Source organism: Hyperolius riggenbachi, chromosome 9 (assembly GCF_040937935.1).
Source record: "Hyperolius riggenbachi isolate aHypRig1 chromosome 9, aHypRig1.pri, whole genome shotgun sequence".
NCBI lineage: Eukaryota > Metazoa > Chordata > Amphibia > Anura > Hyperoliidae > Hyperolius > Hyperolius riggenbachi.
In genome coordinates, this window is record NC_090654.1 from 222,536,170 (window position 1) to 222,653,821 (window position 117,652).

The 117,652-nt window shown below is 45.5% G+C and overlaps 2 protein-coding genes across 4 annotated transcripts; both read right to left on the minus strand.

The window, feature by feature from the left end:
- Positions 1-683: 683 nt before the first annotated feature.
- On the minus strand, positions 684-21,159 carry EAPP (E2F associated phosphoprotein). Of its 3 annotated transcripts, none has more exons than XM_068251911.1 (7): positions 21,112-21,159; positions 16,969-17,094; positions 10,623-10,804; positions 7,912-8,004; positions 5,286-5,403; positions 4,878-5,003; positions 684-1,548 (listed from the first exon to the last, which is right to left on the minus strand). In XM_068251911.1, the coding sequence occupies exons 2-7, from the start codon at positions 17,040-17,042 to the stop codon at positions 1,278-1,280; spliced, it is 864 nt and encodes a 287-aa protein (XP_068108012.1). In that variant the 5' UTR covers positions 17,043-17,094; positions 21,112-21,159; the 3' UTR covers positions 684-1,277. The 3 variants fall into 3 exon arrangements, with proteins under 3 accessions (XP_068108012.1, XP_068108011.1, XP_068108009.1); XM_068251910.1 differs by lacking the exon at positions 21,112-21,159 and adding an exon at positions 20,161-20,334; XM_068251908.1 differs by lacking the exon at positions 21,112-21,159 and adding an exon at positions 20,157-20,334.
- Positions 21,160-29,255: 8,096 nt separating this feature from the next.
- Positions 29,256-92,104, minus strand: SNX6 (sorting nexin 6). The gene is made up of 14 exons (XM_068251912.1): positions 91,989-92,104; positions 91,821-91,871; positions 76,108-76,212; positions 69,384-69,494; positions 64,362-64,483; positions 63,367-63,490; positions 57,871-57,966; positions 46,089-46,194; positions 40,967-41,042; positions 39,370-39,409; positions 36,585-36,671; positions 36,324-36,483; positions 34,249-34,334; positions 29,256-29,933 (listed from the first exon to the last, which is right to left on the minus strand). The coding sequence occupies exons 1-14, from the start codon at positions 91,992-91,994 to the stop codon at positions 29,880-29,882; spliced, it is 1,224 nt and encodes a 407-aa protein (XP_068108013.1). The 5' UTR covers positions 91,995-92,104; the 3' UTR covers positions 29,256-29,879.
- Positions 92,105-117,652: the final 25,548 nt, after the last annotated feature.

Genomic DNA, 117,652 nt, shown 5'->3' on the forward strand with positions numbered 1-117,652 from the left:
CAGGAAAACCATAAACAAACAAGAAAAAAAATGTGAGCCTTGAGATTAGAGCTTCAACAGACTGTGGAGCTCAGATAAGCTCTTTTGCATACATAACAACTGAAGTTTCTTAACTCTTCCTGTACTGGAAACAATATTTGTGCTGCTCATGTTTTTTTTCTTAGCTGTACTACAAATACAATTCATTATATCATAAGTTTATTTTCACTTCAAACTCCCTTTAACTTCAAAGAGTCAGGCAGGGATCACACTTGTGAAGAATGCACATCATGCTACCCAATAGAGAATTGCAGTGCAGTGGAAGTAATGTCTGTTTTCCTGCTACAGGAACAAAATACGATTCCCTATTGCCGACAGCCGGCTGCTGTCAAGCCAAGTGTGCCAAAACTATAATGAATTGTTGGGGGAAAAAATGCAGAGGTTTTCCACAGACTCAAGTGTGACCCCTGCCTCAATGTTAGACACTTTATAACAGGTTTTTTTTATTATTCCAAATCTTGCCAATGTTGCTCAGACACTGCCCATTATCTCTTTAGTCCTCGATATCACCTGTACTTGAAAGGGATGTTGGGTACAAGTAATGTTCTCTGCATAACATATTTATCAAGAGCCTCAATCATATAACATTTTCGTATTAAAAAACTAAAAGAATTATAAAATACTCAAAGAAAATAAACACAATATTAAAAATTAAAGCACTGTATTATATTTTCCAAAAAGCCTTCCTGACCCAATTTCTATAAAAGCTCCCACCCCCAATACTGGCAGTACACAGATAGTCAAGATGATCAATTCTTTAGCTTAGGCCTCTTTCATCCTATACCTTGAGAAACAGATGTGTTTTAACTTTCCATAGCAGTGTTGTGAAAAAGCTTTCAGTTACAATGCATATAGTGTGAACTGAGCCATATCAAAACAGGGACATTCATTTGAAAATCATTTGTCCTTTCAGTTATAACTGACAGAAACTGATTTAGTGTAAAATGACCCTTCACAAAAGTCAACACCTGATGGTGTGGTGGAAGGGCAGGAGAGAAGGGGGGCATGGAGGGCTGTGAATAGGAGTACTAGGAACATCCATAAATTGAGGCCACGTTCACTTTCATTGTACATAAAACAACAACTGTAGGTTTAAAAGGGAAGAACTGTCCTTGCTTTTCACAATGCTAATCACATTCTTCGTCTTATTCTTCCATACAGTCCTGGAATTTTAAGTAGATTCTACCTTCTGATTGGCTGCCATCAGACTCGTTCGGTCACAAGGACCAATAGATTTGCTAACAGTGACTAGCTAAGACGTTGAAGAAATGATACACTTCCTCTTTGTCATAAACGGCCACCTCTGTGGAACACTCATTACATTTCACTGGATGATAGGTTTCTGTGTTCTGGGTTTCTGAAGAAGAGTCCGCCACTGAAGTTTTCATTTTTTTATGGTTACGCCTTCTGTGCTTCATGGGCAGCTCTGGGAACTTCAGAACCTCATTCATATTCACAGTGCAGTTCATAACAAACATGGCTCTGTATTGGGTCTTGTAGGATTCGTGTCTGCAAAGGAATGAGCAAAACAAGCATTCATTAGACATCTAGGAACAAAATAGCATATCCATTGTAAGTTAAAGAGACTCCATAACAAAAATTTTAGCAGTATTTCTCATATTCTACAAGTTCCTAAGGCTGTTCCATTGTGCTCTGGCTTACTGCAGCACTTTCTACTTGCACGGTCTTTGTAATAAATCAACTTATCTTTCCCCTGTCGGACTTGTCGTCTGTGTCTGGAAGGCTACCAACTCTTCAGTAATGTGAACAAGTTAACTCCTTCCAAGCCCCTCCAGTGCTCCTGTGATTATTCCTCACAGACAATGGCCTCAATTCACTAAGCTTTATCAAACACTTTATCAAACGTTTGATAATTTACCTCATGGGTAAAATCTAATTTTGAATTCAATAAGGTGTTAAATATTTATCGAATGCTTTATTGATAAAACGTTCAATATATCTATAACACCTTTGTGAATTCAAAATTAGATTTTACCCATGAGGTAAATTATCAAATGTTTGATAAAGTGTTTGATAAAGCTTAGTGAATTGAGGCCAATGTCCCTGCTTTCACTGTCAGCTTGTCTGCTATCTGCGAGGCTGATAAACACAGACTGATAAACTGAACAAAGAATAGCTGGCTGATGAGGAAGCTGCCTGTCAGACTGCACGAGTGCAGACCCGAGACTACAGGCTCTAAAGACACAGCTTGTCATGCTTCATTGACACAGAGCTCTTTCAAAACTTGCACATAACCTCTGGAGACTGAATTCAATGTGTAACTCACTGAATTCTCTGTGTACTCACTGTGTATTAACTGAGTTCACAGCTCTGCTGATGTACTTCCTGTTTTGGTGGCCATCTTTTCTGTTTACAAAACAGTTTTTTTTACCCTCTTTATTGCAGCGGAGAGCAGCAAAAATATTACAGAGGGGGCTAGGAGATGACCCCAAACAGGCAGGGATGTTTGTTTATACTTCATTTTGTGAATACAGATTCTCTTTAAACATGGCTTATTTGCAGCCAAACTTCAGCCGGTGATCTGAACCGAACATCTAAAACCTTAGTAAGCAATATATGCAAACTTCTACCTTTTATTGTATAATAAAACGTAACCCTTCTGCAGCCAAGTTATTTAGAGGCTTACAAGTGCTCCATGACAATTTATTTCAGCACTTTTTTTTATTTCTTATTCGCTAAGAGACTGTTAGCAGTGGGGTCCCACAGGGGTCTGTTCTGGGTCCAGTGCTCTTCAATTTATTTATTAATGACCTAGTAGATGCAGTAGTGAGCAATGTTGCTATTTTTGCAGATGATACAAAATTGTGCAGAATCATCAACTCTCAGGAAGATAGTGTCATATTGCAACAGGATCTGGATAGGATGGCTATATGGGCACATATATGGCAGATGAAATTCAATGTTGACAAATGTAAGGTCATGCATTTTGGACGTACTAATGGTCTAGCACCATACAAAATAAATGGGATACAGTTGGGGACATCAAACTTGGAGAAGGACTTAGGAGTACTCATTGACAACAAGTTAAATAATCGTACTCAATGCCAAGCAGCTGCAGCTAAAGCTAACAAAATTTTGGGATGCATTAAAAGGGAAATAAAAACTCGAGATGCTAGCATAATATTGCCCGTTTAACTCTCTAGTAAGGCCACATCTGGAATATGGAATTCAGTTCTGGGCACCACATTACAAAAAAGATATTGCAGTTTTAGAGCAGGTGCAGAGACGAGCAACAAAATTGATGCGTGGGATGGAAGGTCTCACTTATCGAGAAAGGTTAGATAAACTGGGTTTATTTATTCTAGAGAAAAGACGCCTTAGAGGGGATCTAATTAACATGTATAAATACATCAGAGGGCAATATAATACCTTGGCGGATGAGCTTTTTGTCCCTAGGCCTTCTCAGAGGACTAGAGGACATGATCTGCGCATGGAGGAAAAACGTTTTAGCCATTTATTTAGGAAAGGGTTCTTTAGAGTTAGAGTGATTAAGATGTGGAATGCATTGCCACAGGAAGTCGTTATGGCAAACTCTATACCTGCATTTAAAGGGGGCTTAGATGCTTTCCTTGTGTTGAAAGACATCCATGGCTACAATTGCTAGGTAATGCCTAATGATGTTGATCCAGGGATTTTATCTGATTGCCATCTGGAGTCGGGAAGGAATTTTTCCCTTTAGGGGCTAATTGGACCATGCCTTGTAAGGGTTTTTTCGCCTTCCTCTGGATCAACAGGGATATGTGAGGGAGCAGGCTGGTGTTGTACTTTATACTGGTTGAACTCGATGGACGTATGTCTTTTTTCAACCAAAATAACTATGTAACTATGTAACATTTCCCTGCTTCTAATTAGCACTGCTGTAATGTGCATTTATGGCAACTTGTCACTAGGGAGCAGTGCAAGACAACAGACTTTTTTTAGGGGGCAGGGAAGTGCAAGACAATAACAGAGGCTTTCACTTTCTATATTTTCTGCTACTAGAGAGAGATCAAAGCATTCCAAGGATTTACAGCATTACGAGTTCTGCCAACTGAGGTCAAAAGCAGTGCACTTATCTCAAACGAGAAAACTCTATTGAAGCTGCTAAGGAGTTAAAAATGTGATTACAAAACATGAAGTAGCTTAGCTGAATGAGATACAAGTATAAGATCTCTTTCTACAGAAACAGCCAGATGCAATACCAGGCCTCACCTGCAGCTGTGTGCTGCAAACAAAAGGGAGACTGATGAGAAAGTTAAAGTGGACCCAAATTTAAAATACAAGATTTCAGAAATAAAATCTATTTTCTAACTTATAATAATAAATAGACTTTTTTCAGCTGCATGATGACAAATATAAAATATTTTACATTTATTGGAAGAACCCCTCCCTCCCTTTCATATTGCTGGGACAGAATCCGGCAGACTGGTGGAGGAGATAAAAAACAAAAACAAAACACAGGCTGCTTCTGATGATGTCACAGGGGAGGTGATCTCAGCTTGTGTGAGATTTCACATAGACGGCGCCCCTGTGAGGGAGGGTAGCTGATGACAAACCTATGATCTAAAACCTCCTAGACTCAGAAGTAATGGCTGCCACTTGTATAAGGGTGAAATGCATGCACTGAATTGCTCATAGGCTTGAAGGAGTATTTATCTTTGTATGTGTCAGAGTGGTGCAACTAAATATTTTGAATTAAAAAAATGTTTGGTTTGGGTCCGCTTTAAAGTTGATCCAATTTAGTTTGTTGCAAGAAGGGTATAGAAGCATTGGACGCCCCCGTCTTTCCTGTACCACACTTCAATAATAATGGCGGAAGCATCTGAACTATAACTGACCTCTGGCAATCCAAGCAAAGTGTGGTCATGCAGGCCGGGCAGTTCAAAACGGCATCACTGCTGGGTAATGGCTGTGATTTGCTCATCTGTGTCTGCCCCTGCTTGCTCTTCTTCATGTTCCTGTACCTAAAAGACAGAACAAATGTTGAAAAAAACATAAAAAAAAAAAAGATCTTAAAGTGACCCGAGAGGAATCTTAGGTCAAAAATGAAATCCAGTACTTACAATAAAAGATGAAAATATATCGATAATACGTGCTACTAGTAGTTTACCAATGTAAAAAAACACTTATGCAGAGTGAATTATTGCCACTAAAGACTTTATTTTCATCTTTAGCCACCTACACTGCTGCTGGCAGTGTAGGTGACAAACACTGCCAGCAGCACAATAGGATCACTGTGTACTTACCCTCTTCTCTTAGCATCTACCCACGCCTGGTCCCGATCATCCTCATCTGGATCATACAGCAGGTCATCATTGCTCAACATCTTGTGCTTCTTCTTTTGTCTTGGCTTCGTTCCTTGCTCTGTTAGAAATAAACACACACAAACAAAAAAGAATAGTAAATTTTCCCTAAATTAAGTGACTGATTAAAAAAAAAAAGTTAGCAGTTTCATAAGGGTGTTAGCTGCCTGTCTTTGATCTCATCTACCAGGTCTGGGCAAGAAGTGTTACCTCTATAAGAGAGAATTGCTCTTATTCAAGTTACTTCTTTTCCTAGGTGATAAGGGCCTAAGTGTTATTCAATTTCCTACACACCATTTAAAAATGCATTGCAATTTTTTCCCTGTTCATACAAACTTTGTTGCAATCTGTGTGCAGGCTAAAGCAGAACCAATTCAAATTGTCAGCAACTACATTTGACTGGTCAAATATCAAGCAGTATATAATATGCAGCTAAATTTCCATCACGTGGGGAAAAAAATAGCATCTCACTAACCACCTCCAACTTAAACTAATGTAATTACAGTATATTTAGTAAAAACAAGGTGAAAAAGCAGCATACACCAGCTGTGGATGCCGCAAACTCATATTTAGCGTTACAAAATGCACACTAATATTTTATTTTAGGTCTCTGGGTAGACTCCACTCATCATATGGTAAAGCCAAGTTATATATTCAGACAGCGGGTGGTCTAATCTGTTAACAACGATGAACAGTGCATGCCTAAGTTTAGAGGTGAATACAGAAAAATGCTTTTTAATATCCATACTGTGTTGGCAGTTTGCAATGCATGTGCTGTGTTCATCTATTTGAATGGCTTACAGAAAAACTCTGAGGTTTGACTGGATTTATTGTTAAAGTGTACCCGACAGGAGGAGACAAACGTGTATGTACAGTGCAAGATCTATTAATAACAAGGCTGTTTTATGAGTTTTTTTTTTTTTTAACCAGAAAGTTAATTTTTAGACATGGAAGTGACAGCTTCTGTCTTGTCATACTTTGTCAGCAATATAGTAAACCTTACTGCTAAAAAAAAAATTACAGCCATAAAAATTTTCCTGCCAGAATACAACTTCTGAGAGCACAGGGAGACAAAAAAGGGTCAACAGTTCATGTATTTTCATTTAGGGACACTAAATAGGCTGCCACTGAGCAGAGATAACAAAATATTCACTAATTTGTAAATGTGTAAACATAAAACAAAACCATGGGATATAAAAAAAGGGGGTAATTTTTAGGACTAGAAGGATAAATATTGTTATCTCATCAGCTTACTTTCACCTCAGGTTCACTTTAAACACAGACAACATTTGTAATTTACAGCTCAGTGTTCTCCCCAGAATTTTTTTCCAGCCGGGTGGCATAAAAAAGTAGCCGGGTGGGGCTAGATTAGAGAATGCAGGGCAGGTGCTTCTCTGCAAAACTCTTACAGCAGAGGAGGAGAACTGATAACAGCCGGGTGCTCACCAGAACTAGCCGGGTGAAGCACCCGGCTAAAAAAGCCTGGGGAGAACACTGCATCTTTTTAAAATGTGTTGCCGCTCAAAAGTTAGATAGAAAAAGTTTTTAATATTGACCAGTATCTGAAGTCAGCTGTCTGATTTCCTCCAGGAGGTCCCAATCTCTCCTGACATGCAGGAACCTGGGCTGATCTTTTCTCCTTCCTATAGCTGTGTCAACAATAATACCCAATTTCTTCCATGCGATACTGCCAGTTTTGCCTGTGTAGCATAAAAGCAGTCTATCCCAACGTGGCTGAAGCTGTCCATAAGGCATTTCAGCAGACACATACCCCCTGGACAGGTGCTCAGACAAGGATATAGAGCAGCTTTTCAGAACCTTTTTACCCTAAGGGGAACCCTTCAAATAATTTTGGCTCTCTATGAACTCCTGCATTAAAGGGGGATTTTTTTTTTTTGCAGGATGCTTTGTCTTTAAAAGTAGGTGTGGCTGTTCATTGTAGCAGCCGTGTTGTTTATCCCCTTTCCTTATTTCTTCCGAAGGGCCCTTTTACAAATAATCAGTTGCTCTCAGTTATAACAGAAAGAAAACTGATTTTCAAAGTAATGCCCATGTTTTCCTATGGCACAGTTCACACTTAAAAAGTTTTAACTGAATTCTTTTTCACAATGCACTGCTAAGGAAAAAATGCGTACCAACTCGTACTAACGTGTACCAACTGATTAAGTGTAAATGGGCCCTTACAGTGTTTACCATTATACTTGCGCATTTTAGTGTTTCTTCCTTTAGACCCCACAATTATAATGCTCTCCTATAACAGTACTCTATTCCAGCTTGTTATACTGCCACCGTCACGGGAGGGGAAAATACCAGGAAACCCCTGCAAAGACCTCAGGTACCCTGTGTTTCCAGGGAACTCTGGTTGAGGATTCCGGATCTAGATAGATATTTAGGAATTACTAAAACAGTATTTCCGGTTTTAGTTGGTGTTAATTATGTTTGAAGGAAAACATTTTTTTATATAAATCACAAAATGTATTGTCTTTTTTTTTTTTATTACAGAAGCCAGTGAAACTCCTTTAAAATGAAAATGTGGTGAAAATCTGTCTTTGTGATGCGTCGGTCTCACCTTCTTCCTCTGAGTCAGAATCAAAATAGACTTCATCATAGTACTGCTGGTTGCTGCCCCCTGCTGGAATTGCTACAGAGCTTGTTGATGCTCCTGAAATACATAAAAATGTAGATTTGAGCACATGCTGTCATGATGAGAACTCTGCACTAGCAATAGCCTGTTTCAAGTGTGATTATGCATCTCCCCCCCCCCCCCCCCCCAAAAAAAAAAAAAAATCAGTTGTTGCAAGAATACAGGAAATTATCTAAACAAAATACTTGCCGGCTGGTACTATACTCCAATAACTTTCAGTGAGGAAAAGATTCCAGGCACTAGAGGAGTTGAAAATCTCAGCGCTTTATTTCATCCCCAGAACATGACAGACACATGCAAGGCGTACAGGCGGCCTGACAGCTGTTTTGCGAGACTCGCTTGCTTCCTCAGAGACTTGCAAAACGACTGTCAGGCCGCCTGTACGCCTTGCAGGTGTCTGTCATGTTCTGGGGATGATATAAAGCGCTGAGATTTTCATCTCACCTGGTGCTTAGAATCTTTTCCTCTCTGAAAGTTATTGGACTGTTTGTGTACAATCCGAAGGCACACTGAGTCACCCGAACCCCAGAGCCTGTTCAGTTTTCACATAGTGCTGATATTCCCTTTCCTACTTTCACACTGATTGGTACTATACTCCCCTGAGATTGAACCCTGACAAAGAGCACTACTGCAAGTCTGAGCTAGGCTCATTGCTTCATGTTCTATGAAGTTATCCACTTCTGATCCCCATTTGGCAAAGGGTCTAAGGATTGGTCAGAGAAATGTCCCTTTAATCTCCAATTCTTCCTATTGAACCTAAACTGGCGTATGAAATGCTACAAGGGCTTCATGGTCCGCACATTAATGTCACTAAAGCATTGGTGGTCCAAAACTGGGGCACACCCCTGATTACTAATCTTAAAGAGACTCCGTAACAAAAATTGCATCCTGTTTTTTATCATCCTACAAGTTCCAAAAGCTATTCTAATGTGTTCTGGCTTACTGCAGCACTTTCTGCTATCACAGTCTCTGTAATAAATCAATATATCTTTCCCCTGTCAGACTTGTCAGCCTATGTCTGGAAGGCTGCCAAGTTCTTCAGTGTTGTGGTTCTGCTATGAACTCCCCCTTCCAGGCCCCTCTATGCACACTGCCTGTGTATTATTTAGATTAGGGCAGCTTCTCTCTTCTCTTATCTTTTACAAGCTGGATAAATCGTCCTCTGAGCTGGCTGGGCTTTCACATACTGAGGAATTACAGACAAAGGCAAAGCTGTTTGCAGGAAGAAAGGAGCAGCCTGAAACTTCAGTGCATGAGAACTGCAGGGGGAAAGAAACACATTCAAAAGGATGGCTGTATACAGCCTGCTTGTGTCTGGATGTATTTTCTATGTGTGGACATACTGTACATCAACCTACTTCCTGTTTTGGTGGCCATTTTGTTTGTTTACAAACAACCTTTTTAAAACGTTTTTTAACCACTTTTAATGCGGCGAGGAGCGGCAAAATAGTGACAGAGGGTAATAGGAGATGTCCCCTAATGCACTGGTATGTTTACTTTTGTGCGATTTTAACAATACAGATTCTCTTTAAGGATCTGGTATCAGGACTGGACCTCAGGATATAAAAAAATAGGGCATCTTTTATGCAAGGAAGGTCAGAGAAGTTTTTGAAAAAACCTGGACAATCTAGATGTTGTACAGAGAATAGGCTGAATTTAAGGCCCTGCCATCGCAGTGACATGAGTTCTGGTAAAATACGCCAAATGAGTATTGATACATTACATTGTTACATTATTAATGACACATGGCAGCTGAGATGTGATTACAGCACAAAACTCTTCGACCCAAGGTTTTGGGGTTTGTTTTTTGGGTATACTTAAAGGATAACTGAAGCAAGAGGGATATGGAGGTTGCCATATTTATTTCCTTTTAAAGGGAACCCAAGGTGGGGACAAATTATAATAAAACCAATGCTACCTGATCTGGGGAGCTGGCAGATCAAGTAGTGGCAATCCCTACCGCTCTCCACTGCTCCCTTGGCCTGCATTCCCTCAGTTTCATTGTCGTGAGCGCTGAGGTCCAGTCCTCACCCAAAATAGCGTGCAGGGAGGTGGGGGAGCAGCAGGGGGCGAGGCCAGGGAGAGACAGAGCTGCCCAATGGCAGCTGAGGAAAGCCTGCAGCAACGCCCCCAGTGGGTGTTTTGAGCAGGGAATACCTCTCCTCCCTTACCCTCCGGAATTGCGACCAACGCTTGTCACTAATTTCTGGGGTTGATAGCACGGCGTGTGGGGGACTCAGAGGAATGTCCTGCAGCAGGGAACATGCCTCTGTGTCCCGTCTGCCCCCACGCATCACCTCGGGTACTCTTTAAGCAATACCAGTTGCCTGGCTATCCTGCTGATCCTCTACCAGATCAGATGTTTCTGACATTATTGTCGGATCTGACAAGATTAGCTGCATGCTTGTTTCTAGTGTGATTCAGACACGACTGCAGGCAAATAGATCAGCAAGGCTACCAGGCAACTGCTTGCACTCAGAGGATAATCAAGAGCAGGAGTTCAAAGTACAACCTGTAAAGACCAGAATAGTTGGACCAAAGAGCAGCGCTATACAGAGTGGAATTTCACTTTAGGGCTGTTTTCAGAGTTAGAACTGTACTCAAACATCTCTCATGTTGGAAGCATCTACACATGCCTGATTCCTGGGGCTTCCAGCTTCCTTCCATCGTCTTCATGGTAGAACTCAGCTCTTTCTCCATCTCCTTCTCAAACTCATCCTCACTGGAGGACTCGCTCTCTCCAGTCAGACATTCCCGAATTAGCTTTCTTTTCTGATCCGGTGTTCCATGTAAGAGTACATCCAACTCATCTTCAGAGCTTTGGAGAGACAGAAATATACACTATAGTATTAAACCTTATTTATAAACCACTAACATATTACACAGCGCTGTACAATAGCTAGGGATTACAGGGAGTCCCCCACTTATGAATGTCCAACACACGAACGACCTGTTTACATGAACGAGTCATTGATCCAGATGTAATCTACTCACATAAACCCCCCCCCCCCCCGGAGTCCATCGCCATGTGACATTACTCTCTGCTTACAGTTAACGCTAGCATCCAGCCTCACCCACCGCATGAAGCATCTAATTACGCATAATGCAGGAGGAAATGCTAAGCGCTAGAGTGAGCTGTAAGCAGAAAGGAATGCCACACAGTGATTGACTCCAGAGGGGGGTTGAGTAGATTACATCTGCCATATATTCAGGTAGCACAGGATGGGGAGGCAGGGGACACAGAGGCAGCTCAAATGCCATTGGCACACGAAGCAGGCACATGGAGCCAGGGAGCAGGCACAGAGGGACACAAAGCAGGCACAGGGGACCATAATAATGTACAGGGGGACACAAAGGAGGCACGGGGGCATGATAATGTACAAGGAGAAACAAAGGAGGCATGGGGAAGGGGGGGACACAGCAAGGCACGGTGGACACAGAAGAGGCACAAGAAACCACAAAGGGGAACACAAGGAGGTACAAATGAGGATAGAAGGAGGCAAATAGAGGTACACATGGGAAGCAGACGGGGACACTGGAAGAAAAAGAGGGTGCAGAGGAGGCATATGGGAACACAGAAGGGGACACCAGAGGCAAAGGGGGGCACAGAGGAGGTACAGGGGACAGAGGTGGAAAAGCATTCCAACTTAAGAACAAACCCACAGTCCCTATCTCGTTTGTTAATCAGGAACTACCTGTTCAACAATAAACAATGGTGTGCAGATTGCAAGGTAGGGATAAATATAGTTAATGAGTAACTAAGTCCATATGGTGGCAGAGAAGAGCACACGGGAAGGAGGGCCCTGCTAAACAGGATTACAATCTAAAGGGTGGGGGAGAGTGACACATTTGGGGGAAGATGTAAGCCCAAGGGAGGGGATTCCTCAGTTTATGAAACCACCAACTCAGACTCCAGGTAACCAAATTGCTCCAACTCCGACTCCTTAGTCTAATTTTTACAGAGGCTATGGATTTGGTTCAAAAATCATCAGACCCTAACTCCTCAGTTTATTGAAAGCACTGACTCAGACTCCAGGTACCTAAAACTGCTCCGACTTGGACTGCACAGCCCTGCAGGTAAGCATTGGAGAACAGAGGGGAGGGAGTTCTGTAGAATAGGGCTTGCTCTAGAGAAGTCTTGGAGCCTCACGAGTGAGCAACTGATGCGAGGGGTGGACAGCCATAGCGTTGGAGTGGAGCAAGAGAGCGGGTTGGGGAGTATCTCTGGACAAGTTCCAAGATTTATGAAGGGGAGGTATCGCGGATGGATTTGTATGCCAGACAAGAGCAGTTTAAATTGAATTCTGGTGGGGACAGGGAGCCAGTGAAGGGAATTGCAAAGTGAAGCACTTCACTAAGCTTAGCAGCTGAAAATCACAGCAATTTTAAAAATACAACAGCACAAGATGCTACAACGCAATTAAGGTAACACTGAACTTTAAAAGCAAAACAGATACTTGCCTATGGAGAGGGAAGGCTCTGGGTCCTATAGAGCAGTGTTCCTCCAGCCCAGTCCTCAAGGCCCACCAACAGTGCATATTTTGTGGAAATCCATAGCGGTAATTAATCAGCTCTGCTCTAACACTAATGACCTCACCTGTGCATGTTTGTGGTTTTCTACAAAACATGTACTGTTGATGGGCCCTGAGGACAAGGTTGGGGACCTGTGCATAGAGCCTTCCTGCCCCTCTCACATAGTGATGAGCTCACGAGTCAATAACAAGTAGCAAGCTACTCGAATTCGCGATCGTAATGAGGCATAATTGGTTCAGGCTTGCTGCTGGGACAGAGGGGGTTAATTACCCATCTTCCCTCCGCTTCTATGCGTACCACAAAACCTTGCACGCGCCCAATGGGGAGCATTCCATGACTCAGTACCGCGCACTTCCTCCTTTGGCCGAGGCCAACTGCGCATGCGCAGCCACGCACTCCCATCGCCAAAAGCTTTCTGCACCTTTGCAGTACTACTGCATAGGCGCATACCGCTCCCAGCGAGTGGAGAGCGGCGGAGGAGCACGCATGGCCTGTGCCGACTTACCGAGGCCAGTTGTGGACTAACGAGTAGGCGGAGGAGAAAATGTGGGACCTATAAGTAGGGGGCTGGAGGAAGCCCTAGGTATGTATATTTTCTTTTAAATCCCCCATCTCAGTTACACTTTAAGAAAGATACTGCAATATTTTCGGGTAGTATATGCAAATCAAAACAAGATAAAGACCTTTAATACAGTTTGTTAAATTCCTTGAACTATAAAGAACAAGAACAGGATACTTTTAAACTGAAAAGGAATTTGACCTCAATAGTCATCTTTGTCTATAATGGGATGCAATTTTGCCTTTAAAAACAGAAGGTATTTGTGATACTTCAGCTTTAGGTGAGCAACTGTGGTTTGCCATGATGCATCACTCCTGAATATGCAAACCATCTTTTTATGCCCCAGAAAGCAAGGGTGTACATCCAGAAGCGCTGGTGTATAGTGAGCCTATATATAATACATTTTACAGAGCCACATCAATCCAACATGCATACAGCCTGTTTTCTGACTTTCTGGTTGTCATGCGTGCATAGCATGCATTGATATGGCTCTATGGGACAGGATATCTAAAGTTGATATTTCAGCTATTCTGGCAAGCTGTGTGTCATCCTGATTGGTTGTGTTTCAAAGATTCCAGTAATGAACGATGGGCAGCACAGGGGCATAGTGGTTAGCACTCCTGCCGGTTTGAATACTGGCCAGGGCACTATCTGCTTGGAGTTTGTATGTTCTACCCGTGTCTGCGTAGGTTTCCTCCAGGCACTCCAGTTTCCTCCCTATCTGACCCGAGACTATAATACATACACTACATTATACATAAATAGACATTAGATGTATACATAGACATAGAGTGTCTGATACATGTAAAAACAGTAAGGGCGGGTTTCCACTAGCGCCAGCCCTTGTGCACGCCGATTACGCATTCAAATCCCTGTAGCCCTGCCATGCATGGCTATGAGGATTCAGATTATTGAGTATTTTCCAGAATTCTAAAGCATGCTTCAGAATGTTGTATGCACACAAATTCGGAAGCGGACTGATGATTTCAATAGGCTGAGACACTCAATCCACATTTGTGTGAGTGGAATCTTGCACAAACAGCCCTAGTGTAAACGTGTCCTTAGGGCCTTTTTCCAGTACATGCGTTATCCGATTTCCAAAATCTATGCAGTTTGCCAATTGTGCTGCTGATGGGATAATGTAAATCGCAGAGCACCATTTTCACAGACGCAATTATATTATTGCCACATCGACAATGCAGTGCCTGCTGCATTTTTTGTGCAGTTGTGTTTTTGCCCAATTCTGTTAAAGAGAATCTGTATTGTTAAAATCGCACAAAAGTAAACATACCAGTGTGTTAGGGGACATCTCCTATTACCCTCTGTCACAATTTCGCCGCTCCTCGCCGCATTAAAAGTGGTTAAAAACAGTTTTAAAAAGTTTGTTTATAAACAAACAAAATGGCCACCAAAACAGGAAGTAGGTTGATGTACAGTATGTCCACACATAGAAAATACATCCATACACAAGCAGGCTGTATACACCCTTCCTTTTGAATCTCAAGAGATCATTTGTGTGTTTCTTTCCCCCTGCAGCTATCTTCCACTGAAGTGTCAGGCTGTTTCTTCCTGCAGAGTGCAGACAGCTCTGTCTGTATGTAATTCCTCAGTATGTGAAAGCCCAGCAAGCTCAGAGGAGGATTTATCCAGCTTGTAAAAGATAATAGAGCAGAGAGAAGCTGCACTAATCTAAATAACACACAGCAGTGTGCAGAGAGGGGCCAGAAGGGGGGAGATGCATCACAGAACCACAACACTGAAGAACTTGGCAGCCTTCCAGACACAGGCTGACAAGTCTGACAAGAGAGAGATAAGTTGATTTATTACAGAGATGGTGATAGTAGAACGTGCTGCAGTAAGCCAGAACACATTAGAATAGCTTTTGGAACTTGTAGGATGATAAAGAACAGGATGCAATTTTTGTTACGGAGTCTCTTTAAGGTAGCCATACACTGGTCGATTTGCCATCAGATTCGACCAACAGATAGATCCCTCTCTGATCGAATCTGATCAGAGAGGGATCGTATGGCTACCTTTACTGCAAACAGATTGTGAACCGATTTCAGCCTGAAACCGTTCACAATCTGTTGTGGTGGTGCTGCCGCCGCTCCCCCCGCCCGCATACATTACCTGCTCCGCTGGTGCGACTGCCCCCGGTCACCGCTGCTCCGTCTCCGCTCTGGTCTCCAGGTCCGGCATGCTTTACTTCTTTCTGCCCGGCAGGAAGTTTAAACAGTAGAGCGCCCTCTACTGTTTAAACTTCCTGCCGGGCAGGAGGAACTGAAGCATGCCGGAGACCAGCGCGGACACGGAGCAGCGGTGACCGGGGGTAGTGGCGCCGGCAGAGCTGGTAATGTATTGCCGCTCTATTGCGTCGGTCGTCGGGCACTCGAACGCCGCTAGCAACGCACTCCCTACCCGCGGGCGATCGACGGTAATTTTCCGCACGGAGCGATCGACGGGATCGGACGAAATGGATCGAAATTCGGCGTGTAGCGCGAACGATTGGCAGCAGATTCGATCCCAGTGATCGAATCTGCTGTCGAAACGGCAGCAAATCGGGCCAGTGTATGGCCAGCTTTATACTTAAAAAGGCATAATGTGATCAGGAAATGGGATTACAGAACACAATTAAGGTGGCCATACACTTATAGATTTGCAGCAGATTCGACCATCAGATTTCTGTCAGATGCCTATGAAGTCAAATCTGACAGGAATCTGTCTGATGTGTGCCACACGCTAGGAACAGATTTCCAATAGATTTCAGAATGAAATCTATTCGAAATCTATCTAAATGCATTATTGGATCATAAGACCAAATGTAACTCTATGGGCCATCGGATCTGCTACCAGCAGCAGATCGATCTAGATCTTCCATCCTGTCACATAGATCAAATCTATCAAAATCGATCAAAATCGGTCAGAAATCAATCAATTTGAAAGAATTAATTTCTGATCGATCGATTCTATAGACTGAAATCGACCAGTGTATGGGCCCCTTTATCATCCCTGCGTGTTCTGCATTTTTCAAAGGAAAAACACCTTAAAGGTGGCCATACACTTATAAATTTGCAGCAGATTTGACCATCAGATAGATTTCTGTCAGATGCCTGTCAAGTCGAATCTGACAGGAATCTATCTGATGTGTGCCACACACTAGGAACATAATTTACAATAATTATGTATAATAAATCATTTGATTTAGTCAGTGTTTGCCCATTGTAAAAGCTTTCCTCTCCCTGATTTACATTCTGACATTTATCACATGGTGTCATTTTTACTGCTGGCAGGTGATGTCACTGGAAGTAGCTGCTGCTTGTTTTTTTTTGCCAGTTGGAAACAGCTGTAAACAGCTATTTCCCACAATGCAACGAGGTTCACAGACAGGAAACTGCCAGAACCATGGTCCTCACAGTTTCCTGTGGGAGGGGTTTTACCACAAAATCAGCCATACGGAGCCCCCTGATGATCTGTTAGTGAAAAGGAATAGATTTCTCATGTAAAAGGGGGTATCAGCTACTGATTGGGATTAAGTTCAATTCTTGGTCACGGTTTCTCTTTAAGTAAAACTTAAATCAAAAACCTCAGTATATAGCTATTACACAAATACATTGATTTACCTTTCATAGGATTAGTCATACTGTTCAGCTAATTTTGTGGCTTGTACACCTCGGTTGCATTGCCTAGGCTGGGAGGTAGCAATACTATTTATATCAATTTTGCAACTGTTTCAACTGCCATCTCAATGGGCCATGAATCAGAATAGTTATTGCTCAATCACTGTCTGGTGAGAGTTAGACAGACACAGTGGTATCTGCAGTATGTGAACCACAAGGCTGAACGGAAATATAGGTGGAATTGAAACATAGGAATCACGATAAATATTATACCTGCTACTGGCTCTCTCTTCATCACTAGGCTCTTCAATGGCGTAAGCATCATATTCTATCTGTGATCGGTTCATAATGACAGCTTTAAACCTTACTGGTGGAAAACATTCAATACGCTCCTGTGCCCTAAAAGTAGAAAAAAAATGTATCCAAACCAGTTATTAAACATGTGTCCACTAAAAGCATAAAAAGAGGTAAATAAAAATAATTCATGGAACTTACTGGAGTTTTAAAACATACCGTAACACAATAATAGCAAAGAGGTTCTAAACATCACCTTTTCTTTCACATTTTTTGTTGTTATGATTATTAGTTTTAATTTACGATCCAAACAGAAAGGTCATGTGCTTATTCCAGGTTTTAGTTCAACTTTCTGCTAGCATATGCATAAGTTACAAGACACATGCATGGAAGTAAAAGGCTCATCCCCTTCTACCACAGCAGTGTGTCACCAGCCTAACAGTGCCCTTCTTAAAGGGAACCATAAGCGAGTAAAATTATTTAAAATGAATACATGACGTAGCTGCAAATTAATATTACATACTTACCTCGCTATCAGTTCCTCTAAGCAGCTCACCATTTTCTTCTTACAGTGATCCCTTCCAGTTCTGACAACAGTTTGTCAGAACTGAAATATACCAGTTGCTGTCAGTTATATATCAGCAGCTGGCAGTTACAACTGAATGTGCAAAGTAATGTCCATGTTTCCCCATGGCTCAAGTGGGTGATATTATAGTTTAACAGTGTGTTGACCAGGAAGCTGTTAGGGGGTAATGGCCATTTTTAAAATGGAGGATGGAGAATTCCATTGATCACAATGGACAAATGCGATGCAAGAGAGGAGAAAGAGCTTGAGGAGTAGACTACACAGGAGGCAAGTATGACCTGTGTATGGCTGTTTTGACTTTTTATAACGCTTCATGTGGTCACATGGCCACTACTTCACATCTCAAATAAATAGTTTTGCAAATATTTGACATGGACCTGACAACATAAAAGATAAATAAGGTCACATTAATAGCAGCCTTACCCATACTTGATGATAGCTCTAAAAAAATGCCTCCTCTGCACCTCATCGCTGGGGGCACTAGAACAATGGTGGAGATGGGGGGGGGGGGGTGCTGGTTCCTTCAGAGTTGGGAATTATTTTAAAGATCACCAACAAATGTTAAAATAGGGGGGAAAAAAAAAAAATCACACAAGTGGGCAGTGGCAGCACCCACTAGAAATCATTTTTTGACCATCTAGTTATGACTTTCAATCAGTTATCATAGTGGCTCATTGATACTAATACATTTTGAATGTTGCTATTTCTCACTCTTCTTTTAAGATACACCCATCTCATATCTAGACAGTATCTAGCAATAAAACACCATTTATTTTTTTTTACACATGATGTACTTGCAAATTAATATTACATTTTATTACATTACAACATTTTCTTCTAGAGTTTCCTTCCAATTCTGACAATATTTTGTCAGAACTAAAATATATCAGTTGCTGTCAGTTATAACTGAGAGGACAACTGATGTGCAAGGTAATGTCCATGTTTGCCTATGGCTCAAGTGGGCAATATTACAGTTTAACAGTATGCTGACCTGGAAGCTGTTACAGGGTCATTGCTATTTTTAAAATGGAGGACCGTGAATTCCATTGATCACAGTGGTAAAAAAAAACCATAGAAATACATAACACAGTGCATCTTAGTTTATCACTGTATTGCCGTGACACTATGTATTAATGTCATCATATAGCCCCATCCTAATTCTGTTATCTGCAGGCCAATCAAGTTCAGAATTTCTCATAATCCCAGTTGTCACTAGGTCTAGGCAATCTATTAACCTTATCATATTACTGAACATAGTTATTACCCCACAGCTCCCAGTGTCCCAGAAATCTATCCATAGAGCTATTTAGGTTGGCTATCATGTTTAACATGTTTACCGCTAGTGAAAAAATGTTTTGAAAAACAAAATGTGGAAGAGGAGAAATAGATTGATGAGTGGACTCTGTGGGAGAGGAGTATGGCTTGTGTATGTTTATTTAAACTTTTAATTTTCAGTTCAGGTTTGCTTTAAGCTAGTTCACAGTGCTCAGTTGCACTGCAGAATAACTCTGCATGTCAACTCACTCACCATACAGTTCTATGGGTCTGTTCACAGAAATGGGTTGAAACAGATAAAGTTATTTTTAACTCGCTGTATGCAGCATTTGTATCAGGCTAGGAACACACTAATGGTGCCCATACAAGGTACGATTTTTTGATTTTTTTTTTTATTAGATAACTTTCCGTTAGATAGATTATAAAGCGGTTTCCATTATTGACTGTAAATCCAAACAGGATAATCATTTGTTTTTCTTGATTGAAAAAAAAAAAAAAAAAAAAAGATTATTTTCGACTTTCATTCAATTTGATTGTTTAGGTTGAATAAACTGGAAAATCGAATGTTTTTATTGTACCATGTATGGGCACCATAATCGGGCACTAGACTACTTTATGAGTTTTTGCAAACGCATACAAAACGCACGGTTTTCTGCACTGTGATACTAAAAGTCTATGTCCAGCAATATTGCAGTCCACATTCATAATGACACTTGCGTTACGTAACTGACCATTGTGAACTTAGCCTAACCTTTCCACTCTTATCAAACGCTAAAATGATCAGTTTTTTTTGGGAGGGATCGAATGTAAGCTATGTGAGTGTCTAAACATGAAGTCATACACGCAGCACGGTGGCATAGTGGTTAGCGCTCTCGCCTTGCAGCGCTGGATCTCCTGTTCGAATCCCAGCCAGGTCAACATCTGCAAGGAGTTTGTATGTTCTCCCTGTGTCTGTGTGGGTTTTCTCCGGGCACTCGGGTTTCTTCACACAACCCAAACAGTACAATCCCCTACTGCTACTACATAGAAAGAGGGACAAGGCTCCCAAAGAGAGACTGTCCCTCCGAAAAAGGGACAGTTGGGAGCTATGGACATATAACTATGGTAGGGATTAGATTGTGAGCTCCTCTGAGGGACAGTTAGTGACAAGATAATATATACTCTGTACAGAGCTGCGTAATATGTGGGCCCTATATAAATAAATAAGTAAAAACACCATAGCTGCTGTAGCCACGCTGTGACTGGTCAGGCTAGGCGACACGTTACAGTACAGAAAACAGCATTAATAGTATAGTGTATACAATACCGGCCTGTTCAGGACAGGAACTACAACCAGCAAATTGAGTCACACTTCGTTCCGTACTTCACATATTTCGCATCCGGGTAAAATGTCTCACATATATCAACACTGTCGCATATTACTGACGTCAACAGAGCCTGTCGCAACTTGCTGTGCTGTTGACTGTCTGATTGAAGTTTCCACTGAGCATGCGCAATACGGAGTGCTCTAGTCTAGACTCTAGAGTAGCACAATCGGATGCTGCCCCTGTAATGTCAGATATTGCAGCCCGGAAGCAGCCTTCCTCACTGAGTATCGCGCATGCTCAGTGGGAAGTTAGACATTATTTAGCTGAAATATCTCCGCTTCCGCACCACGTACACTCCCGAAATTTTCAGGGGAGGGAGGGGACCCACAGATCCAGCTCTGTGTCGAATTGCAGCCCCCTAGCCCCGGTAGTTCCCGAGATAGGTTTTCTGCAATCAGTCTCGGGAACCAGCGGGGCTCGGCGGCTGCAATTCGGCACAGAGCTAGATGTGGGGGTCCCCTCCATCCCCTGCAAATTTCGGGGGTGTACGTGGTGCGGAAGTGGAGATATTTAGGATGTTTCACACGTGGCTGCACAATGTAATGGGGCGCAGGCTCCTACTGCGCATGCGGGGCTGCAAAATCTGAGAGGCTGCAATAGCTGACATGACACCCCTTTTGCTGGTGGGTGACGCACTTTCTGCGCATGCGCGTGTGACACATTATGGAACATGGAAAGCTGCTGCGGAGTGGTTATGAAATACGGATCTATTTTGCAGAATTGCAGTACTTTTTGTATTGCTATATTTTATAAAGCGAGGCTGGCCGCTGTTTTATTATATGCGGCTGTGCTGTAGTTAGAATGGACGATTTCATCATATGGTTACTTTATACACATATATTTATAATGTTGATGTGCTGATACAAATACAAAAAAAACTTTATTCAAGCTTACCTACATATACTTTGGATGATCGGTAAAGGTGGTTAGAGATGTTGAATGAGATATCAGTAATAACGGTGTCCTAACATTTTATTGTGGTTTTGTTAGATAAGTGGAGTGCACTTCCTGCCAGTTTTGACTACCCCAGTTGCACTTGCAAGAGCCATACTGTATACAATTTGCATTCAATTTGCATGCAAGGTGTAATTATTAGTATCATTTCTAGTTGTTAAAGGATGCTAATAAGCGAGTTGATGCCCATTTAGGGCCCATTCACACTTGAGTATTTTGCCGGCGATTTCGGCAAAACGCTCAAACGCTAGCACTTTTGAAAGCGCTAGTGCAATGAAACCCTTTGTGCCCATTCTTACTTGGGCGATTTGCGCTAATCGCCGCAAATCGCCCAAAAATGCTAAACGCAAACGTGTAGCCAGCACCATTTTCAGGCAATTTCCCAGGGATCGCGTTTCAGTGCTATAGAAGCGCTAAACGCAATTGCAGAAAAATTGCCAAACTTAAAGTGAAAATAAAATGGCGCTAGTCTTCTTGAGATGACCCAGTGGGAAACAGGGAACAGTACTTGAATCTTTGTAGTTGGCTGAATAGTGCGGGCGTAGTTATTATTACACCTGTTCAGGGCCAGTCCTATTGGTGTGTACACACTTGAAAGATTAATTAAAGATATCAGACCAATTTTACCCCCTTCCATGTAGTATAAGAGCCATACTCTACACAGTCTGTAAAACAAGGTAAGTTTGAGAATCTGCAGATATCATAGACTATGAATGCATTTTGCAGAAACGGATCTTTTGCAGGAACGGATCTTTTGCAGATACTGATCTTCTGAATGTGTACAGCATCTTTGTGTGCACCATCTTGCAAACATTCTTATCTGATGGGGAGTTCAGCTCAATAGAATAGACTGTGTAGGTATGGCTCTCATACTACATGGAAGGGGGTAAAATTGGTCTGATATCTTTCATTTATCTTTAAAGTGTGTATGTAGCACTAGACTGTTTGCTGCCTGAGGCAAATGTGAGAATGCTTGAGGGTTGGAAATGATGCTGAAAACTGATGAATTAAGGTAGCCATACACTGGTCGATTTGCCATTAGATCGACCAGCTGACAGATCCCTATCTGATGAAATCTGATCAGAGAGGGATCGTATGGCTGCCTTTACTGCAAACAGATTGTGAATCGATTTCAGGCTGAAACCGATCACAATCTGTGGAGCCGCCGCTGCCGCCTGTCCCCCCCCCCCCCCCCCCCCGCGCATACATTACCTGACGCTGGCTCCCGGGCATCTTCTCCGCATATTCTCCACGCTGCACCCGCTCCATCCCGGCGCTTCCTGTGTCACTCCGTGACCAGGAAGTTCAAATAGAGCGCCCTCTATTTGAACTTCCTGGTCACTGCAGTGACAGGAAGCGCCGGGATGGAGCGGGTGCAGCGCGGAGAAGACGCCCGGGAGCCAGCGTCAGGTAATGTATACCTGATCGGATCGGCCGCCACTAGCGACGCGCTCCCTACCCGCGGGCGATCGAGGGTAATTTCCCGCACGGCGCGATCGACGGACCGATCCGATTTCGGGAGGAAATCGGATCGGCGGGTGCGTTTAGCGCGAACGATTGGCAGCAGATTCGATCCCAGGATCGAATCTGCTGTCGAAACGGCCGCGAATCGGGCCAGTGTATGTCCACCTTTAGTGTCTTTACCTGCCTTACTGTTTTTGCTCCTTATGAAACCAAATACAACTTTATTACTAGACTCATAGAGCTTACAAACAATATACACTATACAAAATACAGATATTACTTGCTGCAGAGTCACTTTCGTTGTAATGAACCAATTATGCACATTCAGCAGCTCTGCCCACTGAAGTTAGGTCCTTTCCTCCGATTGACTCGCTGGGCTGCATGCACATAGCCCAGTTACAATCCAATAGATGGCAGGACCACTGGAAACCTCAAAAGACAGAGGCAAATGCATTCCACCCTCGCTCTCTGTTCCACCTTCCATAGTTACAATCAATGTAGATAACACCCCAATAGCATCAACTCCCAAAGCTCGTCTGTGGGTAGCTCTGGACTCTGAGCTCTCCTTTATACCACATATCAACACATTAACTACCTCCATCTCAAAAAACATTTCCAGAATCCGTCCCTTCCTCTCACAAGAAGCAACTAAAATGCTTGTGCATGCCCTAATCATCTCCCTTCTTGGCTACTGTAACACCCTACTCTGTGGTCTACCAAAAAGTAGACTGGCACCTCTCCATTCCCTACTAAACTCGGCTGCCCGTCTCATCCACCTCTCTTCTAGATCCTCTGAGACAGCCCTTCTCTGCCAATCCCTCCATTGGTTACCAGATGCCCAAAGGATCCAGTTTAACTACTTGCCAACTGCTCCACACCAATTGGCGTGAGCAGTGTGGCAGCCCCAGGACCGCTCCACGCCGATTGGTGTGAAAAGCTGTCTATGGGGCTAGCAGGAGATCGAGCACAGGCTGCGCGCGCATCTCCTACTTGGAAGGCGGAGCTCCGTTTCGCCTTCAGTCTCCGAGCGGTGATCGCCGATCGGGAGACTGTTAGATGGCGAAACCGCAGTCTAATGATGCTGTATAGCTATGCGATCTGCAGCAGCACTGTACTGGGGACAGCCGTGTGACACGGCTGTACCCCTGGGACCCAGGGAAGCGATCTGCTGTGATAGGCTGAGGCCTATCACAGCCAATCACGCTGATAGGCTGGCCAGGGGAGGGAGGGTAATAAAAATAATTTAAAAAAAACAACATTTTATTTAAAAATATTATAAATAAATAGTTATTAAAAAACAAACAAACATTGGGGGAGCGATCAGACCCCACCAACAGAGAGGTCTGTTGGTGGGGAGAAAAGGGGGGGGGGGAAATCACTTGTGTGGTGCGTTTTACAGCCCTGTAGCTTGTCCTTAAAGCTGCAGTGGCCTATTTAACTAAAAATGGCCTGGTCTTTGGGGGGGGGGGGGGGGGGGAGGTTAACACTGCGGTCCTCAAGTGGTTAAAATTCTCATGCTGGCATACAAAGCTCTACACAAGCTATCACCTCCATACATTTCCTCTTTAATCTCCTGATACCTCCCCGCCCGGACCCTCCGTTCCTCACAGGAGACCCTTTTGTCCTCTAGCCTAATCACCTCCTCTCACTCTCGCATCCAAGACTTCTCACGGCTATCCCTTTCCTTTGGAACTCTCTCCCTCAGCCAGTTCGTCATGCCAGAGTCTGGAAACCTTCAAATGTACTCTTAAAATACACCTGTTCAGACCGTATATACTCGCAAGCAAGCCAAATTTTTGACCCCCCAAAAGTGGGCCAAAAATTGGGGGGGGGTCGGCTTGCTTGCGAGTCATGTTGGTCACCGATAGCCTCCTCCCCCCGGCCACCGCTGCTATAAGCTTACCCGGCGGCTTCCTCTATTCCCCTCTCCGTCTCCTGCACGGGGCGTGTAAATAATTCACAGCAGCTCGCCCCACGGCGGCAGCTGTGTGATGAGGAAGGAAGGCGTAGAGAGCGGTTCCCATAGTAACGGCGATACACATCGCCACTACAGGAAGCCGCTCTCTCTACGGTTTCCTCCGTCATCACACAGCAGCCGCCGTGAGGCGAGCTGCTGTGAATTATTTACATGCAGGAGACGGAGAGGGGAATATTGGAAGCTGCCGGGTAAGGTAATAGCAGCGGCGGCCTTGGGGGTGGGGGCACTACCTACACATACTGGGGCGCTATACTGGGCACTATCTACCTATACTGAGCACTATACTAGCTATACTGAGCATTATACTAGGGCACTATACTAGCTATACTGAGGCACTACCTACCCATACTTGGCACTATTCTAGCTATACTGGGATACACTGGGGGGGATCACGCGGCCAGCATTTCCTACCCCCTGCTTATATGAGGGTCAATCCTTTTTTCCTGTTTTTTCAGGTAAAAGTTGGGGGGTCGGCTTGCTTGCGAGTATATACAGTAATTTGATATGAGCAGCACTGAAGGCACACTGCCTCACCCACTAACGCTTGTGTTTCCTTCCCTGTTTCCCCCCAACTACCCTCTAGATCAGCCTTTCTCAACCTCTTTACCGTGGAGGAACCCTGCAATTATTTTTTGGATCTCAAGGAACCCCTGCATTTATGTTGCAGGAGGCATGGACTTTAAAAGTACCGTAGGTGTGGCTCATTATGATTCTGACCCCCAATTTAGTGCTTTTTTTCCCCCACTATCCCATATTTTAGTGTGCTTTATCATACTTCCCCCATGATTGGGGGAAAATGCCAAGGAACCAGGGCAGAGTAATCAGGGAACCCTGGGTGAGAAAGCGTGCTGTAGATTGTAAGCTCTCAAGGGCTGGGACCGCCTCCTAGTGTTTTTCATACTGCTTTGATTTTAACAAATGCACATGTACCAACTACATAACAACTAGCTATGGTATCTAGTGTGAGGATCAAAATACTCAGCTGTGATTTCATAAGATCATAGAACTTTCTTCCAGCTGACTTCAGAGTCTCCCCTGCAGGCCTGTTGGCAAACATTTGACAACAGTTATAATGTACATAGGCTCTCCAATCTCAGCCACTGAGACTTGAAACACCTTCCAAGTTATCGTAAGTGTTTTGGTGGCATCCCTCAATAAGATCGATACTTGGTCACACACTTTTGGTGGACAGCCTACTCTCTCCATTTCTTAATGACTGCTTTAACTATACTTCAGTGACTTGACAATTTTTCTGTGTTTATCTAAAGTTGTGCTTTTTCCATCACCTTTTCCCAAAGTTGCTTGGAGTGTTCTTTTCATTGTGCCACAGTAGTCTCCCCAGAACTTGGAACTTCCAGAAACACATGTACAGTATAATCTTGTTATAGTAAACATTTGGGTATAGTAAACTAAATGTCCAGGTCATATCCAAGCACCGTTATAAATATATGGGTGTAACTGGAATAGGAAACCCTGATATAACAGAACTTATGTTCTAGTAAACATTTTCTTTTGATTTCTGTGGTTTTCTGTATCCGGCTATAGCAGAAAGTAGGCAGGTGCATGCATCAATACGCCAGTCGGAGACACACGAGTCGTGGTTGATGGATGGGCTGGCAACCATTTGTAGCCTGCTCGATATCTGCACACTTCTCTGGGCCTGCGTGGATTACCTCAAAAGCATCAGCCGGTAAGACCTGTGCTTCCTGTGTTAGCTGCTGCATGACTACTGCAGGAATTGCATGTCATCTGTGACTTGCTTGTGCATGGCTGCAACACTACAGTATCATCCAAGCTGCACAGAAACGTGGACAGAGGAGCACACTATCAGTACTGTACCTACATCAATTGATGAGACCTTTTGCTTTCTGTGCAAGCTGTGGCATGATTATTGCATGCAAATCTTGGAATGTTAAAGATAACCAGAGACGAAGCACCCTCATGTATTTTCCCATATATCAATGAGAACATGACAGTAAACACCTACCCTGCTCTCCATTTAATTCTTCTCTGCTAAATATGCCCGTTATCAGCCCTGATAAGAATCCCGACTGAGCATTCAGTCTAGCTTTTCCCGAATGATTATAGCCGAGTCAGTCTTCTGTGATGTCTTTTCAAGCCCAAGCCTGCCCCCTTGTGGCTCTGCTTTGCTGCTTCGAGGATAAATAGCAGCAAAGCAGAGCCACAAGGGGGCAGACTTGGGCTTGAAAAGACATCACAGTAGACTGACTCAGCTATAATCATTCAGGGAAAAGCTAGACTGAATGCTCAGTAGGGAATGCTTATCAGGGCTGATAACAGGCAGATTTAGCAGAGAAGAATGAAACAGAGAGCAGGGTAGGTGTTTACTGTCATGTTCCCATTGATATATATGGTAAAATACATGAGGCTGCTTTGTCTCTGGTTCCCTTTAAAGCAGAACTGAATAAAGTTTTTGGGCAAAATTAATAATTTGGGTATGCAACTTTAAGGCTGACATACCTGAGCAGTCTACGTATATTTTTTTCTGGCTCTCCAGGTCCCGAAGTCTTACGGTTAAAATCCACGCTTTCAGGGAACGAGCAGGATGAAATTTCTAAGTGCACGAGAGGACAAACTGAGCATGTTCAGTGCTGCAGTCCTCTCGTGAATGTCATCTGGAGCAAGTGAACGCGTACTAGTGACGCGCAATGCCCCGCAAGTATTTAGGTATTGCAGCCATCTTGCCTGGATCACAGAAGCCTAGAAACAATTAAAAATCCTGTGATCGCGGCACCGGGGAGCAGCAAAAATTAAATGACCCTGTATAGGGAGACAAGGAGAAGCTGGTGGTATGTTTTTATTATTATCATTATTTCACACAATATCTCAGTTCCACTTTAACCACTTGAGGACCCACCCTTTACCCCCCCTTAAGGACCAGCGCTGTTATTTGTGATCTGTGCTGGGTGGGCTCTACAGCCCCCAGCACAGATCAGGGTGCATCCAGAGCGATCAGATCGCCCCCCTTTTTCCCCCACTATGGGGATGATGTGCTGGGGGGGTCTGATCGCTCCTGCCTGCCGGTGTTGCGGGGGGGCACCTCAAAGCCCCCCTCCGCGGCGAAATCCCCCCCCCCCTCCCTCTCCTACCTGGCCCCCCTGGTGTTCCGGGCTGCACAGGACGCTATCCGTCCTGTGCAGCCAGTGACAGGACGTCCCCTGTCACATGGCGGCGATCCCCAGCCGCTGATTGGCCGGGGATCGCCGATCTGCCTTACGGCGCTGCTGCGCAGCAGCGCCGTACAATGTAAACAAAGCGGATTATTTCCGCTTGTGTTTACATTTAGCCTGCGAGCCGCCAAAAGGAAGGGTGTATACAGCCTGCTTGTGTATGAATGTATTTTCTATGTGTGGACATACTGTACATCAACCTACTTCCTGTTTTGGTGGCCATTTTGTTTGTTTATAAACAAACTTTTTAAAACAGTTTTTAACTACTTTTAATGCGGCGAGGAGCGGCGAAATTGTGACAGAGGGTAATAGGAGATGTCCCCTAATGCACTGGTATGTTTACTTTTGTGCGATTTTAACAATACAGATTCTCTTTAAAAGGGAAAAACAAGGAAAAATTACACTATTTCTCCAATTTCATCCACTATAGTTTTAATATAAACACTGCTGCTGTTCCTAAAACCCACACATTTTATCTGCCTATTTGTCCTGGTTGTCACAAAATTTTAATTATGTCCCTAGTACAAAGTATGGTGACAATATAGTATTTGGAAATTAAGGTATTTTTTCTGGGGTTTTTTTCCTCACTAATCTCACTAGCACGCACACGGGAACGCACGTGCACACGCAGGAGCGCGCACGTGCACAGCGGCAGCAGCACTGTTTGACTTATAAAAACGTCCTGGAGCGGTTAAGAGGCTCTAGCACAGGCATGGGCAAACTCGGCCTTCCAGCTGTTAAGGAACTACAAGTCCCACAATGCATTTGCCTTTATGAGTGGATGCAAGACTCCTGCAATGCATTGTGGGACTTGTAGTTCTTTAACAGCTGGAGGGCCAAGTTTGCCCATGCCTGCTCTAGCAGGACGTTTTTACAAGTCTGGTTGTCATTAAGTGGTTAAAATAGAGGATTTTCTCAAAAACTACAAGTCCAAATTTGAAAAAAAAATGTTTTCACTTGTTCTCATGGAAACACAGAATCCAGGGCGTTCGTATCAGCGGGTCGTTCATAAGTCGGGGACAACCTGTATCCTTTAAAGCACCTTTCGAACTCATGGGATCTCCATTTAACTAACTGGGTGACTTTGGGAAACAACTAGCTGCACCAGTGATTAATTGTGACTTCTATTGAGGCCTCTTTTCCACGGACTGTTAGGCAGAGAAATGTCTCAAACTCTCACAACTGCTTGCCGAGTACACAGGTCAACAGTCCGTTGAAAAGAGGCCTAAAGAGGGCGGATACTTTAGCAGTCAGGTGTTTTGTGTAAACAAGTGTGAATCTGTTATATAGCCACTATAGGTTTTCCTTTGATGTGAGAGTCCAGCAGGGGGCGCATGGCCCCACCTCATTCCTCACATACCACAATATTCTATTTAGTGTTTCCAAACAAACCTCTGAAATAAATCCCCGTTCTCTTCACATATAAAAGCTGGGACAACGTCAATTAAAAATCATTGGATTCACAGTTTATTTTACATTATCTGAGAAGTCTACAAGTTAAGGCAAACATACTGATGCATTAGCATTAGGAACTTAAAATTTGAAAAAGATAATTGGAGCGCTCTGAAATATCTAAGAAAATGTTTAATAAAAAAAAAATATAGTTCAATAAATCAAGATAACAGAGGCTTAAAAAAAAAAAATCATCATTACATGGAACCTGGACAAGGTATACGATGTGAACAACTAATGGCAATGTTAAATCCATTCGAACCGTGAATGTCGAACATCATCGGAGATTAACATACACTGGTAAATATGATTGGCATCGTTATGTAGTACAGTTCATAACAAGAATAGCGCTGAATTGCTCTCGAAGAGAAAAAAAAATGGGAGATTTATTTGTGACGTACTAGAAAGCGTACAATGACTAAATAAAGGTACATGTGGAAACGTTGTGGGAGGGCTCCGCAGCACAGTGCTGTTTTCAGGGTGGAGGTAGCCCAATGTCTTTATAGGGGGGGGGTTGTCCTTGCTGAGCTGGAGATACCCAATGGAGCGGATCCATGGACGAGTGGCAGCTCTTGGAGGTCACCGGAGGGTCTGTACTTCAAACTTATGGACGGAGTTGTGCTTTAAGGTTTACCGTTTAACACAGCCAAGCAACTCTGCAGCAGCTGCAAATTACCCTACAGGAAGCAAATACAATGCAAATCATCAGCACAAGTTCACCAATCACGTTACAGCAAGGTACACATTGCAAACAAGAGCAGAAGGAAGCATAAGAGCAGCCCCTTGTGTTACTTAGTTATAAAGGTTGTGGTAGATGTTGTAGAAATTAATGGACAACTGTAAGATTGTAAAAAAAAAAAAAAAAAAAACCTAAGAGGATGAAAGGCTACGAGCCCCTTAGAACCCTCCTGTTCCTCTCTGCGTCCCCCTTGTTCCACCGCTGCCCCCTCCCCCAATTGAGTCTGACTTTAATGTCGAGGCCTTTGGATCTCCTCAGTAGGCACGGAAATACTTCAAAGACGAACCAGCTGCGGACCCGCGTATGTGCAGTATGGAGCTGCACATCTTTGGAAGCACTGTGAGCCCCCAGTACTTCCAAAGAGACCCAAAGACACAGCCGGCAGGAGATTTGAATGTGGGGCCCGGCGGTGGAACGAGGGGACGCAGAGAGAAACAGGCAGGCTCTAAGGCAGTGGTAGGGAACCTATGGCTCGGGAGCCAGACGTGGCTCTTTTGATGGCTACATCTGGCTCACAGCGAATCAGCTAAAAATAGCGCTAATAGATTTGGGTGCGGCTATATTTTTAATGTTAATTATCGTTTTTGTAAATTTACACTCAATTTTGCATATGTTTGGGCGAAAGTGCCTAAAATCGATATTTTACGTAAATCGATAAAGTAAACTTGGTAATATTCCTAATTTTGTTGTGGAATCGGTAATATCGGTAATTTAACAGTAATAACGGTAAATTAACATGTTCAATGATGGAATGTAAGCAAATTCTGTCCAAATACAGATAATTTTGTAATTACGAAAATATAACATTCACTGTACAGATGTAGTAACGATATTTGACATTTCTATTTTACGATAATATATGAAGCATTTAGGGTTAGACACCACCAGGGGGGTGGTTAGGGCTAGGCACCATCAGGGGGGTGGTTAGGGTTAGGCACCACCAGGGGTGTGGTTAGGATTAGGCACCATCAGAGGTGTGGTTAGGGTTAGGCACCATCAGAGGTGTGGTTAGGGTTAGGCACCACCAGGGGGGGGGGGGTTAGGGTTAGGCACCACCTGGGGAGTTTTAAGGTTAGGCACCACCAAGAGGGTGGTTCGGGTTGGGCACCACTAGGGGGGTCTAGGGGTTAGGGATAGGTACAGGGAAGGTTCTGTGTCAGAGTAGGGTTAGGTATAATTAGGGTTAGCCACCACCATGGGGGGGTTAAGGGTTAGGCACCACCAAGGGAGGTTTCTGTGTGAGAGTAGGGTTGGGTTAAGCTGTGTTGTTGAATTACATTACGATATTTAACGTTATTATATTTTCGTTTTCAACTCACATCTGTTTTAAAACTGTAATAATATTAATCAGAATTATCGATTTTACATTACAAATACCGTTAAGTTATCAATATTTCTAAATTACGATATTTTTCTTTTCCCGATAAATCGCGCCTAAATTTGACCGCGACTTTTTTGAATGTACGTGCTCACAGGGGTTGATTCACTAAGCTACACTGCTCAAGCAGCGCAGCTCAGTGTGTGGCAGCGCAAGTAAAATTTTCAAAGTACCGGTAGGCACGCTACTGCTGTAGCATGCACTACAAACGTACTCACGCTACACCAAATCTAACGGCCACTCCAATTGTCTCACTCTGGACCCTGTCAGGTGCAGTGACGTTGTAGGACGAGATCCCCGCATTTTGATTGGCCCAATAGGCTGCTTGTCACTTGACAGGCAGCCTATTGGGCCAAAGTGCAGGCATCTCGTCTTACAATGTGAATCAACCCCCAAGTCAGCTAGCTAATTGTACAAGCTGTTAGTCAGTATTTTTCCTGTCTGGCTCTCAGGGAAATTGCTGATGTTGCTGAAACCCAAGAGATGCTGAAGACGTGTCTGACACTTCCGCTGCCTGGAGGATGAACTGTGTACACATCACCATGGCAAAAGGGGCGTGAGCCCTACTGTCCCAGTTTGAAACATATTGTATGGCTCCAACGGAATTACATTTTTAAATATGTGGCGTTTATGGCTCGCTCAGATAAAAAGGTTCCTGACTCCTGTTCTAAGGGGTCCAGAATCTTACCTGCTCTTAGGTGAGAATCAAACTTTTAACCACTTCCGGACCAGCCTAATTTAAATCTATGCCCTGTTTGGGACTTCCCTGCCAGGGCGAAGATTTCGATTAGTGTGCTGCATGGACCCGCCGATTGTGCCGTACTCCTGCCACTGCAGCCCACTCGCCCAGCCCTCGCTATGACAGCAGAGCTCCGTGAGCTGGTCAGGAGCAGATTTAATTGGCTACTGGACCCTATGATCACTGTGAGCCATAGCCTAGGATATTATGTGGAATTTTTCCCACCAACAATCTGGGAGACCAGGAAACTTTTCTACTGGTTTTAGAACTCTCAAACATTCCGCAGTGATCCCCTGCCAGTGCTAATATGTTGTCGCCTGTGATAAATTTCAGAATGTAAATCAGGGATAGAAAAGATTTTACAATGGGCAAACATTGACTAAATATATAAAAGAAAAAAAGCAACTTTATTAATTCCGTTCCTCTGACATAAAAAAGGCATGAATACAAATTGGTGATGTGCAAGTCTAGTTACAATTTAATGCTAGCAAAAAAAAAAAAATCATATTTCCATTTCAATCTACACCAGCCAAGATTTTCCAAAGTAAGTTCAAATCACTCATTTCCAACCCATGAAATAATATGTGATAGACGTAACGAAAGCCACGTTGCATGACTCACTATCACGCTTCCTCTTTCAAGCCGGAAGTAGGAAGAGCGGAAGTGAGTGGTGGAAGGCAGCTTTCATTACGTCTATGATGCATAATGGAAGGCAGACGTCCCAAAGACTTCTGGGTAAGTTAAGACACCCATCCTGTGGTCACATGTGAAGTCATTAGACTTCATTTGAATTTGAGTAGTTTACTACTTGAAAGCCCATTGCCTGGGGGCCACATCAATGTACCAGTGGCTTCTTCCAGCCCCTTGAAGTCCTTCTAGTCCAGTGATGGCTAACCTTGGCACTCCAGCTATGACAAGACTACAAATCCCATCATGTCTCTGCCTCACCGAGTTATGCTTAGAGCTGGCAGAGTATTGCAATGCCTCATGGGACTTGTAGTTCCACCACAGCTGTAGTGCCAAGGTTAGCCATCACTGTTCTAGTACCTCGCAGTTGTTCCACTCTGTACAGCACCGTCTCCTCCAAAAGCTGCACTGGCAGGTCCGTGTCACGTGCCTCCTCAATCGCACTCCCATAGACGGGAACATTCCACGCTTGCACAGTTAATTTAAACTGCAACTGCTCCAAACGCTCCTGGCCATGGGCGTACTATCGAGGGGATGTAAGGCCATGCATGCACAGTAGCTGGTGACTGGCTCAGCTGGTCACCTTACAGAGAAGAGCAGAATGACTGCAAGGGACCTGAATGACCACAAGGGGATGGAAGAAGCCCCAGGTAAGTTCAAGTGGGCCACCTTTTGTTTCACTTTAGGTACACTTTAACAAACCATTCCTTCTCTCCTTTACACCCATCTCACATGGCCTGTGTCCTCGGATATCGGGTTTTGGTCATCTTTATCCTTGTAAATTGTAAGGATACAGTGCTGGGGAGCCCAGTGTAAAATCTGCGCAGGGGCCCATGGCTCTGTAGCTACGCCACTAAGTGCGACCTGCCAGTGGTGCCCTGCTCCTAATTACTGACATACTGTAGCTTCCTCAAAACTCTCTCTCCTTCCAGACATCCAAATCTAAGCCATGGCAGACCACATTGTACCCCCAGTGGCATAGTGAAGGCCATGGGGGCAGATCCTACTGTTATCACCAATAATAATGGCAGTAATGGCAGTATTTGTATAGTGCCTTTCTCCTGTCGGACACAAAGCGCTTGTGAGGCAGCCACTAGAGCGCACTCAGTAGGCAGTAGCAGTGTTAAGGAGACTTGCCCAAGAAACTCCTTACTGAAATAGGTGCTGGCTTACTGAACAGGCAGAGCCGAGATTTGAACCCAGGTCTCCTGTGTCAGAGGCAGAGCCCTTAACCATTACACTATCCACTATCATGTCCCCCTACCAACTGAGCGCCAGTGGATAAATCCTGCAGTCATCTTTAACATCTCCTCTCCCCCCAGTGTAAACTGCATAACCTCTTAATTGTTACCATAGGCACAAGTTTTGAGGTTTGCACAGGTTCATCAGCTCAACATTCGGGCACAAAACAAGAAAATGTAAAAACATTTTAGTATCCATAATATATACCTTGGCGTGCTTTAGTTCCAGTTCAGCCAGCTCTACAAGATTCTTTCGAAAAGCAGCCACTCTTCTGGTTTTGAAATCATTGAGCTCTGAAACAAATATGTTACAAAATAAGGAGCTTAGCGAATGACAGTGCAGACTGGCATATACAACTGATATGGTCATCTCTGTGGATAAACATGCAAAGCATTTTTAGGGATTACGCTCTGGGAAATAGTTGGCTATATTTGATGTTTTTGGGAACCAGATGTTGGTTTCCATCCAAGGCCTCCTACAGATGACTCCTCCAGGAATTTGTTTTTCCTACTGTGTCTCTTCTAGTTCTCTCCTTCCAGCAAAAACAAAAAACCTGACTGCTGGAGTGATGGAGGCATCTAATCTCCCCCTCAGATGCAGTGAAACTAGTACTTTTCACATCCACTTTCCCTCAAAATGCCTGCAAAGGCATGGTAGTATACCCATTGCAGAAAACGATTAATTCCAAGAATGTTTTCATATACTCACATAAAAACAGTGTTCTGTATTAGAATATACTAGCTATACTGGGCACTATACTGGCTATACTTGCCACTATACTGGCTATACTGGGCACTATACTAGCTCTACTGGGGCACTACCTACCAATACTGGGGCACTATACTAGCTATACTGGGCACTATACAAGCTACACTGGGGCACTACCTACCCATACTGGGCACTATACTAGCTATACTGGGCACTATACTGGGGCACTACCTATCCATACTGGGCACTATACTAGCTATACTGAGGCACTACCTACCCATACTGGGCACTATACTAGCTATACTGGGACACACTGGGGGGATCACGCGGCCTGCACCAATCCAGCATTTCCTATCCCCGGCTTGTATGAGGGTCAATCATTTTTCCCTGGTTTTCCAGGTAAAAGTTGGGGGGTCGGCTTATATGCGGGTCGGCTTATATGCGAGTATATACGGTAAGTGAGAAGGAATATGGAGGCTGCCATATTGCTTAAAAGGAAATAAATATGGCAGCCTCCATATCTCTCTTGCTTCAGTTACTCTTTAAATAACGGTTCACATATACTTTCCCCTCTTTCTCCCCAATCAGTGTTGCTCCTATTTAGCAGAACTCCTGGAACAGGTGATCAGTTTGATAGAATAGTAAGGTTCTGATTTGCTGGTTACGATCATGTGCTAAAGCAGGAAGAAATCACAGCAAATCAGAGCCTTAGAATTCTATCACCTCGATCAAATTGCTCACCTGTTTTTCCTGGAGTTCTGCTACAGGCAAGCAACACTCAAAGGGGCGTAACTACAGGGGAGCAGACCCCGCAGCAGCAGGGGGGCACAGAGCTGTAAGTGGGCCCCAACTACTAACCTCCTCTTCCTCCGATAACGGTGCCGATCCTTCAGATCAGGTGTTTTTGTGGCTGCACCTGTTATGGGTGTGAAGATCATGATGGCCACACTAGTTTCATGACCCCTGCAAGGTGGGCCCCCAGGCTGTGAGGGTCACCAGGGTAGAAAAGACTGCGAACACTGAGGGCCCCATGATTTGTAGTTATGCCTCTGCTCTCCAACACTACTTTTTGTACTGACTACCAGAATAACTTTAGATTAGGAGCCTTAACGAGAAACTGTAACCGATGATTGAACTTCATCCCAATCAATAGCTGATACCCCCTTTCCCACGGGAAATCTTTTACTTTTCACAAACGGATCATCAGGGGGCTCTGTATGGCCGATATTGTGGTGAAACCCCTCCCACAGTGTGATGTCAGGACCATGGTGCTGACATCACACTGTGGGAGCCATGTTGCATTGTGGGAAATAACAGCCATTTCCAACTGCCAAAAAAGCAAGCAGCAGCTACTTCCACTGACATCACCAGCCAGCAGTAAAAATGTCGCCAGGTGATAAATGTCAGAATGTAAATCAGGGAGAGGAAAGATTTTACAATGGGCAAACACTGACTTAATCATTTATACATAATTATTGTAAAAATTAAGCACTTTTGTTCATTATGTAATTTTCACTGGAGTTCCTCTAACTTTCCAAACAAAAAGACTCAAGCTTTAGATTTATTTTCTGTACCTTGTTTTGCCGATTCCGATATTTTCTCAAACTTCTGACAGCACAGCTGCTGAGTTGTTTCCGCTGAGAGCACATCCTTGTTTTTAGCCCTGGCCTTATCTAGTGCTTTATTGGCATTTTCATAATCTACCAGAGAGCGAGATCTTCTGTACAGGAGATCCTGAAAACAACAACATGCATTAGATAAAATGCCATGGAATCTCAAGGACTTCAGCATACTTTAGCTGGAGGGAGTCTGGCTACTGGACAATACACGCTTACCTTAGCAGCTTGTGATTCTCTTAAATAATATTTTAGCAGATCTGAAAGCTTCAGGTCTTCATCAGCTGATACCCGAGCTTCAATTTTCTACACAATACCAGAAATATTTCATTAACAAAATAAATTACATTCTAATAACTAAACAGAGAAAAACTGTTAACAAAAAGTGCCATTAAAGCACACTTGAGGCGAGAGGGATATGGAGGTTGACATTTATTTCCTTTTAAACAATGCAGATTGCCTGGCCATCCTGCTGATCTTCTGCCTCTAAAGGTGCCCATACAGCAGAGCAAGAGACAGATCTCTCTCTGCTCGAAGAGAGATCTGTTGCCTGCCCATAACACCGCAGGCTGATTTCCAATCGATTTCAGCATGAAATCTCTTGGGAACTGGACTTGTGACGTCACACATGAGCCCACGTACACGCAGACAACCATGTGGGCGAGTGTATGAACAGAGCACGGAGCCAGTGGCGGAAACAGACAGGTATTCAAGCACACGCAGTACATTTTACACTACGGGGGATGGCATCAGGGGTTCCGCCGCTTGTCCCGATATCACGCGCTGTTAAAGGGGAACTGAAGAGAGAGGTATATGGAGGCTGTCATGTTTATTTCCTTTTAGACAAAACCAGTTGCCTGGCAGCCCTGCTAATCCTCTGCCTCTAATACTATTAGCCATAGCCCCTGAACAAGCATGCAGCAGATCAGGTGTTTCAGTGGTTCAGACTTATAAGTCTGATCTGACAAGACTAGCTGCATGCTTGTTTCTGGTGTTATTCAGATACTACTGCAGAGAAATAGACCAGCAGGGCTGCCAGGCAACTGGTATTGATTAACCTCCTTGGCAGTAATCCCGAGCTGAGCTCGGGGTATGCCGCCGGAGGTCGCCGCTCAGGCCCTGCTGGGCCGATTTCCATTCTGTAAAAAGCAGCACATGCAGCCGGCACTTTGCCAGCCGCGTGTGCTGCCCGATCGCCGCCGCTCCGCGGCGATCCGCCGCGTGCAGCGGCGAAAGAGGGTCCCCCCAGCCGCCCGAGCCCAGCGCAGCCGGAACAAACAGTTCCGGCCGGCGCTAGGGGCTGGATCGGGCGGCTCCATGACGTCACTCCGCTCGTCGCCATGGCGACGAGGAAAGCGAAACAAGATAGGCCGCTCATTGCGGCCTATCTTGTTACTTTCGATTGCCGGAGGCGATCGAAAGTACGCTTCCGGAGCGCCCTCTAGTGGGCTTTCATGCAGCCAACTTTCAGTTGGCTGCATGAAATATTTTTTTTTTAATTTAAAAAAAACCCTCCCGCAGCCTCCCTGGCAAAATAAATAAACCGCCAGGGAGGTTCAAAGGAAATAAACATGACAGCCTCCATATACCTCTCTCTTCAGTTCCCCTTTAAGGCCACGCACACGATCAACCATGTTGGCCCTACATCTTGCAGCATGTCCGATCAATACATGCGAGGAGCATCGTTATTAGGGCATGCTATTGGGTCTGCCTCTGGTACTTGTGGTATTTTTAGCTGTAGACCCTAAGGCTACGTTCACAGTGCCAACCAAGATAAAACGCAAAGCAAGTAATGTGTTGCGGTGGCATGCGATGTAACGGAGGCATAAGAATGAAAATTGCATCATAGGTGTGCACATTTTTGTTGCACATTTGAGAGTATAAAGCCACGCAGTGTAAAAATTCAAACATGCGAGCGTTACCATAGATTAACATTGAACGCTCTCACTCTCGCATCCAAGACTTCTCACGGGCTGTCCCTCTCGTTTGGAACTCCCTCCCTCAGCCGGTTCGTCATGCCACGAGTCTGGAAACCTTCAAATGTACCCTGAAAACACACCTGTTCAGACAAGCCTATAATTTGCTATAGGCAGCACTGAAGGCACACTGGCTCACCCACTAATCCTTGTGTTTCCTTCCCTTTTGTTTCCTCCCCACTACCCTCTAGATTGTAAGCCCGCAAGGGCAGGGACCTCCTCCTAGTGTTTCTCATACTGCTGTTATTTTAACATATGTACATGTACCAACTACATATCAACTATGTATGTATCTGTATTTATTTTATTCAATGTCATGACTGTACAGTGTCTTGTATTTCTTATGTATATTTGTTCCCCATTATTGGTTTGTATTATGTACAGCGCTACGGAAGATGCTGGTGCTATATAAATAAAATATAATAATAATGCATAATTTGCATAAATGCAGAGCAGGATCTGCGTTATTGTTACGTACCCACTTGACGCTCATCGCACAGCATGCACTGAACGTCGCATTGACTTCATTGCTGTGCATTATTCTCAGTTAAAACAAGCTCAGTTATGACGCAACATAACTGAACACCGTGAACGTAGCCTGAACAAGCATGCAGCAGATCAGGTGTTTCTGACATTGTCAAATCTGACCAGATTAGCTGCATGCTTGTTTCTGGTGTAATTAAGACACTACTGCAGCACAATAGATCAGTAGGGCTGCCGGTCAACTAGTATTGTTTAAAAGGAAACAAATATGGCACCCCCCCCTTTACCAATTGCTTTAGTTGTCCTTTAAAAACTGACTGTGCACTTACTGGCCAAAATATCACGTCCTTAGACACAGAGCCATTGCAATGAAATAATCAATTTTATCCACTTCACCAGTCAACCAATGTAAAATTAATACCAATGTGGTACCAATGTTGTGGGCACTTACAAGTGATGTCAATTTTACAACAAAGTTTTGCTTTTTTTCCACTTTATCAAGACATATACCATACATGAAAAGTTTTAAACTAATAAATACTTACACGAGTTTTGTCAAACAGTTCAGACACTCGGAGGAAAAATCTGTATTTGAAAGATAAGACAGTATTACATCTGTGAGCTGAAATGGGAGATTTAAACACATATAATGAAGCTTTAATAATTAAGAAAGATGCAGTGATCACCACTCAGCCATTATATAGCTAGACAAAATAAAAAATAAAAACTTCTGGTGTATTAAGTATGCTACATGTATTGAATGATGTAAAAGAAAAAAAAAAGAAAAAAAGCAAAAAACAAAAAACAAAAACATAGGCCACCAAAATAAATACCAGTCATCACTGTGCTCGAATTTTAGCCAATTTCACTTGAATGTGCTCCAAGCTAATTCAGTTTTGCTGCATATCGCTAGAACAGATATTTGAAGTTCAGCTTCTGAAGAGTGATACAACTCCGCATACAGGTGAAACTCAAAAAATTTGAATATTGTGCAAAAGTCCTTTTTATTTTAGTAATTCAAATTAAAAGGTGAAACTAATCTATAAATAGACTCATTACATGCAAAGCGGGAAGTTCTGTGATGATCTGGGGTGCTATTTCTTGGAAATCCCCCGGGCCAAGGATTTCCCTTCATGGAAGATATTAACAGCAGAGACTATTTAGGAATTTTGGGCGACCAGGTTCATCCTCTGGTTCAAGAACTGTTTTACGGAGGGGAATGCCATCTTTCAAGATGATAATGCCCCAATCCATACAGCTAGAATAGTTAAAGAATGGCACAAGGAACATTCTAATGAAGTTGAGCATCTCATCTGGCCACCGCAATCCCCAGACCTCAACATTATTGAGCATTTATGGTCGTTATTAGAGATTCAAGTAAGAAGTCGATTTCCGCCACCATCGCCTCTAAAAGCACTGGAGGGTGTTTTAACTGAAGAATGGGCTAAAATTCTTTTGGAAACAATTCACAATTTGTATGAATCAATACCTCGGAGAATTGAGGCTGTAATTGCTGCAAAAGGTGGACCCACACCATATTAAAATATATTTTGCTGATTTTCAAGGTGTTTCCATTATTTTGTCCAACCCCTGTATGTACTGTACAATAGTGGGGGCTGAGCTTGATTTTGATTAAGACTAATGATAAGACTGATGGCAGATTATACAGCAGATGAACTGTGAAAACTAAAGCCTCGTACACACGCCTGACTGAAGTAGGTTGAGGCAGCCTGATAAGGACCACCTCAGCCGACAATCAGGCGTGTTTACGGCACCCAAGAAATCCCAACCCGCAAAAGATCTGCCAAGCGGATCTACTCAACCCCAGCGATGCCGATCCCATTGTTTCCGCTGCTCCCCAGCAGGCCGCATTAAGTCACATAAGCTCCACTCGTCCCCCCGCCCCCCCCCCCCCCCCAGCAGCCCAGCCTTGCCGCCCAAGGTGATTCAGCACCTAATCTCCTACAGGTGACATCAATTAGGCATATGTACACACCCCAAACGTGGTAAGCAGATATCACCTAATTGTCACTTTCACAGATATGGAGATCTGCACATAGACCAAAAAATAAAAATCTACAAAGGTTACATAATGTGTATTAGGAATCTTGAATAAAACATCATAAAACAAAGGTTTCTTACTTGCATATGTCCGTATTGTCTTGTGTTCCCAACTGGTACATTGAAGATCCTATTCTATTATAGTCATCTGCAACACCTACAGAGAAAGATAGAACAGGGTCAGAGATGGAGCTGGACAGCTTAAAGAGGACCTCCAGGATGATATACAAAAACCTGCAGCCTTGCCGTAAGAAAAAGCTATATTTACCTGCGGTGTGATGTCCCGCAAAGTCGTCCTGAAGACCCCGCATCACTCCACTTCCGTCCCCTGGCCCCGCCTCCCCTTAGGGAAAAATAGCCTGGCTATTTATAGCTGGAGAGAGGGGAGGCGGGCCAGGCGCCTAAAATGGAGTAATGCGGGGTCTTCGGGATGGCTTCGCAGGACATCAAACCACCGTAAGTATACCTGGTCTTCTGGTCCCCAGTCCTGTTCTGCTTGGTTTTATCTGTGTCCCCCAAAGAGTATGCCGAGGTTCTCCAACATCTGCTGTCTTTTGCTCCACAGCATCAAATCAGTAAGTCTTGATTCACAAATAAATCTGTACATTTTCCGGTCCACTCCAGACATGTCTTATCTGTTTTGCAACAGTTTTCTACCTGACAGGATTGGAACTGTACAGCTTTTACGTGTGAACACACCCACAGAAAACGGATAGGAATGGACTGGAAATGTACACATTTAACTTCTGAACCAACCCATGGAAACCTCATACTAAACTGATGCCAACTGTCATAAACAGACAGGACAAGACACTATATGTGTGAACTCAGCCTAATGGTGGGTGGGCAGCAGTGCTGTTAATCAAAGCCACCCCTTTACCTTTCAAAAGTGCCAACTACCAGAAGAAACAGAACTGGTAGGCATATGGAGAAAATATGACTGCAGGACCTTCACAACTATCACAGTGGCATCATGGGAGAAAACTTGCTAAGCAAAGAAAGAGGGGCCTAGAAAGCAGAGGGAGAGGAATTAACAGCCATTTGTGTACTTTTGTGGTAGTGTTTAAAGTTCCACTTTCAGTATGTAAGAAATGACAGTCATAATACTATTTATATATCCACAGTTTGCTTCACCTCATTACAAAACTCTCAGTAGCCTGTCATATGATAGGGGCTAGGCCAGGCATGGGCAAACTTGGCCCTCCAGCTTGGAACTAAATATCCCACAATAAATTTGCCTTTATGAGTCATGACTGTGGCTGTGAGACTCCTGCAATGCATTGTGGGACTTGTAGTTCCTCAACAGCTGGAGGGCCGAGTTTGCCCATGCCTGGGCTAGGCAAATCTGATGACATCAGTGCCTTCTCTGCAAACCACATTCTTGAGGACTTTTCTGTGTCTGAGACCTGGACAGTTCACACTTCCAATTTCTCCACAGTCAATTTTTTGTAATGCTCATAGCAGTGGCGTAGCAATAGGGGAAGCAGAAGTAGTGACTGCACCGGGGGAGGGGGGGGGGGGGGGCTCCGGACCAGAGAGGCCCATTAGGGGCTCTCTTAACTGTTTAATTAGCTCTTTAATGGTGCTGTGCTGGTAATGATCACTTATGTATATGCTTTGATTAGTTGTAACCATTAATATTCTGTTCTCCTCAGCCTATACCTCTCTGACACACCAAACACAAAAGGATTGCTAACTCCCAGACAGCACTCTGCCACTGCAGCTGTCCTTAGCAGGTTTTAGAGTTCCCTATCAATTGTTATGCATAGTGCGTTTGAAAAGGGGGGGGGGGGGGTCAATGTAAAAGTCATACTGGGGCCCAGAGGTTTTTTTCTCTTCAGTGGAATTACATATCAAGTTACATATCACATTCCACTAGCACAGTGATCTGCAAACTTGGCTCTCCAGCTGTTAAGGAACTACAAGTCCCACAATGCATTTGCCTTTATGATTCATGACTGTGGCTGTCAGACTCTTGCAATGCATTGTGGGAATTGTAGTTCCTTAACAGCTGCAGATCACTGCACTAGCAGATGCGAGGACTGCGTTTTTTAAAATCACTGAATGAAAAAAGCAGGTACCAGTTTTGCATGAAAGTAAACAGGGATCTGGTAGTTCACTCAGCAAAGTTAACAACAAGCATGTGGGGAGCTCAAATAGAAGGGCAAACAATCCCAGATAAAGGGACCTCGACTCAAACAGACGGAGCTCTCTGAGAATTAGGACTCCTAGCTGGGTACTTTGAAATATGATGCATTTAACATCAGCTAAACATTAATGATCTTGCACACAGATAAAAACAAACAAACTTCCATTCAAGCACATGCTTCAGATTAAGAAGAAGAGAGGCAGGTCCAGTGTAGAGTAACACCTCATTATACAAACGCAGGAGTCGTGTGTCATACAGCAATGTACAGCACCTGCGTTGCTCTGTTGCAGTGTGCTACATGTTAAAATATTCACCCATTCAAGCCAATAAGGAATATACAGTCAGACCAAGCAAGCTGTGGGAATATTTGTCAATTAATACAAAGTGCTGTAGTCCAGAGCAGGATCATCCACCAGGCAGTCTAGGCAGGTGCTTGGGGCCTAGTGGTTGTCAAGGGGCCAACAAGTCACCTTCTCTGACCTCTCTCCACTTCAGCTTACCAATTGGACCACAAGGGGGCCCCAAATCTACTACCTTGCCTAGAGCCCCCTTACATCGTAATCCATCTCTGCTGTAGCCCCTAAGCCAGTGATGGCTAACCTTGGTGACAAAACTACAAATCCCATCATGCCTCTGCCTCCCCGAGTTATGCTTAGAGCTGTCAGAGTATTGCAATGCCTTTTGGGAGTTGTAGTTCCATCACAGCTGGAGTGCCAAGGTTAGCCATCACCGCCCTATGCACACTCTGGGAGGGCAAACAAACCATTTCAAACACCAGTGAGTTAAAGGATACCCGAACTGAAATGTGACATGATGAGATAGACATGTGTATGTACAGTGCACCTGATATTTAAAAGGAACACAGCATAGTTGTTTGTGTGCTAGGCACTGTACATACACATGTCTATCTCATCATGTCACATGTCACCTCGGGTATCCTTTAAAAAAAAAAAAAAAAAAAAAAGGTTGTGAGGGGCTAAATACCAGATCAAGCTAAACCTGGGGCCAGATGTGCAGCCAGTACTAGCACTGGATACTCTCCAGGTGCACAAAGCAGCATTTTACCGATTGTCAAGGTCCTCTCAGATCCCTTTAAGTGCTGTGAGACTCATTTATTGGGAAAATAAAAACTCATACACATTAAACGATTTTTTGCAACAATTGATCATTTAAAGAGTAACTGTCAGGCTGCAAAAGCTAATTTAAACCTCTATTCTCCTGTGTTAAACAGTTTAGAAGGAAGCCAAAAAGGCAATACTGAAGTTAAAAATCTCTCTTTCATTTGATGTGTGCTTATCAGCAAAGCTGTTAGACCCAAGCTCTTAAGAGGCCGAGAGCCGCATACCATACTGCAAAGCATACTGCAAAGCATTCTGGGGCCCTCCCCTCGGCTGCTAATGAGAAGTTACAGGGTCAAGTAACAATAGCATGTAACTCAGTCCAGCGCACAGCACTGATAAATCTCAGGGCAGAGTACACTGCAGGAGTCCGCTATTGTTCCTAGCCACATGGCTAATTAAAATTCACTGCACAGTAGTGTTATTCAGTACAAGCTTTTCTGTGATCAGGAAGCAGGGAGGACATGACGACACATTTGGCTTCATAGGAGACAGACAAACATGGAACCTGCCATGAGCTGTCAGGAGCATCAATCTCTGCATATACTATATAAAAATTCTGTGAAGTACAAACGTGGACAGTGAAATGCATATGTAATGTAAGTACAGCCAATATTTAGCTACTGATATATGTGTTTATTTTCTCTGAGACCCTATACCTAACAGCTCCTCTTTAATGAAAATTCGTTAACTGATGTTTCCCGACGCACACCACCCACGTGGATCGTTCACTTTAGAACAGACTTGCCTGTGTGGTTATTCTGATCCTCATCGACTTTAGCGAGTTTAGCCACGACCGTGTAAGCGCTTGTTTAAACAATTGTTAGTTTCCGACGTCACTTGCAGATTCGGCTGGATGGATCGGGGAACGATTGTTGGTCAGCGGAGAATCCCAATCCATCTGGCTGCAATCTGCTGGTGGGTACTTAGCTTTAGGGTGCATACACATCCAATTTTGTAATTGGCAAAAGACTGGCCAATTTTACGAGCTTCATGTAGTGTGAGGGTCAATAGATTTTGATCTATTTCCAGATGGGATGTGGGTAAGCTCTCATACTACAAGTACATGGAAGTGTTAAAACTGGACAGTCAAAACTGGACATTTGTACCAGATTTAAAACGGACCCTGAGGTGTTAGACCTATGGAAGCTGCCATATTTATTTCCTTTTGAACAATACCAGTTGCCTGGCAGCCCTGCTGATCTTTCTGGTCAGTAGGGTCTAAATAACACCTGAAATGAGCATGCAGCTAATCTCGTCAGATTTGTCATAGACATCTGATCTGCATGCTTGTACAGGGTCTATGGCTTAATATATTAGGACAGCCAGGCAATGGGCATGATATAAAAGGAAATAAACAAGTCAGCCTCCATATCCCTCTCAGCTTGGGTTCCCTTTAAATGATACCCGAAGTGACATGTGACATAATGAGATAGACATGTGTATGTACAGTGCCTGGCACACAAATAACTATGCTGTGTTCCTTTTTTGTTTCTCTGCCTGAAAGATTTAAACATCACTGATAAGAAATTACAACTATAAAACACTTTCCTAGTAGAAAATGGCTTCTGATTGCAAGAAAGAGATAAAAAGGGTCAATAGTTCATAGATTTTAGCTCTGGCATACTTCAATGAACAAAAACAACAATACAGTAGAAACTTAAAAAATAGAGATTTAAATATAAAATAAAACTGTGTAATATCTTTATCTTTTTAGGAGAAGAAGGAATAATACAATTGTTTATTTCATTAGTTTATATTCTCCTTGGGTATCCTTTAAGAAAGGCCTGACAAATGTAATGTGATTTTCTAGAAAGCAGTCTGTGGCCTAATTCAGCTTGAATTTAAATGTTTTAACTGTAAAAAAAGGGATAAGCTGGGCCCACAATCTGGCACACCTGACATAACACAACAGTCACAAAAAGAAGCCCCTTACATTTGTGGGATCTTGTCATTTTGTCGGACTTGGCACTGGCATCCTTCACTCGATTGTGATACTCCACGAGGAATGTCCTCTCATGATCAAAGAAATCATCCACATCCTGTGTACACAAACATAGCAGCACTGATGATGAGATCCGAAAATCACTTCTTGAAAAGTCTAAATACCAGAATTAAAAAAAGTGGTGTGCAATAAAAATTATAATTTAAAATAAAAATTTGATTAAATAACTACAGTAAATAAAAAATGTTGGGGTCAATCTCTGTCATCAGTGATGTTTTTGATCCTTAGCTTGTTTTAACACTCCCTGTATTATTTTGCTAATGTCAATAAATAAAACCAAGTTACATGGTCAGTGCTTTCTGGAAATTTGTGTAGGATAAAAAGTACACCGTCACCATCCGCTACTTTTCAAAGTCTTGCTCTTTTTTGCATATGAATAAACATACAGCAGTCACAGCAACGTTTCGAAGCCAGCGCTTCTTTATCAAGCTCTGTTGCATGCATAAGTAAACTGACTGACTTCATGCTTTATAAACCATAAATGATCAGGTTCTGATCAATGAGGAGGTGAATAGCCAGCTTCCAATCCAAGAAGTTCGTGCCTAGCCAGACCTGATGTCGAGCTATGTGGCAGAGGCCTGATTGGAGCATCTGTGCTGGTCGTCGCCCACCTCACACACACACATCACCACTGAATGCAGCGGAGCAACAACGTGACACTTGCCAAACTCCTCTTGGTAATACCCTACCTCAGGCTGCATCAGCAACAGACCATGCTGAAATATATTCCAGATCCCTTTCTGATCAAATTCAACCAGAGAGGGGTAGTAACAGTTCGTTTGGTTAAGAAAAGAAAAAAAAAAAAAAAAAAAAAAAAAAAAAGGACGTCATCTGTCCATCAAGTTCAACCAGAATCTGATAATCGATTTGTTGGCAGATCAACAGGTGTATAGCCACATTAAGGCTATCCGCCCATAGTTGATAATCATTTTCATATAGAACCAATGAACAGCGCTCGCCATCTATCAGGGCCCTCTACTTCACAGCAATAAATGCTAAAGCCCAGACAACGATGTTGGATCCTGATGTTAAGTCCGCTGGAATTCACACAGCTGACAAGTACAAAAATGAACGCAAACGTTTGCATTTAGTGTCCAAGTGCTGCAGCCAATAACTGGGTTATAGCCAGTGATCAAGATAAACAGCAGAAAGTTGCCCTCTTGGTACTTCAATAAGACAAGTTCTATAAGACAAACCCCCTTCATGGCACCACTCAGACCAATCAGCGCCCTCAGGGTGTACGACACCTCGTCGTAAGCAGACACCCCACAGAGGACGAGATTGCCAAAGAGGCGGGGGGGGGGGGGGGGGGAGCATACACCCCGCAGGTGCCGATTGGTTTGTTAAGAACCTAAAGTCTGGTGAGTGGTGCCCTGAAGGATGTTTGTCTTATTGAAGTACCAAGAGCACAATTTTCTGCTGTTTAAGATACCCATATATACTCACACATAAGCCGACCTGCATATAGGCCAAGGTACCCCCCCCCCCCAAAAAAAATCAGGGAAAAATAAATGACTCGCATATAAGCCGAGGATAGGGAATGCAGTGGCTCCTGAGTTTCAAAAACACACACGTTTCACCACTAACACAATCACAGACACACACAGAGTCACTCCCTCCCTCAACAGCCATCATAAAACGGCACAGGGAAAATAGCAAATCTAAAGACAGCAATATACTTGTATACACTTACAAAACAGACAAGAGGATTCAGCAGGTCAGAATAGAAGCACCGTCGCGCCATCCCTTCCTCACCCCGCAGGCAGCCCCCTGTCTTAGCTCCGTCTCAGGCAGCTCCGGTCAGTGCACTAGCAGCACCAGCAAGGTCACAAACAGTGGAGGCGCTGTGTGGAAATGAGTGCATGTATGGTATGACCAGCTTCGCTGAAATTCAACCCCAGCAGAGGGGATGGGTCAAGTGAGACTGCTGCAACTTCTGTACCAAGCAACGTTCCAATGTTTCTTATGATTCTGTGACCCGTGTTTAGAACACACAACGATAAAAAACAACCACCACACAAAGGTTTGCAGCAGCATTTTAGACACAAACAGAAGTTCTTGTAAGAAGCCATCTAGATCAGTACTGATTTTCCCTGCAGGGGGCTGAAGAAGGGTAACATTTCTTACTGCTTATAATCGGTGAATGCTGAGGGCATACAATCATCATCTACAGCATATTCTTCCATTTCTCTTCTACTGCTAACTTTTTCTAAATCCCCTCCCTCCCTTATTTTATGTAGCCCGGCTAAGGCTACGACTCATTCACATTATTTAACGCAGGTGGCTCTGCGATCGGAACGCAACGCGTATGATCGCACGCCATCTGCGCTGCAGATCCCGTTCACTACAGTGAATGGATCTGCGCTGTGATTCCCGAAAAATGCATGCAGCAATGCGATAGTGTATCACACTGCTGTGCAGCGCATATGATGGGAATGGCAGAAGGGCTGTCTAAGCCCTTCTCCCATTCTTGCGTTTCACACACTATACGCACTGCCGAAATGCGCATGGCAGTGCACATATTCTGAACGAGGCCTAAGGTCTTGTTTCCACTTAGTGCGCTTCTGTCCGCTTTTTATCAGCACATCAATGTTACAGATTGATACAGGTTTCTGAAAACTGGACAGAAGCAGACAGATGGAAACGAGGCCTAAAGGGCCATAGCAGAGGATTTTCATGTGGAATAAACGACGTTTGTGCGATATTGCCTTGTATCACTTAACAAAAGTTCCTTAAACGATGTTCACTGACAGCCGACTACACGCGATAATTGTTTGCTTTGAACGACCATCATGACAGATCCAATCGTGGATAATCATTCCGATCTCCATTGACCCCCATGCTAACTACTGCGATCGCCCAACATCTCATGCGCGCCCGTTGTTTGTTTCCACAGTACACCACTATGGAAGATGGATCAGGGAACGATTGTTCGTCGCATGTTTCGTCACCGCGTATCACCTGATCCATCCTCCGCGGTCTTTGTGGTGGGTATTTAGCTTCAGGACATCACACCTTCATAGCCTGTGTTCCTTGTTCAAGTGCGTTGTAAGGACCCACAAACTCAGAGCAGTAATGTGAAAACAGGTACAAAGGTTGGCTGGATAACAGACGTTTTGTTTTTCTCATTAACCTCGTTTGGTAAAGAATCATGTTAATGGTATGATACAGCGCTTTGCAAATGTGATTCTCTCTTTTATTGTAGCATCAATTTCTCCCACTTGCAGAGATGGTTGAACCTAGACATCTGAAGCTTGTAACTGGTTTTAGGTCTTTAGTACCAGATTTAAACACTCAACTGGCCCCTCAATAGATTCTAATTCAGGAAGTGTCCTGAGGCCATGCACAAGCATTTTTTAATTGGCCATGCTCAAGTTCTGAACCATGCATGCCAAGCAAAAAAAACAAAACAAAACCACTTGTACACAAAAGAAAGAAGCATGCAAGTGCTTTTTTTTTTACTGAGTACGCACTTGTTCGGAACTCACGCATGCCGGGTCAGAATAGCTTGTTCAGCTGGTGAACCTCCGGGGAGGCTGTAGGGGAAAAGGGTCCTAGATATTGGGTAACAGGAAGGACCCCAAGGACAACAAGTAGCAGCAGGATGGTCAGGTGTGGGCACTCTAGCCCACCATGTTTTTAAAGTGAATGTTTAAGCACATTTCAGGTGTGCTTTAAAGCGGACCTGAACTCAGAACACCTCTCTGCTCTAAAAGATACACAGCATAATAACGTTTAAACAAAAGCATTTCTATATTACAGTTGATACAAATCCTAAAATAAATCTGCACTGTTTCTACTTCCTGATTCATGGAAGCAGACATATTGTTAACAGCCTGTGCTTTCAAATGAGCTTATCTGCCATCTCTGACATGGCAGTCATGTGACATGGGGAGAGATCAGATTACAACTTGTGACTAGACACTAATGAGGGGGAATTAAACCGGCTAAACTCTCTAAATACATACAGGGTGCATTTCTCTCAGTTTTCTTTCTGTCCTGTACAAGAGTTCAGATCCACGTTAAATTATATTATGGAAATAAAGGAACAAATGGCTTCAGATAAACATAAGATGCGAGTTCACAGAGGTGCCTGGCTCTTCTACTGACCACATATGCTATTGTTCCGTTGTTATTGCCTGATGAAGCAGGATCAAACCTCCGAAATGCGTTGCATTGTCCCCTGGAGTATGTAAATAAACTTGTTGTATTTAACAAACACATTGGCAATTTTTGTGTCTACTTGGAGGAGGTAAGTCCACCACTGCCTCCCCATGTTTTAAACTTTTTAGATTCTTTTATCCTTTTGGCGCCTCTGTATCCATACTATATTAAGTCCACCCCTGGTGGAGTAGTGTTACCCTCTTTTTTCATCATCTACGGAGAGCGACCTTCTTAATCCTGATTGGGGTCAGGTCTAATCTTCCCACCTGCCTATACAGTGTTTGCCTTTGAGGTAACCCTGCTTTGTGAGTATTACTTATTACTTCATTTCAACTACCAGTACATCCTACACCAGGCTTTCTCAACCAGGGTTCCTTGAGTACTCTGCAGGGGTTCCTTGGCATTTCCCCCCATCGTGGGGATATATAATGGAGCTCACTATAATAAGTGGTACTGTAACAAGAAGCAGTAAATTGGGGGTCAGGAGACGGTATAATGAGTGGCAGTGTAATGGGGGTAGTGAAATAAACAGCCTCACCTACTTTTAAAGACCATGCCTCCTGCAAAATAAATGCAGGGGTTCCTCGAGATCAAAAAATTGTTTGCAGGGGTTCCTTGAGATCCAAAAGTTATAAAGCAGGGTTCCTTCAGGGTGAAAAGGTTGGGAAAGGCTGTCCTACACTATACTTTGCTCTTGGTGTCCCTACTCTGTGTTCTGTATAAAATGTGAGTTGTTCAAATATGGGAAACTTCCTAGATTTCCCCTCCACCATCTAACACTTCCATTAACTCACTGCAGAATTTATACTACCCTGAGATAATTTATCATTACATCTTTATCTTTTCACCATTAGGTAATCGTTATCACCTAAAGCCTATGCCCCCTGCAACCCCCATTCTGCTCATTCATAGTCTTGACTGAGGCAGAACGTCAAATAGGAGCGAAGAGGAAGAGGTAGTTCTTCCTCCCCTGTGCGCATCCATAATTCCGCCCCCTCCTGGCGCTTTAGTTCCGTATGTGTTTCACTGCACACAGCGCGCAGGGGAGCTGCGCTGTGTGCGTAGTTGTGATAATTGAGGTTGGATATTCCTCCGACCACAATTAACACAAGCCCACACACAGCACAGCTCCCCTGCGCGCTGTGTGCAGTGAAACAAATACGGACCTAAAACAACGTGTGGAGGGGGCGAAGTTAACCCCTTGATGACCACAGTGCCGTCCCCCCCTAAAGACCAGGCCATTTTTTTAAGTACTGGGCTGTGCAGACTTTCCATCCTCCTGCACAGCCCAGCTAAGAAGCCCAGTGATTGGACTCACCTCCTTTTTTGTCCCTAAGGGGACATGCCGCCGGAGGGGTCCGATCGCTGCGGCAGTTTTTTTTTCTTTTTTGTTCAGCCTCTAATGAGGCTCTCTCTCCCTCCCTCCTCCCCTCGGTGCAGACAATTGGAACAGGACGGCGATCCGTCCTGTTCCGCCTCTCAGTGGCAACGCCTCTCATAGGTATCAGCCTATGAGTGGACGACGCTCCCGGCCAATCAGAGGCCGGGGATCACCGATCTCGTACAGTGTTGCGGCCCCCCAGCAGCGCTGTACGCTTGTAAACAAAGGGGATTTCTTTCCCCTTACGTTTACAAGCAGCCTGCTAGCCGTGATCGGCGGCTAGCAGGTTATTCACGGAACTCCGCTCTGTGAACGGGCAGGGAACGATCGAGCATGCGCGCGGCCGTTCCTTGGGAAACTGCAGCCCCAGGACTTGACGCCAATTGGCGTTAGGCGGTCCTGGGGCTGCTGCCGCAGTCACGCCCATTGGCGTGAGGCCGTCCTTAAGTATTTAACACGCACAGAGGGGAGGAAGAACTATCACTTCCTCTCCGACATAATTTTTGTCAGAACGGGGCGCTGGAGGGGGGGATGATGGTGCTGTAAAAAATAAACAACAACAAAAAAAAACAAACCACACAACAATTTTAAAGTATTTAAGATCAGGTCAGGGGTACTTGATCGGGTGTGCGGCGAATTATATTCATCAAAAAAGACATGAATTTTGTCAAAAAAAAAAAAATTTTTAACTTTCTCTGATAAAATTTGTCAAATAAAGTAAAATTTCTGTATACATTTTTGTCCAAATTTTTTGTGCTACATGTCTTTGATAAAAGAAAAAAAAAATTCAGTGTATATTTCTTGGTTTGGGTAAAAGTTATAGCGTTTACAAACTATGGTGCCAAAAGTGAATTTTCCCATTTTGGAGCATCTTTGACTTTTCTGACCACCTGTCATGTTTCATGAGGGGCTAAAATTCCAGGATAGTATAAATACCCCCCAAATGACCCCATTTTGGAAAGAATACATCCCAAAGTATTCACTGAGAGGCATTGTGAGTTCATAGAAGATTTTATTTTTTGTCACAAGTTAGCGGAAAATGACACTTAGTGACAAAAAAAAAAAAAAAAAGTTTCCATTTCTGCTAACTTGCAACAAAAAAAAAAAAAAAAAAAAAGAAATCTGCCACGGACTCACTATGCTCCTCTCTAAATACCTTGATGTGTCTACTTTCCAAAATGGGGTCATTTGTGGGGTGTGTTTACTGTCCTGGCATTTTGGGGGTGCCTAATTGTAAGCATCCCTGTAAAGCCTAAAGGTGCTCATTGGACTTTGGGCCCCTTAACGCACCTAGGCTGCAAAAAAGTGCTACACATGTGGTATTGCCGTACTCAGGAGTAGCAGTATAATGCGTTTTGGGGTGTATTTTTACACATACCCATGCTGGGTGGGAGAAATATCTCTGTAAATGACAATTTTTTGATTTTTTTTACACACAATTGTCCATTTACAAAGAGATTTCTCCCACCCAGCATGGGTATGTGTAAAAATACACCCCAAAACACATTATACTACTACTCCTGAGTACGGCAATACCACATGTGTAGCACTTTTTTGCAGCCTAACTGCGCTAAGGGGCCCAAAGTCCAATGAGTACCTTTAGGATTTCACAGGTCATTTTGCGACATTTGGTTTCAAGACTACTCCTCACGGTTTAGGGCCCCTAAAATGCCAGGGCAGTATAGGAACCCCACAAATGACCCCATTTTAGAAAGAAGACACCCCAAGGTATTCCGTTAGGTGTATGGTGAGTTCATAGAAGATTTTATTTTTGTCACAAGTTAGTGAAAAATGACACTTTGTGAAAAAAACAAAAATAAATTTCCGCTAACATTTGACAAAAAATAAAATCTTTATGAACTCGTCATACATCTAACAGAATACCTTGGGGTGTCTTTTCTAAATGGGGTCACTTGTGGGGTTCCTTTACTGCCCTGGCATTTTATGGGCCCAAAACCGTGAGTAGTCTGGAAACCAAATGTCTCAAAATTACTGTTCAGGGGTATAAGCATCTGCAAATTTTGATGACAGGTGGTCTATGAGGGGGCGAATTTTGTGGAACCGGTCATAAGCAGGGTGGCCTCTTAGATGACAGGTTGTATTGGGCCTGATCTGATAGATAGGGGTGCTAGGGGGGGTGACAGGAGGTGATTGATGGGTGTCTCAGGGGGTGGTTAGAGGGGGAAATAGATGCTATCAATGCACTGGGGAGGTGATCGGAAGGGGGTCTGAGGGGGATCTGAGGGTTTGGCCGAGTGATCAGGAGCCCACACAGGGCAAATTAGGGCCTGATCTGATGGGTAGGTGTGCTAGGGGGTGACAGGTGGTGACAGGAAGTGATTGATGGGTGTCTCAAGGTGTGATTAGAGGGAGGGGAATAGATGCAAGCAATGCACTGGCGAGGTGATCAGGGCTGGGGTCTGAGGGCGTTCTGAGGGGGTGGGCGGGTGATTGGGTGCCCTAGGGGCAGATAGAGGTCTAATCTGATGGGTAGCAGTGACAGGGGGTGATTGATGGGTGATCAGTGGGTGATTAGATGGCAGAACAGATGTAAACAATGCACTTTGGAGGTGATCTGAGGGTAGGGCTGCGGGCGAACTGATGGTGTGGGAGGGTGATCAGATGCCCGTAAGAGGCAGGTTTGCGTCTGATCTGATAGGTGGCAGTGACAGGTGGTGATTGACGGGTGATTACAGGGGAGGATAGATGTATACAGTACACAGGGAGGGGGGCTGGGGAGGATCTGAGAGTGTGTGTGTGGGGGGGGGGTGATCAGGAGCCCCCAGGGGGCAGTTTAGGGACTAATTTAAAAAAAAAGCGCTGACAGGGAGTTATGGATGGGTGATTAGGGGGGTGATTGGGTGCAAACAGGGGTCTGAGGGGTGCTGTGGGCGATCAGAGGGAAGGTTGGGGGGAGATCAGTGTGCTTGGGTGCAAACTAGGGTGGCTGCAGCCTGCCCTGGTGGTCCCTCGGACACTGGGACCACCAGGGCAAAAGGCAGCCTGTATAATACGCTTTGTATACATTACAAAGCGTATTATTACACTTGGTGTGCGGCGATCTGTGAGCCTGTAACCCGCCGGCGCTTCTGAACGGCCGGCGGGTTACAGCGTGAGGGGGCGGAGCCTGTCACCGGCGGCTGATCGCGTCACGAATGACGCGATCACCGCATAACCATGCCCGCTGCCGATGGGCGTATTGCGGTCGTTTGGGCCCAGCCCTTGCCGCCGCCCATCGGCTGTGGGCGGTCAGCAAGTGGTTAATGAATTGATTCGAATGAATAGTCATTGAAAAGAGACGAACTTCCCATCACTATGCGTCACTGCCTGCAATGCCGCCGTCCGAAGTGCAGGCAGTGATGGGAAGTTCGGCTCTTTTCAATGAATCAATTCATTCAAATCAATTTATTAAAAAGAACCAGATCATGAACCGAAGCGGGGAAAGTAGAAGGAGTAGGTAAGCTCCCCGCTCGCTGCCGCTATACATTTTAACAAGTTTTGGAAACTAACTGGAGGGGTAGCGGGGACGGGAGACCCAGGTAAAGGGGGGGGGGGGGGGGTGGAAGAGGGGGGAAGGACACGTCCCCCCTCCCCACTGCTACCCCCGTCCTGCCTGCTATACCCCTCCAGCATGGAGGCTGCCTCTTCCTACACGGCTGGGCATACGTTTCCTTGGACTGGAAACGTATGCTGCAAAAATAACATTTTTAGGAAAAACGGGGGTAAGGAAAGAAAAGAAGTTTAGAAAAACGGATCCGATCTGCCACTGACCAGTGTGGACTAGCCTGATACTGGAAGAACTTGCATTTCCTCCATTATTCTACTGAGTATGTTTTTGCCCTCTTACTGTTTATAGTATACATGGTTAAATTACAAGGTGCTGTGTCTACCTGCATAGAACACCGTTTCTTGCTTGTATGCATCTCAGGATACTTTGCTTAGTAAAATTATTATTTACCCTTCAAATGTCCTTAGAGATAACTTCTAGGGTTTGAGGATACCAATCACAGTGACTCCTACACTTTAAGAGTCTGAAAGAACAGAAATAACAGGTCTTCTCTGGAAGTCCGTGTGAACAAACGCCATGTCATTTAGTCAAGTCGTTTGTAAGCAGTTAACATGATCTGCTAAAGTGTCCAGCATTCGAAAGCTTTTTATGGCGATTTAATGGCCCAGAGGATTATGGTCCTCTTCCTGTCAGCTGCATACCTCCAGGAAGCCTTGAAAAGACAACCAGAGCGTTTGTTGGCTTTGGAAGGGGACTGCCAGCGGGTTCTATTGTCGTTTGGTGAATGCTGAGGACTCCAGAAGTCACATGCCACTTTTGAGAGAACCCGATCAACCACAGCGCTTTTGAAAATGATCGTCTACGCCAGGGGTCCCCAAACGGTTTAGGTCGAGGGCCAGGTCAACATACTTCAGACTGCTGGGGGGTCGGAGAATACATAAAATTATGTAGAAGTCTTTGTGGGCCAGACAGTAAAGCGTACCCAGGTGACAACCTGCATTCCAATTGGACAGCAGTGTCACCTGATGTGGAATTTGATTGGAAACCAGCAAATTACTGCTTTCTGGCTTCCATGTGGATGGGTGGTGCCAGCACTGCTATTCTATATGCGGACCACCAATATTTAAAGGTTTAGCTGACCGCATCTATAATTAATACATTTTGTGTGTGGGGGGCCGGTAAAAAAGCCTCAGGGGGCCACATTCGACCCACGGGCCTTAGTTTGAGGGCCACTGGTCTACGCTGTCAAACGTGAACACAAAAACACTCCCATTACAACCTATTGGAAATGGTAGAAACAACATGATTACGAAAAAAAAAAAAAAAAAAAAAAACACTGACAGTTCCTGTGTGTGGCCCTTAATCATCATAAGAAAACGGTTTTAACTGAGGAAATTCTAAAGCGTACACATGGCTTAAAGAGGAACTCCAGAGAAAATAATGTAGTAAAAAAAGTGCTTCATTTTTACCATAATTATGTATAAATGGTTTAGTCAGTGTTTGCTCATTGTAAAATCTTTCCTCTCCCCGATTTACATTCTGACATTTATTACATGGTGACATTTTTACTGTGGGCAGGTTATGTAGCTGCTGCTAGCTGTTTTGGCTGTTAGGGACAGCTGTAAACAGCTATTTCCTGTCTGTGAACATTGTTACATTGTGGCAGTTTGCCCAGAGTACCGCGGTCCCAGAGCTTCTTGTGGGAGGGGTTTCAGCACAAAATCAGTCATACAGTGCCCCCTGATGGTCTGTTTGTGAAAAGCATCATATTTCTCATGTAAAAGGTGGTATCAGCTACTGATTGGGATAAAGTTCAATTCCAGGTTGGAGTTTCTCTTTAAAAAGAGAACCCGAGGCGGCATTTTCAAATCTTAATAGAACACAGAGGCTTGTCCTGTGCACAATGACATGCCTTTGTGTCATTGTGCTGCAGCCGTCAGCCCCTCCCCCCCCCCCCTTGCAAAATACTGCCAGGCTAACGACAATCTGGTTGTTGCTAGCCTGCTATTTACCTGCGGCTTGTCAATCCATCAACAGGCTCCCCCCGCCGCTAGCTTCCTCCAATTAGAAGCTAAGCCGTAACCCAGGAAGTACTTTTAAAAATGTATTTTATAAATTAATATTTATTTAAAGGGAAGGTTCATGGTGAGGGGGAAAAAAAAAAATCAAAATCCACTTACCTGGGGCTTCCTCCAGCCCCTGGCAGGCAGGCAGGATGTGCCCTCGGCGCCGCTCTGCAGGCTCCCGGTGGCCGACCCTCTTCTGCGCTCCAATCTGTGTTTCACGCGGGCGCGATGACGTCATCGGACGTCCTTCGGGCTGTACTGCGCAGGCTCAGTAGTTCTGAGCCTGCGCAGTGCAGCCTGGAGGACGTCCGATGAAGTCATCGCGCCCGCGTGAAACGCAGATTGGAGTGCAGAAGAAGCCCGACCTGGCCAGGTCGGGTTGGCCACCGGAGACCACCGGTAGCCTGCGGAGCAGCGCCGAGGGCACATCCTGCCTGCCACGGGCTGGAGGAAGCCCCAGGTAAGTGGATTTTTATTTTTTATTTCTTTTTCCCTCACCCTGAACCTTCCCTTTAAGTGTCAGTGCTGTATGAAACGCGCAATAGTAATTATAATAACGATATACACATGCACAAGCATAATTTCGCCCCGTACCTTTGTGCCTGAGACAATGACTCCATCAGCTGTCTTCACCACGCTTTTGAAGAAATCTTCTAACTTTTCTTTTTTGTTTTTCCCCCTGACACTTAACTGAAGAAGGAGGAGGACAACTGAATCAGTGCATTAGTCATTATTGAATGTATGCAGTACAAAAGTAAAAACATCGAAGACATCTGCGGTTGTGACCCAAGTTCATCTGCTGTGCATGATTCCACTGGCATTAGCAGGAAGCCGGATTTACACTAATAATCATGCAGGAAACATGCAGACAAAGCAGCCATTCATTCCAGCATTGCTGTCCCTGGATACAGAGCACTAAGAGGGGTTCATAGGGATAATACATAGCTAGCTAGGCAGAGCCTTGCCCGATATCCCTCACTCTGTATGATGCAATGACATGCTGCTGCTTTATCACATGCACATGTAGAGCTTTCACTCAGGCAACATGTGTCTATATACTAAGCTGACCAGGCGTCCTCTTTTGCCCGGACAGGTCCACTTTTTCAGACCTGTCCAGGCCGTCCTGCCGGGATTTTGAATTGTCCGGTGAGAGAGCCGAACAGGAGCTGAACACCAGCGGCAGAAGAGCCGCTTGCAGAGACAGAGAGCCGAACACGAGTCAGAAGAGCCGCTTGCAGAGACACTGTCTCTGCAAGCGGCTCTTCTGACTCATGTTCGGCTCCCCAAACGGCTCTTTGGCAATCAATCCCTGCTGCACTGCTCTGCTCCGCCCAGGGGTGGACTGGAGAATTCGCTGGCCCAGAGGAGGAGAAGGATGGAGGACAGAGGAGGTCGGGTCGGGGCCAGACACAGCCAGCCAGTGAGGAGATGCGGAGATAGCGTGGTGCACCTATCCTCATTTGAAATGGCAGAGACTGCCAGAAGAGTTCAGTCCTGCCTCGTGTCTGCAGCGTGCTCCTAGAGTGCCAAGTGTCCCCCTCAGCTCAGTCCCAGCATCCTGGCTCTTGAAGCTCCGATGGGACAGGGACACTGGCCGTGCAGACACCACAGACACTCTAATTGGTAAGCCGACACCTCTTCTCTCCATTTGTCTTCTGTGCATTGAACAGGCAAGCCCTGCTAGCACAGCCCACATCTGTCTCCTGTAACCCTTTCATTGCTGGTATTAGCTGAATGAATCAGCTTGTTGCAGCATTGGTACATTGCATTTAAAGGAAACATCAAGGCTTTTTATAAAAAACAAACAGATCTTATCTGGGGCTTCCTCCTGCCCCTTGCAGCCTATGTGTCCCTCTACTCCCAGACGTTATTCTGGGGTCCCCTCCGTAGCATTTGGCGACCTGGGGCTTGATTCACAAAGCAGTGCTAACCTACTTAGCACGTCTAACCAGGGTGCTAAGTAGGTTAGCGCTAACCAGGGTGCTAAGTAGGTTAGCACCGGATTTCTCAATCAGATCGCGCACTAACTTTGCGCGCGCAAAGTTTTACGTGCGCAAAGTTTTACGCGAGCTAAGTCCCATAGGCTTTAATGGCCATTTCGCGCGGAGCGCCCTGCGCTCTGTGCAGTACGCGCGTAAAGTTTTACGCGCATAAAGTTTTTCGCGCGTAAAGTTTTATGCGCGAAAAGCTTGTTTAGACGTGCTAAGGGGGTTTTCACAGGCGTGCTAACAGTTAGCACCGCTTTGTGAATCAAGCCCCTGGTGTGGCCGGGAGCATTATGCGCGGGCGGCATGGCTGTGTGCAGTTGCAGAACTGGCCAACCTCACCAGGTCCCCGGCTGCTATGGAGGGGACCCCAGGATAACTCCTGGGAGCAGGGCTGAGGTGAGGGACACATAGGCTGCCAAGAGCAGGAAGAAACCCCAGATAAGATCTGTCACGCTGGTGCTGTGTGGCCTGTGGGAGCAATTCTCATTGCATTAGTGGGGAAATCTGCTGCCAATCTTATAGCATTTGTGGGGAAATCTGCTGCCAATCTTATTGCATTTGTGGGGAAATTTGCTGCCAATCTTATTGCATTTGTGGGGAAATTTGCTGCCAATCTTATTGCACTTGTAGGGAAATCTGCTGCCAATCTTCTAGCATTTGTGGGGAAATCTGCTGCCAATCGGATTCCATTTGTGGGGAAATCTGTTGCCAATCTCATTGCATTTTGTGGGGAAATCTTCTGCGAATCGGATTGCATTTTGTGGTCGGTCGGCCCTCCACCATGTGGTCTGGAAAAAAAACTGCCCTCCATGCCCGCGAAGTTGGACAGCAAACTGCTAAGGTCTTGTATATTTGGCCCCACCCATGACCACGCCCACATGCTGTTGTGATCGTCCTCTTTTTTGGAAATCAAAATTTGGTCACCCTACTATATACAAAACACAAGTCACAACCATAATCATATCAGGTACACACTGCATAAAAGGCATCTTCTTTTAAATGCAAGTCCATGCATAATGTAACAGACACTGTTAAAGAGAACCTAAAGTTTATTTTTTTTAGAATATGTATTTATTATTTTAAAGTGAAAGCTGGCTATTGATATTTCAGAACATAAATCTAATTTTCAAACCTATCATTAAGTATGCTTACAAGGTCTTAAAGTGCACCCAAGACGACTAATAAGGTGGGTATTTATACTTACCTGGGGCTTCCTCCTGCCCCCATGAGAGGCGTGGGCTCCCTCGCCATCCTCTTAAGGGGCCCAAACATCTAACAATTTTCCCGCCGATATACAGCAGATTCGATCACTGTGATCGAATCTGCTGTGAAATCGTTGCACAAACGCTGACAGATCAATTTCCGTCCGAAATCAATCGTTCCCGTCGATTACCGTCGAGCCGTCCGTGCGGATTTGTCTTGATTGCCAGTGGGTCGGGAGTGCATCGATAGCGGCGTTCGATTGGCCGACGACCGACGCAATACATTACCTGCTCCGGCCGGCGCGAGTCCTCCCGGTCACTGATATCTTCTTCTCCGCTGGGTTCCGCATTCTGGTCCGGCTGGCTTCACTTCCTGTCCCGGCAGGAAGTTTAAACAGTAGAGCGCCCTCTATTGTTTAAAATTCCCCGGACAGAAAGAAGTGAAGCCAGCCAGACCGAAACGCGGAACCCAGCAGAGAAGCCGACAGCGAAGACCGGGGGACTTGCGCCGGCCGGAGCAGGCAATGTATGCAGGTGGGGGGGGGGGTGGTTTGCGGCAGCTCCACCACAGATTGTGATCGGTTTCATGCTGAAATCGATTCACAATCTGTTTGCAGTAAAGGCAGCCATACGATCCCTCTCTGATCAGATTCAATCAGAGAGGGATCTATCTGTTGGTCGAATCTGATGGCAAATCGACCAGTCTGTGTTCTCCCCAGGATCAATTAAGTGGGCGGGCCGCCCGGGTGAAATAAGGCCCCGCCCAGCTCCTATTTTGCATATTAGAAAGCCAGCGCTGGTCTGACTCCTCTGTAGCAGATTGCCCAGCAAGCTCAGCTCCTCTATGTACGAGATCTCGCGCTTTCCGGCGGGCTCGTACACTCCTTGGCTCGGCATGGCAATAGGCGGGACCATCTGTTACACTGACTGCATAGTGCTCCTCCAGGAACGAGGCACATTACAAGCACAAGCAGTCTCTCACTGCCTGCACGATCGTGAAGGGACGCTGGAGCCTGTGTGGCTAAAGCAGAGCTGGGCAAACTACAGCCCGTCTGGCGTTGTAATCTTGGTATTTAGTGCCTCCTTTCCTCCTCACGGCTGTGTCACTTGTCCCTCTCCCTCCCCACGGTACAATTGTTGTACATTTACGTGCCGTAATAACTTTCCCATCTTTGTGAATTACGGCACTTTCATCTGACTGAAGAGAGGAGTGCCCCCCCCCCCCCGGGTGTCAGATGCAAGGAGCAGATCTCCACTTGCTGCAGAGAGCGGGATGTTTTGGATGCCCAGAGAACAGAGCACACAGACAGCAGCGCTAAAGGGGGGGAAAAAGCAGTCTGATCTGATGGGTACAGGCAAAAAAAAAAAAAAAGCTGTGTGCTCTGTCCTGGCGTTTATTCCCACCCCCTCTTTTTTTAACCCTTAGGATACGCTAATAAACCTCTGGAATATCAAGGGGCCAGCATGTCCTTTCAGACCATACTGAGCTTTGCATTTTCTCAAAAAAAAAAAAAAAAAACAGTTCACATCTAGTGAGTTTTCAGCTTGTCAGTTTAATCTGTAGGACATGCTGAGCCTTGTGGTTCCACAACGATGGGGTCCACAAATAATGAAAACCTTACCAATCAGATGATTAGTAGAGGAACCAACCCCAAAAACATTGACGGAACAATAATGGTTGATCAGAACCATTAATAATGCCCAATACGTATAACTGTCTAGCTCTGGACATGTGTGAAAAATATGATGTCTGTTTCACCTGCACTGTGAACCGGATTTGTGTACTGCAAATCAAGCCTATTTTTGTTGTGTTTTTTTCAAAAGCAAACAAAAAGCACTGTAATAGCACATTAAAAACAACCAAAAAAAACAGTTTTTCCTTGTTTTGACTTGACAGGTTCACTTTAAGACAGATGGTGCATATCTAATACTGGGTACACACTATGAGATTTTCTGGCTGATTTACTGTCAGATCCATTATTTCCTGATGACTGATGACAACATGACTGATCTGCTTTCTGATTGATGTGTGAGCATTTTCCGATCAATTTCCTATTGAAGTGATCGGAAACTGCTCGGTAATCGATCAGAAAGCAGATCGGACATGTTGGAAATAATCGATCTGACAGTAAATCGGCCAGAAAATTTCACCTAGCATCTCTGTACCTACCATTAAAAAGCAAGAGTCATATGGAGGCTCAGTGTTTTCCCCAGGCCTCCATCTGGCTAATTTTGGTAAGCACCCCTCTGATATCGGCTCGTTTCCTCCTATGCTGGAAGCAGAACTTACATGGCCCTGCATTCCCCCTGTTGCGCCCCACCCGGCTACTTTTTCATGCCACCCGGCTGGAAAAAATTTCTGGGGAGAACACTGCCAGTGTATGGCTACCTTTAGTTGTGTTGGCTTCCCCCCTCCCCAGGTAGTCTGGCCAGCCACGCTGTTTTGCGCATGCGCGGCCGCACCCCCATCGCGCTCTTGCAGCCGAGGGCGTTCTGCGCCTGCGTAGTAGTACTGCAAAGGTGCGGAAAGCTCCAATGCACAGGAGACAGATTACCGGGGGAACACAACAGAGCAGCCGGAGAGGATGGCGAGGGAACTCACGCACCTCATGAGGCTGGAGGAAGCCCCAGGTACGCTTAAATACTCCCAATATTAGTCGTCTCAGGTACTTTAAAATGTGGTCATGATCAGTAATGTAGTCTATGTCACCTTGTATATGTACAATATAAGCTGTTACTCTGTGCCAAAACTAATAGTAAACTAGCTACAGTATGTGCTCATCATTCATAACAATTCCACCACTCCTCCCCCCATGCTACACAGTCTACTCCATTTGTAATCAACTTGCAATCTCATAATTATCTGGGGGTTCCTTTAAAATGCAGAGACTCCTACTCACATCCTGATTGTACTCCAGAAAGACGTGAAAATTTAAATCTTTTCTAAGAATGGGATGGGCGGCCACACGACATAAGAAGACTTCGTGCATGGCTACTGTTTTCTTGAAGATGGCCAGGTACTCTCTGGAAGCAAAAGCAATAAAACAATGACATTAACAGACTCCATCACATTCTCTGCACACACAAGTTTTCCTTACATTCATCCTAAATATAAAATAGTGAAAATTGCCCGATTCAGCCTGGCTTTGCTCAGGAAAAAAAAAAAAAAAAAAAAAAAAGATGGACTAGTCCAAAACCTGTCACTTCTGTCAGATTTCTACTACCTACTGTAAGTGACAGCAACATAGGAGAAAGTAATTTATGGCTCATTTTACTCTGGAAAAAATGTACTTCTTATTTGTATGTTTGCACATATTTTCAATTTTACATCTTTTCGCTGTAGTGTCCCTTTAAGGTTGGAAGACACCAGCGATCCAGCAAGCCTGTTTTGTTTAAAGGACTACTATCACGAAAATCATAAAATGTAAAGTACATGTAAACATATACCAATAAGAAGTGCATTTCTACCAGAGTAAAATGAGTCATAAATTACTTTTCTCCTATGGTGCTGTCACTTACAGTAGGTAGTAGAAATCTGACTGGCTTTTATTCTTGGTAAAGACATTCCCTGAAAAGGATTTATGCAATGATGCTCATGTATAAAGAGGAGCGCAGTCGCAATGGCAGGAGAGTCATGGGCAGTGGTCCGAAGGATGGCATGGGCAGCCTCTGGAGGATCATTCTAGAGGCTACCATCTTCATAGGTAAGTATTTGTTTTTTGATCCGAAGTTCCCCTTAGGGCCACTTTAATAAATCTTTCACAAGTGTGGAAACGCTGTACTTGGTGAAGGCTGTGCCCAGTCCAGAGAATAAAGGTAATGCGGTTATACAGTGAGACAAACAATAGTTAACCCAGTAGAACATCTGATAACTCAGTAACAGATGTGAACTTACGCTTCCAGCTCCTGTTTCATTTTGGTAAACTCCTCCTTGGTCATGGAGCCCTCCCCCTCTCCGAGCTTCTGCAGCTTCTCCCTGGAAGCATCAAAATCTGGTCTGGGGGGTGCAGGGGGGATCTGCATGCAAAAAAACAAATCAGCTCACACACCTCTGCCTTGGTGAAAACAAAGTGCTGTAAGAAAGGGGGGGGGGACAAACTGTTCTACTTAGCAGTCTTGTAACATCCGTGAAAACTACAACAACAACAACAACAACAAAAAAAACTTTCATTAAAGGACAGAAAATGCAAGGGCTGCTATTGCTATGTATTAATGTAACTAAACTGCTAGAAATGCACACATCAAACCAAACAACTTTGGATTCTGGTAATGCCTTTAATGACTAACCGCACATGCATTGCAACCTTTCGAAACAAAGAAAACCTGTAACCGAAAAAAGTGCTCCTCGGGAGTACTTACCACGGGAGGGGGAAGCCTCTGGATCCTATCGAGACTTCCGCCGTCATTCCCCGTCCCACAGTGGTCTCAGTGGGCCACTCTGAACGGCGGCCATGTAAATATTTACCTTCCTGGCTCCAGTGCAGGCGTAGAAGCGGCTCTTGGCTTGGGATCAAGCCAACCTCCACGTACGGCTTAGTTTAGGCCAGTCACAGAGCAGCACATGCTCTGTCAATTATTGCTCCTCATAATGCCACATTTCTTCCCAGCTGTGTACAACACGTGCATTCAGGAGTGTTGTGGGCATGCATACTTGAAGTACTACTCGTGCGTGAATGCCGGTTGCCTGGCTGCCATGCTGACCTTTTGGCACTAGTTGTTTTTGAGTCACGCAACAAGCATGCAGCCAGCAGTCAGATCTCCATGCTCACTCTGGGCAGTCCTTCAAAGCGGAACTGAAAAGTGCTAAAAATAGTTTCACTTACCTGGGGCCTCTGCCAGCCCCCTGCGGCTGACCTGTGCCCGCGCTGTGACATACTGATCCTCCATTCCCCCGCCACGGCTTACTTTTCTTCTTGTCTAAGTCGACTTCCACTGAATCCTCGTATGTGTTCCCATGACCAGGAGCGTCCTGCGCAGATGCAGTATGAGAAAATCTCTACTGTGCCTGCGCAGTATGCTCCCAGCGATGGAAGCGTGAACGAGGATGCCTGCGGCCAGGCCACGTAGGCGCAGTGGACATACACTGCGCATAGTGAAAGTGAGCCGCAGAATGGAAGATCAATATGTCACGGCGTGGGCACAGGTCAGCTGCAGGGGGCTGGCAGAAGCCCCAGGTAAGTGAAACCATTGCAGTTCCGCTTTAAAGAGACTCAGATATGAAAAACTAAGAAGAATCGATACTTACCAGGGGCTTCCTCCAGTCCCATAAACACATGCGAGTCCCATGCCATCCTCCCACGGACTGCCGTTCAGCTGCAATCAGCCCTGGTGTAACTTGCTCAGTCGCGTCAGTCCGGGTCTGCTGCGCATGCCTAGTAGGTCCGCACATGCGCAGAAGACTCAGACTGATCCCAACTGAGCCAGTTACCGGGGCTGAACGTCAGACCGCAGGAGGATGGCATGGGACTTGCATGTGTTTATGGGGCTGGAGGAAGCCCCAGGTAAGTATCGATTCTTCTTAGTTTTTCATCTCTGAGTCTCTTTAAATATTAGAGGCAGAGCATCAGCACAGAGAATAAGACAGCAGCCTCTGTATTTCTTTCACTTCAGGTTTCCTTTAAAATGCATCTGAACTCATGGATGCCAATGTGAATTCAAACTATAGCTAGATTCCCCTGACAAACAATGTTCTACATATACCTTTTGGTTGTACAGTTCCATTTCCTTTCACCAGATATTCATCTCCTTCACTGGCAAATCTCTGTCTCAGAGAAGAGGACAGAGCTGCTTATATTTAGGCAAGACTTCAGATTCTAGGTCTATGAAATACTGTCTATCATTCCGTGTGTTGGATCTTTCAAACTATTTTTGATAGATAAACATTCAGAAAAAAAATGCAGATATCTGATCGGAATTTGGGGTGGGGGGCAGGGGAGGGGGAATAACGTGCGTGCATGCGTGTGTGCGCTAGCTTTCTTCTATATCCGATCGATGTCAGATCTGAATATCAATCTTTTTCCCTATGGAAATTGCCATGTTTATTTTGTTTTAAACAATACCAGGTGCCTAGCAGTGCTGCTGATCTTTCTGGTCAGTAGGGTCTAAATCACACAAATGGAACAAGCATGCAGCTAATGTTGTCAGATTTGTCCTAGACATCTGTATGCTTGTTCAGGTCCTATGGCTTAAAGGGAACCCGAGGTGAGAGGGATATGGAGGCTGCCATATTTATTTCCTTGTAAATCATGCCAGTTGCCTGGCAGCCCTGTTGCTCCTCTGGCATAAGTAGTGTCCGAGTCAAAAGTACCTGATCTGCTGCATGCTTCTTCAGGGTCCATGGCTAAAAGTATTAGAGACACAGGATCAGGAGAACTTCCAGGCAACTGGTATTGTTTAAAAGGAAATAAATATGGCAGCCTCCATATCCCACTCACCTTGGGTACCCTTTAAAGCATTAGAGGCAGAGGATCAGCAGGACAGCCAGGCAATTTGCATTATTTAAAAAGGAAACAAGCATGTCAGTCTCCATATCTTTCTCACATCGGGCTCCTTTTAAGAAAGAGACAGGTTCACTTCAACATTTGCTGAAGACAGTAACTCCTCCTTTCCGTTTCTATCAGTTTTGACAGTTCCTCTACAACAGAAACCCTTGTTCATGACAGACTCTAATACAGATTAAAAGCAGACATTAACTGTCCGTTATTTAATATATTCTGTCATCATACTTTAGTATTCCCCCTTCATCTCTTGTACATTGTCCCCACCCTGCCCGGTACGCATTCTCTGCTCGGCTTACAAATGGCTGTAATCAGATCTTCCACATGAAGCGGTTATTTTCGCCTCACTCTACTGTAATTACACAGGGTGTTATTAGCTGCATTTTTCAGCACCGGTGGCTTTAGCAGCTTACGTTATTGCTCATGAGAGCTTTGGAAATATAATTACATTAAATTAAAAACAAAATCTCCCGATAAGCATTTATTAAGGTTAACATAAAACAATGGATGGCAAACCTAAACACAAGGCATGCAGCGCTGAATTATGAGGCACAAGATGGCTGGATAGTGCATTGGTTAAAGTGAATGATAAGCTAAAAAACAAACAACAACAAAAAAAAACCAGATATGGAGAGGGAAGGCTCTGGGTATTATAGAGCTTTCCAGCCCCTCTCACGGTCTCCGTGTTCCAGCTCTGGCTCCCCCGGTAGCAGTATTCGACCGAATTGGTCAAATACTGCTCCTCTGCAGCAGGAGGCGGCTTTGGAAGTCTTCAGGAGCCCGAGTGCTCCAAAAGACGGGCGTTTCTGTACCGCACATGCTCAGTACAGAGCCGCCCGTCTTCAGAAGCACCGGTGCACCCGAAGACTTCCACGGCAAGGGAATTCAAACCGGGGGGTACATCGCTGGAATGCAGGGACCGTGAGAGGAACAGGAAGGCTCTATACGCAGTGTTCCCCAACCCTGTCCTCAGGGCCCATCAACAGTGCATGTTTTGTAGAAATCCACAGATAATTATTCTCCGTGAGACACTAATTACCCCACCTGTGAATGTTTGTAGTTTCCTGCAAAACATGAACTGTTGGTGGCCCTAAAGGATAGGGTTGGGGTACTCTGCTGTATAAGACAAGAAGGCGTATGCTCCAAGAAACACGAATACAGTGGTTTACCTTAAAGCTGACCAGAGGATACATTAAAAAAAAAAAAAAAAAAAAACATCACTTACCTGGGACTTTTGCAGGCCCCCGCAGCTGTCTTGTGCCCACGCCGTTTCCAAAATATATTCTTTCCCCCCACCACAGCTCACTTTTCTTCACGCTGATTTCTAAGGCAACGTCCACTGCACCTGCGTGGGCCTGGCCAGGTGCATCCTCGTACGCACTCCCGTGGCCAGGAGCGTCCTGCGTAGGCGCAGTACGAGAAAATCTCTACTGCGCCTGCGCAATACGCTCCCGGTGACGGGATCGTGAACGCGTGGGTACGAGGGAAAGTACGCCGCGGCACTGGAACGGAGGATCGTTTGGTAACTTCGTGGGCACAGGTCGGCTGCATGGGGCTGGCAGAAGCCTGAGGTAAGTGAAACTTTTTGTTCTTTTAAATAGCTTCAGGTCCACTTTAAATATCATAACTGTCATAGAAAAAAAATATCAAGTAACAACATTAAAAATGGCAGTAGTTAATCAAGCTACCCGAACACCCACCAGACACTCACAACACTCATACAAAAACCGGGTATATTCCAAAAGTGGGGACAAGGCTCAACCTGTCGCAGCTTATATGGCCAAAGTTTCTAGTTTGCAATAATGATCATGTAAGAGGACATAAAGCAATGATGTCATAGCATGTGTGGCCCAGGAGTATCTTTTTTTTTCCCAGCTTAAATGACAACTGTAGTGAGAGGGATATGGAGGCTGCCATATTTTTCCTTTTAAGCAATACTAGTTGCCTGGCCTTCCTGCTGATCCTCTGCCTCTAATACTTTTAGCCATAGACCCTGAACAAGCATGCAGCAGATCAGGTGTTTGACATTACTGTATTGTCAGATCTGACAAGATTAGCTGCATGATTGTTTCTGGGCCAAATAGATCAGCAGGACAGCCAGGCAATTAGTATTGTTTAATGGCAAATATATATGGCAGCCTCCATATACCTCTCACTACAGTTGCCCTTTAGTATTAGCTTTAAGGGCTCTGCCTCTGACAAAGAAGACCAGGGTTCAAATCTTAGCTCTTCCTGTTCAGTACTTATTCACTAGGAGACCTTGGGTAAGACTCTACTGCTACTGCCTATAGAGCGCACCCTAGTGGCTGCAGCTCTGGCGCTTTGAGTCCACCAGGAGAAAAGCGCATTATAAATGTTCTGTGTCTTATCTATAAAGCTTCTGAAGAAGGACAAAAGTGAATGGCACAAGTTACACTTACAATATATCCTGCGTATTCTTCATTCTCCACAAAGGAATCGTGAAGCCAAATGAATTCTTCATGCTGCCTCACCACAGAGAACTCGTTCTGCTTGAAGTTTGGTAGTGAACTCTGACCAAATTTACAGGAAAAAACAACACTATAAGTGAAATATGGAACGTTACAATGCATTAATCATTTGTTACATTCTACTATCAAACAGCTTTCAAGCAGGTTTTTACAAGCAAAACTGCAAAGTATATCTTCTTATGCATTTACAAGCCTGCTGTGTATATGTTACGGCCAAAACCAGAAATCGGCCAATTCTAGAATTGGCCGGCCGTTTCTAGAACTGGCCGATTTTACGCCGGCCAAAGTCCAAAATGCTGGGAATTTCTGACATTGGCCGCCAGTTCTAGAAAACGGCCAAAGTCCAAAACGCACAAATCCCAGAACATCCCGGGTCCTGTCCAGCACCATGAATGGTGCTCTGCTCTGAAAGATACAGCATACTAATCTTTTTTTAAAGAAAAGCATTTCTTAGTTACAGCTGATACAAATCCTGCAATAAATCTGCAGTGTGTCTACATCCTGCTTTCTTGGGAGAAGACATTGTTAACATCCTGTGCTTTTAAATTACCTGCTCTGCTGTGGCAGTCAGGTGACACAGGGGAGAGATCAAATTACAGTGGTGATTAGTCACAGAAGAGGGGGAATGCATGGCTGTGGGTGCTTTGCTGGGGGCTGTGCATGGCTGTGGGTGCTTTGCTGGGGGGGCTGTGCATGGCTGTGGGTGCTTTGCTGGGGGGCTGTGCATGGCTGTGGGTGCTTTGCTGGGGGGCTGTGCATGGCTGTGGGTGCTTTGCTGGGGGGCTGTGGGTGCTCTGCTGGGGGCTGTGCATGGCTGTGGGTGCTTTGTGGGGGCTGTACATGGCTGGGGGGGGTCTTTGCTCGGGGGCTGTGTATGGCTGTGGGTGCTCTGCTAGGGGGCTGTGCATGGCTGTGGGTGCTCTGCGCATGGCTGGGGGGGGTCTTTGCTGGGGGGCTGTGCATGGCTGGGGGGGGGGTCTTTGCTGGGCTGGTCGTGGCTGGAAATGCTTTGCATGGTGGGGGGGGGGGACGGCTTTGCATAGCTGGGGGTGCTTTGCTGGGCTGGGGGAGCCAGGAAGCCCCGCTCACCTCCTCCCCTGCTGCCGCTAAGTACTCAGACCTCCGATCAGGGCGACCAGAGAGGCGGAGAAAGGCAGAGCAGCGCGCACGCTACCCGCCCGGACCCATACACTTCATATGCAGAAGTGTTCAATGACGTCACTTCTGCATTGAAGTGTTCGGGTCCTGCGGGTCTCGCGTGAGCTGGCAGCTGCTATGCCTCTCTCTGCCTCCCTGGTACGGTCGCCCTGATCGGAGGTCTGAGTACTTAGCGGCAGCAGGGGATGAGGTGAGCGGGGCTTCCTGGCGGCGGAGAGCGGGACTTCGGGACTTGGCCGGCCACGTGAAGTCACAACGCGTTCTGGCCGGCCAAAGTCCGAAACTGAAGCCCGTTTCTCACATTGGCCGCATGAGCTGGCCACTTCGCATACTGACCGGCCAGAACCCGAAGTGGCCAGACTTCGGGTTCTGGCCGTAACATATATAAAAAAAGCAATTTCCACAACTTCACTATTCACCTGTCTTATAAAATAGTATGAAGTGCTCAACAAAAGTGATTTATTTACATACTCCGGATAGATGCATCTATCCGGAGTATGTAAATAAATCACTTTTGTTGAATTAAGCAATATTTTTCTGTGTCTATTTTGAGGAGGTAAGTCCATTACTAACACCCCATTGTTTAAAACATTTTATGCTACTTTTATACTTTTGGCGCCTCTGTACAACAAGTGTGTCCACCCCTGGTGGAGGGGACTTGGTTCCCTTTTTTCCGATCTACAGAGAGCGACTTTTTAATCCTGAGTGGGGACAGGTCTAATACTCCCCGCCTGCCTTCAAAGTGGTTGCCTGATACGGTAACACTGATTTGTGAGTTTAACATTATACTACTTCTATACCCATAAGTTACAGTGCATACTACACTATATTGGGCTCTCGGTGTTCCCCCTCATTTATGCGTCACTTGTGTAGGGTGTAGAAATGGCTGACACATGCTTGCAATTTTGTTACAATGAAATTGCAAAGTGATCTTTGAAAAGAATACCCTACTTCCTTCCTTTGGGATAGGAAGTGAAGTCATATGAAGATCAAGTTCCTGTGGGTGTTATTGGGAGACAAAATCAATCCTACATAGAAATCTTTCCAGAGCAGAATGATTGTTAACTGTACAGTCTGTGAAGGACATAGCCACTTTCAAAGGCAAAAATAGTGCCTTAAAGTGACAATGAAGTGGAAAAAACCAACAACTTATGATAGTGAATTGTATGTGTAGTACAGATAATGAATAAAACATTAGTAGAAAAAGAGAAAAGAGGCTCATATTTTTATTTTCAGTTATATTTAAGAACATTGCATCATTCTCTAATATTTGCAATTACAAACCCCACAGTGGGGGAGAGTTATCAACACATTACCAACAGTTAACAGCTTAATCTGTTCTAACCAGCAGGGAGAACAGTTCTGCTTAAATCCTAGTAATAGTGGCAGTTTAGTATGGATTTCTAGAGCAGCACTACAGTTAAGAAAAGTGCAAATCCATCCCTAAACTGGTGCAGATTAAAAAAATGCTTGATAGCAGTTCTACAGATGTAGAACTGCAGGCTAGACATGATTGCTGAGTGCAGGCTAGACATGATTGCTGAGTGCAGGCTAGACAGGATTTGTGTTGTGCTCCTCCCGCTGCTGAATTCCTCCTCAGAGCCTACTGCCATCAATACAGCAGATGTATTGGTTACCTCAGCAACAGCAATTCCCCTCACACACTGCACTGTCTGAGAGACCTTCCTAGCTCCTCCCATTTTACAACAGTTTTAGAAGGAATCTGCAAATCTAATGATTTTTTAAGATGTCTGAGACAATTCTGCACGGATTTCTAAAAGCCTACTAATATTTTGTCTCAGACACTCTTGATAAATGTCCCCCACTGTATTTTAAACTGTGAAACAGAGCACAGCTAATGACCCTTTGAACTCCCCTGCAGTAAAAATCTTATCTGAACCTCTGTCTCACTGTTTCTTGTACAAGTGCTTCAGAAAATAGGACTGAGCAGCTCTTTTGCATAGATAACAATTGAAGTTTCTTAACTCTTCCTGTACTGGAAACAATATGAGACTGTTATTTTCTACTAATGTGCTATTTCTTAGCGGTACTACACATACAGTTAATTATCATACGTTTATTTTCACTTTAGATTAATGGATGGTATGTTTTCTCACTGTTTTAAACATTCTGATTTATGAAACTTAACAGTTTAAAGGACACCTGAGCCGAGAGGGATATGAAGGCTGCCATATTGATTTCTTTTTAACCAATATCAGTTGTCTGGCATCTTTCTGATCTATTTGGCTGCAGTGGTGTCTGAAAAACACCATAATAAGCATGCAGCTTATCTTGTCAGATCTGACAATAATGTCTGAATCACAAGATCTGCTGGCATGCTTGTTCAGGCTATATGGCTAATACTGGGCATACACGGGTCGATGCCGGCGCATCCCCGCTCGTCCCCGCGGCCGCCCGGATCGATTCCCGCTCGTCCCCGCGGGCACTTCCTTATCTGGGGGTCATTTTTTCTTTTGTCCTGTCCGCCGGTATAGAGCGCGGAATCAATCTGGCGGGTCATCAGACAAGTCGGATATTATCAATCGAGCCATCAACGGCTCGATTGATTATGAAAAACGACCAGTGTATGCCCAGCATTAGAGTAAGAGTAGTATTGCTTAACCTCTTGCCACCCGCTCCATGCCAATAGACGTGAACGCGGCGGCAGGCCCAGGACCACTCCACGCCGATTGGCGTAAATGGCTGGGAATGAGGAATGCAGGAGGTTGCGCGCGCATCTCCGCATGAATGCCGGAGCTTCGCCACGCCATCAGTCTCCCAGCACCGTCTAATAACTGTACAGCGCTGCGGTCTAAGGCAGCGCTGTACTGGGAACAGCCGTATGACACGGGGAGACAGGAGTGATCGGCTGTCATAGGCGGATGCCTATGACAGCTGATCATGGCGAGTGGCTGGTGGGGAGGAGAGAGGGAGAGCTGGGGGGGGGGGGGGGGGCGACTAGTAAAATGTATTAGAGAAATAATAAAATATTTATAAAAAGATAAACAAACACTGGGGGAGTGATCAGACCCAGAAAGCTCTGTTGGTGGGGAGAAAAGGCGGGGAGGGGGGAGGAGGAATCACTTGTGTGCTGACATGTACGTCTCTGCAGCAAGGCCTTAAAGCTGCAGTGGCCTATTTAGTGAAAAATGATCTGGTCTTTGGGGGGGGGGGGGGGGTGTTTAAGACCACGGTCCTTAAGTGGTTAAAAGGAAATAAATATGGCAGCCTCCACATACCTCTCGCTATAGTTGCCCTTTAACACAAATGTGACTTGTCATCAGTATTCACTTTAGACATATTTTTAACAAAGTGTAACAGGTACGTTAAGTTACGTATGGAGCATAACCACCAGGCTTATTTTAAAGTGAGCCTAAAGTAACCTAAAACCCCCAAACTACTGAACAAGCCTTGCATATTGTATCATTTTCTCGTCTTAAAACAAAAATTACCTCCACATGAATTAGATTTATGTTGGTGCTTTATGAATACAATAAATAAATAATTAGAAACAAATCCCTTAAACATCATCCTCTTGTGTACCTGAAAAGCAGGCCTGCATTCAGCTGGTTTGTAGCACACCTTTGGCAAATTCCATTTTCAAAGCCATATAGTCCATCTCATAGACAGATGCCTCAAGCCATTTTGGCCTTTATCAGTGTGAGGTATGGCTGGAAATTCCTCTATGACTGGACTTATCAGGGTGGTGTTACAGGGCATCCAGTTACACTATGAGAACCTGAGCCAGCAGGATTTTTTCTAGTGGGCCTAACGGCTGGTATACACCATGCAATTTCCCGTCAGATGGACGGGTCAAATTGATTATTTCTAACAGGTCCGATATGGTTTCCAATAGCTTTTCGGATCAATTTTGTATAGAACTGATTGGTAAATAGATCAGAAAAACAAATCAGAAACCAGATCGGACCTGTTGGAAATAATTTAATTTGACCCATCGATCTGACAGGAAATTGCATGGTGTGTAGCAGGCAGTAAGCAACCAAAAATCCGTCCCTTCCCCACAAACCCAAAAACTGTTCTAGATGTATGACTGGCTTTCTAATTAAAAAAAACCAAAAAAACAAAAAAACTGTACTGTGCATATTTCTCAGTGTCCTGAAGTGGCGTTTTATAAGTGTTGCTTCTTGCTAATGTTGTGAAGGTACAATTTGTCAATTCCTTTTGTTTTAAAGAGAACCCGAGGTGGGATTATATTATGCTAGTGGGGCACAGAGGCTGGTTGTGCACAGTAACACCAGCCTCTGTTGCCCCATGGTGTGCCTCAAAGACCCCCCTGAGCGCCGCTATACCCCCGCAGTGCTGGCGACACGCAGCGTGTCGCCAGCACAATGTTTATCTAAGCGCTGTCTGTCAGCGCCGCTCTCCCGCCTCCTCTGTATCGGCGCTACCCGCCGCGTCACTTCCCTCCAATCAGCGGGAGGGAAGGGACACAGGCGGGTAGCGCCGATAAGGAGGAGGCGGGGGAGCCGCGCTGACAGACAGCGCTTAGGTAAACATTGTCGCCAGCACTGCGGGGGTATAGCGGCGCGTGGGGGTCTTTGAGGCACACCAAGGGGCAACAGAGGCTGGTGTTACTGTGCACAACCAGCCTCTGTGCCCCACTAGCATAATATAATCCCACCTCGGGTTCTCTTTAAGAAGCTGGTGTTTAACTTGACATTGAAGCGAATTGTCTCTTCCTGGAAGAAATGGACTACACGGTGGGAGATAGCACAAACTTGCTCAAACTCATACTGATAAAGGCAGTTATTAACCCGTTAGCAGCTTCAATAGTTATCTTGTTTGAGATAAGTGTGCTGCTTTTGACCTTAGTCGGCAGAACTCTTAGTGCTGTCGATTCTTGGAATACTTTGATCTCTCTCTCTGCTAGCAGACAATATAGAAACTGAAAGCAGATGTCCTCTATTATTGTCTCACACTGACCATTCTGACAATGGACCATAAATACACATTACAGCAGTATTAATTAGAAGCAAGGAAATATAACAAGAAAAAAATATGTGCTAAGCACTTGCAAGCCTCTAAATAAATTGGCTTCTAAAGGGTTAAAAAGCATGAAAAGGCTGCTTGCAGCCATCTTTTAAAAGCAAATTGAAAACAATGGAAAATGGTATTTACAGTGAATTGCAATATCTGATATAACTAGGAAAACACTTATTTTATGTATCATGGAGCTCTACTTTTAAATGGAGACTGAACCTTTTTGGTTGGGTTTGATATGGTGGTGGTGTGGGCAGAAAAGGAAATGTTTGCAGTCTCCGGGTCTTCTACGTGTGGATTAGAAAGCGAGAAGTAATAAATCAGACTTTTTAGCATGTCAAAAACTCTCTGTATAGAGTGATGAGCACTTCTGCCAATCGCAAGGGCTCATTTTCTCTTGACAGTAAACCCCTGCACTGCCCAACTGAGGTAAGTGATACTGAAGAAAGGCTTCTGAAGGTATCGGAGGTAAGGCTTCTGAAGAAAGAGGATTTACCTTTGTGTGCACAGTGAATTTCACTTTGTCTCGCTCACTCAGGGCATCGGATATATCAACTTGCAGAGTGGCATCAGGCTGAAGGTCTACATTAACTGCCCGTGGCTGAGGAAAAAATATATATACACAGGTATTAAGGCTTTCAGCCATTCAAATATTTATAATACATTATTACCAAATCCATTTTAAAATACAGCAGTAGGTAATGAATGAAACGTAAGCCATTCTATACAGATTCTTCACAGAGTATTAAGGCAGAAAGAGAGTGAAGTTGGTAAAGGAGACCGATTGGCAAGCCTGAGGGCTCAAACCCACTAGCAGCTTTTTCTAAGCACCAGTGATTTGAAAAAGCTCTTGCTAATGTAAGCTATTGGGTATTTTTATGAAATCACATCCCTCTAGTTCGATCACACCCATAGAATTACATTAGCAGGAGCTTTTAAAATCCCAAAGCGCTCAGAAAAGCGCTCCTAGTGGGTTCCAGGCCTGAGGCCGGTTTCACCCTAGCAACTAGCGTTCTGATTGCAGTGCAATCGGATGATCTCATCACACCGCTAAAAAGAAGCTTCATAGACCCCCTATGTTGATGCCCAGTAATGTAATTTTCGGCAGCGAACCAAACACTAGGTGAGGTTCTCTAGCGCGCACTTCCTGTGGCTGAAATACGAACTGCGCGGAAGTGTACTGAAAAAATTTGCTTCCGTGCATGTACACCAGAAAGCGAACCAGTTTAAAATATCTGCGGCGCCATAAACTTGCATGACTTCTGGTCAACGTACAACACATCGGATGTTGACCCATAAGGCTCTGATGCGGTCACGTCAGATCAGATGCTTTTGGCGCATCGCATCCGATCTGAAATGGCCCATAGACTTTCATTGCTTTAGCGTTACCCTGTGGTAAAAAAGGGTAACGCAATGAAAATGCACCAGTAAGAAAGGGGCCTCATACAAAAGAGAGGTATGGAAAGTTCTCAAAGTTAGCGTGAGGCTGGATTCACACTACAAATTGGCGTTAGCGTTGTAACCGCCGCACCACCAAAAACAGGCCTTCAGGGAACACAGTCTTAGTAAACGGTGTTCCCTGTCTGACATTCATCCAAACAGGAAGTGACGCGTGCTTGCGGTCACTTCCTGTTTGGGTATGCGGAAGTGCACGGAAGCCTGTTTTAAAGATACACTTCTGCGCATGCGCCGCCAACATGTTTAAAGAAACCTGCGTCGCCATAGACCAGGCATGGGCAAACTTGGCCCTCCAGCTGTTAAGGAACTACAACTCTCACAATGCATTTGCCTTTATGAGTCATGGCTGTGGCTGTAAGACTCCAATGCATTGTGGGACTTGTAGTTCCTTAACAGCTGGAGGACCAAGTTTGCCCATGCCTGCCATAGGCTAACATGACCTCCAGGACGACCCAGATCGCCGCAGGGTAATGCAAGTATGCGCTAGCATTAAATCAGGCACTTCCGGTGCAGCGTACCGCAACGTGGATAGTATGAACTTCCCCATAGGCTTTCTTTAGGCTGTGGTAGCAGTGCAGTAATTTGCTGCACCGAACAGCCACAGTGTGAAAGGGCCCTCAGGGTTTCAGGGTCTGAGAGGTAAGGATAGTGTTATGTGAAAGTAACAGGTGAAGATAGGATAAACTGTGGATTGGGTTTAGGCATTAGGTCATTTGAAGGGGAACTTCAGCCTAAACAAAAACATACTGTCATTAAGTTACATTAGTTATGTCAATTAAAATATAATCTCTTACCCACCCTGTTTTAAAAGAACAGGCAAATGTTTGTAATTTCATGGGGGCAGCCATCTTTTTCATGTGGGCAGCCATCTTTTTGGTTGAAAGGAGGTGACAGGGAGCATGATACACAGTTCCAACTGTCCTGATCACCCCTCCCAGCTGCCCACGCTAGGCTTCAAATCCCAAATTCAAAATAAAAAAAGTTGCACCAAAACAGCAGAAGGAGAACATCAAAAATCCCATCATGCTTTGCACAGCACCAGGGGAAAATGCCCAGGCAGTTTTCTTCTGTGCAGGTAAAAATGAGGCTTGGGTAAGAAAAACAAAGTTCTGATGCTGTGAAACTGTTAAAGAAACACCAAGCCTTTTCAGTGCTGCTGAATAGATTTTTAGTCTGGAGGTTCACTTTAAAGGGTGGAGTTTAGGGCAAGGCATTAGGGGAAGAGTCATAACAAGATCCAGACATCAGGCAGGTAAGAAGGAACCGTTAGTTGTTAGGTTAATGTTAAGGATATCAGCAAGAAAAGGGTTTTCAGTTACGGTTAGCAGAAGACCGGGTGGGGTGGGGGTAAAATGAAGGATGGAAGTCTGAGGACCCCCTAATAGCTACTCAGCATTCAGTTTTGTGGTCCCATAATTATACACATGCTCAATGACATGCATACAAAAACAATGACTCTGCTTTTGGGCTACACCAGCAGCCTAGCTGGTTAACTGTCCAGCAAATGTCAGCAGCCATGTTGAAACACACACTTATGCCAGTGTCTGGGCTTGTATGCACTTTGTTTGTGCCTTGTTCCACTTGAAGCATAAGAAACAGGATTTGTCCAGTGTTGCTTCTGAGGGAGGGATCACACTTGCATCTGTAGGAATCGTAGAGAATTCCCTGCAAGCATATTGCTGAACAAAAGTGCATTTTGCAAAGAGTTTTAACTTGAAGTTTTTTGTTTGTTTTACAGTAGCCACTGATTTCAATGTAAAACCGCAAGCGTTGTGTGGGAAAGTAGAGCAGGTTGCATTTTGTTTTTGAAGCAATGCGGAATCGCATATGCCTCCGAAAAGCGCACAGGCATCATAGACTATCATTATATGCAATGCCGCGTGCATTTTTTTGTGTGCTACAAACTGCTGCAGATTTTTTTCAAGTATGAGCCCTGCCTCAAAGTTTCTGAACTCTATATGGGAGATTTACTAAAGCATGTGTGTGTGAATGGTAAGACTCCACTACAAACAACCAGTTTGTACAGAGGAACCAACAGGTTCCGTTCCAGAAGGTTGTTTGCGAGCGGAATTTGCTTGTAAGTAGAATCATGTGTTATAGATACTGGAATGTGTAGATAAATGATTTACCATACTTTTCTCAACTCTGGATATGGGCATTTGTTAAAAATAACCAAAAAAACATTGTTTTATAATATGCTTTGAACTACTTTCAACAGTTTATACAATATTGTAACATGTAACAAACATTTGTAATAACAGAACAGTCTGGGTAGATTTGGGGCGTACGTGGCGTTTTGCTGCCCGGTCACTTTTGCGCAGGGTTAGCCAAGTGACAGCTCACCCTGCTGCTGCGGACATTCTGGGTGCGGTAATTACTGTTCCTCCTCCGAGTAATAGCAATTCGAGGAAGAAGTAGTTCAGGGTCCGGCGATCGCCTGCACCCGAATTACACTGCTGCATGGCCATAGACATAAGTATGGCCTCAATTTATAAAAGGCTGTGTGCTTAAAATTCTGGTCGTTAAAATACTGCATTCGGTATTTCAGACTTTTGTGTGCTAATTCATAAAGATTTTCACAGGTGCCTTAGAAGTTCATTAAATTACCAAAGCCCATTGAGCGGTAACAGAAGTGCGGAGTTGTCTGTCTTTTGTCACATGCAGTGAGGGAATTACAATAGTAAGAGGCATCCTCGACATCCCTTTAGAATGCACGTTTGTTGTACTGCCTCTGCTCGTTCTGAATGAGTCTTAACATTTTAACTGCCACACCTTAGATGAACTTCGAGACTTTAGTCTTTACATATGTCATACTTAAGTGATTTTACCCACTAGTTCCTCCGCATATTCAAACAGGAACTGAATGGGTTACACTGCTTAAAGGGATACTGTAGGGGGTCAGGGGAAAATGAGTTAAACTTACCCGGGGCTTCTAACGGTCCCCGCAGACATCCTGTGTTGGCGCAGCCACTCACCGATGCTCTGGCCCCGCCTCTGGTTCACTTCTGGAATTTCAGACTTTAAAGTCTGAAAACCACTGCGCCTGCGTTGCCGTGTCCTCGATCCCGCTGATGTCATCAAGAGCGCACAGCGCAGGCCCAGTATGGTCTGTGTCTGCGTAGTACACTCCTGGTGACATCAGCGGGAGCGAGGACACGGGCGTGCAGGCGCAGTGGTTTTCTGACTTTGAAGTCAGAAATTCCAAAAGTGAACTGGAGGCGGGGCCGGAGCATCGGTGAGTGGCTGCGCCAACACAGGATGTCTGCGGGGGACCATTAGAAGTCCCGGGTAAGTTCAACTCATTTTCCCCCGACCCCCCTACAGTATCCCTTTAAAGCCTCATCTACACGTGTAGATGAGGCAGCGATCCGGCGGCTCGATTAGCCGCCGGATTGCTTCTTCCGCGTCCCCGTGCCGGAATCAATACCCGCTCGATTCCCGCTCGTCCCCGCGCCGCTTGTCCCCTTGCGGGGAGCGAGCAGGGAATCGGCGGTGCGGAGATCCATCCTGTTGGATCTTATCGAGCCGCACCAGCGGCTCGATTGATAAGGAACATCGCGGCCGCATCTACGCGTGTAGATTAGGGTTTCTGGGGGGAAATCTGTTTTGTTCCGATTCTCTGCTGGCTGGCTTTCTGGGGCTAGAAAAGTTTTGTCCTGCTGGAGAAGCCTGATCAGGAGACAGGGGCTGTTTCTATTGGCTCTCTGCTCCTATCAGTCAGCAGCTGTCTCTGCGAGTCACAGCTCCCAGCACAGACTCACAAAGACTTTGCATTGTTAAGACCACACCAGAGGTGCCCACAGTGACTACTGTGGGTATTACTGCATGTTCTAGTTTCTATGAATTGACATTGGCTGACATTGACTGACAGATGTTGAGGTAATTACCGCACAAGTCGGTAATTTACCTCACTGCTCTGTAATTTCAGCTTTTCATGCGGTAACAGGGTTTATGAATTGACATTTTCCTAAGTGCTTGGTAAAGTCAGCAGTTTTCTACATTACCAAATGCGGTAATGCTTTATGAATCAAAGCCTTTATGTTTATGACGGCGATCCAGTCAAGCGCAGCGTGGGGAAGAGGGTGCACCAAAATTACCTGCCTCGAGCAGTTTGTACATGAAAATAACTGTCTGTACAGGCTTTGTTTGAATATACGCGTTCTCAGTATGTTCACGGCACTAAGCCTTATTAAATTGATCTTTTCATTTAAATTTTCAGGCTGCTAAGAATTTACCGAACTGAAAGCAAGCTCTTTGTTATCATGGCAACAATGATGCGTTTCTGGAGTACAAATTATGCTGGAACTCCCAACTAGCTTTACAGAGTAAAAGCCATTAGGGCTCTTTTCAACAAAAGATGCATTGGCTGGCAACAAACTTTAACACTCCTAGCTGCGTTTTAGCTGAGATAAGGTTCATCATGAAATAAACTGTGGCGCTGACCAAAAAAAAAAAAAAAACAACACGTTTTGTATTTTTGTTTTGTAGATACAAGCATATTGGCTCCAGTATGTGTAGCATAAACTGTTACGCTGTGTTTAAAGGATATCATAGCTGAAAACATAAAGCAAAATGGGGGGGGGGGGGGAAGCAGGCATGTCTGGTGAGCTGCCCTGATGTCTCCCCCCCCATTCTCTTCAGCCCCTCTCCTTTCACTGCACCTGTGCTGGCCCAGCTGCACGCATCCTACAGTGCGCGACTGCAGCCCGGAGCGCTCTGCGCATGATGTCACGATTATGTCATGAGCAGAGCACTCGTGCACTGTAGAAGGCACGCAGTAAAGCCAGCGCAGATGCAGTAAAGCCCGACTCCAGTGACTTGGAAAAGGGTGCCGGGAGAGGGGGGCTTGAGTAGGAAAGGGGGGGGGGGGGGGGGCCAGAGGAGAACGGGGGTGGGGGAGGGAGCGGTGGACATCAGGACAGCTCCCCAAACATGCCCCCCCCCCCGCTTCTCCTTATGTTTTTGGTTATGGTATACTTTAAATTCATAGTAATAGTGAATAGCACTCATAAATTCATAGTAATAGCAAACAAGCTACAGCAGGGCTGGGCAAACTAAGTGGCCCGGGCCACATTCTTCTCCTCTGGTCTTCCCTCCCTGTAGAGTTGCGAGTGGACATTAACAAGAGGGTTAACTCACATAATTGCTGCTCCAGCCTCGGGTCTCCATTGCTACAGCGGCGTCATGTGACACACGATACTAGGCGCTGGAAGTAGCAATTAGGCAAGTTAACCTCATTAATGCCCACTTACAACTCTGCAGGGAGGGAGGAGCGCAATCTGGCCGTTCAGAGGCGGGCCAGATTCACGGCACATAAGGGCTGGATACGGCCAATAGGCCATAGTTTGCCCAGTGCTGAGCTACAGTATGTGCTGGGTCTATGCTTGTAGAAACCCCGAGCCAAAGCTTCGGTTTAAGACCCATTCTGGTGCTCGGAGCTCAGCTTCATGTTTACTTGGCAGCTCTATTGGCTGTCCCCTGGTACTTCGCAACTGCCCGGGACTTCCTAACTGATTGGGGCTGCGCTCCTTTTCTTGCACATGTATGGCCGTGCTGCAGACGCGCAAGCGTGCAACATTGGCTTCTCTAGGCTTGTGGCGCAGGCGTGGCTGTGCACATGATCGAAGGAGGAGCACAGGCCCGATCAGACTACCGGCAGAATGGTAATCTTTGGAGGGTCCACAAGCAGCAACGAAGGACCAGAGGATGCCCATGTTGGGTCCAGTTGCTTCACTCTGCTATATGATTTTGTAACCGAGCTTGTCCGAAGAACAATTCAACCTAGCCGTTCTGTTTAACTGTGCTCCTTTATCCTCTGTATGGCCCCAATGGTGACCCACATTAGGAGCTGACACTGTAATGAGAGGACAGCACCACCTGTTGACACTATGCTGCATGTTGCTTTGCTAAAAAATAAATTCGAGATTAAAAATTGAAGAGGCCAGACCCAGGGACCGGTGGTAGGGCTGTTTAGGAGCACATCTAGCTACCTAACCTGGTAAGAGGGCTACATAGCACTGGCAGCACATCCAGGCCAGCTACCTAACCTGGGGGAATATCTATGTCCGTGTGAACTTGTTTTGGGGCTCAATGGTTTTCCATGTGCCCGCATGACTGGAAAGTAGTTACCGGGCAGAGAATGGTTGGAGACCCCTGCTTTAAGTAGATTCTCAGTAAGAACTTCCTCCTGCAGGTTTCAATTATTGCTCCCTCCATGTGTCACAGACTTAAAAAACATTTGGTGCAGCCAGAGTCTTTTGTGTAATAATGTGAAACAAAATTTCAGTTACATGACGGGGAGTCTCTGCATTTGGGCACAGACAACATGAGAACTGCAAGACTGAAATAACTGATACTGGGAGGGGATGGACATGGTTATGTCAATGAAGAAAAAGGGGTCACAATGAATGTACTTTATCAAAATTATTTGTAAGAGACTTTTGTAACAAATTGCTGGAAAATGTTGGGTGGAGTTTTGGGCTGATTTCTATTTCCTTTTAAGAAATGCATGTTCCCTGGCTGTCATACTGATCTTTTGGATTCAACACCGAGTACCAAACCAGTATGAAGCATGGGGCCACTGAAGGGGTAACACTGCGTTTTGCAATCAGTTTGCCTTATCTAGAAAGACGTAAACCATGAGGTAAACATAGCAGAATTCGCAGAGCATGCTTTATACCGGTGGGTACTGATAGTGATCAGGGTTTGACTGATCGCAAACGTTCTGCATGCAGCATATCTTCCCATGTCCTTAGCTGCCAGTAAAAAAAAAAATAAAAAAAAATATGTAAAATTGCATTTTACTTGTAGTGTAAAACATCCCCGAGTTCTGTTTTCCACGACGTGTTTTGCAATGTGAATGTGATGAGGACAGCAAAATGCTAGGTACGCTTCAAGCTAATGGAAACCGCGTTGGGCTGTTTCTATTAGTGCGCTGCTCTTGCAACATGATTTTTCCCGAACTGTAGTAATTCCTGGCCCCCAAGCACCCTTTGATCGCATTGTTCTGCCCACTTCCATGGGAATTGCTCCGTCACATGCCAGCTATACTCCCTCCGCATAACAGAAACGTTGCTTCTCTGGAGCCTGATGACAGGTCTGTACACTGTCAGTCGTGCTCAAGCAGGGCTGTGGAGTCTGAGTCAAGGGGTAGGAGCAATTTTGGGTACCTGGAGTCAGAGTCAGTGGTTTCATAAACGGAGGAGTTGGAGGATTTTCGTACAGACTCCACAGTTCAAGAAATCACGTAGCGATCACTCCTGGGTGACCGATTCCCCGGAGAACCCCCCCACCATGTGTATGGAGCTTCAGTCTAAAGGTGGCCATTAAAGAGACACTGAAGAGATAGATATAGATAGAGATAGATAGAGATATATATATATATATATATAATATATATATATATATATATATATATATTATATATTTTGTGTGTGTGTGTGTGTGTGTGTGTGTGTAGTACAGCTATGAAATAAAGCATTAGGAACAGACCTCATAAGTGTAATATTGTTTCCAGTACAGGAACAGTTAAGAAACTCCAGTTATCTATGCAAAAGAGCCACTGACTTTCAAAGTCACAGAGAGCTCTGTCTTCTGAAGCTTGTTATCTCAACTGTCAGTCACTGTATTTTCTTTTTCTCTGCAGAGGATAGTTCAAAAGTTCACTAGCCTGCTCTGTAAAATCATTCAGAATGCTGAGTAGTGTGTAAACTGAAAATATTAGAGAAGGATGCAATGTTATAAAACAATGAAAATATGAGAATATTTTCTTTGCTACTAATGTACTAGTAATCTGTACTACACAACTAATTCATCATAATTTTTTTTTCGCTTCAGTGTCTCTCAGTACAATATTTTCATCACGTGATCTTTCAACGCAATATTTATGATCGAGTTGTACACAAAACAGAGCAGTTTTTGGTAACAATCGACAAGAAGCAATTTTTTGGTCAATTGTAAATGAAAATTCTTAAGGTGTATTGTAACACTGAAGAATTTCTTAAGCAGCCCATACACTGGTCGATTTCTGCCATCGATATATGGCAGATTCGACCGCTGTGATCAAATTGGCTCAAAATCGACATGGTCGAATCTGCTGCAAATCTATAAGTGTATGGGTACATGTTCACAGTCTCTTTCCACAATCTGAGACAGGTGTCGTGTCTGGCACTAAAGCAGGGGTCTCAAACTCAATTTACCTGGGGGCCGCAGGAGGCAAAGTCAGGATGAGGCTGGGCCGCATAAGGAATTTCACAATCACGGCGCATCGCCGCCTCTCTCACTCTTCCTTCACAGAGAGGGGCGGGGAGAGGCGATCCATGCGGTGATTGACGTCAGGAGGGCCTTCCAGGAAATGCCGGCGGATTGCCCCCCGGGCGATTTGGTGGCTCTGCAGCCCTCGTTTAGCGGCGGGGATGCAGCGGATTACTTGGGAGCACTGAAGCGAACTATAAGGAAGCTTTTGCTGGCGAGGGGCACAAAATATTGTATCGAGGGCCGCGAGTTTGAGACCCTTGCACTAAAGGGACATTTCATAGGACAACACCCACATACCATAGCTCCACCCACAAACACAAGGTTTTGGACATTGCAGGGATGGCCAGATTAGACTGTGCTTTGGAAAGACTGAGTCTGCTTGCAGATTGCACCCAGCAGAGAACGTATTTCACCAAGTTCCAAACTGTGGTTTCCAGAACAAACATTCAGTTTCAATCATTTCCTAAACCACACACAAGTCAGCTTGCTACTCTCACACATGATAGGATCACTAATAGAGATGGTTAGTGAGATGCTAATAATTACGGCCTGCATGTATATTTAATGTAATTTGTATGCGGCTTGAATTGGACTATTCCAAATTGGCATGAAGTGCAACCACTCTACCAAGTAGTTTTATGTGCACTACAGACACTAAGATGAATACCAAAGGAGTTTCCTGCATTTATCTTAATGCGCTATATATCACTGCAGATGGATAGGCTGACTTTTTGACATCCAAATCTTGGGTGTAAAGCAAGGGGGGGGGGGGGGGGGTCGTCCTATCTGCAGCTACTCGGGAGCCCAGCCCTTCCGACAAAACACAAAATGCAGTCCTGCAAAACTGCATAACTTTTACACCAACCGCACGTAATCGGACATCATACAATAGCAATGCTATTTACACCGTAAATCAACAGACACAGCGCATCACACAATGGTGTGGCTGTGGCCCAATGTGAACCCAGCCTAATAGTGACTTTCAATCTTCATTAGGGATAGTCGTTTGGAAATCCAAGTTGAAGCAAATGCTATGCTAATTTTAAGCAAAAGAAGATTGTATCAGATCAATCAAATGCAGCAATTTTATATTTGTTTGGAATTTTTATAATACTTATTCACACACACACACACATCTACCTACCTATCTCCATTTAGGCTGCTTACACACAGGGACATTACAGGAGCACGTTAGTGCAGCCTGTAACGCTCCCCCAACGCACAGCAGTGTAACACAAGTGGGCTGTTCACACTGTCCACGTTGCGTTACATTTAACGCTGCACGTTCTTCCGAAAGTGCAGCATGCTACGGCGTAACAGCGGCTTAAGCCGCGTTAGACTGTTTGCACATGCTCAGTCATGTTGGGGAGGAGGGGAGAACTGTGACGTGCAGTGTTTACTTCCTGGTGCGGCCGCTCTGTGCGGCGATTGGCCGGCGGGACCACGTGATGCCGCATGCGTCCCAGAGTACGCATCACGGACGCCAGAGTGAGCTGCACAACGCAGCTCACTCTGACGTCCACATCGAAGAGCACCAGGCCTTGCGTTAGGTGCATGTTATGCGACCTTAACGTAGCACCTAACGCAACGTCTTGGTGTGCAAGTAGTCTTAAACTAAACCAGTGATGCTTGGTCCCCAGAGGAGGGCAACATTCATGTTCCAGGGCACTGGCTTTCCACAGTGGATGTTTTAATGGCTAATAAACAGAGTGTAAACATCTTAATGCATTCGGAAAGGCTCACTTATTAACAGAGCACAGTAAGAAATTTGTCAGCTGAGAGAATTCCAGACATTTTAAGTGCTGGAAAGTGGTGTGGCTCAAGGAAACCAGACCTGTGTCTGAACACAACAATGGTGATGGCAAGCATTCAAATCTGTCACAAATAGTATCTTAATTTTAGTTAAAGGACAATGGAAGTGAGAGAGATATGGTGGCTGCCATATTTATTTCCTTTTAACAATACCATTTGCCCGGCTGTCCTGCTGATCCTCTGCCTCTAATACTTCCAGCCATATACCCTGAACAAGCATGCAGCTGATCAGGTGTTTCTGATATTATTGCCAGATCTGACAAGATTAGCTGCATGCTTGTTGCAGGGTTGTGATCCAGACACTACACTACAGTCAAATAGATCAGCAGGGAGGCCAGGCAACTGGTATTGTTTAAAAAGGACGTAAAAGGGAAAGAGGCGCCCTGATGTAATAAAAGCATCTAAAATCAGCTTAAAATCGAAAAGTAATATGAGGTAGCTTACCTCAATGACGAAACCTCTGTAGTTAATACAAGGGATTTTTATTAGCACAGGCAACGCGTTTCGCGGGTCTCAGCCCGCTTCATCAGGCCAGTAAAAGTGCCAAATAGAAAAGATCATCTAGCATAGGGAGCCCAGTAAAAGTGCCAAATAGAAAAGATCATCTAGCATAGGGAGGCTCCCTATGCTAGATGATCTTTTCTATTTGGCACTTTTACTGGCCTGATGAAGCGGGCTGAGACCCGCGAAAAGCTACCTCATATCACTTTTCGATTTTAAGCTGATTTTAGATGCTTTTATTACATCAGGGCGCCTCTTTCCCTTTTACGTGCTAAGTATACCCCCGAACACATCCTGTCCGAGGGGAGGTGGCAGACCACCAGTGGAGTCCCCACAGTGGACTCTGTCCCCTTTTTTCCACTAAGAGAGCGACCATCCTTCCGGTTCTGGCTAGGACCACCCCGAGTGGAGTCAGGTTTATTGTCTCCACCTGCTTCCTGTGGTTGGTTGCCCCAAGCAACCTCCCTTTGTGAGTAGTGCTTTTAATTTATTTTCTTTTATTGTGGTCATTGACATATTGCACTACTGGGCTCCCGTTTTTTGTCTCCTGTGACTTTTTCTACAGGGTGTTCATCTCCCCTACTACAATTGTTTAAAAAGGAAATAAATATGGTGGCCTCCATATACCTCTCACTACAGTTGTCCTCCAAGGCCTCTTTCCCACGGACAGCAAAAAACAGCACATTTAACGCAGATTAGCCGCCCAGGTGCCAATACCAAGTGCCTTCCAATTACAAAGCAATGCAACCGAATGGGAGTGTTTGTAACCACACGCATGTCAGCTGTTGCAAACGAATTCCAAAGCTCCTGTTCAGTTCTCGTAGCACAAAAAAAAAAAATCCAGCTAAAAAAAACCTAAAGAATGGACTGGGGGACTTTGTTGTCTGTCCCGCCTAAAATGGGCAGTTGCAAGTTATGCCCTGCTTGTGGCCATGATGGTGGCAAGGGACAAGCAGCCATAGCATAGTGAGGTTCTTTCTGCCTCTCCGATGAGCAGGGACCAGCAGCCGTGCCACAGTGCAGATCCCCCTGGCCTCTCCGATGAGCAGGGACAAGCAGCCGTGCCACAGTGCAGATCCCCCTGCCTCTCCGATGAGCAGGGACAAGCAGCCGTGCCACAGTGCAGATCCCCCTGGCCTCTCCGATGAGCAGGGACAAGCAGCCGTGCCACAGTGCAGATCCCCCTGGCCTCTCCGATGAGCAGGGACAAGCAGCCGTGCCACAGTGCAGATCCCCCTGGCCTCTCCGATGAGCAGGGACAAGCAGCCGTGCCACAGTGCAGATCCCCCTGGCCTCTCCGATGAGCAGGGACAAGCAGCCGTGCCACAGTGCAGATCCCCCTGGCCTCTCCGATGAGCAGGGACAAGCAGCCGTGCCACAGTGCAGATCCCCCTGGCCTCTCCGATGAGCAGGGACAAGCAGCCGTGCCACAGTGCAGATCCCCCTGGCCTCTCCGATGAGCAGGGACAAGCAGCCGGGCCACAGTGCAGATCCCCCTGCCTCTCCGGTGAGCAGGGACAAGCAGCCGGGCCACAGTGCAGATCCCCCTGCCTCTCTGACGAGAAGTAACAAGCAGCCATGCCACAGTACAGAAGCCTCCTAGCTTTCTGATGCCGCAGTACAGAAGCCTCCTAGCTTTCTGATGCCGCAGTACAGAAGCCTCCTAGCTTTCTGATGCCGCAGTACAGAAGCCTCCTAGCTTTCTGATGCCGCAGTACAGAAGCCTCCTAGCTTTCTGATGCCGCAGTACAGAAGCCTCCTAGCTTTCTGATGCCGCAGTACAGAAGCCTCCTAGCTTTCTGATGCCGCAGTACAGAAGCCTCCTAGCTTTCTGATGCCGCAGTACAGAAGCCTCCTAGCTTTCTGATGCCGCAGTACAGAAGCCTCCTAGCTTTCTGATGCCGCAGTACAGAAGCCTCCTAGCTTTCTGATGCCGCAGTACAGAAGCCTCCTAGCTTTCTGATGCCGCAGTACAGAAGCCTCCTAGCTTTCTGATGCCGCAGTACAGAAGCCTCCTAGCTTTCTGATGCCGCAGTACAGAAGCCTCCTAGCTTTCTGATGCCGCAGTACAGAAGCCTCCTAGCTTTCTGATGCCACAGTACAGAAGCCTCCTAGCTTTCTGATGCCACAGTACAGAAGCCTCCTAGCTTTCTGATGCCACAGTACAGAAGCTTCCTAGCTTTCTGATGCCACAGTACAGAAGCCTCCTAGCTTTCTGATGCCACAGTACAGACCGTCCTAGCTTTCTGATGCCACAGTACAGAAGCGTCCTAGCTTTCTGATGCCACAGTACAGAAGCGTCCTAGCTTTCTGATGCCACAGTACAGAAGCCTCCTAGCTTTCTGATGCCACAGTACAGACCGTCCTAGCTTTCTGATGCCACAGTACAGAAGCCTCCTAGCTTTCTGATGCCACAGTACAGAAGCCTCCTAGCTTTCTGATGCCACAGTACAGAAGCCTCCTAGCTTTCTGATGCCACAGTACAGAAGCCTCCTAGCTTTCTGATGCCACAGTACAGAAGCCTCCTAGCTTTCTGATGCCACAGTACAGAAGCCTCCTAGCTTTCTGATGCCACAGTACAGAAGCCTCCTAGCTTTCTGATGCCACAGTACAGAAGCCTCCTAGCTTTCTGATGCCACAGTACAGAAGCCTCCTAGCTTTCTGATGCCACAGTACAGAAGCCTCCTAGCTTTCTGATGCCACAGTACAGAAGCCTCCTAGCTTTCTGATGCCACAGTACAGAAGCCTCCTAGCTTTCTGATGCCACAGTACAGAAGCCTCCTAGCTTTCTGATGCCACAGTACAGAAGCCTCCTAGCTTTCTGATGCCACAGTACAGAAGCCTCCTAGCTTTCTGATGCCACAGTACAGAAGCCTCCTAGCTTTCTGATGCCACAGTACAGACCGTCCTAGCTTTCTGATGCCACAGTACAGACCGTCCTAGCTTTCTGATGCCACAGTACAGAAGCCTCCTAGCTTTCTGATGCCACAGTACAGAAGCCTCCTAGCTTTCTGATGCCACAGTACAGAAGCCTCCTAGCTTTCTGATGCCACAGTACAGAAGCCTCCTAGCTTTCTGATGCCGCAGTACAGAAGCCTCCTAGCTTTCTGATGCCGCAGTACAGAAGCCTCCTAGCTTTCTGATGCCGCAGTACAGAAGCCTCCTAGCTTTCTGATGCCGCAGTACAGAAGCCTCCTAGCTTTCTGATGCCGCAGTACAGAAGCCTCCTAGCTTTCTGATGCCACAGTACAGAAGCCTCCTAGCTTTCTGATGCCACAGTACAGAAGCCTCCTAGCTTTCTGATGCCACAGTACAGAAGCCTCCTAGCTTTCTGATGCCACAGTACAGAAGCCTCCTAGCTTTCTGATGCCACAGTACAGAAGCCTCCTAGCTTTCTGATGCCACAGTACAGAAGCCTCCTAGCTTTCTGATGCCACAGTACAGAAGCCTCCTAGCTTTCTGATGCCACAGTACAGAAGCCTCCTAGCTTTCTGATGCCACAGTACAGACCGTCCTAGCTTTCTGATGCCACAGTACAGACCGTCCTAGCTTTCTGATGCCACAGTACAGACCGTCCTAGCTTTCTGATGCCACAGTACAGACCGTCCTAGCTTTCTGATGCCACAGGACAGAAGCCTCCTAGCTTTCTGATGCCACAGGACAGAAACCTCCTAGCTTTCTGATGCCACAGGACAGAAACCTCCTAGCTTTCTGATGCCACAGGACAGAAACCTCCTAGCTTTCTGATGCCACAGGACAGTAACCTCCTAGCTTTCTGATGCCACAGGACAGAAACCTCCTAGCTTTCTGATGCCACAGGACAAAAACCTCCTAGCTTTCTGATGCCACAGGACAAAAACCTCCTAGCTTTCTGATGCCACAGGACAAAAACCTCCTAGCTTTCTGATGCCACAGGACAGAAACCTCCTAGCTTTTTGGTGCCACAGCACAGAAGCCTCCTGGCTTTCTGGTGAAAACCAGTCATGCCACAGTAGTACAGATCCTCCGTTTTTCTGATGAATGGGAGAAGACTGAAAATAATGATCATCTAATATTGGCCTCCTCAAGCAGTATCTGAATGGCTGGCCTTTCTGTATTGGCTGCAGACCCCTGAACCCCCCAGTCACAGCAGAGGAGCACATTCCCTCAGAGGTTCCAACACAACGATAGATGGTCACTCACCGCTCTGTCCTCCTCTGACAGGAAGTCGGGTCCGTCATCCAGGCCTTCCTGCTGCAGAAAGACAACAAGACAGAGTATATTAACCACCATTGCATCCACCAGCTTCACCCAGTCAGCAGCAGAGCACCCAGGGCTGCCTCTCACCCGCCCTCCCCCTCCGATACTCACCATCATGGCTGAGACGGTCACAGGCAGGCAGGGGACGGGCTCCAACCGGGATCAGGGGGAGGAGAGATGGCCGCCAGGGCACGTGACAGGAGGAGGGGGCTTAGTGACAGCTGGACCAGTTTCAGAGGCTGCTGATGAGGGGACGTGTCACATGACAGCGATCTGGCCCACTGCGCGGCCATGTTTGTTGAGGGAGGGGAGGTTGGTCCTGCCTGGTGACAGCTCGCAAATCAGCGACGCTTATGTACAAACAGATCAACGTACCAGCACAGAACTGTTTTTCAGTGATCTGGTGTTTTTCAGTGATCTGGTGTTTTTTCATTAGCTTGCATCATAGTGATTTCACAGTTGATATAGAGCTGGAGGATGTTGGGTGACACATAAGGAACTCATTGCTTGGCTGTTGTAAACTGCCAGAACCCAAAAGTCCACTTTCACACAAACCACCCTGTCGGCGAGATTTTACATGCGATTCCGATTTTTAATCGGTACTGCAAGCTGCGTTTTTCTTTTGATAGCATCCAGGAAAAATCGGAATCGCAGTGTGCAGGGGGCTAGGGGTCAAATCCGCATTGAAAATCTGCATGTGGTTAGATTCAATTCGTATGCGTAAAAACGTACGCGTAAAAACCCGGAAGCGAAAATCGTCTAAGCCATAGATGTTCCAATCCAATCGCCTATCCCGGTCATGTATTAAACTTATCTTTTCAGACTAAAATATGTACATGCTCCTAACCCTTAATAGGGATGAATATCAACAGTATATAGTAAGAAAAAAATGAAAAGAATAAAAAGGATAAAACTAGCGCTAGGTGTCTGGCGGCCACCCACAGCAGCGGCCAGACACCGAACATCACATCAAAAACAATAATCACATCTCACCCTCCCAGACTGGCGTCCGCCTCAATTGCGGCGGCCAGTCTGGGCTGACCAGAAAAAAAAAATTACCAATTCTATCCCGACTGGCGTCCACCCCTGGCGGCCAGTCGTGAAAGAAACAGGCAAAAAATAATAATAATAATAATAATTTGAAGGCCAGCCCGAACTGGCGGCAGCCAGTCCAGGATAGCCAATATGGGCTGCAGGGCTCCTCTCTTTCTCACCCAAGGGCTCAAGTTCAAACACCATATGGCCTTTGCAGAAATTCTGATATTATTATTATTATTCTTTATATAGCGCCGACATATTACGCAGCGCTGTACAGTGTATATATATATATATATCTTGTCACTAACTGTCCCTCAAAGGAGCTCACAATCTAATCCCTACCATTGCCATATGTCTATATTATGAAGTGTAAGTACTGTAGTCTAGGGCCAATTTTTAGAGGGAGCCAATTAACTTATCTGTATGTTTTTGGAATGTGGGAGGAAACCGGAGTGCCCAGAGGAAACCCATGCAGACACGGAGAGAACATACAAACTCTTTGCAGATAGTGCCCTGGCTGGGATGTGAACCAGGGACCCAGCGCTGCAAGGCGAGAGAGCTAACCACTACGCCACCGTGCTGCCCTGATATGCCCACCTTTTGGAATGATAGTCCCTATTTTGAACCAAATTTCTCTTTCCCTCTTTCTCCACACATCATTTTGGTGCTGGTGACTTGGGCACTTTTTGTTTTGGTGCCAGCTTAGCAGAAAAATGTATCCTTACCGCAGCGGCATAATACAGGAAAAGCTCCTAACAATTTATCTTTAGGAAGGAAAATGTTGCTGAATTTATTACATTTGTCCTGCTGTGTTTGACTGGACGTGTGTCATGAGCATGATTGCATGTGTGGAGAGGACGTGCCTGCTGCCCAAATGCTATTCAGCTAAAAGGTTTTCCAGTTTCTCTTTTCAGACCGATTGGAGATATGATTTACGACTCCCTAATTTCCCCAAAGTATCCATATGCCATCAGCTTCTCTGGGCCTTTCACCTCTCTTGTTATGTGTCTGTTACCAACTTTCACCTCTTAGGGCTCTTTCACACCAGAGCCCTTTACTGCGTTGTAGCGCAAAGGTAGTTCTTTGGGTTAACCAAGGTAAAATGAAAGTCCATAGACTTTAATTTTACCTTTCACACGCGACGCTGCGTTTCGGTATGTTGCGGTTCCGACGCACTCGGGCGCGTTGAACTGCCGGGAGCCGGGGGTTTTTCCCCTCAGGTTAATTAATTACTATTGCCGGTGATTGCGTTGCACCGCAGATACCCGACGACACGCTGCAGGCTATCAACGCGTGCAGGAGAACTGTCACACTACTGCCACAAACATGAATCAATTTTATTGGAATTCCACGTGAAAGACCAATACAAAGTGGTGTACATGTGAGAAGTGGAACGAAAATCATACATGATTCCAAATATTTTTTACAAATCAATAACCGCAAAGTGGGGTGTGCGTAATTATTCAGCCCCCTTTGGTCTGAGTGCAGTCAGTTGCCCATAGACGTTGCCTGATGAGTGCTAATGACTAAATAGAGTGCACCTGTGTGCAGAGCCGGATTAAGGCTAAATGGGGCCCTAAGCAAAGTAACTGATTTGGGTCCCCCCATCATGTCGTAATAGAATCAGAAGATGCAGAAGATGCAGCTGCGCAGCAACATGCCGCACACACCGGGGCAGCCGAGCTACTGGTTGCTATGGGCAACAGCCCGCTTTCCTCTGTGTGTGCACAATGCAGGGAATAGCAGCGGCAAAATGCAGAGTGAGAGATGAATGGCTGGGACATTTGCACTCAGGGGCTGGGGCACCTCTGTGAAGAGGGCGCCAGATATCACAGCAGCAGCACTTTCCCCCTGCATCTCCAGCCTGGCAATAGCAGAAAGCTCTGGACACCGCCAAACCGGAAGCCATTCCCCAAACAGAATTACATAACCACCCCCACCACTAGACAGCCACCATGCAGCCTCCATCCCAGTGAATACGATAGTCCAGCAGAGAAGGCAGCCGCAGCGGGGGAGAATGACAGCACCAGATGACTCACATTCACCTATTGCGATCCCAGCAATAGAAGTCTCGTCATCCGGAGCCCATCTGTCTCCTCTAGAGTGCTGCCAATCTGTTACTACTACTATTACTACTTCCTACTTCCTGTCTGATCTGAGAATCAGGAAGTTTAGAGTGAGCTGCTGCACTGTAGAAGAGATAGATGGGTTTCAGATGACGGGATCTCTATCGCTTGGAACATGGATAGGGGAGTGAGTGTTTGCCATCTGCTGCTATCATTCTTGCTGCAGCTTTGGTTCTCTGTGGGAAGGGAGGGAGGAGTGGGCAGCGGCAGAGCGCACAGTAGCAGGAGGGGGACCTAGGAGGACAGCCTGGCTCTGAAGACAATCAGCAGCGCACGGCATGATTTGACAGGACAAGACAAATAACATTTATGTCGCGCTTTTCTCCTGGCGGACTTAAAGCGCCAGAGCTGCAGCCACTAGGACGCGCCCTATAGGCATACCCCCCAACCGTCCCGGATTGGTCGGGATTCTCCCGATTTGGGGGGGCCTTCCCGCTATCCCGGGAAGCCCCCCTTAACTCCCGGCCGGCTGGGGAGAGAAGACAGAAAAGAAATGATCGAGGTGCTAGCCGCGCTAATAAGGGATGCGGGAGCCTGCGTTATTCCTCCCTCCCTTCCTCTGAATGCCTCAACCTGCTGTGAATGTGTGTGTCCCCCTGTAGGCAGTGTGTGCAGAGCGGAGCGGTAGGTCCTCTTACCGCAATCCATGCGCACTGGCAACTAGAGTCTCCTGCTTCCTGTTTACCATGACATCACAGGAAGTAGAGACCAGTTGGCGGTGTGCATGGATTGCGGTAAGAGGACCTACCGCTCCGCTCCGCACATACTGCCTACAGGGGGGACACACATTCACAGCAGGTGGAGGCATTCAGAGGAAGGGAGGGAGGAATAAAGCAGGCTCCCGCATCCTTTATTAGCGCGGCTGGCGCCTCGATCATTTCTTTTCTGTCTTCTCTCCCCAAGGCAATCTCCTCCCCACCCACGGGCATTCTCCGACTTTGAAGAAAAGTCATCCCGTGTAATACAATGTAACTATGGAAAGATGCATATCATTTTGAAGCTCTCTTTCTCCTCTTTCCAATGGTAGATAAACTGCCACCCTACGCCTTTTAGTTTTCGTTATTTTCGCGATCGAAATTGCAGTGGCCGTGATTTCAATTGCGAAAATAGCGAAAACTAAAAGGCATAGAGGAGAAAGAGAGCTTTAAAATGATATGCATCTTTCATCTTTCCATAGTTACTGCACTGGCATTCTCTCCCCCCCCCTCCACTGACGACCCCCCTACCCACCAGCACCCTCCTCCCCACCCACCAGCACTCTCCTCCCCACCCACTGGCACCCTCTTCTTTGCTGACCGACACCCTCCTCCTACCCACTGGCACCCTCTTCTTTGCTGACTGACACCCTCCTCCTACCCACTGGCACCTTTCTCCCCCACCCAGCGGCACCCTCCTCCCCACCCAGTGTCACCCTCCTCCTACCCAGTGTCACCCTCCTCCTACCCACTGGCACCCTCCTCCTACCCACTGGCACCCTCCTCCCCACCCAGTGTCACCCTCCTTTCCACCCACAGCTACCCTCCTCCCCACCCAGTGTCACCCTTCTCCTACCCACTGACACCCTCCTCCTACCCACTGGCACCCTCCTTCCCACCCAGCGTCACCCTCCTCTCTGCCCACTGACACCCTCCACTTTCCACTAACACCCTCCTCCTACCCACTGGCACCTTCCTCCCCCACCCACTGCACCCCCCTTTCCACCCAGTGTCACCCTCTCCCACCCACTGGCACCCTCCTCCGCAAACTCATTACTCCCATTGTCACCCTCCTGCAAAAGCAGGGGTGTGGCTTAAGGCCGCACAGGGGGCGTGGCTTAAGTGTCCCTCTTTCACATCTTCAAATGTTGGGAGGTATGTCTATAGGCAGTAACAGTGTTAGAGAGACTTGCCTAAAGTCTCCTACTGAATAGGTGCTGGCTTACTGAACAGGCAGAGCCGAGATTCGAACCCTGGTCTCCTGTGTCAGAGGCAGAGCCCTGAAAGGGACACCGAGCAGTGCCTGTGGGTATGCCTTTTTAGCATACCCACAACTAATTAATTACATCCTCACACCTACCAGCATGATGTTTGTAATTATATCCCCCTGGGTTCCTTACATTTTATTGCATTGTGCTGAATCGAGTTACTGCACTGCTCAGAGTCCCTTTAACCATTATACCATCCAGCCACCGCTGACAGGATGGCGAGGGCTGGTTTATGTGCTGATGGGGCCCCTTTGACTCTGAATGGGGCCCCAAGAGACTGCTTTTGTTGCCTGGTCGGTAATCCGGCCCTGCCTGTGTGTAATCTAATGTTAGTACAAATACAGCTGCTCTGTGACGGCCTCAGCGGTTGTCTAAGCTCACAGGCCGAACAAGGAGAGCGCTGATCAAAAATGCAGTCAAGAGGCCCATGGTGACTACAGCTCAGGTGGGGTAATCTGCCAATAGGACAACTATTAGTCGTGCACTGCACAAAGGTGGCCTTCATGGAACAGTGGCAAGAAGAAAGCCATTGTTAACAGAAAAGCATAAGAAGTCCCGTTTGCAGTTTGCCACAAGCCATGTGGGGGACACAGCAAACATGTGGAAGAAGGTGCTGTGGTCAGATGAGACCAAAATGGAATTGTTTGGCCAAAATGCAAAACGCTATGTGTGGCGGAAAACTAACAATGCACATCACTCAGAACACACCATCCCCACTGTCAAATATGGTGGTGGCAGCATCATGCTCTGGGGGTACTTCTCTTCAGCAGGGACAGGGAAGCTGGTCAGAGTTGATGGGAAGATGGATGAGCCAAATACAGGGCGATCTTGGAAGAAAACCTCTTGGAGTCTGCAAAAGACTTGAGACTGAGAGGTTCACCTTCCAGCAGGACAACGACCCTAAACATAAAGCCAGGGCAACAATGGAATGGTTTAAAACAAAACATATCCATGTGTTAGAATGGCCCAGTCAAAGTCCAGATCTAAATCCAAACGAAAATATGTGGCAAGATCTGAAAACTGCTGTTCACAAACACTGCCCATCTAATCTGACTGAGCTGGAGCTGTTTTGCAAAGAAGAATGGGCAAGGATTTCAGTCTCTAGATGTGCAAAGCTGGTGGAGACATACCCTAAAAGACTGGCAGCTGTAATTGCAGCAAAATGTGGTTCTACAAAGTATGGACTCAGGGGGCCGAATAATTACGCACACCCCACTTTGCAGTTATTGATTTGTAAAAAATGTTTGGAATCATGTATGATTTTCGTCCCACTTCTCACATGTACACCACTTTGTATTGGTCTTTCACGTGGAATTCCAATAAAATTGATTCATGTTTGTGGCAGTAATGTGACAAAACTTCAAGGGGGCCGAATACTTTTGCAAACCACTGTAGCTCATTGTAAATTTTTTCCTCTTTACTTTCTGAAATTTATAACAGGCAGCGACATCTTTTGTACTGGCAGGTGATCTCTGCTGAATACTTACTGAGACTTCTAAAGCCAATAGAAAAGACCTCTGATCTCCCAGGAGGGGAAGAGGGGTCCTCATAATAAACAGCCTAGGCTACATACCAATGTACAGCAATAATTAGCTATAGGAAGTGTTTCTGATGCTGACACCAGGATATTTCACATAAAAGTGGGTGTCCTGAATAATTTACTGCGTTCTACTATGTGTTGTTACAGTTCCTATTCAAGGAGACTTTAGATAAAGTAAGTATGTAGGTTTATACTTACCTGGTGCTTTCTTTAGCCCTCTGTAGTTTGTTTTTTCAAATGTCATCCTTCTGATCCCCTCTATTTTCCCTCAGTGGAGTCCACAATCCAGCCCAGTCGTGCTGGATTGTGGACAGTCCCGGCCGCGCGACGTGCCCCTCAATCACACTCCCACAGCTGGGAACGTTCTGCGCAAGCACAGTTGCATTCTTGCCGAACTGCACAGAACACACCTGACTACGGGAGCGCGATCAGTGGTGCACAGGGTCGTGATCAGGGGTGCGCGTGTCCGGGATCAAGCACTCGCAGTGCAACTGGGCCAGTTTGTTCATTTACCAGGCCACACTGCAGAGGAACACAAGAGATCAGGAGAATGACAATAGAGCAGAAGGACTAAAGGGAGCTGGAGGAAGCGCCAGGCAAGTATACTGTATGTATTATTTTATGCGGAATGCAGTAGGAAAAATGAATATATTGCTTGTATAGTGCTGCCGCGAGAATTTTAGGAACTTGCATGAGGAGAAATTTTCCGTCTACAATGTGAAAGTTATAAAAGTCATTGGGTGATTCAGCTGGCCAGCTTCCACATAGAACTGACATAACGGCTGAGAGGCTGATGCGTCTAACATCTTTCCAACTAGAGTATATTTATAAATAATGGGTGTAAACCTGTGCTGCATATGCTTGGTTAATGAGAAGTACAGTATATTCCTGTGTATAAGACTACTTTTTAACACTTGAAAATGTTCTGAAAAGTCAGGGGTCGTCTTATACACCGGGTGTCATTGATGCCGGGTGATACGCCCTATCCTGTTACTGACTCTCAGAACTCGCTGCTGAGGACTGCAGTGAAGCGGTGCAGGCGCACATGTGCGAGATCTGAGAGGCAGAGGAGGTAAATAGGATACAAGGGCGGGGCCAGAAGAGTGAAAGAGGCGTGTTTTATGGGCACAGTGTAATCTATTCTTCCATACCGCTCTGATAAACAGATAGACAAGGAGAGCTGACCAATCCAACCAGTCAATCGGCTATATACTGTTATAAATTGGGTACCACATACAGTACAGCACCAGTATCTGTTCATACATAGCACCCGTATATGATGTTTTTTTTATTTTTATGTGGTGTGCGTTGGAAGAGGGGGGTAGTCTTATACGCCGAGTATATCCCAAACCGTTGGTGCGGGATAATGCAAAATTATGTAAATATGTGCATCTTCAAACAAGGCCAGATTTATACTTTTTCCCATTCTAGGCTGTATGTTTGGCCTCCCCTCCATGTGCAGCTGCACCCCTCCTATTTCACGGGTAGCCCCCTCTTCCATGTGTAACATCCATGTACTGCAGCCCCTTTCTGTCACATACAGCTCCCTTGGGCATCAGCCTCTCTTTTTAATATTAAAACAGTAGAAAGGAAAAGCAGAAATTGCTGGCACTGCAGACGTTGCACATCCAGGGAGGGGGAGGAGGGAGAGGAGGCTCTGCACCCACCGCACCCACCGCACCTGCTACATCCACCCACGGTATGTGTCTTTTCAATTTGTCTGGATGAATTTCCTTGCATTGATTTTACCAACGTCAAAATAAAGTGTATGAAAGCAGTGCCGGCGCTTTCTTCTCCTCCTTTCAATCTCTTTTTAATATGTTGCTCCCCATTAGAGATGGGCCGAACCTCCGATTTTAGGTTCGCGAACCCCGTTCGCGGAAGGTTCGGTTCGCGGAAAACTTTGCGAACCGCAATAGACTTCAATGGGGATGCAAACTTTGAAAAATAGAAAAAATTATGCTGGCCACAAAAGTAATGGAAAAGATGTTTCAAGGGGTCTAACACCTGGAGGGGGGCATGGCGGAGTGGGATACATGCCCAAAGTCCCGGGGAAAAATCTGGATGTGACGCAAAGTAGCGTTCTAAGGGCAAGAATCACATTAAATGCTAAATTGCAGGCCTAAAGTGCTTTAAAACAGTGTTTCTCAACATTTTATTGTTATATACCCCTTTTAAAACCCTGTACTCACCAAGTACCCCCTAACATAGTAAACATTATCACAAGTACCCCTTGACAAATATATATTGAATCGTAGTACAGGATAATTGGTTCTAAACAATTTCCAAACATTTACTATTGCTTATAATTAGCTAAAATACTAATTTGGTGTTGTTTAAATGAGATTTATTATTTTCTAAAACTCTAAATTTGTTAGTCTTGGTTATGTATATCAAGTACCCCCTGGAACCATTAGAAGTACCCCCTGGGGTACGCGTACCACACGTTGAGAACCTAGGCTTTAAAACATCTTGCATGTGTATACATCAATCAGGGAGTGTAATTAGAGTTCTGCTTCACACTGACACACCAAACTCACTGTGTAACGCACTGCAAACAGCTGTTTGCGTAGTGACGGCCGTGCTGGACTGATGCGCAACATGGCCAGAGTGCAGGCCATGGCAGTTTTCCAGCCCATATGGTCGCCGGGCTGTGGTAGCTCAATGATAGAACAACAGTGACTGTCCAGCTGATCAAATTTGGTCTGTCCACAATGAAGCAACAACCTTATCTTCTTGTATGTAGGTAGGCATAGGTAGGAGTCCCAGTATAGGTAGGTAGGCATAGGTAGGTGCCTCAGTAGTTAGCTAGGCATAGGTAGGAGACCCAGTATAGGTAGGTAGGCATAGGTAGGTGTCCCAGTAGTTAACTAGGCATAGGTAGGAGTCCCAGTATATGTAGGTAGGCATAGGTAGGTGCCTCAGTAGTTAGCTAGGCATAGGTAGGAGACCCAGTATAGGTAGGTAGGCATAGGTAGGTGTCCCAGTAGTTAACTAGGCATAGGTAGGAGTCCCAGTATAGGTAGGTAGGCATAGGTAGGAGTCCCAGTATAGGTAAGTAGGCATAGGTAGGTGCCTCAGTAGTTAGCTAGACATAGGTAGGAGACCCAGTAGTTAGCTAGGCATAGGTAGGAGACCCAGTATAGGTAGGTAGGCATAGGTAGGTCCCCTAGTATAGGTAGGTAGGTAGGTGCCCCCGTATAGGTAAGTAGGTGCCCCAGTAGTTAGGTAGACATAGGTAGGTGTCCCAGTATAGATAGTTAGGCAGGGCCTGGCTGGCACAGTAATACCAATTACCAAGGTCCAGCTGCAACAGATAGGACTGTATAATGTCAGTGACAGTGAGCAACACACACACAAAAAAAACACATCTGGAAAACATTAGCTCTCAAAAGAGCTGTTGAGGGGTGCTATTTTAGCAATAACAATCAGCCAGGAGCAAGCCAAGAGCCTAACTAATCTTTCCCTAGGAGAACAAGTCTGCCACAGCTGTCCCTAGTCTGTCTCTAGCAGGCACACGAGTGAGTGTAATGGCCGGCAAGCCTGCCTTATATAAGGGGGGGGGGCTCCAGGGCTTAGTGTAGCCTGAATGGCTACAATGTGCCTGCTGACTGTGATGCAGAGGGTCAAAGTTGACCCTCATAGTGCATTATGGGGCGAATCGAACTTCCGCAAATTTCGCCTGGTCTAGGCGAACGCGAACCACCAAAGTTCGCCTGGAACCGTTCGGCCCATCTCTACTCCCCATTTGCTGCTTTCACTTTCATACGTAGCAACCACTATTTCATGTCCAGGTGCCACCTTCTGCTGCGGCGCTCAAGACCAAAGAACAGGTCTTTGTAGCCTTTCCAGAAATCCAGCCCTGGCTTCAAAATGTACAAAGGTAGAATTTGATTGGTCTACTTTCCAACTGCTACATTTGCATATAAAACTTGCATAATCCAGCATGAACTGAGAATTATTCGCATCTCGTTGACCATCCATAGTACTGGAGTAAAGCCTGGTACACACCTTCAATTTTGATTGGCATTTTACAACCTCCATGTAGTATGAGGGTAGAGCTGGATGATCCACTAGGCAAACATAGGCAGTTGCCTAGACCAGACAAGACAAGACAAATAACATTTTTATCGCGCTTTTCTCCTGGCGGACTCAACGCGCCAGAGCTGCAGCCACTAGGACGCACTCTATAGGCAGTAGCAGTGTTAGGGAGTTGTGCCCAAGGTCTCCTACTGAATAGGTGCTGGCTTACTATACAGGCAGAGCCTAGCCCTGCAAGCCTAAGGCCTGGAGAGAGTCTAGGAGCCTGGTGGATGCCAGCCCCCACCAAATCTTATTAAAAAAGCCAGGTGACCATCAGTGGTGGGCAAAAATTTCTATCTTGCCTAGGGTCTTGTTTCATCTTAATTCTTTTCTGTATGAAGGTCAACACATTTTGAATACTATGATCAGATTGTGTAGGTAAACTCTGACACCACATGGAGATAGTGAAATAGGTCAGTGATTAACCAATCAGAATTGAAAGTGTGTACTACCAGGCTTAATGCATACCCGAGTCATAAACTTACCTGGGTCTTCTTCCATCCCCCCTAGACTTGTAGGTCCCTCGCTGTCCTCCTGATCCCCTTCCTTGATTCACTGTGCAGCCCGGTAAAGTGAACAATCTAGCTAAGTAGAACACTACTACGCATGTGCTGACCTGGCAGCGCGCCACCTCAATCGCGATGCCGTGTCCGAGAGCGCTCTTTGCATGCGCAGTTGTTTTGGACTTGTAACCATGCTTGCACAGAACACTTCTGGCTAAGGGAGCGCAATCAAGGAAGCACACTGCCATGTCAGCGCATGCGCAGCAGTGCACGACTTGGCTAAGTTGCGGACTTTACTGGGCCGCACAGTGCATAAAAAGAAGAAGATCGTGAGGATAGCGAGGGATCTACAAGTCTTCAGGGGCTGGTAGGAGACCCAGGTAAGTAAAAGAACACTGGGGTATCCCTTAAGACACTTCATGGAGAGATAGCATTGCAGGCAAAACCTGGATTTATTGATCTTGTTTCCTGTGAAGCTAATTAAACTGCCCTCAGAACAATTAGGGGTCTGTTTAAAAATCTTCATTAAAAATGTGAACTGTTCCATTTTTAATGCAGAAACAAAAAATAAAAAAATATATGTACAGTATATGGTTTCTGTGAGGCATATGTGCACTTTTTCTAATAAGAGGGCTGGGTATTCTCATGAAAAGCATCATCATATGACCCATTCAGGGCAATGAGAAGCTGGCATGGGACAACTGAAGTGCGAAGAATATGAAGGCTGCTATATAGAGATGTAGCGAACGGTTCCCGAACCGCATGCGCACTCTCTGCGCATGAGCGTGACGTCACTTATGACGTCACGCACATGCGCAGAAAGTGCCTGGCAACGGGAGCGCGATCTAGGACGCGCTCCGCCGGGCAGCGCAGGCGTACTACTCCGGGTCATTGCGACCCGGAAGTAGTAAGAGGCCCAGAAAGGTTCGCCAGGCGAACGGTTCGGGCCATCACTACTGCCATATTTGTTTTCTGTTAGGGTAGGAACACACTTGGCAGAATCGCATATGCGCTTTCCACTATGTGCTATGGAAAACGCATATGCGATTCTGCCTAGTGTGTTCCTACGCTTAAACAATACATGTTGCCTGGCAGCCCTGCTGATCTGTTTGGCTGCAGTAGTATCTGAATAACACCTGAAACAAGCATGCAGCTAATCTTGTCAGATCTGACAATAATGTCACCTGATCTGCATATGCTTGTTTAGGGGCTATAGCTAAAAATATTAGAGGCAGAGGATCAGCAGGATAGCTAGGCAACTGGTATTGCTCAAAACGAAAATAAAAATGGCAGCATCCTTATTCCTCTTGCTTCAGTTGTCCTTTAAACATTAGGAAAAATGTGGCAAGCTGTAAGCCAACAATCTATCGCTGCTTTATAAATAGGCAGTCACTGACTGCTACAGCAACACTTGGCTCGGTCTAGTATTGTGTCTCGGCATTTGCTATACATTTTGATCATCATGTTATGGATGTCACTGTAATTTCTATACTGCCAATTCTGTATTCTGTACCAATGTCTATATTTAGTGTAAACCATTGTCTATATTATTATTTTTTTTTTTAATATTTAGATTTTTATTTATGTCTACAGAATTTTCATACATACAAATGACCACAATTCAAGTTATATATAGACTCCATCCGACTTTCATGTACAGTGGTTTACAATGGCCATTATATACTATAAATTGCACTATACAAAACAGTCTATTTTCTATTCGCAATAATTCCTTCCTTCTCCATTATTTTGATTCTAAGGGCCCGTTTCCACTAGTGCGGTGCGAATCGCTGGGATTCCACCGCTGACAAAATCGCATGCGGATGCGATTCCGCATGCGATTTTTGCCGCGATTTCGCATGCGATTTCGCATAGGCAGGCTATCAGCGATTTTAACCATGTCACTGCCTGCCTCAATGTACATTAGTTTTAGTGCGATTTCGCACGCGAAATCGCGGCAAAAAACGCATGTGCGTTTTCCCCTATTAAATACATTGCCTGCGAATCGCCTGCATTCCACACGCAGGCGAATTCTGCAGGCCCTACCGTGCAGAAAAATCCTGCACAGAAAAACGCACCAAAAAACTGACAAGTGGAAACAGTCTCATCCACTTGTATTAGTTATGCGAATCCGCATGCAGACAACGCATGCGGATTCGCTCTAGTGGAAACGGGCCCTAATACTTTATCTCTCTAATTGCATTTTGAAGACAAAGAAAAAGAACATGACAAAAAATTATATTATTATGTAGCTCATGTTTGTTTATTACTCTGTACAGCTCAACGGAATATGTTGGCGCTTTATAAATCAATAATAATAATAATTCATAGCTCCCAACTGTCCCTCTTTCTGAGGGGCAGTCCCTCTTTGGGAACCCAATCCATCTGTCCCTCTTTCGTCCTCATTTGTCCCACTTTCAGTACTCAATATACAAATCTAAGTAAAAATATGTATTTTTCTACTGAAAATATGTTTCACTCTTATTCCCATCCTTTAAATTGATATATTTCTTATTTTAAAACATTAATATGAAGGAAAATGAGCCAGGATAAAAAGGACCAGTGTGGTTTGAATTATAAAACAACTTATTTTTCTTGTGAAATCGTTATGGTATGCGAGAATAGGGGTGTGACGGGGGTGTGATTAGGAGTGTGGTGGAGGCGTGGCTTAAGTGTCCCTCTTTCTTATTTCAAATATTATTCCTGTTTTGAAATGCAATGGGGAACAGGGTCCTGAAACCATAAAATCCCTCTATTATCTTACCAGTGGAAACAAAAGTGACAAGGTTATCCAACCTGACCAGCTCCCCTCCTTTACAGCCTGTGTTTGAAGGGCTGTCATAGATATGTGATGTTTGTATGATGAAGTAACCGAATCAACTTCAAACTATGGTAGGTCTATTGTTGACATAGGCAGTTTGGGCAGTTTCCTAGGGCACTATCGGCTGTAATAGTGCTAAAACACCATTCAATTTCCAAACACACTGGGGCAGATATTTTAAAAAGCAGCATAACAAATATTGGAGCAGACCTGGAGAAAGAATGGAGCAGATGTGCAGATAAAGGATTTTTTTTATTGGTGATTCTGAACAATTAATTCACCATCCTTTTAAAGCAAACCTGAAGCAAAAATTAACTTAAAGGGACCCTGAGCAGTACTCTAAAATAAAAAATGTAACTTACCTGGGGCTTTCTCCTGTCCACCATTCTCCAGCGTCCTCCTGGCTCCTCTCCTGGTCCCGGCGGCGACTCCGTTACCAACCATACCCGGGCCGGGTGTCGGGCTGACTCTTCCTGGATCCTGACGCTCCGCGTCATTGCGCCGACCACTAGGTGTCACCATGGTGGCCGACGTGACAGTCCTGCCCATGCGCAGTTCAGAGCTGGAAAACCACTGGAGAAATCCCCAGGTAAGTGACATTTTTTATTTTAGAGTACTGCTCAGGGTCCCTTTAAGAGATAATGAATTGTATGTGTAGTGCAGCTAAGAAATAGAACATTATAAGCAAAGAAAATAGCCTCATATTGTTTTCCAGTACAGGAAGATTAAAAAAACTTCTGCAAAAGAGCTTCTCTGAGCTATTCAACCTACTGGGCCAATACAGTCATGTTTTTCTGAAGCAATTTAACAGCCAAGAAACAGCGAGAGACAGCTTTAGATAAGGCTTTACAGCAGTGCGGTTTTTAAACAGCAAATATGACAGAATAATGCAGTTATTAAAAAAAAAAGCTATATAGCTGAAAATCAAAATATGAGACTTTTCTTTGCTACTAATGTTCCATTCGTTATGCTTTAAAACCCTGTGTAGGTTGTGCACTTTGCACTTGTATCTTATTCGTTGCTGCCACCTAGAGGTTTCTGATGTTAATGACAACGCTGCCCTAAACTCACTTCTGAGTTTACAGAACTCATTGATAATAAATAATTGGCTGAGAGAGAACCTCACATTAACAACTTTCCAATACTGTACCAAGGTTTTGTTGTATAGTACAGTGGAAAGTGCTGCTCTATTCATCACAGCTCTACAAAATGATGTAGTACAGAATGATCTTTTTTCAGTTTATCAGCATGGATTTACGAAAAACAGGTTCTGTCTCACAAACAAGCCCATCTTTTATGAAGTGGTAAATCAAAGATCTTGAGAAAACAAAAGAAGTGGTCACTTCCGGAAGTGACGTCAGCCGCTAGAGCGAGGAGTCTGCGGTGGATCGCACGGAAGAAGGTATGTATCTGCCCGCCGCTGCCCGCTGCCCGCTGCCCACACTATACCTAGCTGGAGGGGAGCGCAGAGGGGAGAGCCCTGAGGTGAGGGAGAGGGGGGGAACTTCCCCTCTCCCCACCGACTGTGGCCAAGGCTTTCCCCTCATGCTGCCACCCCTCCAGCCCCCACAAAACGGCCCCCATGGTAGCATGGGCTTCAGGGCCTATTGTTACGCCACTGTACAGCAGAGTCCCCAGTATCTGGCACCAGCGGGGATCGCCTGATGCCGGATACATGTACTTGCTGGTTTCTTGAGCAACCGGCCGAATAAGCACAAACCTCCCCCCAATGCAGCATATAATACTTACTGAGCTTCCAGTGCCATCTTCTAACCTTCCTGTTACTCCTATCGGCTTTCCTGGGTCCTCCGTGTATGGCTACTGGTGTGTCACCTGACCCGCGTCCGGTCCTGTTACATGTGAAATGCCGGGAGCCATGCAGGGACCTCGGAAATCTGCTAGGAGCTACAGGAAGGTTAGAAGATGGTGCTGGAGGCTTGGTAAGTATTTTATGCTGCATGGGAGGAGGGTTGTTCTTTTTGGCCGGTTGCTTAACCTTTTGGGGACCGGCCGGCTAATCCCTTAAAGAGAACCAGAGACGAAGCACCCTCATGTATTTTACCATATAAATGGGAACATGACAGTAAACACCTACTCTGCCCTTTGTTTCATTCTTCTCTGCTCAGTCTGCCTTTTATCAGCTCTGATAAGAATCCCCGACTGAGCATTCAGTCTAGCTTTCACCAGAATGATTATAGCTGAGTCAGTCTAATGTGATGTCTTTTCAAGCCCAAGTCTGCCCCATTGTGGCTCTGATTTCCTGCTAAGAGGATACATAGCAGGAAAGCAAAGCCACAAGGGGACAGACTTGGGCTTGAAAAGACATCACAGAAGATAGGGATGGATAGCCATGGCTTTCCCCTCATGCTGCGATCCCTCCTTCCCCCCAAAACGGCCCTGAGCGGGCAAAGGTGGTGGGGGGGGGGGGGGGGGGCGGGGTTTGGGGGGGCGCATCAGAATCTTTGCAGGGGGGCCCTGTGGCTCCTAGTTACACCCCTGGATCCTGCACAAGTAAGAGAGATGCAGGGATCTCTGGAATTCAGGCACACCAGAGCAAAGCAGGAGAGATGATTTACTTTGACATATGACCTCTTATCTCTTAAATTCCTGCGCCCAGGTTTCATGACGCTCTGAGTGAAACCAGATTTTGGTGCCCCCCCCCCCCCCCTCCCCCATTCAACTTTTTTGCACGCGCAAACACACACACACAGGTCCATATGAAATTCACGTTTTCTCCTGAGATATCTCCTAGGAGATAATTTACATCTTCGCTTTAAAATACAGTCACTTTTCAGCATTTTACAATTGAACAAGTACCTAAAAGTTGGTGAAAAGTGCTAACAAAATTATTGTTTTTTCTTGCTTGCTGGTGGTTTAAAATACATTTTATGACAGGTTGTGAAATATCACCTAGGAGAAAACTCAGGAGAAAACGTGAATTGCATATGGGCCACTCACTTTTGTTTTAGCAAGAATAAAGAGTAACAGCAAAAAACAGTCTTACGGCCAGTGCACACCAAAAACTTCTAGCAGATCCGCAAAACGCTAGAGGGTTTTGAAGCAGATTTTCAGAGCGATTCTAGGCATGTTTAGGGCCGATTCACACTTGCACTTGCAAAAAGTTCGCGATTACAGCCGGCATTTTGCAGGAGTGATTTTTCCGTGATTTCCCGCGAAAAAAATCACTGGACAGTGCAGCGATTTCTCAGCGATCGCGTTTTACGCTTCTATAGCGCTGAAACGTGATCGCCGGGAAATTGCCTGAAAATGGTGCAGGGCACGCGTTTGCGTTTCACGATTTTGGGCAATTTGCGGCGTTTAGTGCAAATCGCCCAAGTAAGAATGGGCCCATAGGGTTTTATTACACTAGCGCTTTTAAAAAGCGCTTGCGTTTGAGCGGCAAAACGCTCTAGTGTGAATGGGCCCTAAGAGAGATTTTCTAAACATGCCTAGCGTTTTTTGGAGCGTTTTTGTGTAGCAGATTTCATATATTGTTACAGTAAAGCTGTTACTGAACAGCTTCTGTAACAAAAAACTCTTGGATCTAGTGTTTTTCAGAGCGGTCTTCCACTTTCCTATACTTTACATTGAGGCAGAAACGCCTAAGAAATCAAAAAAATGCTGCAGCCCCTGAGTATGCGTTTGTGGAAAAAAACGAACTGCTCTGGTGTACACCAGCCCATTGAAAAACAGTACCCAAACGGTTATCAAACCGCTAGCATTTCTAAAAACGCTCATGAACCGCTCTGGTATGCACCAGCCCTTACATGTTTATGGAAACATGCTCTAATGTCATTGTAACTCTGAATTAGAATTTGAATAAAAATGATAGAATTTCAAAATGAAATGTTACGTGAACCCTAGGATCCGTTTACGCTTCATACAGCAGCTAGGCTCAGGAATGAAGTAACTGAGCACAGGAGGATCATCATTAATCCCCCCCTTTAGTGCATATAGTCAGATCCCCCCCTTTTAGTGTATATAGGCAGATCCCCTCCCCCTTTAGTGTATATAGGCCGATCCCCCTTAAGTGCATATAGTCAGATCCCTCTTTATTGTAAACAGGCAGATTCCCCCTTCCCCCTTTTAGTGTATATAGGCAGATGGCTCCTCCCTTTGGTGTACATAGTCAGATCCCCCCCCCCTTTAGTGTACACAGACAGATCCCCCTTTAGTATGTATAGGCAGATGCCCCTTTAGTGTATATAGGCAGATCTTCCCCTTTAGTGTATATAGGCAGGTCCCCCCCGTTTAGTATATATAGGTAGATCCCCCCCCCCTTTAGTGTACACAGGCAGATCCCCTTTTTAGTATGTATAGGCAGATCCCTCCTTTAGGCCCCGTTCACACTGCACGCGTTTCCAGCCGCGTTTTGGAAACGCGTGCAGGTGGCCGACACGCACGACATCAGACATTGCAATGTCTGATGTTCACACTGCATGCGTTCCGGACCTGTGCGGTCCGGGAACGCATGCTGCACGCATTTTTTGTAAAAACGCATGGCTGTCCCATTCACTTTTCAGTGATGGGATCAGCCACGCAACGCATACGAACGCGGATGGCGTGCGTTCGTACGCGTTGTGGTCCGCATGCGTTGCGGTCTGCGTTCTGCAGTCTGAACGGGGCCTTACTGTATATAGGCAGATCCCCCTTAACTGTATATAGCCCCTCCCCCCCCCACACACACACACTTTCCCAACCAGGAGGCAGTTGGGGAACCTTACTTTTCTGATTGTCTGCTGTGTAACTGGGGCAGAAGATGGCCAGGAGTCAGGAGTGACAAGTCTCTGATTTGAAGTGCACAGCTCTGGAGCTGCCTGCATCCCTCATAGAAGCAGCCATCCAATCAGAAATCGCTCTGAGCGAGGGGCGGCAATGCTGGCACGCATGGCTCACACACACTCCGCAAGAGGCAGCAGCAGGTTCCTCGAGTCTTCACCCCCATCGGTACCGGGCTGCGGAGGCGGAGCTACCACTCGCAGCAGCCACAGACGGACCGAAGCCCACAGCCAGGTAGAAATGCGGCCATGGCCAGTCCAGACAAAGGTAGATGAATGCACGTGCGTCCCCTGGAAGCCAGCACCCTGAGCGACCGCTCCAGTCCCTCAGGTCAAAGGCCGGTCATGTCTGCACCCTGTGCACCCTGCTGATTTTTATCACTCTAGGCCATGGCCTTTGTGACTGTAATGAATAGCGGAGATGCCGCCGCGTGGGCAAGCGGCAGGGCGGCTATCTCCGCGTTCCAGCCGGCGGCTTCTGCCGCGCAGCAACATGCTGCTGGTTCGCCTGGTCCTTCTAGTGCACACAGATTGAGAGCTACGCGCGCGCGCGCCAGGCGACAGAACCTTTATGCTAGCAGAAGGGGAGTCAGCTGATCATACTGATCAGCTGATCCCAGCTATGCTCCGTATTGGCTGAGTGACTGGGGCGGGGCTGTGGAGCGCTCTGGGTATATATAGGACTTGCCTGTCAGTTGCAAGTTGTCTGCTGTTGCGAATGCTTACATGTGAGCGCTCAGACCCCAGTCAGATCTTACAGTGTGTTAGAACCAGCCGGAGCTGGGAATTTACACTTAGTCAGATTCCGTTGATAGCCTTAAAAGTATTATTGTATTGTGTATGTATTAGACTAGTTCCCAGGTGTTGAGACCAAGGACCTCACACCTAAGACTAGGAGATTGCTACATTGCTACTGTTTATCTGTTAGACTAGTTCCCAGGTGTTGAGACCAAGGACCTCACACCTAAGACTAGGGTTGATATATATACTGTTTTCTGTTATGATCTCTGGCTTTCCTGACCACTCTCCTGCTTACTGATTCGGTACCTTGCCTTATCTGATAACCTGTTGCCAACATTTGCCTGTACCCGGATACCGAATCAGTCTTCCGTCTCTGTACCTTATCTGTCCATGTGTTGCCGACCTGGCTTGTCTGACCTTTCTGGCTGTCACTCATCCTTTGGGTGATCAGCCTTACTGTACTGTCCGTGACACTTGCTCTTCAGGTGTTCATTAGCTGTGAGGGGCACCTGCTCCTCAGGAGACCATCGTGCAGCTCAGGCAGTGGGTTCTACCCCTCAGTCCACTGGCTGCAGTACAGTCTGATTCCCAGTCCATCAGGGAATCCTTGGCTGCAGCACAGTCTGATTCCCTGCTCCTCAGGGAGTCCTTGGCTGCAGCCCGATCATCTCTCATTTTACCAGTTACCACTCTTGCAGCCCAGTCAGTGGTCCCTGCCCCTCAGGTGTCAACTGGCTGCAGTACCATCTGATTTTCTGCTCCTTAGGGAATCCTTGGCTGCAGTAGTGTCTGTATCTCCCGCTCCTCGGGAGAGAACTTCTCTGTTTACTGTTGCACCAAACACATTATCACATTGGGTGTCCTGTGTCTAGCTATACTAGTATTATTGGTGATTCTGCAGATCACACATAATCAGGTATAGCATCTGTATTATTGGTGATACTGCAGATCACCAATAATCAGAAAAAACTCTGTGTTGCTGACACCAATCGTTACAGTGGCCTTCCCAGAAATCCGGCCCCGTCGGTACTGCACATGACGTCGGTGACATCATGATGCGACCACATGACGTCATGAGCAGTACTGGTTTTCCCCATAAACAATACCAGAGCTGTGCGGGGGAGGCTGCAGCGATCACTCGATAGAGGCTTGGTGAGTAGCTTCTGGATTGAAGGGTTCGAGGGACGATCGGGGGGTGGGGCACCTATACTAGCTAGCCTATTGCTGGCTAAAATCTAATGGAGCCCCTACATCCGCCAAATTTATCCTGGGGCCCGATAATGGGCTTGATTCAGTTCTGTAGTGTGCTCTATGCACGTCTTACATAGCAGCGCCCGCTGCCATGTAAGCAGAGTGCCTTGCTTAGTTATGCGCATTGCTTCCTTAGCAATGCGCGTAACATTAACTGCGGGTGGGACTGCTCGAGTTACATTGTTTACATTAATAAACAACAAGTGTCAGCGCCAAAGCAGAAGGCGACCGCAGCCGAGAAGGACAATGTCCAAAAGTCCACACAAGCAATGAATATATAAAGTCAGCGCAGGTCTATAGTAATACAGCTTTCATCATTTTTTGGTATACAGGATCTTCGAAACAAAAGGGTAAAGAAGCAAGGCTTACCAGATTCCAATAACCCACATTATAAGGTTGTAAACGAGTTTGATAGGTGGTCCGCAGAACTTTCAAATGGTGTCGTTTCACCAGCGATGTTGCACACTACAGATTCCTCCGGAATATAGTAGATATCCTGAGATCGCAGAGACTCACCAAAGGGGAGTCCAGTAGGATAGTGACATGAAAGAGATGTACGGCACATCTAAGTGTAAACCGTCTTTATTACATAACAAGTAAAACAATTAAAAACAAGGATAAAGGAAAACTCACATACGGGGCCCGTGCACTGGAAACCCCGAAAAAGTAGCGCGCATAAAATGGTCAATAGAAGACCTCAAATAAAATGGTGCCGCCTGTCGCCTTCCCGACAGGCGACAGGCGGCACCATTTTATTTGAGGTCTTCTATTGACCATTTTATGCGCGCTACTTTTTCGGGGTTCCCAGTGCACGGGCCCCGTATGTGAGTTTTCCTTTATCCTTGTTTTTAATTGTTTTACTTGTTATGTAATAAAGACGGTTTACACTTAGATGTGCCGTACATCTCTTTCATGTCACTATCCTACTGGACTCCCCTTTGGTGAGTCTCTGCGATCTCAGGATATCTACTATATTCCGGAGGAATCTGTAGTGTGCAACATCGCTGGTGAAACGACACCATTTGAAAGTTCTGCGGACCACCTATCAAACTCGTTTACAACCTTATAATGTGGGTTGTTGGAATCTGGTAAGCCTTGCTTCTTTACCCTTTTGTTTCGAAGATCCTGTATACCAAAAAATTATGAAAGCTGTATTACTATAGACCTGCGCTGACTTTATATATTCATTACATTGTTTACATTGTTATGTAAATGAACACAGTACCAGCCGCGACTGAGGTATAGCGCTTCCTTAGCAATACGCATAACTAAGGAAGGTACGCTTCTTACATGGCAGCGAGTGCTGCTATGTAAGACGTGCATAGAGCGCACTGACATTAAGCTGTGCTGCTTTATCAGTGCAGCTTGATGAATCAAGCCCACTGTGTCGGGCATACCGCTTTCAGCAAAAATGTCTTGCCCTACACAGTGTCGGGCATACCGCTCAGGAGATTAATAAATCCTCCACACTGTATTTCAGTTATTCAAAAATGTGCACCAGTTGAACGACTATGTCTTAAGGTGCACATACATCAGTTGATGTATGGGAAGATCTTACCAAGAGACAGATCTCTGATCAAATCTGATCGGAGATAGATCTGTTGCCTGCCCATACACCACAGGCCGATTCCCAAATAATTTCATGCTGAAATCGATCCAGAATGCTGTCCACCCAAATGTTCCATGCACCCTCCCCCTGTGCCCACTGCTCTATATACATTACCTCTCCATGTCCACCACTGCCATTGGAATCCTCCATCCATACACGCACCCCACGTGGTTGCCGGAGTAACAAGAGTGCGTGTGTGATCACACATGTCCTGTGTACGGCGACTACCACCTGGGGCACTGTATTGCTACAGAAAAAGTGACACCACTTGAACAGGTAGCAATTGCAGGTTCTTTTTGATTCCTCCAAAATCAGAGACAAGCAACAAGGTTAGCAAGTTTATTGATACACAATATGATACACAACACCACGTTATTGGAAAGAAGACAAAGAATAGCAGCATAACATAAAATAACAGTTAACAGTATTATAAACACACTCTTACATCACCTTGTGTTTGTTAGGTGCCCACTTAAGGTTGCAGTAACTTCCACCCGTCCTACGTGAGTGACTCTTTCTCCGCGACGGCTAAGAAGTTCCTTAGGCAGGAGTTGAGCAGTCAGACTTGACTAGGTGGCCAGCCTAATCGAGAGCCAAGAGAATTCCGTCCTCTCAAAATAGTAGCTGGGTTTTATATCTTTTTCCCCCATAGAGAACTATGGGATTACATAGAGAAGGTGAAGGCCAATTCATTTTTTAAAAGTTGTTCTAATGGCCACCTAGGTTGTGCGGACCAAAATGTGTTGTCAAGGTGTAGTCAGTTAGAGCAGAGGTATGCAACGCTGCTTCCAGATTCGCGGGCTTACACCCGAGAGTTGGGGAGCGACTTGGATGTCAGCCAAGACGCTCTCCCTTACAGGAAGTGCTAGGCAAACCCAGTCAGACCTTCAGGGGTAAGCCTGTTGGTGTGTATCTTGCCATCCGCAAAGCGGACACCGGGACCTGCCACCGGACCATGAGGCCTTATGCCTCTGGTGAGTTGTCTGAAGTACAGTCAGATATGGAAGTCGAGAACCCGTTCAGTAGCCAAGTAGATGCACCGATTAGGTCGTGCTAACCTGCTGTTTTTGCCAACCTGTCGGGGGAGGTGTCATGAATGATACGAAAGTTGGGACAATTATCAATTCCGTATCATTCCGCAAAGCAGAGCAGAATGTCAGTTCCTGTTTTAAATGTACAGCAGATGTCTTTTTTTCCCCTTCACTCTGACTTAGAGCAGACCCCTCACCCACTTCCTACAAGCTATTCACATATAGGTGTTATGACCAAATGCTGGCCTTGTAGCAGAATCAGCAGATAACAATCAGTCCTTTTTGTTGCTGTAACGATCGGTGTAACACAGAGAGGATCTGATTACCGGTGATCTGCAGTATCACCGAGAATGCAGATATATACCCGATTATAGATGATCTGCAGTATCACTGATAATCAGATATATCTCTAACCTCTGGACACCTGAGAAATATATGAGTGTTTGGTGCAACAGTAATACTTTGAGGAGAGCACCCTTACAGTGGGTGCGAGGCAGTAGGAGATACTGCCCTGAGAACAGATTCCTTCCAAGGCCTGAGGCTCCCCAAGGGGCGGAGCCAGGCTGGGAGTAGGAAGGATCACAGAGTGAGTGACACCAAAGGTGAAGTGTCACTGACAGGTCTGTGAACTATTTCCCAACAGGAGAAATAGTTCTCGAGGTCGGACAAGCCAGGTCGGCAACAGACTGACAGATCAGGTACAGAGGCAAAAGACAGATGCGGAATCCTAAGACTAGCCGAGTTTGGTAACAGAGTATCAGAATGACAAAGGTACAGAATCAGAGATCAGAAGACTGGTCAGGAAAGCGGAAGGTCATAACAAATAATCAACAATTCCTAGACTAAGGTGTGAGCTCCGTGGTCATCAACACCTTGGAACTGGTCTAAATAATAACTCAGATGATAACAGAATTTCCTAGACTAAGGTGTGAGTTCCGTGGTCATCAACACCTTGGAAACTGATCTAATATAACACAGAAACTGACAGGGTCTGAGTGCTACCACGTAGTGATCGCAACGCCAGACACCAGAGGAATGACCAGCACCCAGTATATATACACCAGAGCTCCCCTGCGCCTCCCCTGTGCTGGACCAATGAGAACTGAAAGAATTGTCAGCTGACCGGCCTGGTCAGCTGACACCCCTCTGGCTGTCACAAATGCTCTGCCTCTCCGCGCGCGCACGCGTCCTTCTGAACCAGTGTGGACTATCAGTCCCAGCCACACCAGACATGTGTTGTAATGCCTCTGCTGTTTTGGATACGGAATCCGTCGCACCGCTGTCCGAGCGTGCAGCGTTTTCTCCGCATTCAGCAGTACTGACAGAGGTAGGCCTATGCGTGCAAACAGCCGCATCGGACGCGGAATCCGCCGCCCTGTTCCCTGGGCATGCGGCGGTTTCTCCGCGTTCCGTCAGGCCAGTGAATGCAGGTCCCTGCGCGCAAGCCGCCATGCCGAACGCGGAATCAGCCGCCCTACTCTGAGTACTTGCGGCGGCTTTTCTGCGTTTTCTTACAGTTTCCCTCTCAAAACTCTCAGATTTTCCGTCCACAAAACTGTGGATAGACAATAGAAGACTTCTTTTATTAATAATCCAAGATGTATTTATCACATACAGAAGACAAATATGTTTCCCGGTTCCTAAAAATCAGCCTAATAGCTCATCCAACTTATAGCCTGCTAGCTGCAAGGGAAAATTAGCTATTTGTCACTCGCAGACCACACGTGCTAATCTACCGTTATTTGGTGTCATTTGATCAAACATCGGCTGGAGGTTACAAATCTGCCCTTGGATTTGCTGTGCGCCAATCCAGACAGAAATGGCGCAGGTTATTGGTAAAGTGTGTCCTTCTGTGCTTGCACAAAACCCTGCCTATCTTGGTAGAAATGCCCATCTTTTACTGAACGATAGCGCACCAAGTCAGATTTTATAAAAGTCTGGTCCCTCAGCGACCATCTTAGTCTTCCAAATTCCACCGACAAAGAACTTTTTCCATGCATGCTTTCCTAGGAGGACGGGCGCATGCCATATAAGGACTTGTGATAGCAATGCCTGCATTTGAACCGGACTTTATTTCATCCAATATTCCACACGGACTGCATTTAGCTAAGTAAACCTTCACTCTTACTCACTTTTATTTTAAGCTTTGTGTTTATATGTTAATTGGTGTATGTAAATGTGTGTAATGCATTTTTGTTATTAAAACGTTTAAAAATCGTTTTAACGGTTATGACCTGTTCCTGAACATACACAATCGTACTTACTCCTCCGAAAACGTTACCTAATGTTCT

Coding starts and splice junctions, on each gene's coding strand:
- EAPP (XM_068251911.1), bottom strand. CDS start 17,042: ATGAACCGATCACAGATAGAATATGATGCTTACGCCATTGAAGAGCCT. Junction 5,004..5,285: donor GTAGATGCTAAGAGAAGAGG/GTAAGTACACAG, acceptor TCTGTCTTTTAG/GTACAGGAACATGAAGAAGA. Junction 1,549..4,877: donor CTTTGCTTGGATTGCCAGAG/GTCAGTTATAGT, acceptor ATTCCTTTGCAG/ACACGAATCCTACAAGACCC.
- SNX6 (XM_068251912.1), bottom strand. Junction 76,213..91,820: donor TGTCAGAGGAGGACAGAGCG/GTGAGTGACCAT, acceptor TTTTTTCCTCAG/CCACGGGCAGTTAATGTAGA. Junction 34,335..36,323: donor ATCGGAATCGGCAAAACAAG/GTACAGAAAATA, acceptor TATTTGTTTCAG/AGCTCAATGATTTCAAAACC.